General features: G+C 39.6%; 1 protein-coding gene across 3 annotated transcripts; it reads left to right on the top strand.

The window, feature by feature from the left end:
• Positions 1-45,179: 45,179 nt before the first annotated feature.
• nrg1 (neuregulin 1) lies at positions 45,180-105,338 on the top strand. 3 transcript variants are annotated; one of them, XM_066651432.1, is made up of 10 exons: positions 45,180-45,342; positions 52,309-52,477; positions 54,917-55,038; positions 90,148-90,286; positions 94,889-94,947; positions 99,079-99,181; positions 99,318-99,450; positions 99,747-99,874; positions 100,652-100,846; positions 102,243-105,338. In XM_066651432.1, exons 1-10 carry the CDS (start codon positions 45,270-45,272, stop codon positions 102,874-102,876), a joined length of 1,755 nt encoding a protein of 584 aa, XP_066507529.1. In that variant the 5' UTR covers positions 45,180-45,269; the 3' UTR covers positions 102,877-105,338. The 3 variants fall into 3 exon arrangements, with proteins under 3 accessions (XP_066507529.1, XP_066507528.1, XP_066507530.1); XM_066651431.1 differs by having other exon boundaries at positions 99,744-99,874; XM_066651433.1 differs by lacking the exons at positions 45,180-45,342; positions 52,309-52,477; positions 54,917-55,038; positions 94,889-94,947 and adding exons at positions 66,688-67,411; positions 94,203-94,270 and having other exon boundaries at positions 99,744-99,874.
• The last annotated feature ends 21,430 nt before the right edge of the window (positions 105,339-126,768 follow it).

Raw genomic sequence — 126,768 nt, 5'->3', positions numbered from 1 at the left:
TTTATTTGGATGCATTCATTGGGACCTGCTGATGGCTACATGTCTGAATGCAGTTTAAAACTTTACTGAAAAGGTTACAGTGTTTATGAGGTGTATTTTAGTGGCATGTGTGTCATGGTTTTCTTTTGGTTTAGTTATAAATAGCAACGGAGGTGCAGCAGGTAGTGTCGCAGTCACACAGCTCCAGGGACCTGAAGGTTGTGGGTTCGATTCCTGCTCCAGGTGACTGTCTGTGAGGAGTGTGGTGTGTTCTCCCTGTGTCCGCGTGGGTTTCCTCCGGGTGCTCCGGTTTCCTCCGACGGTCCAAAAACACACGTGGTCGGTGGATTGGCGAATAAAAAGTGTCCGTGTGAGTGAGTGTGTGTTGCCCTGTGAAGGACTGGCGCCCCCTTCAGGGTCTATTCCCGCCTTGCGCCCAATGATTCCAGGTAGGCTCTGGACCCACCGTGACCCGGAACTGGATAAGGGTTACAGATAATGAATGTAAATAGCAATTGGTCTTTTCTCTGACTTGCAGCAAGACCACCAGTGCAAACTGTAGACATATTATTTAGTTACAAAACAAAATTATCAAGCGCTTCAGTATATTTGGAGGAGCACATTAAAAATCCAGCCAGATGTTCTTGCAAATTTCTAACATTTTGGTCTTCTACCACTCCTTTACAAAATGAGCATTTTCTAGGTCCACTACTACTCCTCCTAATGTAAAGATTTATAAAAGTATAACATATTAAATATATATCTAAATACATGTATGCAAACAACACAAACTGAATGATTCTCAGAAACACCCACATTACACCTCAAGATGCTCACTGCACATAAAGAACATTGTGTTTGGTTTCAGTATTGAGGCCTTATGTGATATCTGAGGTAATGCTAAATAAATGATTTTGCTAAAAGCATTTGTATATTACATGTATATGATTTTAATTCAGTAATTTTGGGCCATTTTCATTAAACAAGTTTGTTCAATCATTCATTCATTATCTGTAAGCGCTTATCCATTTCAGGGTCGCAGTGGGTCTGGAGGCTACCTGGAATCACTGGGCGCAAGGTCACACCCTGGAGGGGGCACCAGTCCTTCACAGGGCGACACACACTCACACTTACGGACACTTTTGAGTCACCAATTCACCCAGCAACACGTTTTTGCACGCTGACATGAGGAGAACATACCAAACTCCTCACAGATAGTCACCCGGATTGGGGCTCCCACCTGCTGCGCCACAGTGCTGCCCCACAATTTAAAAATGAATAATAAAAATATCTGAAGCAGTGGGACGGTAGCAATCGTGTTGTGTGTTGTAGATTCGAGCCTCACCTCGGGTGGCTGTCTGTGAGGAGTTTGTTGTGTTCTCCCTGTGTCTGTGTGGGTTTCCTCCGGGTGCTCCGGTTTCCTTCCACAGTCCATATGTTTATAAGGAAATAGTCATATAAATATGTGCATAATTCTAATCTCAAGAACTGCGGTTTTATTTAGAATCAACATTCTCAAGAACAGTGTCTCATGTTATAAATGGCTTTGATTTAACAGCGTTGGACCAAGCAGAGGCAACCAATCACTGCTTTGTACATGGAACCACAGTTTAATAACAGTCTGGCGCTCTACATTCAGCCTTCAGAAATTACAGCTAGATTTGTTTGCTTATGAAAACAGGCCTGTTCCTTAGTTTACAGAAAATTGCTGCAATTTACATCATAGTCTCAGTAATGTTCTGGAGACCTACTGGCCATGTTTTGTGCGTCCCTACGTACCCCTCATAATTCAACTGAGGTTCGAGCATTGTGGATAATCTTTGCCACTGCAAGAGAAAGCTGGATTTCTAAACTTCTCTTGAGGCAACAAAGTCATTGCCAACACTGAGCTGTTTTGGCAAAATGTCAGCAGAATAAACTTGTAATACTGCCAGCAGACTCCTGTAAATTACACTGGAAATCCCTCCCTGACCTTGCTGAACTTCAAATGAACCTGCGATAACTGCTGAAAGATCCAAAAGGGTGACTTAGACCTAGCAGAAATGAGACAATGAGACATTATCGGGAGTCTGGATACTGTAAATATTTGCTGTTTGTGTTGGCGGATTGCTTGCTTCACTAATACAGCTATTAGATAACTTGTGTTTTGACTGTGTGATTGAGCTCCTGCTGTTTGGACCTGGCATATTGGAGTATTGTTTCAGTATGGGAACACAAATAATACCTTAATGAGCTTTGGAGTGTTCATGAGCTGAATGTTGCTTTGTGTTTCACTCAGTGGTACAGTAGCATTTCAATACCTACCCCCTGCACCTGTCATTCCAGTGGCTCTCTCCCTCTGAAGGTGAGAGCCTCCTTCATCTGGTGTCCTATAGAAGGAAGATCATGAGAGTCATGTGTTTATTATGTAAGCAATGTTTACACTTCTCAAATCCAAGGATCATTTCCTCTCTTTATACAATCCTCGGATGGTGTGTCAGATTCTACTTGCTTTTGTGGTGAGATGTGGAGGTTCCGCATAAACACACCCATATCTGGAAGAGGAGACATCTTTCAATGGATGGGGGCTTTAATGGGCAACAGAAGGAAGTACATATAACAGGTGCCACAAAGGGTTCTGATTTATTTTTCTCTCCAATAAATTATGTGACAGATTATTCCTATGTCTGTCTTATACCTGTTTGGTCTGTACATTGCAAATTCATGTGCATTTAAGAAGGCCTCAGGGAGTGGGAGCTGTGGAACGTCTCTGACTGATGATGTCACACTCTGACAAGGGCTGGGGAAAAAATAAATAAATAAAAACAATCCCAGTAGCCCGCCGTAGTTGTGTGTTGAGTTTGGGTAATATCCAATCGAGCTCCGAAGACTCTTCGGTTGACTTTGTGCTCACAGATATGAGGCTTTTTCCTTTAAACATGTGTGATTTGAGCTTCAGTTCACTGGAACACGCTCTGTGCTCTGGTGTTTAGCCTGTTAGCGCACTTAGCTAAGTATGTCATATGTAGCTATTCTTAGCCCAGAACCAGTCACTCGACTTTGTGTTGATATACACAGCAGAATAGCAGCTGATCTAAGTCTGTCATCACCTGTTCAACCACAGCCCCACCCCCACCACTGGGCCCTCCCCACACCGTAATATCATATACCATGTTAATGTTGAGAGACTGAATGAAAGAAATGGATACCACCCATCCCTACTGTCGAGAGCTGTCTAAAGTTAGCTGCATCTTAGGTCTTTTGCAGTTACTTTGTAGTTACTGTAGATAATAGTATATTGTCATAAACAGCTGAATTAAGACTAGCCTCTTATTACATGCTTTGAGGAGAAAACAAACTAACAACTGTGCCAATTTTAAGATGTTTGCGTTGCTCAGGAGCAGGCTTTTTTGTTTTTGTTTTTGTTTTTTAAATCAGTCATTATGATTATGTTATAAACAGACTTTAAACAAAAATGAATGTCAACAAAGTCATTCAGTCTTTCAGATACTCTTCAATATGTAGAACTGAGCTTGATAAAGTTTCAGAGCTTCCCCAACATCTTTTGTCTTAAATAATGGCCAGGAAACCGATTGATTATAAAGACATGGGTTCCTCAAGGGAACAAGTAATTTGGATGCTCCAGACAGATAACAGTGTTAGTTCATTTGACTGATTGAAGAATATTGATTAACTATTGCCCCTTGGGGAGAGCATTACAGAATAGATTGTGTGACGCATTGTGGAATGTATTTTAATGACTGATGGGGGGGGGTGCTCTGCTTTATTGTTAGATTTATGAAGGCAATTTGCACGTTAACCTATACATTGGGTATCACAGCTGGGAAATGTCCAAGGCAGACGTATCCAGTTCCTAATAAACAAGTATGAGCATGGGGATATTAGGCTAATGTGCTTTTGCTCCAGTGCGTGTCATCTCTTGTTATGAGGATTATACAATCAGTGTGTCCATAAAAGAACTGGATGTATATAGTGCAATTATTATGTATGTAACATTACTTATGTAGTTATTGCTGTAATTGTTGATTCAAGCTTGGAGGTGTTTTTGCCATACTCTGTGTGTGTGTAGATACTGTGTGTGTGAGCTCACCCTGTCAATGAATTGCCGGATAGTTGTTGTACATTTTGCACAATAGTGTGTTCATTGTTTACTTATGAGGAACTGAAACATCTTCTACAGGTTCTAAACTAATACTATAAAGATCTCCCCATGTTACAGTCTACTGACTAACAGTGCACTGCTGTTTTGCCTTTTTTTTTTATAGTATTAATAGACGTAGGCCTGGGTTTGCTTGCATGAATGTATGAGGTTTAATTAATGTAAAGGTATGTGCAGTAAAATATACAATGCCCTTAAACTGCTATTCACTCATTGCTCATAAAAAGAATAAGAAGGATGAGCCTGATTAATTGCACTGTAATAAATTTGCCTGAGAGTTAATGGTAAGTTACAGAGTGCGCTCTTGTTCTCTCTTCCAGTTGATGGAGTCATTTGGATTTAAGTAAAAATGATACCATCCCACAGAGAAGTTACAGAAACTGTTCTAGTCATAATCCCACATCCGCTCACAGATTATCCTTAATTCCATATTTATGGAATAGTAGATGTCCTATATTTAAACCACTGGGAAAAATGAACATGCATCGCATTCATTACATGTTATTTATGTTGTATACAGTGCAGTGCAAAAGTCAGACACCATCTTTCATCTGTTTCATTTACAGTCAAACAGCCATTCAGTACAAACCTTACTCAGAAGCCTCAACTTCTAGTTTCACAATGTCTGGTATTTACTGTGTCCACACTTCCCTTGTCAATACAATGTCTGGTATTTACTGTGTCCACACAAACAGTTCCCTGTTGGTTCAGAAGACCTGAGTTCAGTTTTTTAAAAGAAAGATCAGTTATAAACGTTGCTTACATGTTCTACTTCACATGACTTCTAATTTACTTCCTAATATTCCCGGACTTATTCAGTGATGTTAAGCCTGGGGCTCTGGGGTGGCCACTGTTCTAAGAAACAAAGGCATTGTTTATTTTTCAAACTTTTCTTCTGTTTCTGTCCCATCCTTCTTCTCAGTAACAGCCGCTTGACAGCTCCATATCCTTTCATTCCGACAGTGCTGTGTAGTTTTCTTGAGACAGAACAGAGCATGAAGTGGTTTTTGTTCCAAGAAGACCAGAAAAGAAAGAGTTAACCGAGGCTATGTAACGGTTAAACATTTATTGGATCAAACCTTTTCATTTCGCAGAGAGATGCAGTAGATGGAATTAATCTGATTTGAAGAGCACTATCAGTACATTCAGAACCTCGAGTATCTGCTGAGCTGGTGTTTGGGTTAGGACTAAGTGGCACAAGCTTAGCTTCTTTTCCTTATAAAGTGATGAAATAATGTTGGTCCTGTGTTTGACACGGTCTCAGAGATCAATGAGAAACATGAACACAGGAATTGCATGAGTAAGCCACTCTGAACGCCTCTTGCTGTTGGAGACCTCTTTGTGTAATTTGGTGAAGTGGGGAGGCAGCATGAACATGTAAGTGCTTCACAGCTCCATCACATTCACTTTAACGTAAAGGGTTAAATCATTTTCTGATGGAGCTCTCTGGAGCTGACCTGGTCAGTGTATCAGGTGCTGTCGTGGATTGAGCAGTCTTGACCTAGAAACCCTCTGGTGGCACGTCTGAGAGGCTGGATGGAGCCTTGGGAAAAAATCATAGTGGTTAGAATTCTCAGGAATTCTGGGTTCACACAGACACTTCCCCTCAGTCCACAGCGGCACAGTAAGAAAGTCAGCTTTGTGTTTTTATCGCTCAAGATCTGAATCTTTCTAGGACAACATGAAGAAAAGCACGGAGTGATCATGTGTGTTCCTTTGTTTAACCCTGTAGACTCCAACTGGTCTGTGACTTGAGGCGTCTTAAATATGTTACCTCACTAGGCAAAGTTGGACAGTAAGTAGTTTACTCAAGTGCATGCTTCACATTTAGTGTCAAAAAACAGCCAACAGTAAGTGATTAATTATTATTTGAAGTTTGTCTATTAAGTGCAACTCGCATGAAATGAAAAAGTTCCTTTTAAGTCTGTTTGAACCAGTTTATGCTCCATAGAGTGGGTTCCCACATATGACAGCTATATTTAATAGGGGTTTTGTACAGTATCTGTGATACATAGAAGTCCAGAACTATGATGTCTGTTTCATAACATAAAGAATCTGGAGAAAATCAGTGATTGTTCTGTTAAAGGAGATGATATGAAAAACTCACTTCCAAGACCTCACAGTACCTCACAAGGGCAGAGTAAGAAGTAAAGTGAGCTTCGCTGTGCCTTGCTTGACACGGCCGCTGTCTTGATGGTGGGCTGTGTGAGGCTCATTCTCATTTAAAGGAAATGGTGCTGAAACCAGTCGACGCAAACAGTGCTGTTTCGACAGCAGGAGAGCGTTGATTTGGTGTTTGTCCTTTGTGGTATTTTGTCCTCCCACAGTCCAAAACACATGGTAGGAGGATTGGTGACTCAGAAGTATCCATAGGTGTGAATGTATGTGGCCCTGTGAAGGACTGGCGCCCTCTCCAGGGTGTGATCCCGCCTAGTTCCTAGTGATTCCGGGTAGGCTCCGGACCCAACCTGAACCTGAACTGGATAAGTGATTAAAGACAATGAATAAATGAAGGAATATTATATTTATTTATATATTTATATATATATATATACAGTTGTGTTCAAAATAATAGCATTGTTTAAAAACATTAGTTAAGCACAAAATCTTAATAGTAGTATTTATTTCCATGCACTGGGAACATTGCATACTGTTTTCCAAATCAAAACATGAAGAGAAATGTATATAATTTTTAACTACTTTACAGAAAATACCCAAAAATGAACATTAGGCTGTTCAAAAAATAGCAGTATCTGCATTTGTCTTTACTAATTTAAAATATTTACTTTATTTTTTTTAGGATTTAGCATTCCTGTGAATCACTAACCTAATATTGAATAATAGTTGAATAACCACAGTTTTTTAGAACTTCTTCACATCTGTGTTGCATAGAGTCAGCCAACTTCTGGCACCTGTCAACGGGTATTCCAGCCCAGGATGCTTTGACTGCATCCCACAATTCATTTGCATTTCTTGGTTTTGCCTCAGAAACTGCATCTTTGATGTCACCCCACAAGTTTTCTATCGGATTAAGGTCCGGGGATTTGGCTGGCCACTCCATAACCTCAATTTTGTTGGACTGGAACCAAGATTTTGCTCATTTACTAGTGTGTTTAGGGTCATTGTCTTGTTGAAACAACCATTTCAAGGGCATTTCCTCTTCAGCATAGGCAACATGACCTGTTCAAGTACAGGAGGTCCTCGGGTTACGTCAGTCCCGAGTTACGATGTTTCGTGGTTACGATACATCTCCCATTTACTGTATGTATAAAGCCTTGTTTCGACTTAAGTGGTTTTGCGTCGCAAACATCGTAACGCTAACTTCGTGTTTGGTGTGCGCGCCGGAAGAATACATGGTTACGCTGCTCGGGAACGAGGAGGATAGGTGTTAGGATAGGATAAGTGCTTACAGTATGTTATTTACGTACAGTATGTACGTATGTTCCGACTTACACCGAAAATCGGTTTACGACGCGACATAGGAACGGATCAACGTCGTAAGTCGAGGACCCCTTGTATTCTGATGCAAACTGGTCCAGGATCCCTGGTATGCGGTAAATAGGCGCAGCACCATAGTAAGAGAAACATGCCTATATCATGATGCTTGCACCACCATGCTTCACTGTCTTCAGAGTGTAATGTGGCTTGAATTCAGAGTTTGGGGGTCGTCTGATGAACTGTCTCCGGCCCTTGGACCCAAAAAGAAAAACTTTACTTTCATCAGTCCACAATATGTTTCTCCATTTCTCTTTAGGCCAGTGTTCTTTGGCAAATTGTATCCACTTCAGTACAGTGGGACTGTGCGGGGACTTCTTGCTTATAGATTAGCTTCACACTTCTAACTGTCACAGTACTCTCAGGTAACTTGAGACTGTCTTTGATCATCATGGAGCTGATCATTTGCTGAGTCTTTGCCATTCTGGCTATTCTTCGATCCATTCGAATGGTAGTCTTCCGTTTTCTTCCACATCTCTATGGGTTTCCTCTCCATTTTAAAGCATTGGAGATCATTTTGTCTGAACAGCCTATTATTGTCTGCACTTCTTTATAAGTTTTATCCTCTCCAATCAACTTTTTAATCAAAGCTCGCTGTTCTTCTGAACAATGTCTCGATCAACGCATTTTTCTCAGGCTTTAAAGGAGAAATGCATGTAGAGCATGTGCTGGCTTCAAGGGACACCTGATTCACACCAGTTTCCTCACAGAATGATTGACCTCACTAATTGAACTCCAGCTGCTATTATTTTGAACACACCCCTTTCAATTAATTATGCAAATACACAGACTCAAGAGCATGCATATCATGAATGCCGAGTCTGTTGGTTTTCTAAGAATCTACTACACCAACTGTTACATTTTTTGTCATGTGGTAATATAATTTATACCAAAAACAGTGATTATCTGGTTAGTTATATTGGACTGCTATTATTTTGAACACATATATATTGGGGGTGGGGGCATGGAACTATGACACTAAACTAACTCAAGCAAAGACACAGAATAGACTGATTTCATTGTATATATTCTACTCAGCCCTGGGATCAAAGGTTTATCACTAAATATTACGTGATGTGGTCTTGGCATGAGCGTCAGAGGTGGACACGTATGTTAGAGAGTTAATCAGGAGACTTTGTGAAGAACACCCTTCTTTGTATCTTTATGTATCCCTCTCTTTGTCTCGTAAAACAGCAGCTCATCCTCATACATCACTGTTCCTGTGAATGTGGTGGAAAATGTGCTGAATTCCTCAGTGAGGCTGCATCTGGGAGAGAATAAGGAAGAGGAGGCTTGACTGATGAGAGCAGATGCTGCAGAGAGGGAATGTGTTGAAGTCTAAGGTAAAGGCACTGAAACAGAGGAGGTTTGCTGTAGAACGGAACTCAGGTGATGAATGGGAACTTGTAATAGCAGAGGGATTGCAGTTTTTGCGCTGCTAATGTCCCTTTGTCTTTTCAAATCATTGGAGCCTCGTTGCTCCCACTGAGAGCACCTGTCAGGGTGTTAAATTAGGGTGTTAAGTGCTGTAAAAAGAAGACATTTTTCTCTGAACTTGCATTTCATAACCATGGCATATTGGGGCTCTGTGCTTTATCACTGATTTACAGTCTCACAGCCCCAATCATATGCCGTATTTCTGTAACCCTTACTTTTGTCTTTTATAACCACTGGACACAACTTATCAGTCCAAGTGCAAGACAGATTTGTTGTATTTATAGCACAGAAAAACCAAGTATGTATAGCTACAGACCTGAGCAGTTGTACAGGACAGAAGACATGTCCAATCTTTTTGACTGCAGTAAAACTACTGCCAATATTCTTAATGTTCCATCCTAGGGGTTGGCAATATGACTAGAAAATAATATCACGATATTTAAGGGTATTTTGGCGATAACTATTTTCTTTGCAATATGATGAAACACTGGGGAAAAAAAACTCTATTGCAACAAAATAAATGTTAATATTAATTTAAATATATTCTTACAAAATGCCATAGTTTCTTGTACTGGATATTCTGCAACCAAACCAACTCCACACGACTGAAGTCACTCGCTTTTTGAGCAGATTCCTTCGCCTCAGAGCCACTTTCCACCATACTTCACCGTGTCTAAACAACTCATGTAAAGAACATATTATGTGTAAGTTCATGATTTCATTACGTAAACAAACAGAATATCACGATATTAAATTCATTATTATTGTTTTAAAAATGATGATGATATTATCGTGAATGATATGATATTGCACAGCGCTATTCCATCCTGTCTTTCAGTTTCATTCATTCATTATCTGTAAGCGCTTATCCAGTTCAGGGTCGCGGTGGGTCCAGAGCCTACCTGGAATCATTGGGCGCAAGGCGGGAATACACCCTGGAGGGGGCGCCAGTCCTTCACAGTGTAACACAGACACACACACATTCACTCACACACACGGACACTTTTGAGTCGCCAATCCACCTACCAACGTGTGTTTTTGGACTGTGGGAGGAAACCGGAGCACCCGGAGGAAACCCACGCGGACACAGGGAGAACACACCAACTCCTCACAGACAGTCACCCGGAGCGGGAATCGAACCCACAACCTCCAGGTCCCTGGAGCTGTGTGACTGCGACACTACCTGCTGCACCACCGTGCCGCCCTCTTTCAGTTTCATCACTTTTTTTTTTTTTTTTTCTCAAACCAGCTAACAACCGCAATATAACTGTAACACAATCCTCATCCAAGATGGCATTTTTTTTTCTAAAAGTGTGGAGCCCTAGTACTGTTCCGGCTCAAACACCATGAATCAAAATGCACTTAACTGAAAATAAAACACTAATCTGCAAATCCAGCCTTAAGATATCATCAAGCATACAGCAAGCTGACCCAAGCTCCTTTGTGTAGAAACGCTGATCAGCAGCCTGTACAGTAGACACACTTGTCTGTGTTTGGCACGTGCCTGCTCCATACCCCCCTCCATACACTTCCTCAGCTGCTGGAGACAACTGCAGGAGCAGAGGATCAGGCTCCCCCCCCCTCAATGCCCACTGTACTCTACTATAAGAACTTCTTTGTTGTTGCCATGTTCATATTTCAGCAGTTTAATGTGCTGAAATTTCCTGTTGTAAAAGGCCCAGGCTTTCACATAACAGTTAGTTTATCCTGGAGAAACCCTGCAGAATGGCATTGTTGGCAGTGAAATATGGACGAGCTTTACCGAGCTTAGGCCTTTAGACGAAAGGGTGAGGAAACACGTTTGATGGAACTGTGTTGAGTTGGTCATTCTTCAAGCTGTTTCTGCGCAACGTTTGAGAAATCATAGAGGATTTCACATTGTTAACCTCCTGAACCCTGCTCATATTACTCAGTGATTTAATACTTTTCTCATTTAGTAGGGTCCATGAATTATTCAGGAACATCAGTGAAACAAACCTGAAATTAAGCTACAAGGGTTTAAAGGGATAATAAAATTCACAGACCTGTTGGCAGGATTATTACTAGCAATTAAACGGTGTGTAGTTCAGTTTGTCATAATTCTAGCTGCTTCTGCCATTGAAGGAATTGTTGAATGGTTCACATTGTTAGTTTTCCAACTCTATGTTCTACTCATTATTAGTTATTGTCCCTTCTGCTCATTTGCTGTGTCTCCATTACACTGAAGCTGGAAGATTAAAAACAAGCGCATGCGTCCACCACCCCAAGGACAACCTGCCATTGCTTCTTCTCAGACTGCTGCTAACACAATGCCTTTGGAGCTCAACATACTCAGAGGGGATCATAAACTCCCCGCATTATGCTGAGTGATGAATTGAAGGGAGTGTGTCACGTCTACAAAGAAGGAGACTCTACTTCGTGCCTTGTTCTGATTTATCTAACTCTTTCTTATTGGCAGAGGACTCATTTCCCTGAAAACTTTGGGGAAATCACATGGACATTGTATGCAATCAGAATGCTTTACAGATTACAGGAATACTAACTCACCTGTTACTCCTTTAGTTAATTACTAGTTAGTATTTAAGCCTGGGCTTTAGTTGGATGTTGCGTACCAATGGTGTACTGGACGTTAAATGCTATAGAGTATACACTACACATACTGTAGTGTGAGTTTGGCACAAAATATTAGCATACGACACTATTTTTTTTACAGGATATTGTGAACTGTTGCTATGACAGTGCATGACATGTTGTCTGCCTTTTTTTTTTTTTGAGTCTGTTAGTGTGCTGTCTGTGTGTAGTAGTATTTGGTGTATATCATGTTAAGTGCATTGTGCAGGGAGTAGGGCACTATATGGGTCAGAGCCAACATTATCCAGACATGAAAAGCTCCTCCCTTTTAGTTTCCCAATGAATTATGGGACAATAGGGTCCATCATTTCAACACTGAAAAACTGATGGGTTATGATTATGCACTGTGGATTTCTTACTATACTCAGCTTTGACACTTAACTATAATATATACTGTATACAGAAACACTAGTTAGTATTACTATTAATGGCACAATTAGGGTGTGCCAGCCCATAATACACCCATTCATTCTCACACTCACACCAGTGGGCAGTGTCACACAGCCAGTCATCCTACCAAAGTGTATTTTTTTTTAGACTGAGAGGAAAACCAAGCACCCAGGGGAAACCCATTCAGACACAAGGAGAACACACTAACATTAACCCCTCACTGACAGTGACCCCAAAATCCCGTAACCGTGTGTCAGTCACGTTACCTGCAGGGCCTATGTGCTGCCACATATCTGTTTAATAAATGTAAAAGAATGAAAGAAAATGCATTCAAGTAGAATGTTATGTAATTAAATAAGCCCAGGAATAAACACACATCATAATTCAGTAAAATAAAGCAACAACAGATGAATAAAATGCTGTAATGATAATGCCCCCCCCTCCCTCCTGTTTCTGTGCAATGAGAAATTTTATGCATAACTTCCCCCTCGCTGATCCGCGCAGTGCTTTGTCTCCATGTGCTCCAGCACAGACAGCCCCCAAAGACCTTTAACAGAAGTGATCCTAATCTGGCCATAATCCCCAGACAGCTGTTTTGTGTGGTAGGAAGGATCGGCTTGTCCTGTGTTTTTCAGAGTCAACGGACATAAAACATGAAACAAGTTGGCACACACGCACTGCAGCTGCCTGTGAACATGCAGCCGTGCCCAACACGCTGCAGATGTTCTCTCCTCCACTGTTCTTCCTCTCCTCTTCCTCTCTGCTCCTTTTCCTCTCCTCTCCTTGGGAAAGAATATGCTCGTCAGCTGTTTGACCAAAAGGTGGAATGTATAGTGTGAGTGTAGTGTATTGTTTTTGACTCCAGATTTGATGCATTTACTTTAGAGAACTGATTATGTTGTTGTTGTTGTTATTATTGAAGTTGTGTAATAACATAATTTTGGGAGTAGGACCATCCCCAAACTCCTCCTCTCAGCCCGATATATACCCCGCAAATTCACGTCATTTCCACGTCAGACAAACTCGCTTCATTTAGTTCAGGAGACGGATCTTGACTCGACTGCTTTTCTGAGCCGTGTTCGGCCATTATCAAACCCACAGAGCCTCTTGTTTTAAAAAACTTGCTCCCACCTCCACCCCGTCTCCACCCTTTTCTCATATTCATTTATCCATTGGGGGGGTTCGGCTTCATACGCATTCATAAGCCACTCTGAACTCCTCCCCAAAGACTTCTGACTTCACCTCCCCATTTCAGCCTCTACGGGCGTGGTCCGTACTAGCAAATTATTATTATTTAAGAAACTAAGCTTCAAAAACATCAAAATCATGATATCATAGCCATGAACCCATTTACCTATGAACACCTACGCACGGTTTAGCCCATTGCTTCAGGTTGTAGTAATAACTAGGCAAAAATATTTCCTTTGCCTTTAAAGGGAATGTTTACTATTGTGTGCAATCGCGGTTCTCTCTGATTGTTTACATTCCGAAGCTAAGCGTATTTTAACATGGAACAGTGTGTTTGAGGCAAAAAAAAAAACTGTTTGTACGTGGCTGAAGTTTCACTTTTCTGTACATTTTTATTCACTGTTTGAATTACAGAAGCTTATTTGTAACTTGAGTTGTTTAGTTTTGTAGCACGTTGGTAATGCAGTTAGCGATCTCCTGTCTTTTTTATATTTTCACTTTAAGCGATACCGAAGCAGCAAATATAAGTCTATATTATCCACATATGGAGCAGTCATCAGCAATATCCTCATTTTGTGGTTGTGCTTTTCAACATTTGGAGTTCTCTTTGTTGTTTAAAAAACTCCAGATACCTCTGCCATGAGCAGAGAGACAGACAGATAGGAGCCTATTTGGCTTTGTAAACACATTAACTTGTTTCTAGCATGCAAAAAGACTGGAGAGCAGCAAATGCTGAGGAAACTTCTTCTGAAAGCTATAAGAAGTGTTTTTTTTAATTACAATCGTAAAATATTGCATTTAAAGAGGGCAACATTTGTATAGAGTTGATATAAGGTTAAACTGATGCTGCGTTTACTGGACTCCTGTGACGTATAGTCGTGAGTGTATGAGGTTCATGTGTGTTGCCTGATAATGAATGGGAGTAGAGGTGTTCATGTCTTATTTGACCTTAGTCTGTCCTCATTTTGCAGCCAGTAAATTAACTAAAGAGAATAAAAGCCTGTTCTCATGAAGCGGGCCGCATTAAGTGCTTGTTCCCCTTTTTATTGCTTCATTCATTAAATTGCCCAGTTCCCTCACAGATTGATAATCTTGCAGTCTACAAACCTTGAAAAGAACAATGAAAAGAAGATTCAAAAAGTATGTGTGCATATTGTTGTAATGACCAGGGATGCACCAATCTAATGTACTGATGATCTTTATCCACAGCAAAACTAGCATTATTCAGAGAAATATATACAGGGAATATACGATTAATCCACAACTGGGTCTCTATCTCAGTTATGGTCATTATGAAATGTATATGCACACCTTCTTCTCTGCTATGTAACATGCTACTTGTATTTGGTATTTAGGGTTATGTTCTTAACTCAGCACGGGTATTGGACTGGTGTTTGTTATCGATTTAGATTTGGATATTGAGAAAGAAAACGCAGTAAGGCTTTTTATTACAGTCTCTCTATTAAGCTTCAGATATTAACAAGGAAACTAAACTCTATAAATTCTAAAGTAGTAGATAATTATTTTGGGAACCCAGAGGTATCTACTGTTACTCAGAAATATTATTTTGTAGTTTTTAAAAATACGTTTGAGTTTTGTATGTCAGTCTGTTTCATACTAAGAGCTTACTGCCAGTTTAAACAACTAATACCTTCACAAAATGGCTTTTCGGTAGGTTTCGTTGTTGCAGACAAAAGTCTTGAGGGTGTTCTCTCTAGTTTGATCTAAGGTGTGGAGGATAGCAGTCATTTGCTTTTCTTGACACCCCAGAAATAATCAACCGTGTTTAATGACGTCATAGGTTTTATTCACGTAGAGACACTGCATAAACCCAGACTACAAAATTATAGCTTTGTACTAAGTAGTCTTTGACGTTAGGTGTGATAGGTGACCGACTTTAGTTTTAATAGCCTGTAAATGTCTTCCAGTGTATGGTTGGCATAACAGTTTGAATTAAAAAATGACCTGCTGTGGCCAAGTAAATGCTTTTGAATTATTACCTCGTGGATCACACACTGCAACAAAAGACAAATGTTTCCTCAACATCTGCTCATTCATTGATGCACTTCATCTTGCATTTCACAGCTTGATCTTTGCTTTCTCCAACGCTGTAGTACTGCCATCTTGTGTATCAGCTTAAAGGAAGATGGTGTCTAATTGGTAATGCCTCATACAGTGTGGTTTATGTGCAAAACACCACAGCTACAGTCAACAGTTACCATCTAGTCCCGTGTAGAAATAACTGAAAATAGAAAATAACTTCTGGGTTTATTTTTGGCCCAGGTGTTAGTATATTTACATAATTTGCACTGTGGATAAACAATGAAATCAGGGTCAGTTCTACATATCGTGGTCTTCCTGCAGGCTTCGGGGGCTGTTGGCATGTTTCCAGGTCAATAGTAGTCATGCTAAGGCAATCAAGTGAGCAGTGTCCCTGTTTTGACAGACGATGCTTTGAGGATGCCATTAAAAAGTGTAACTAAGGCTTGTTTGACCAGCTCCTGTTGACTTTCATCACATGTCTGCAGCCGTTTCCTATAACAAACCTTCTGAGAAGAGGATTCGACTGTATTATCTGATAAAACAAAGTATTCAGCTCAGTCACACATTTCCAAAGCTGCAGGAACTCTATCATTAATCATATCTTCTAGTCCCCGTGGCTCTGTATTACCCTCTTGTTGTTTTGTGAGATGCACTAGTTTACAGCCCTAGTATGACCCCGTTCAATGCTATGTTACTCAAAATTATGAGTACCTAATGCAGATGCAATGATGCAAAACTTTCCCCCCCTTTAAAACCAAGTCTACGTGTTCATTCCTAACGACTATAACTTAAGAAGACCTCAGGCAATTTGCATTGTTTTCCAAGTAATCACTAAGGCTTATCATAAGCCGAGGATGTAATAAGCCTGGGAATTCAAGGGGTTAACCTTTGGGTCACAAGAAACCCGTGACATCACCCCCCCCCCTACAATTTCTCCATTGTTTTAGATAAATGACACACATGACATAAAGAAAAAGGTGCTTTTATTGTCATTCTACATGTAACGAAATTGTGCAATCGTGCAATTAAGGGTTAGGTGACTTGCTCAAGGGCACCCCAGCCATGGATGTTGAGAGAGGAGACAGTGTTGTTCCTTGTCTCCAGTTTCCTGCTAACTTCCAGTGTCAAGCCTGCTTTTCTAAACCTTAGAATATCACCAAATATAAATGTTGGGTCAATGCAGTGTGCGCTCTGATTTTTGCAGTTTATTTGATAATCTGTAAAACATTTCACCATTGTATTCTATGATGAATTGGGATTTCGATGTAAGTCCCAAACTTGATGTAAATATATGTCTGAATAGTAATCTGGCCTTTTCTCTGTGAAAGTTCTAGGTAGTGCTACAGCTCAGGGTTTGTCTCAGACTGGGTTTGTTCAAGTGAATTAGTACGTGAGGTTATTGTATAGAATTTAGTCACAGATTTATGTGCACAGTTGAAGTATTCTGAATGTAGATGGTTTGTCCCTCATTCAACAAGAGGATCTCCCTCTAGTGGAGGTACTGAGATGTTGAAGTGAGGGTGTTCAGGTCATTTGCTGTAGTGAGGTCCATCCAAGTCAGATTATGTATGATTACATTCTTATTTTGCTGTAATAACTGAACAGAACATCCTCTGGATAACAGCCGTCAATGCTATTTGGTTAAACCCTTTATTTCAATTGAAATGATTATTGGCTTTTTAAACAGCACATAAAAGTTCCCCAAAATTCTTGTCAGAAGTAAAGAAACTAAGCGTATTCATGGGTTCACTGTGACTAAAAACATCCTGATTGAGGCTTAAACATGTATGTGTTAGTTGTGGTATATTAGTGTATTAATCAGGACTTAGCCATAGTAATAGCATGGAATCAGATTGTGTTAATCCATAATCCCTCAGACTCATGGGTATGGAGGTTACTATTATGTTTCTATAAGAGCTGATCTCTTGCAGGAGAAGTCCTTTTGGTCCTGAATTAGAGCCGAAAGCCCGGAGCACTGAAGACCAGCACTCAAACAGCTGCTATGTCGTCTGGAGCTAATCGTCCAGACAGATGCAGGGAAAAGTGTTGTTTGCCCAACTGAGAAGATAAAGATAATATTATTGTCTTCCAGTTTGTTTCAGATGAGAGTGTACTGGCGAAAGGAACAAGCAGTTCAAGGAGTTTCCGTTACATGCTGGAGTTCTTAAGTTTCCTGAATCTCAAAGCTGGTTTTATTTATCTGTAGATACAGGGGTCTGTAAAGTTCAGTGAAAGCTGAAGGAGTAATGGCTGCACTCTCAGAGCATACAGCTGTTTCAGAAGATCCAGATCTTGAGGAAAATCTGATACAAAAGGGGCCATTTCTATTCACTAGATTAGAAGAATGTGCTCTAAATGACGCAAGGTCAGAGAAAAATGTGGCCAGAAGAGGCTGAATGTAACAGATCACTGAAGAGCATGTCATTGATGCTTATATTACACTCGCACATGGAGCAGGGAGCAGCAGAGACGGTGTAGCCTGTGTGTGAGTGATAGAGCGTTTGTGAAGGAGAGCATAATGATATTTGGACAGGTTCCAGCTGAATGTTTCTAGCGACATCATTGGTCACTGTCTATTGACAGGCCTTGTGCACATGGAAAATCCCTCATCACATGCTATACAGTGGTTATGGAGACTGGGCTGTAGTGTATCCTCCGTGCTACTAATATTATTTAAATATTTCCACATGTATGTTTCTTTCCTTTGACGAATAATACGACATTCTGCTTCAGTGTTACTTAATATACAACAGCATATGTCTTTCCTGAATACCTTAGATCAGGGGTGGGCACACACTAGCCATTCTCCAACCCAAACACACCTACTACACATGGGAATCAATCAGTGATCAGTGAGTGACAGCAGAGGTGTTCTTTTACCCAGATCTGCCCCTCACTGCCCCTGGTGGTCCACCACAACCTCAAAGACATTCCAAAAACAAAGACATAATCCTCTAACATGTTTATTGTGCTCTCACGGTTAGATTCACCTTCCACGTATAGGTGTTGTGCTGTGTCAGCAGTCTTACCTGGAGGCTTAATAATATGCAAATACAAATATTACAAAAATAGAACCCTGAGGCACTCCTTTCTTTAGTGCATTTTAATGGCTATGAATGCACCCTGTCTACAGCTGTAAGCTATGTGGAAAATATTTCCTGTAATGAGTTGCCACTTTGATTATATCCAGCAGCCGACTGTCAATAGCTGTGACTGAACTGCTTTTGATAGTGTACGTCAATGAAAAGCACAGTACATACGTGTTCACTGTCAGAACAGGGAATCATTAAAATGGGTAATGCAGTCTGATACTATACTATTGTTTAATACAAACCCAGTGGAAACACACAACACTGGGATATTGCTTTACTGCAAAAGATACTCCATGTCATGACTGTGCAGTGTAGGCACTTTTTGCTGATAGCAATTTGGTCTCATTTTTATCTTATTCCCACATACTGAATACTGGACTATATTTGAGCCTAATGCAGTCAGCAGTCAGTGGAATGTAAAGTCATTGTTCGCAAGAACAACACTTGGGCATATGTTAGGTAAAAATTATGACTAATTAGAAGTAAACTATAGAATATAATAAATTGCAGCTCAAATCTTCTAAACACACATTGGAATCTATAACTTAATATTTGGTGTACAAGGTATGAGCCCATCACACGGCAGTGTACCAACAAAACAGTATGTAACTACGCATACAAATGGAATTATTGATTCATTCATTCATTCATTATCTGTAACCCTTATCCAGTTGAGGGTCGCGGTGGGTCCAGAGCCTACCTGGAATCACCCTGGAGGGGGCGCCAGTCCTTCACAGGCAAACACACACACACACACACACATTCACTCACACCTACGGACACTTTTGAGTCACCAATCCACCTACCAACATGTGTTTTTGGACTGTGGGAGGAAACCGGAGCACCCGGAGGAAACCCACACAGACACAGGGAGAACACACCATACTCCTCACAGACAGTCACCTGGAGCAGGAATCGAACCCACAACCTCAAGGTCCCTGGAGCTGTGTGACCACCGTGCCGCCGCGAATGGAATCAGTTATATACATATGAAGGGCTCTATGGACTGGGTCTGAGGACTTACTGGTAAACTGAAGTAGGGGTATTTTTAACATAGTGGGAAGAGTAGAAATCCCTCTGTGTTTACTACCCACTTCAGTTGGTGATAGAGTCACTGATGTCAGCCGGCCTGATGGGCACACAAGGACAATTCTTTGTTGCTGGCAGCTGGTCACTTTTCCCCTGGATCATAATTAGACTCGTTAGTCACACAGCAGGCTCAGTGTTGTGCCAGATATTTAGATCTTTACTGCTCTCAGCAGCAGGAGTGGAAGTAAGTTTTGCTTTGCCTTTATTGATTTGGCCTATTACTTGGACTCTGCTCGTGAATCTACACTGAAAACTCTAGGAGGTTAATACATTCTGCGGTGTGTGGGAAAGGACAGAATAGTGTTTGTACTGAAGACTTAGTCTTGGTTTAAAAAAAAAAATTCTTTGCTTTTTTATTGTATGTAAATTTGAAAATGTACAGTCGAGAGGACGGGTAGTGTCGATGTCACAGGGTCCAGGGTCCTGGGGTTGTGGGTTCGAGTCTCGCTCTGGGTGACTGGTTGTGCGGAGTTTAGTGTGTGTGGATATAATGTGGATGCAGGGCCTATTTCCAATCCAGAGAGAACAAGGAAAAAATAAAGTAGAGCTTTTTAAAATGGACCTCTGTTATCTGGAATTAGAAAAAGTGGCATCAGTTTAATAACAGCTGTACACTTTCGCAACATGGATTTTCCCTTATGGTCCTTGCCAGTGGACGTGTGGGAGGACTTTGGAACTGGGCCTAGGATGTGCTGAGTTGTGTGTGTTTGGTTGTGAATGAGAGGTGTGTGGTATTGTCAGTCATGTGTTGAGTCATGGAATGCATGAATGTGGAGTTATTTGTGTGTGTGTGTGTGTGTGTGTGTGTGTGTGCAAATACCTTTTGGGACCTCAGAAGACCCTAGCTTTTTGTGCATGTGTGTGGGCACATGTGTTAAGGGGTCTTGGGCTGCCCACTAGCAAAATGCATTTGGATGATAGATCAATTACGGTGTGTGTGTGTGTGTGCACATGCTCATAAGTTTATGCCTCATTAGAATTAGGGTGGGCAGCAGCGGCTGCAGGCTCTCTGAGAGTTTTCTGTTGAGTTAAATGGATAGTGACAGCTGCTTCAAGGCTTGTCCCTGTGCTGCACACACAGAAAGTCTTTGTGTTTAGCATTGGCTCTTCTTTCAGAGCTTTTCACCACTCCAGCTGAAGCCACAACCTGTGGTCATTTGGATGAGACCTGCTTCCGTCTTTTATTCACAGGAAACGTAATTCCATCTTCAGTGGAGACGGGGGCATTGTGACAGTGCATTTTCTTTCATTCATTCATTGTCTGTAGCTCCTAATCCAGTTCAGGGTCGCAGTGGGTCCGGAGCCTACCTGGAATCACTGGGTACAAGGCAGGAACAACACCCTGGAGGGGGGCGCAAGTCCTTCACAGGGCATCACACACACTCACACCTAGGGACACTTGAGTAGCCAATCCACCTCCCAACGTGTGTTTTTGGACCGTGAGAGGAAACCCACGCTGAAACTGGGAGAACAAACCAAAATCCTCACAGACAGTCACCCCGGGTTTGAACCAACCCCAGGTCCCTGAAGCTGGTTGGCCACCATGCTGCCCCAGTGCATATTCATTACTCGTTATTACAGTGTTAAACTACATTGCTGTACTTTTGCAGTGTATTGTAGTGTCACTGACACACAGCTCAAGGGTCCTGGTGTCGTGGGTCCAATACCCACCTCAGGTCTATGTCTGTGAGGACTGTTGTGTGATCTCCTTGTGCCTGCGTCTAGCTTCTTCCCCCAGTCAAAAACACATGTTGGTAGTAGGGCTGTGAAATATTGTATCGTTCACTATGTTATCATAATTACATCATTTTTAAAACTATAAGAAAATCATTAATTCATTCATTCATTATCTGTAAACACTTATCCAGTTCAGGGTCACGGTGGGTCCAGAGCCTACCTGGAATCATTGGGCGCAAGGCGGGAATACACCCTGGAGGGGGCGCCAGTCCTTCACAGGGCAACACACACTCACACACTCACACCTACGGACACTTTTGAGTCACCAATCCACCTACCAACGTGTGTTTTTGGACTGTGAGAGGAAACCGGAGCACCCGGAGGAAACCCACGCAGACACAGAAAGAACACACCACACTCCTCACAGACAGTCACCAGGAGCGGGAATCAAACCCACAACCTCCAGGTCCCTGGAGCTGTGTGACTGCGACACTACCTGCTGCGCCACCATGCCGCCTTTATAAGAAAATCAATGTTGTGATAATAATGTTGAGATAAAAGACGTCTGTAACAAAGGAAGGGGGAACCACCTCAAGTAGAAGTGACTGGTTGAGGACGAGAAAAATCAAAAATGCCATCAGAAGAGTTCAACGTACAGTTGTTTACAGTTGCTGTTTATATGCACACACTAAATTTTCTGCATGTTTTGTGGTAGATGTATTTGCTACATAATTTTTTTTTAATACAAATTCAGAATGTTGGTAGGGGACTGTTGTTTAAAAAAACAGAATAAATAACATTCTGAATGTTTGAAACTCTTACATTTGTAATAAAATAAATGTTTTAGATAAATTAAACCCTTTAATATTATTAATATGTTAACGGTGGCGCAGAAGGTAGTGTTGCAGTCACACAGCTCCAGGGTCCTGGGGTTGTGGGTTCAAGCCCCGCTCCGGGTGACTGTCTGTGACAGTGTCCGTAGGTGTGAGGGTGTGTCGCCCTGCGAAGGTCTGACACCGCTCCAGGGTGTGTTCCCACCTGGATAACTACTGGAGAGGTGGTTAAAGACGATGAATGAATAATTTAATACAATTAATATTAAAATATAATTTAGTTTGTTGCAATAGGGTGGTGTTGAATTAATACTTAGTACTTTTCAGTGTTTTGTCATAATGCCAAGGATATTGTTATCATCAGTCTTCCCTGAAATATTGTGATATTATTTTAGGGCCATATCGCCCACCCCTAGTTGGTAGGTGGATTTTTGAAATTGTCCATGACACACATTATGAAAACAGTACTGTTAATAATGATGAAAATATTATTCTACAATGTTTTACCTCACTATTTTATTCAGGAGCCCTTTTCACTTTCATAACATCATGAATCCTTCTAAAAATCAGCGTCCTCTTGTGTGATTTGAGATTTTGTAGGTGCACATTCTTGTCTCTAGATGGCAGTGTCACATACTTATGGCTACGATCTCAAGCTCCCAGTAATGTTACAGATGCTGAGACATGGAGAGAGTTTATCAGTGTTCTGGATGAATGAGCATAATTGTTAAACCCTTGAAAATGGCCATAAATGGATTGGACTACAGGAGTTGTGTAACTTATGTATGTCATGTTTTCTTTTACTCTTTTTTTTTTCCCTTTTATTACAATATTTTAATTGTTTTATTGACTTTTATGATTTATATTATTGCTTTTAATTTAAGTTTTTTTTTTCTGTAAAGCACTTTGAATTGCTTTTGTATGAAAGGTGCTGTCACGCCCTCGTCCTGTCATGTCTGTTTTCCCGGCCATGTGCTAGCTCTCAGCACATGGCTCTGTTTGTTGTTACCCTAGTTCCGCCTCCTCGTCTGTGTCTCACTTGTTACCCTGTCCCCTCGTTATCTGTCCAGGTGTATCTTGTCTGTGTCAAGTATTTAAGTCCCCTTGTATCACTTCCCACCGCGACCCTGAAATGGAGAAGCGGAAAAGAAAATGAATGAATGAATGAATGTATCACTTCCTCCTGTCGAACATTTCTCCTTTGTTTTGCTCTGTCCAAGTCATGTCGTGTTGTTTCTCTCCCACTTCTAAGTCATTTCGTTTTTCTCCCCAAGCCTTGTCATTTCTTTCCTCTAAGTATCGTTGTTTCGCCTCCAGTGTTTCCATGTCTTGTTTCTTAGTTCGGTCTGTCTGTCTCTGTCGTTTTCCTCATTTCATTTCATATGTCTAGTTGTTTCCGTAGTTGCCAGTCTTTGTTTCGTTATATCTTTTGTTACATTAAAATTACTGTGTTTTAGCAAGTGCCTCCGCCTCCGTCAGTCCGCCCCGTGATCCCTGACAGGTGCTCTATTAAAAAACTTGCCTTGCCTAACTTTGGCAGTGTCCAGTGGTGGTAGTTTTCCAGATTTGAACCTGTTGTGTATATTAAAATATGTTCATTCATTCATTCATTATCTGTAAGCGCTTATCCAGTTCAGGGTCACGGTGGGTCCAGAGCCTACCTGGAATCATTGGGCGCAAGGCGGGAATACACCCTGGAGGGGGCACCAGTCCTTCACAGGGCAACATAGACACACACACATTCACTCACAGACTCACACCTACGGACACTTTTGAGTCGCCAATCCACCTACCAACGTGTGTTTTTGGTCTGTGGGAGGAAACCCACGCAGACACAGGGAGAACACACCAAACTCCTTACAGACAGTCACCCGGAGCGGGAATCAAGCCCACAACCTTCCCGCTTACTCACACAGTTTGCCCTTTTCCCCTGTTCTAAATTCGCTGGTCAGTGTTTGTCCTGCGGCCGCTCCAGCATCACGGCTGATTGTGAGTGGAGGTGGCAGGACACTGTACGAATGGCCTGCGGTGGATATCAACAGGAAATGTTGAACAGCCGCTCTCAGCTCTCCGTGTAAACAGTGATCTCACCACGGCTCGATTAGGCTTTCCATCAGGCCTGCTCACCTAGATAAGACCCTTACTGTGGAACAGCCCTCTCACACCACTGTAAACCAATTTCTGATGGTGGACTGCTTTATCTCCTCAGCCCTCAGTCCACTCACTCTTCTCCATGTTTGGATTGGATACTCCAGCGCTTTTTTTTGTCCATCTTTAAGAGGAGTAGGTTCCTTTTTTGGTGAGATAATAACAGTCTAGTCCAGACCATCCCAAATACTTATGCTACAGACTTGTTCAGCTTTTTGTCTGAGATGTACTTTTCTGAAGGGACTTTTACTGATAATAAACTATGAGTTAGTTTATTAAATCCCTTGGGGGAAATTGGCCTCCACAGCAAAGAACACCTTCACTAGAGAACCGTTTTAATACACATACACATACACACTAGGGGACGTAACTGGAGCACACACACACCCAGAGCCACAGGCCTTGCTTAAGGGATTCAGCCATGGATATTGATGGATGATAAATAGTTTTTCCTTCGCTCCCCAACTCCCCCTTTTTCCAATGATACAAAGGATTGAACCAGTGATGTTTCACTCAAAGGTTAGCTTTTGCCAGCGAAAAAAACAGTAAACAATTATATGAGTGACTCTTAATGTTTTTATTATAATTACATTCATTCATTCATTCTTTCATTTCAAAGTTGCATTTCTCATGGGATGAGGAATCAAACTGCTTATGCGCCACAGAACAGAAAACAGACATGGCCCAAATATAACTTTAGGAAGTGGCGGTCTAATCAAGAGACAGATATCTTGACAAGAAATGACTGTATTATTGGTTCCCCAAAATTCTTCAAATAAGTTATTAATAATCATTAGTCATTCATACTCATTGTTATAATGTGTGTGTGTGGTGCATGTGAGTCAGGGCTGGAGGCTGTAGCAGCAGTAGGTGTGTGATAAGGCCAGGCCTAAGCCCGGGTCTAATGGATGTGTTCCTGTTGGGAGAGGTTAGTGATTCCTAGTGCCCTGCACTAACTTTCCAATCCAAAACAGGACTTTTATCAACAAAGTTCTTTCTCCACAAGCTCCAGCTGTGGAAAGGTCACACTGCGTAGGAGCCCTTGAAGAGCCACACACACACACACACACACACACACACACACAGGGGTCTTCAGACAAATGCTGTGCAGCTGTTTGTACTACACACTGCTACAGGGGCAATGGTCTCACCACATAACTGTACAACAGATCACAGACAGGATTAATGTGATATTTATGAGAACCTATTTCTTACTGTAAAAAGCACATCATCATGGAGTCAGAGGACATGTTTTTGCTTCCATTTGAAGGTGTTTTGTCTTGTGCGAATGTCCGGGACCATAACTTTTTTTATTTAATTTTCCAGTCATGCTCAAGTTAGTTATGGTTCAGCTTCAGGAAACTCTCAACAAATTTAAATCATTAAACCATTATTTAAAATGGACTTTTATGATATTAATCAAAAATACTTATAATATTCTGAGGATGATTCGTCACCATTTACAAACTATTCACTCTGTGTGTTTGAAAAAAGTCTAATGTGTTTACAAACCCCCACTAGTCTATCTCTCTTTCTTTCTCTCTTTCTCTCTCTCTCTTTCTCTCTTTCTTTCTCTCTCTCTTTCTCTCTCTCTTTCTCTCTCTCTCTCTTTTTCTCTCTCTCTCTCTTTCTTTTCTTTCTCTCTCTCTTTCTTTCTCTCTTTCTTTTCTTTCTCTTTCTTTCTTTCTTTCTTTCTCTCTCTCTCTCTGCAATGAGCATTTTGGAAGTTTTTTAGACAATGAATAGAAACTCTAAACGTTGAAAAGCATGGACTGAGATGAGGATGTTGCTCTATTCCCCCTCCACAGGTGGGTAATGTTGATTTACTTTTCACGAGAGCGCTAACTGTGTGAAAAGTAAACTCAAAGTTTACAAATGAGTCTCTGTGGTAATTAAAGATGTGAATAAATCTTACAGACAAGTGACTAAACGTTACAGACACACACAAACCACAGTTGATTTTCTATAAACGTACCGTTCCACATTAAAAGTCGCAGAGCTGCTGAAGGTAAACAAATGACAAAAAAACAGTTCCCCCACAATCTTAAACGATGCCTTTAATGTGTCCAGCGACAGGATCAGTGGAGATAGAAAATCAACCCTAACCCTATTTGCAATTGTTCTGAGTAATACTGTATGACTGCTATTTCAACTTCAATTATTTACTACCATTTAATGCACAGAAGATCTGGCTTTAATTTTGAACTCTGAATGAAGAGTGCAAGCACAAGGTTTAGCTTCCTCTGATTGGTCCAAATTTATACTCCAGAAACCAAATATCTCCATTTTAAACTTAAGACGGAGACAAGTTAGGGGTTCCTAATAAAAACAGTTAATTTCCAGGCCTGTGAAAATAGAGGGGTAACTATCTGAAGTGAGTGTTTATTTTTTCTTTACCTGGTTTGTACCCTGTGCTGCCTGTCACCCTGTGATTCCAGCTAGTCCCAGACACACCACGGCCTTGAAAAGGATGAGTTCAGGAACTGAGTGAATGTACATGCGCTGTTCTTCCATCAGAGGGCGCTGTGCACTGCTCTTTTTCTCGTGGCTTGCACATGTGAGTTGACCTGCTGGAGCTGTGCTGCTGTGGGGGGCCAGTGGTTAAGATGAACTCGTTTGACAGGTTAATTAATCAATAAATAATGGCTCTCAACTCTTCTGGCAGATGGATGTGACGGGTATGAGCCTCTGACTCTTTCCCCAGCAGAAACGTCCTCTTAAAAAGCACAGAAGCAGAGAGTGCTGTAAGGGAAAAAAAAAAAAAAAAGGCCATTTGCCCTTGCTTCATATTCTGCTTCATGAACACTGTCAGTTCTAAAAGAGGTCGTTACATAGATGTGAGTGTGTGAGAACACAGTGCATTTTGTTCCTTCCTTTCATTTATTTATTAACAAAATCAGTTTCTTATACCTTTCTAAAATGTCAAGGGCGACGTTTGTTTAACCTTTAGTCAAAGTGGCACTTTAGATTCATGCGTTCTTTTTCATGCGGCATTGTAATGACGTGTGGGTGATTAAGGAATGTATTGTAAGTTTTGGGTCCTGACAGAACATCTGAGGGAGGCTGAGGCCTAAACAATCAGTTTAAACAAACTAGTTTAATTCATTTTTACAATCAATGGGGAGGGGTTACATAGAGCAGAAGTTACATAGTGCAGGTTCTGAGTCACAACAACAGAGGCTCTATTCTCCCTATTACAATGTAAATATATTACTTACTGTTCCTTTAACTAAAGAGATCTCTTTGCTGTTTTAATAACCTTTAGATGTTAGTAGTGAGCACTGTTTGTTTATCTGAGCTCAGGCGGTCTTCAGCTGCTTATTAACAACTATGTCATTACCACTATCAGGAAAATGATTCAACAGATTAAAACCATAAGCCTGGATTCGGTGAATACAGAACTGAAAGAAAAACTGAAAGAATCTTTTAAATGCACTTAAGCAAGAGCAAAATTCATGTGACACTAAACTTTTGGCTATGAAAGGTTCTGTCACTGTCGCACAGTTCCAGGGTTCTCTCTGTGTCTGTGTGGGTTTCCTCCGGGAGCTCAGGTTTCCTGCCACATTCCTGAAACAAAATTCTATATTTCTACAGACCAGAGCAGTGGTCGCTGGCATTGCTGATCCACAGGAGCTCATGGAAATAGTTATTGTTCCTCAGATAAGAACGGCTCTATTTTAAAGAGAGGAAATTGGAGGAGGAATGACACTGAATGAATCTAATCTGGCCGTTTCTGGGGCAGGGTAGTGCCCTCTGTGTAAGCAATGGACATTTTCAAACCTGTCACCGGGAACCTTTTTTGTACAGAGACTAAAAATAGATGGAAGGTGACATGGCCAGTGTTTTTATAGAGTGTAGACCTGAGGGAAATGCTTTGTGAAAATGGAATTTTTGCATTTATTTTAAAAACAGTGATGTAATTAATAATGTATTTATATTGAAATTATGATGTAAAGTGAATACAGACATCAACATTGTAAGAATTTTAGTTTTAAATATGCTTTACTGTACTAATTTGAAAACAAATTCCAGCAACCAATTCAGCCTAGACAGTGTGATGCAGGTAGCGTTAGCATTAGCATTACACAAAATATCAAAACAAAACTAATATAGTGGCATATAGTGGTCAATTCAGGAAGAACAAATTAAATGAAATATAACTTATTTTCATATATTCACTGCATGAAATATGGTGTAGAAGGGTAGTATCTTTACTTCGACCCTAGAGCTTTGTGACTGGGTCTCACCTCTGACTGTGGAGCTCTGCCATTTTCCCTAAGACCCGCACCAGCTTCACTTTTTATGCTCAGAGATATGGAGTGGACTTCCTCAACACCTGTGCTCATTTGTATTTTTAGAAAGGTACTTTTATTTTCAGTCGTTATTATCTCACCCAGGTTTACAGTGCTTTACTCGAGTGTCGGTTTAGGATACTGTTCACAGTGCTGATGAGAACAGTTCAGTTCAGTAATAAAATTGTAGTGCTACTTTCCCCCTTATTATCGTCGGTGCTCTTGAGTGAACTTCTCTGGGTGTTTACGGACAGACTCGGGGGGCGAGGGGTTAACTCTGGGTGGATGGATGAAGGGTGAGGGGGTTTGTTTGGAGGACGTTTCCTGTTGTAAGTCAGTGGTCCGCCTCTTCTCAGCTCTGTGTGAGGATGTGCAGGTGGTCCGCTCTCATCTGCTCAGCTCTCCAGTCTGTTTACATTCTGCTCCACTATGTTTCGTAAGGGAACGTGGAGTGTGTCTAAATGACTGTAATGTGGTTCGGCAAGTGATGGAGAGTCGAGCTGAAGACTCTTTTACTACTGATGATGAAACTGTGTCACTAGACCTGAAACTCCTGTCTGCTGTCAGATCACAACTGACGGATGCTTCGTAGGTTTGTGATGATGAAAGGCATTTATACCAGATGTTTACAACAATCTTTCCATATAAGAAAATGTAAAGGAATTTAAAAAATCTTTATTGCATAAGTACAATAAATTAATGTACAGATTTTAATAAAAAAAAAAATTCAGGTTTTAATGAACATGAAAATGACCATCTACAGCCTTCAACAAATGTCTACCGCCTTTAGTAACATTCTAAATCTTTAACGAATATGTACCATCTTTAATGAAGTACTAGTCTTTAATAAACATCTGCAGTCTTTAATACCACAGTCTTCAATCATTAATAACATCTACAGTCTTCATAAATATCCAGAGTATTGAATAAACATGGGCAGTGTTTAATTCACATATACAGACTTCTGCAGTGTTAAATTAATATTAACAGTGTTTCATGTCTAATTAGTATTTAATGAGCATTTCCAGTGTTGAATGAAACTCCACTCACAATGAACATGTGCAGTGTTTAATTAACCACTACAGACTTTAAAAAACATTAAAAATTAATCAACTGTTTAATCAATTGTTTAATCAGTGTATCAACGGCTAAAGTGGGATTAAGTCCACAGACTTTAATGAATTATTAGACTGTTTAATCCAGCTCTATCTGGAGCCTTTAATGAACATCAGCTCTCAACTCATTAACAGATATCTACAGACTTATGTGACATCTAGATATCTATGTTCTCTAGCGGAACTTGAATGCAACTTAATTTACACATGTTGCTCTTTCCTTTACATCTCCATAATATTTCACTGTATTTACAGTAGACAGTAATAGTCAAATATGCTCATGAGAACTCACAGGGTCAAACTTCAGAGAGAAGACGACATTTGTTCTGTGAGAGTAGTTTTCTTCCAAGGTAAATATTAACTGACCCAACCTAACTGCAATAGAAAAGGTAGTTTTTCCTGTAAAACTGGATAAAGGGTTGTTTTAAGTACAATTACAACTTCCAGGTCTTTCTGGATGACTGACTTACTCATGTGCTTTGAACCTAAACAAGATGGTTGCCATACTTACTGGTCATGACGGACACGCTCTAGCTCTCTCAGCAAACCTGGACATCGTGACTGAGTAGCGAGAGATTGAACTCTCAAATATGTTATTTTTTTCAGTATTTTAGGGACATTAGACCAGCCTTTGCCAGCTGTAGAGGTGCTTGGACTGGCATTTTTGAATTATTGTTCATTTAATTTCAACAACATCCTGTTCCAGGTCGCTGAAGGTCCTCAGCCCACACAGAATCATTGGGCGCAAGGCAGGAACACACCCTGGAAAGGACACTAGTTCATCACAGGGTATCACACATTCACAGTCCTTTTATGGACACTTTTCCACAGTCAATTTACTCACCAGCATGTGTTTTTTGTACTGTGGGGTGGAACTGAAGCACCCAGAGGAAACTTATGCAGGCACAGGAAGAACAAACACAGACGGTGACCTGAAGTGCAGATATATCCCGCAAAATACGTGACACATGTATAACACCGTAAGAAACATTATGTACATACAATATATAACCCTACAGAGAAGTGTCAATGAAGCAGGGGTGACTGATCTGCTTTTTATCTGAGTTTATTGGTCTAACGTCTGTTAGTTTTGATGACTTATACAGGTTTTCTGGCTGGGTCTTTCTGTACATTTCTTCTTTTCTTGTTCTGTTCAGTCTTGACAGGGCCTGCTTTCTCTAACCTGCAGATGCTTCCAATTACTCACTGCAGCCGTCGTCTCTGCGCTGTAAGAAGAGCACAAGTAGAGCCCATAAATGATGCAAGAATCACATTCTCATTCTATAGCTCTCATTGTAGATTCAGCGCACCACGGATGCAGGAGATTTCAGAGGCTATATGTGATTAGAACACTGCTTCTTCACTGCCCTAACAGTTAATATTGGCTCTGCCATTTGTGCTTATTTTAATAATTGCATTGAAAGGAACAATTTTACTACTATGTAAGAAAACATCTGATATATTTCCGTGTTTTAGATATTTTCACTGTATAAAATATTTGTTTTGAAGTGTTCCATGCCTGTAACATAGTGTAATGAAATGGGGAAGATCAGTTGTCTTAATCATTAGTCATTTTAGAAGTACTAATAGAGAATAAATTTGTTCTTCCTGTGTACGTCTGCAGTTCCTATTAGTCATATTTAGTATCTTACAAAAAACATTCTATTAGTTCTGGTGTGATGTGGCAATCATGGTAGAATTTTTTTAAATGTAAAAAATGTAAGTAGGTTTAATTTATCATAGGTTGCTGACTCTGCAATATAATGTGCTTAAACTGCAGACGAGGCTGTATTGTATGTATCTTAACACTCTGCTGTATTGCTGAGCTGTAGCTTCCTTGACACTAATATAGAGGTAATATATGTAGACTACAAATAACCCATGTCCTGAATACAGGATGCAACTACTTTGATGTACACTTACTGTAGTTTTTCATAGAATTAGATAATCTCAGCCGGGAATACATATAATTATATAATTATAATCATACACAAGATGTAAAATATACTATGCCAATCCATTAGAGCTTCACATAGGGCCCACCACATTCTCTTCCTACCGGCAGCCAACAAAATTCCTGTTGAGTCCTACACCTCAACAGTAAGGTTGCTGTGGCCGATCAGCAAACGGCTATCTTTAACTACGATTACTCATTCAACCCAGATCATGAGTACCCAAACCAGCCACTCCATCACTAGCTCTTCACAGGGGTCATCAGATAGGCACCTCCCTCGTTGGTGTTTCACTGAATTAAGCCCACAACACACTCAGAAGGCTCAACAGTGAAGTCTGGCATCCCAGACCCACCCCACCTCCAAGCCAGCTTTACAGTCCTACCAAACGCTTTTCCATCAACAACTGTAAATCCACACTGGCCTCCCTGGTGACTAAGGCTGTACCTAGCCCCACTGGCACCGTTAATGCATGCTTAGTGCCACCAGTTCCATGTGATCTTTACATGCTACATTACCAACAATCACAAAAGCACCTCTACAGCGTATTTTCCCAAGTAATTTGTGCTCTCCTTATCCACAATCACTGACTAGACCTTTCCGCTGTTTCTGAAAACTCCTTCACAGCCGCCCTTAGTTTCCGGCTCCTGGTGCCGAACTGCACAAGCAGAGATGTGGCCGATTTGACTACAAATCCTCTAACACCTATTTCCACATGTGCCTGCCACCTATGTTCCCTCACCTCAGCCGCCAAGTCTGCATACTTCAGCTTCTTCCTTTCAAATGCTTCATGTACTTCAAATAGAACTGTTAACTCTATGAAATAAACTATCCATTTACTTTCAGAATAGAAGAGCCATGTCTGGCTCAGTGTAGTTAACGCCATGCACTCTGGGATCTGCATCTTTTTTCTTACACCCACCAGCAATTTCCAGTCTCATGGTTCACCCCATCTACAAATATTTGTAGCCTGTTCATTTTGTCAAAAACATTCCCCCTCATGAACAAAGCTAACTATTTTATTACTACAGCTACTCCTCAATGTATTAACCTCTAGCCGTTTGCTGTCCAACAAACTTGCTAAAACTGATTGTTTTCATAGATACTGACCCTGTGACAAATTAACTTTACAAGCTGATAGAATATGCTTCAGCATGCCAACCCCTGTACATAATCCACAACTAGGGTCTTCACCTACCCGCTGTCTAAGATTTTGCGGTGTTGGAAGGTCGTCATAAGTTGCTCCCAGAAAAAACTTAATACGACTTGCCTCCATCACCCACAGCTCTTGCCAGGAAATCTTCCGCTTCTCTAGATTCTCCCATTGCCACTGGCCTTGTTTTGCCTGTGATGCTGCTGTTGCACACCGTGCCTCCTCTTCCTGCTCCTGATTAAAACTAGTCATCATTTGCCTTCTCTCTGGTGATGTGGCCTTACTAAAAGCTTTCCAAGAATCACCTGACCCAAGACCTGCTATACTATAACTCCAATACCACTCTCCCATACCAGGCCATGCTACTTAAACACTGCAGCACCCCTAGCCACTTCCTTATGGCCTTGTTAATAACCCTTTCCATACTCTCTAACTCTGTGATTGAAACATCATAAACTGCAGACACCACAATTTCAACTACCCTGGCAAACACGATCTATCAATGCTAACAGCCTTCACCTGTTCAGTTTTTAGTCCCATAACTTGCTCTGCAACGTTTAGTGCTGCACTATACCATCTACCAATTATTTATTATTATTTATATTAATTATTATTATTATTATTTATATAATATAGACTTTCAAAACTTTTAAAATAGTGTAATTAAAAAGAAATTCAAACAAATAATTAATTGACAGATATGAAACAAATATATTTTTGTACATTCTGGCTTTATGAAACATTCCAAAAACAAATGAAATTAATCTTGGCTCCTTTAAGTCCTTCAAGAAACTAGTTCCTCTTTTGCCCTATCACCCAGCCTTAGTCAGCTGTTTGTGTTCAGACAATAATTCTGAGGAATAGGGATGCTCTCCTTGCTAGCAGCCAATAAAACATATTAAAAACCTTGTGAATTTGTGCAGCAGATACTGTTGAGCAGTAAATCCTGAAGACACTAATGGAGGAGAAGAGGAATCCAGCAGACGCCTGCTTTATTCTACATTTATATTCTGACTGTGATGTTTTACTGCTCTGTTCATCACTTGGGTGCAGTCATAATTGTTTTGACACTGAGCACAAAGCAGACAGGATTTCAAATCTGAACTAGCACTAATCTCATGGAACCAACACAGAAAATAAAACAGAATTTCCTATTTTATTATTTGATAAATATAATGATAACAAAATACCTTCAAGTGAAATTATACATAATAAAGTCTTTTGAACCATGGTAGCTTTGTTGGAGAATTATAAAAAGTGATCATGTGACAATTCAGAAAAAAAATGATATTATTTTATTAATGTTTAGGCCCCTGAGTAACTGTCAAATACATTTCCACAAGATGGAAAATGAATTCATTGTACGTACATTTTAAATCCATCCATCCATCCATTATCTGTAACCGCTTATCCAATTTAGGGTCGCGGGGGGTCCAGAGCCTACCTGGAATCATCGGGCGCAAGGCGGGAATACACCCTGGAGGGGACGCCAGTCCTTCACAGGGCAATACATTTTAAATGAGAATGATATATACTCGGTATACATTTCTGTAGCTGGTGTATGAAACTCTTTGAATTGTTGCTGAAAGCTGAAAAATTTGGTAAAGGAATGCATTTTGGAAGTTCTGGCAATAAAACCTCATCTCACATCCTCTTTACAAAACCAAATTTTTGGTTCCTCTATGACATGACTGCAGAGAGACCTTGAGGCGGTCTAATTTTTTTTTAGGATTTATATAAATTATTCATCAGAAGTTTACAGTTGACAGAGAGCTGACGCTGTAATAAAGGGCAGGATTGTGTTATATAAATAGTTGCATGCTGTATGTGCAAGTTTGTACTTCACCTTGAGGATATGATCAGCATTAAAGCACAAAGGGATGATTCACAGAGGCTTACGCTGATTGCTCGCTGACTCGCCGCTGACTCCTGAGCTGCTGTTTATTTTTGTAAATTTATACCGGATAAATGGACACTCCATGGTGACGCCAGTGTACTGACCATTCATTTAAAGATGCTGTGTATTGGGACAACATAAAATAAGGGGAAGATTCCACTGGCTGTGTTTGAGCTGCGACATTTAGTGCATGAAGCCAAGTGCTCACTAGAGCTGGTGATGCCACAGGGAGGTTATGACCCTGAATTACAGCTGTGTTCATTGCACCAATTATCATAATTTTGCCATTAGAATGTAGTGGAGCAGCAGAAAGCACATGAGCACAGGTGGCTGACTGGTTTGCTGTTTTGTTCTCCTTCATAAACCCAGTGTTTCGGGATCACAGACAATACACCTGCTGACTTTCCATCGGAAAAAATTTTATTAATATCTCTCCAAAGCTACCTAGACATTTACTGGAAAAGAGCAGACTGGAAATTTACCCTGCATTTTTTAAGTTAGTATTCATTACTCACAGTAAGTTCAGCTTTACAGAACCATGCAGATCTGCAAGCCCTCTAACAGACATTTCTAACCACAGTAGAATGACTTATCCCTGTCATGTCCCTTTAGGTTTCCATGGCATTTTTATCCTCTTTTTATCCCCATAATGACGCAGAAAATGTAAAGGTCAAGAAGATACAAGTTTTCTACTACTTTTCCATAAGTGAACACACCTCTGGGGTCTCAGTGGAATAGCAACATTCTGCCACTGTCTAACAAGCCCTGTTCAGAACATCTCTTTTTAGCACTCGCTCCTTTAAATGAGAATAAGCCACAGTTTACTTCAACATGAGTGTCCAGGGGTGATGGGTGAGGAGCCATTTCTGCTTGGCTTTCTTCTCCATCCTCTTGTTCTCCATATTTATTCGGCAATCTTATTTCTCTACACTGCTTGTGTTTGTTTAACTTGGTTTTACCTTGTCTTTGTGTCCTCACATAAACGGGTCCAGTGCTGTGATCGCAGTGACTCAGACGAGGAGGTGGGACAATTCTAAAACATTTGCGCTCTACGTAACACGCAGCACAAAATCAGAAGGACAGGTTATATCCCATGTTTTCAGACTTATGCAAACCACAAAAACAGACTATGTTGTTTAATTTTACTGTTTGTTTGTTTGTTTGTTTGTATGAGGTGTGGATCCCTATTTAATGAGCTCAAAAAAACTGATCCCAGGCACTCTGTGAAACTCAATTGTCCCAAGTATTTTTAACGTACTCTCTTCGCATAGCTATGCTATATATTTGGCAATGTTTCTGATCTGCACATCGTGTACACATCGTGAATTAGTCTATATCTCCATATGTTCTACGGCTTTGTTGAGTGTGCTTTTCCTCGAAACATACAGTGTTTATTAAACAGTTTAATACAAACTCACTTTCAACAACGCTTGGTGAAAACACTCCATTACGGCAAGTACACACATCATGCTCCACATCTGGCTTTTTGTGTGAAAAAAAAAGCGCTAGTGGCTTTGATGCTTCTGCTGTCCACTCTGTTCATCTGAGTAAATGCTGGAAGACAGCGGAGCAGAAGTGCTGTGTTTAATGCTATCCTCTATCAGTCTCATAATATTTACGATACGATACTTTAATTGTGGTCTTTGTCATTGGTTTTTTGGTTGCGATGACCTTATATGGGGATAAAAACATACACCTGCAAACCACGTTCACTGGGTTCAACTCCTACTCACAGTCCGTGAGCTTGCAAAAATATTTACTTTATCAAAGCTGGTGTATATTTTTGCCATCAAAACAGCACAGTGAGTAATCCAGAAATTGGCTCATCATGAGTCGACACATCAAATGGACCCATTTCTACTATATGGCCTCCCTCTGGGATATCTGTGTTTTCTGTAGTATGTATAATAAAACACACAATGATAAACTTTGTATTTATTTAGTGTTTTTCATACTTTACATGATCCATGTTATATGGCTTTAGAAGGAAAATGCAAAAAAAAAAAAGCAATAGAAGAGTTAAACTTCAGTGATCACCTGACTAAGGGTGCTCTAATATTTAAACACCATTCCCAGTATCTAATGTATTCTGTACGCCCTGTAATACAGGAATGTGCAGATGTCAGAGACCACACAGCATTAATTAATGTTCCATTTAAAATTGTATTCAGTCTCTCCTTATTGAGGATTATTTCGTTTTAAAGGGATATTCCACTTGTATATGGAAGATCAGAAGAAAATACAGGAACGTTTAAAACACTATTCAGATATAAAGAGGAAATGGAACTTCTAACATTCATGAAAAACCTGGTAGACCACCTGAACTGTGACAATCAAGCATTCATCTCTCAGAAACGGGTGTAAATCAAGCTTCAGGTCTGAAAGAGATGACACAAATCTGATCCAACAAGTTTCAGTATTGGTGTCAGAAGAGGGGAATTTTATGATATGTCAACATATTTGAATAGACATACCTCATATATATATATTTGTGTATTATGAACTGCTGACACTACAGCTGCATTACTGGACTGGTTTACACTCTTTAAACTGTTTACATTTAATCTGTAACATTGGCACTATCGCCATCACACTGTAAAATGTTTTTACATTTTATTTTATATCTGTGCTTCTAATTGATATTTTATATACTATATTTAGTTCTACATTTGGTTCTATATTTCTTTTTTTGTTGTTGTCTTATAATTTACTCTTATGTGGAACAGCTACTGGATGCCTTGAATTTCCCTCTGGGGTCAATAAAGTATCCATCCATCCATCCATCCATCCATCTACTCGAGTGGCGCTGTCTTTGGCTATTTGTGTATAGGTCCCAAAGGAATAAAAAAAGCTTGTCCTTTTCTGTGCAAGAACAGTTGAATATTTTCTTAAATTGCTGATTATGAAAAACATCTCAAAAAAACAAAACAAAACAAAAAAAAACACTATCCTCTTAATGTGTTTTTGTTTGTTTGTTTGTTTGTTTTTTATTTATTGAATACATTTTAATAAATTGCCTTAAGCCACTACTCAGGAAACAGCCCTGGCTTTCCCATAAACAAATTCAGGATAGCCTAGCTAATGCCTTATTATACTGCTCTATCTGGAGGAACAAACTGGACACAGATTTTGAAAAATGAGTTGTTAGAATCTTTGCCAGTCATGCCTGTGGTTTAATGGAAAAGGCTTAACATTAAATGTTTCAATTTTACAATATCTCACATGTTCTTTTTGCATCATTGCCTGTGTAAATGAGGTCCCACATGGTCCCACTTCAGAGGAATTAACAGTTTCAGGTGGAAGTCAGGTCAAAGCCACATATCTGCAGCTAGTGTATGAGGGATGTGGCCCATGTTGTCTGTTCAAGTTCTAACAGGCTTTATATGGAGATGGATATGATCTGAATGGAGATGAATGTATTGCCCCTCCTAGAAACTGCAGGAGAATAATAAAATTAACATTCTGTTAAAAAGAGGCCATGTTGTGAGGATCAGTCAATTTGTAATTTTATTTTTAATGATGTACAGCATGAACTTATAGTTGTTTGTGAAAGCTTCCACACGTCTGGCTAGATTTCAAATGTGGAGCAAAAAGATCAAAAGACTCTTAACTATTACACAAAGAAAAACTATTACAAAAATCTGCAATGGTTATGGCATTTTCTTTTTAGAAATAATTAAATTAAAATTAGAAACATATAAAAGAATAAGTGTGGCTTGTGCAGATGTTGGTATAGAACATACCATGTCTGATCTTGGCAGCAGTGCCTTTTTTCAGATATCACTGAGTGCGTAATCATTTTGTTGCTAGGATTGTTGATTTATGGCTTTAATACTTTTTTCAGCTCTGTTCTTTGCAGGATGCTTCTGGTTCAGTGATTATTATTGGAGCATGTTGTATGAACACCATGTTTACAAGTTTTATTAAGGATGTTTAAGTCGGGGTACTCCACCCCGCCATACACACACACAAACACACCCAGGGTGTGTTCCTGCCTTGCACCAGGTGATTCCAGGTAGGCTCCGGACCCACTGCAACACTGAACTGGATAAATGGTTACAGACAATGAGTGAAAAGTCAGGGAACTGCAAAGGCCTTTTCAAAAGATTCATCCTCTATTTCATTAAGTAAGTTGTTGTTGTGATTTCTTTTTAAGGTATATTTTAGATCATATTCCAGTTGTAGAATCCAGACTCTGTTTAGCTTCAGTTTCTTCTTTAGATGTGTTACATTTGCTTCCAGAATGATGATATATTCTGCAATCCATTTTTCTACCAACTTGTGAAGTATCCTCTTACATTTCGTTGAAAACCTTTGCTTCCAAACCCCATGTTGACTATAGATTTGTTAAAATGTAAATGTATAGAACCAGTGGTACATGTTCTATGTTAAAGGTACCGATTATATCAAAGATCAAATGTGTTTTTCTGGTAATGGGAGATAGATTGAAGGCCTCGCATGTAGGCGTAATATTTGCAGCATCTGCCCTCAAGAAAAGCTTGTGAATTCTCTGAAAAAATCCTTAGGAACTTTCAGGTTCCTGTAAGTGCCCTGAACTCACTTCTATAAACTGTTTGTATGAGAGGACTCAGCGTAGGTGAAAAAGAGTCACCATTTACGCACTATCCAGTTCCCTTTTGTCTCGAGGAAATGACGCCAAAGAGCAACTCATGCATTTCTCCACAGCGCCTGATGTCTCCTCTAGAAACATTTGTTTTCTGAAGAATTTAAACGGAAATGGAGCAATATTATATGTCCATGTTGTTTTAATGAAGGTCTATGGTTAGTTATGGGAAACAAGGCCCAAAGATGACACAGGGTGAAATATAACTTGGGAATTTTATGAAGTTAAACACATGTTTTATTAAACACAGAAGCACATGTTGAACAAGCTTTTTGATCTTCTCCCCTAGCATCGTCAGCAATGGATTATTACAGCACTTGAGCAATGAAAGAAACATAGTAAAATATATGTTTAAATTATAGAATGTGCATAAATTACTGACTTCACAATTTTTTTTTTTTTTTTTTTTTAATCAGCATCTTTGTCGGTGTAAAATGTCATCATTTTTCGTGCGAGGTAGCAAAACTACATTACCGCCTCCACACAGCGGGGTTAGAGTTCACACTGTTATTTGTTGCCACTAAATAATATATTTCTGTTATTTGTAAGTACATTTTTTCAAGGAGAATACTTCAAACAAAATGTAATTATAAGTATTTTGACTTTTCAGATTTCATCACTGTCTTTCATCATCGATTGTACGCCCTTCAGCAAGAATATATAAGAGTGGTGAAGTCACAGTAATTAGTGCAGCATGCCAGTGTCAAGTCAGTGCCAGTCCACTGATTTGGAAACATTAAAATCAGTGGAAACTGTTGAGACCTGTTTCTGTCAGTCCTGTATGCAAATTCTGCACATTTTCTTAGTCCTGCATTCTGGAATTTCAAATGTTAAACCCCCTGGTTTTCCCTCACGGCTCTTCCGCAGAATTGTTTTACGATGGCATCTGTCCTGAATGCAGATCGTATAGAGACATTGTCACTTCACTGGGCCGTGTCTCACTTGCTCAGTTTCATGCAAGCGCTGACAGTTTTAAGGTAGAAAGCGAGGAAAGGAAGTAAGTGTTTACTGTTTAAGAAAATGTTTACAGTGGTTTGAATCGAAGAAAAAAAAAGAAAGCTTCACAGCACTTTTTTCTCTTGCCATTAAAGAGAGCTATAGCAAAGGCTAATCATGAATTTGGATTGGGAAATTTAATAACATCCACAAATGTTATTAAAGGCTAAGCACCACTTAATGGACCATGAATATTTCACATTATTTTAGTTACTGACATATATAAGTATGAATTAAAATGAATATAGAATGCTTAATTTGCTTTAAAACTGACAATTTTATTAAATTGATGGAAAAACCCGAGCTCGCTACGGAAATTCTTGAACACAACCGTGACGTCACTGGTGGACAACAGCCGAACAACGCCGCGGTAAAACACCGTTATGACTGACTGTTATGACAGTATCTAGCTAAATAACCAACATTATTCATGACAATAGCCTAGCAATAAGCTAAACTCAAATTTAGAGGTACCGTTATTCTTGTAAATGTGATCGAAGTCGAACTCAATTCGGGCCATTTGTGCACAGATGTCCCACTGTACATTGAATGATTGCAGCCAAAAACAACACACCTTTTCGTCATTTTGCATTAAATTAAGTGCAACTTCTAGAGTTGTTGTCCACCATCTACGTCACAGACAAGATGCCTATTAGAGTTTCCGAACACCGTTGGGGGGGGGGGGGGAACGGTCTTTTAAACCTTATTCCTTGAATTAGTAAGAAATAACATGTTTTCTGATTATCAATGAACAAAAGTTAGGAACTCAAATTCCACTGTATTTATTTGTTTGACACTTTCATAGAGCTGGTGCTTAGCCTTTAACGGAAGGACAATGCAATGCACACTGCTATTTTCTGATTTTATAAACAGCCTGAGTAGAATCATTTGGCCAAAGAATTCCATACAGGTCTGGTGCTGGTTTAGTTGGTCATTAAGCAAGATCATGCTGATTAATCAACATGCTGTGATACAAAACACATCCCATGCTGGTAACAGGTTGGTTTACACACTACAGACAGGCCAACAACTGTTTTGTCTCATTCCTTTCTTTTTTCTTTTTTTCTTTTTTTCATCCTTATTCCTTATCAATCACTGCATTTATTGTGCAGTGATTCAGTTGTATCCTTCAGACTAAATAGTTTCTACAATGAAAATATTCAGTATTATCAACATAATTAGTATAGTGGTATTATTAGCAGCATTATATAGTTGCGTTTAGTATTAAGATCCAAGACTCAGCCCTTTATTGGACTTGCATCAAATGACTTGTGAGCATTTATGAATTTTTTGTCTGAATATGTCTTCATTCACTCAGAAAATATGGAAGTGCAACCAATATATGGTTTGTAACAATATGAGTGTATTTAACTAATTTAAAAGCAATAAAGCCAGAGCCACCGAATAAATTGCTTGCAAGATTTTAAGGTCTGATACCATTTAATTTAGCCTCATTAAGTCCCATCAATATCCTTCAATAAATTTTTCTCACACATTCATCATTAGGTGAATCTCTTTAAAAGTAGGAATTAGCAAAACGAAACCAGACATTGCCTTAATCCACCACAAATTTACATTCTTTTTTAACATATATTCCAAGACAATCATTTCTAGTAATCAAATGAATACTGAAAGTTTTTTTTTTCCAAAATATCACACTTTTATTTTTCAAAACTCATTTTAGTCTTTCTTACTAAGAGTTAAAGTTTTAAAACAAATTAGATTACTCTCGATTGTGCTTACATTTACATCTGCTTAGCCATTAAACATTCTAGTCTAGTTTTGTTACATGGTTACTGGTACAGTGTCCTACCTGAATGGAGAACTAAACCCCAGTCTGCTCGTTGAGAAGAAGTGGTGTTATCTACTACGCTGAACCATAACCTGAAGACGGTTTGTGAATGAAATGGCTCCATAAACCCTCATCAGTATTGTGCTATACGGTATAGTGTGGCACTATTTAGTACAGTGTCTTTACACCAGATTAGTTACCACATTTAGCTTCCCTTCTTTTTAACTCTTTGGGGTCAAAGGACATTTTCTCTATTTTCTGAAATTCGTCTTTAAAGTACTTGTATTATAATATATTGCCCACATGTTTTATATCAAAATGTTCAGAACAATCTCAGCTCTCTCGTTAAGAGAGGCCCATGTGACCTAGAGCATTTTATGAATAGATAATCTGTCTCTAACCCTGAAAAACTTTATGCTGACTTTAGAAAATATTTATATTTCTTATGAAAACATCCTCGTGTGGATGAATTGTTTTGGTGACTGAAATAGTTTTAACAGAGTCTTAAAAACAAGCGAATCCACCAGTGAGACACGGCGAGAGGCAGAGGAGGCGTGTTTCAAGCTTATACATGGGCTCATAGCTCGGGATGTACAGTCACGATAACATGCATTCGAAAGAGCAGTTTCTGCACATTCACAGAGTGTTTGAACTGTATTTCTGCGCTGTGCTATCGCTAAGACATTAATAGAAACATCGCAAATGGTCGTTGGCGTGACGGCACGTTCTTCAACCCCCGAGGGTTTAAATCCTTTATCAGCAGTGTACATGTAGTTGAAGGAAAAATCTAAACTTAGTGCTGCTAGAAAATGGTGATTTTTCCATTACATGGTACCTACTCATCTCAGCTCTACATGCTTTTTGGGACCCTGTTCCTAGTAGCCTTTCCGTTAGCACATTCCATTAGCTCACTCCTGAAATGTAGTCAGTGATGTAGCAAAACAGGAATTATTGACAAGCCTCTCTGGCCAATCGGTGCTCTACATCAGGTTTAGTCCCTACTCTGAGTGCTTGGAACCAGGAGGGAGCAAGGGCTGAAAAAGTACCAAAATTGCCTAATGCAAAAAGCTGAGTAGAGCTGAGGCGAGTCAAGTAGGTGCCACGCAGTGGAAAAGTGCCAAAAGTAGCTGGTGAGAAAATCAGTAGTCTGAAGTCTTTATGCCTAAAGTAGTCTTGTTATTTTGAGTTTTCCCAGTGCTAAAGATGTAGGAGGCATTGATTATTGTGAATAATAATTGAATCGCTAATTTAATCCCATTTATGTTCTTTAGTAGTCTTTCCTCCCACGTGTGTGTGTGTGTGTGTGTGTGTGTTTGGTGTGTGTGTGCGCGCGCTCTGGGAGGGAACCATGCTGTGGTTTTGTTAACACACGCTCTGTTGCCCTTCTTGGCTGAGCCCAGAGTGGCGCAAGGAGTTTGTCCCTGTGCCTTCGCTCTCCATCTCTCAGCCCGCACATTCCTCAATCTTTCCTCACTGCCCACATCCATGTGTGACACATCAGCATTTCACAAGGGAGGTTGATTCTCTGAAAGGGTTCGGGATCTCCTCTAGCCCACTCAACCCCACCCCATATCAGTACCCTCCTCCCCCTTTCACCTGTATATCCTTTTTATTTCCAGTCTACCTGCTAGCGTCCCATCTGTCATTCTCTCCAGGTTTCAGTGAACACCCACGGAGTGAAACTCAACAGGAAGATTAAAGCAGAACCAGGAATTACAGGCAGTTAGAAAGAGTAGCTATTTTCTCATGACTGGGACCAACATGCTGCTGCTTGCACCGATGAAAAGATTGAGGATTAAATCTAAAGCAAGGCAACTGTGTGCCAAATTACTGAGAGTGAAAATATGAATGCACTCATACATAAATCATTTGTGAACACAGATTATGTGGCCTACTCATGCTCTGCACTGAATCACACGAACAAATAGTGAATCAATCCTAGGTAACTTGACGGTCTTGTAGACGATCTTTGTCTAAGCTGGCCCATGCTAGTGTGGAAGTTGTAGAGATACTTGGCAGAATTCCTTTCTCCTGCCTGAAGAGTTCAGATCAGCACAGTGAAGTGAAAACACGAAATCTCCAGTTTCAATACCTGGGTTTCTAATAGCAGGTCTCATCTTGTTAAGTGCTGTCGTCAAATGGAAAACGGGATATGACTCAACAACTCATTGTCAGCATAAAAAGAACAATGTCATCCACTAGTTCTATGGTCTTACATCATAAAATGCATGGGAAAGGGGTGATTCGGTCGAGATGCTGAGAGCTTTATGGAACATAAATAAGAATTAAATTATAGAGGTAAGGATTTACTTTGATAGTTACTAGGCACCAAAGACCTAAGAAATTCCTGTTAAACCAGTCACTTGTACAGCACCCATTAAGTAAACAAATGTGTTTGGGAAGATTTGCAGTGAATTTGGTAAGAACTGGTATTGTTTGATCTTTGCTTCATCTAAATAATAATTGTTAATTCAGAAATAATTAATAAATATAAGTTGTTAATAATAATAATACTATTAAATACTTTTCCTCAAAATATTTCTTGACTCAGCAAAGAGGCAGTGAAGGGTTAAGAGTTGTTTATTATTATTATTATTATTATTTTTTAATATCTCAAACCATTTTGCAGTTCCTAGTTACATTTCGCTTACACGTTTTGCTAGCCACCTACTGTTAGTAGCTTTATTCAATTATAAATTCTTATCATTTAAGTGTTTGAAGCTAATTCTGAATGTGAGACACTGTAAGATATGGATGAAAGAGGCAGAGCAAGTGAGAGAAAGAGAAGAATAAATTAAATATATGGTAAAAAAAAATGTTGATAGCCAAATGATTTTGTAAATGACTTTGCCCGCACTAAAAGAATATATTCTTAGTCCAACAATTTTTACAACATGGAATAATGGAGTTAAATGGAGTTAAATGTTAGTTAGTTAAATATGTTAGTTAAATGGAGTTAAATGTTTATAGAATATTAGAGTAATAACACCGTATGAGGTGAGTTTGACCATCTGTGTCATAGCTATGTCATGGCTAACAATGACATAGCTAAATGGCTAAAAGTATTTACTGTGGTGGTCCTGTGTGTGCGCGTGTATGTGTATGTGCGCGCGCAGTAATTTGACCTGTGGATCACTTTTATAGAACCGCCTCTCTGCTGGCTGTTAAACTCCTCTGAGGAGTAGGGACGCTGAGAGCAGTTCAGCAGGAGAAAGTGCACAGCTCCCACCGTGACGAAAACTCTCAAACGACTACCAACAAACTACAGGGCTACTGTTGAACCCGAACAACCAACAACGAAAATAAGGATGTCTGGAAAAGGTGGAAAGGGTGAAAAAGGTGGAAAGAACGGACAGAAAGCGGGAAAGAACGATGCGCCAGGTGTGTAGTTACTTATAAAGGAAAGGTGTGGTGATATTCGCAAATGTGACTTATATACAGTAAAGTTCAAAATGGCAGAAGACTTCTGAGGAACTTAACATGTAGTAGTTTTATGGTGGGTGCTTCATATCCTTGGGAGAAGACTTTGTTTTGTGTTGAAATACGTATGTTGAAGTTTAATGTCAGTTTGATGGGCACAGGTGGATGTACTTGTGAGAGAAGTGTTTGCTGTAGTTCCTTGGGGGGGGGGCGTATTTCGCGAGTAATTTAAGTTTATGAATTACTGTTTCTGTAAAAAAGCGCTCTTTTAGCCTGATAAAAAAAACTTTGTTGAGGAAAAAGGACACCATTTAGGAGATGAAGTATCGGTAAGTGTTGACGGGTATTTGAGCAGACTGACAGAAAGTTGAGGCGGTTGGCCGAGAGTTGAAACAGCGCCCTCTGGCTGAGGAAACCGACTGGAGTGACGGTTAAAGGTTAAACTCCAAACGGTTTTCAAAATTGTGGATTAAGATTTAATCAGTCATTCAGTAGTTTGTGCCATTCTACAGCCACAGCTCACCAACATTTACTAATACTGAATGGTGGGGTCATAATATCAACAACATAAAACAGTGATTTTAATTTCTATCCCTATTTTGTTAGTGAAATTTTATCTGTTCAGTTTTTTTTACCTGTCCAGTGTATACATCACTGCCATTTAATGTATGAATGGTTGTATCAGAGAACCAGGGTTTACCACCAATGAGATTAATTATAATGTGTTACATAATTAATGAGCACAAGTTGACCCGTTTTAATTAATCTAATTCCATATTAAATTGTTTAATTTTCATTATGTATGTGCGCAGAAATATATATTTTTTAATTCTTCAAATTATGTTTCTAAAAATAGTTTTCTTCTTTTCATTTATTATAAATGACTAAACATGTAAAATAAATATTACTGTAAATACTAAAGTCAGTTTGCCAAACGGATTACTGATATTTGTCTAAGCAATAGGTAGGTAAATGTTAGCTATTCCTCCTGCCATATTAAAGCATTCTTTATTAGTTTAGTGGCATATATCCTTGTCTGTTTACTTGTTGATTATGAATGCGGTAAATGTAAGATTTGTTTATAAATGGTGTTTTTTAATGTCATCAGGCATTGTCCTAAAGTTGCATTTGTGTAGCAAGGCTCTTGTCTCGTTTCATAGCTCCGACTGGGAGATGGGTATTGGCATAAGGGTCTCTGTGAATCAGTAACAGGTGTCCATCCAGTGCCATAAGCAGGGAATTCCCATAGGTCTTTGATGGAGACTGCTGTAAACAGAGCAGTGAGTTGATCAAGGGTCACCTGCTTTTGTAACTCTTCAGATTGCAGTGAATGGCTAAGTGTCATTTACGGCATACATTATATGGGTCAAACCCATCAGAAAACCTGCTCTTTTGTGATTGTCCCTTTGGAAATGCCTCTGATTTATCTGTTTTTCACTCTTGGCCGTTTTAATATGTGTTATAGTGGAAGAGTAGGCTCACAAGTATAGTGAGAAATGAAGAATGTGCAACAGTTGGAAATCCTGTTGGATGGGGTTGATTTTGTGATGTAATGAAGTTGAAATCCCTGTAGCCTCCTGTCCATTATAACATCAAAACCAGGTCTTTCTTTTAGTGGAGTTGGGATTAGCCTTCAGTTACTACTCAAGTCAACACAGTCCAGGGATTTGGCGGAAGACGTTTGGACCATGCGCTTGTGTCTGGACCCCATATTAGATCATGGAATTCCTCACTCAGTGGAGCAGTCAGGGCTGGAATGTGGACCCTGATCCGTGTAAATTTTGTGGCCTGAAAAGCCGGCGTAGGAGTTTCCCCAAAGGGAGCTCTTCCGTGACACAGAGAAGCAGCTGGCGAAGCAGCTTGGGCCCACCGACGCTGTGGACCCTGAGAAAACAAAAAGATAAGCCATAAATGAAGTTATCTCTCTTACATTAGAACTGTCTTTATGGCCACCCTATTGACTGTGGGCTGATATGAAAGGAAAATAGTCTGGACTGTCCACCTTCCACTCTGGGAGGGCTGTCGTGCTACTACAAACATCTGTATTTGTCCCACTGGCTTGTACGGAGGCAATATCACAGTTCAGGTTTCATGTTTTTAAGTGTCATGGGTTATAGAGAGCCTCTTAAATCAAGGGCAAAGTCACTAAATCTAAATATTACAAAACAAACATATTCTATATTGGTTTATATTATTCTTTAAATTAGAACTAGCCACAGCTCACATTCACAGCTCACACGAGAGCACTGCAGTGAGGGAGGAGGAGCAGAAGCACTGGATTTTTAGTCAGTTTAGCTTGGTTCTCTATTTTTCCATTCTCCTTTTCACCACATTTATTCAGCATTCTTATTTCTCAGCACACATATTTGTTTTGCAATATTTTACCTTGTTTATGCTGTCCTATGCATGCAGTTTCAGTGCTGTGATTGGAGAGATTCAGACCACGAGGCAGGACAGTGTGCATTCTGTGTGCCGTAAACAAACAAATAAACCAATTATAAATAATTAAATCCAGCCAACAAAAAGCCCACGTTTTTTTTTTTCTCAAAACATGTCCCCTCAAAATTCTGAACAAAAACTAAACACGGCTTTGACTCAAGCAATTTAGAACTATTTCAGGTTGTCCAGTCATCATCACCCTGTGTTGGCCAAGTGCCTATTTTAAGAAAATAAATATAAACTGAAATGATAAGCTTTTCAGATGGCGTTTTTTTTTTTTTCTTTTTCTCGAGGTGTTGTGTATATTTGACTCTGTTAAGTCTGAGCATATCCTTTAGAAATTTATTACAAACATTGATTATAAAGTGGACACAGCAGAAGTATTCGTTCTTATTTGAACAGGGATAATCACTGATGTCAGTTGGTGTAAATGCATGGAATTTTTGTGCTATTGAGCAGCCTCATAGGGACCGAGGGGTTGAAGAATTGAAAGGACAGCTTCCTTGTTTTGCAACTAGCATTGAATTACATCTACTTAGCCAAAGAATTCAACCTCTTATCAGATACATGCGTTTTTTTTCTGAATGAGAGAGAAATGTTTCGGTCTGGGTGGGGTGCTGTTCCCTGAGGTGTTTGGGAGTGAAAGTAACAGCTGTGGGTTAGCCCATTTCTTTTCATAAAAAACTAAAACCGGTATGAATATACTCAATGGGGAAACGTGCGCAACTCTCCAAAGCTTTGCCCGTTCAGGTACTGTGAGTTCAGGATTTCACAATGCTTTGTGTAATGACAAACCTGCCCAGAGATGAAAGAGGAGCCATGCAAGTCTGGAAGTGTGCCTGTGACACAAGAGTCTAACCTCAGGCTCAAAGTGAGAGGTTTGACAACTTTAAACTGTTGTTTCAGCTCTGTTAGAATGTGCTGTGTGATCATTGATGAACCTATTTAGTCCTAAGACCTAAGCAGCGTAAAATGGATCAGCCACAAACGGAGGCGATGTCCAAACCAGAACGCAAAAAAAATTAAGAGGATAATAATTTGCAATTTTAGTCAAATGGTAAATCAGACATGAGCGTACAAATTCAGATGAACTACTTCGTTTGCTTATTCAAAAGCATAGTTGCTGACAAAAGACATATGAGTAGTTTTTTTTTTCCAGATCATACCCAAATAAATGCAATAAATGAATAAAATGCATTCATAAAAAAGTTACCAAAAGAGAAAAGTAACTAAATGCCACTACAGCTCTAAGAAACAGCGTTACTAACAGAAGAGTAAATCCGAGAACTGTAATAATCGTAGCAGTTACGATGTTATGAATATGACAGTCATGAGTTATTTTATTTTTTAGTAGCTCCAGTGTTTTTGGTCTTAAACTGGTAAATGTTATTGGCTCTATTTTATTTTAATGTTCAAGTCTGTTTTTTTATTGTTTATCCTTCAAAATAACTAACATTTAATGTTCCAAATAATTAGACTAAGGTTCAAATCTCGTCCTCAGTTGCAGGCCACTGCTGCTCTTATAGTACATGAGCATTTTTCAAGATAAAACTTAAGCTAGTTGTTAATGAAAAACAACAAATAATGCCCCCAATGTCCAAACTGCAGGGGCATTAGAGCCCCTTGAGACAATTAACTAGACCAGATCATTCAATGGAACATATTTTTTACTTTACTGGGCAGGTTGTTGATTGTGATATATTTCATATATACAGTGTCTGTAATACAGTCACTCATCTTACACTGGTTTAAATATTGACACAGGTCCAGTTTAAACTAGAAATCCTCATATACAGTCATCATAGGCCTCAACATAAAGCCCTGTTATTGTGCATGGTAACTGCATGCATTCCTGTCTATCATCATTAATCTCATTCTGTTTGCAGAACCACCGTGCTTTTCACCATACATGAGCCAATGATTTATAACACAGTCATAACCTTGTCTTCTTCTCTCTCTCACACACAACCAGCATTCCACTGACATCAGATTTGTTCCCTTAAATATTTTCCCTTGGCTTTTTGGTGGTGGGACATTCCTTCTCGTTCATTGTTTGCACCTATTCTCATCAGCAGTTTCGTTTTATTTCGTTTTTCCACAGAGATCAATGTGGATGGTGTAAATGTATAGTTAATATTGTTTCTATGTTTTTGTATTTCAACAAACTCGATCCAGAAATTGGCTTTGGATGATTTTGTTGGGGTTCCAAGAGAACGTCTCTCCAAAATCACAAATTAAACAGCTATTGGCCGTTTTCAAAATGTAGTTCTAATAACAATTTGTGAGGGAATCTAATTTGTGTAAAAACAGTGCCATAAGCAGGTCAGTGCTAACATTTGATAGTGTCACACCTTTATTTCAGTATTCACTGATGTTGTATTCTGCCTACAGACGAAACAGTTTATACAGAGTTGTTTTCAGTTTATGGTTCTTTGAATACCACTGTCCTGCTTAGTGGTTTCCCTGTGTTTGCACACTCACTTCACCTCAGGAAGAGCTGGTTTAATGGAGTTTGTTAGTGGCATCAGGTGTGTTGGAAATAGAGGAAACACTGGAGTGAAAGTCACTGCAGTAATTCATGCTCCTGTTTGCTCCTACAAACAGTCATCCTAAGATATAACCCATTTTCTTGAACCCATACATCTTAAACACTGCATGATGAATGTTAGGCTGCATTGTATGCCCTCATTTCACTGTTAATCAGCCCCTATTAACTAATTTAATGAGGCCAGGTTTAAATCATTTAGTCACTTCTGTTTTTTATTTAATATTTGGATTACACATGGATCTAAGCAAGAGAAATAATTTGAAAAATAGGGATATTTATTATATTTTAAGTTTATGAATGTTTTTCTGGGGTTGACCTCCAAAAAAAGCATTAAATATTTGGATCAATATTCTTGTAATTTTTGTAATAGGGTTTTAGTGATGCTATATTTGGTTTAATATCAAAATGTAGGCTATTCTCTGGAATTGGGTCTTGTGAGAAATATGACAGCTGAAATACTCATATTTGGATACACTTTTATAGAATGTAAACATGCCATCAAAATGGGCAGTGCTTCCTGAAATTTTATTCTCTTCAGTATCACTCAAAATACTTTCACTTTCTCCCCAATCTCTTTCTCTATCTGTCTCCATCTGTCCTCACTCACTCAGCTTTCCTTCTTCCTCTCCCTCTCTACCACCCTCCCTCTCCTTTTCCCCAAATTCACCCTCATGCTTTTCCTTGTATGTTTCGGTGTCAAGCTACTGTCTGATAAATATTTTACAAAGCCATAGATGGCTGTCAACAGAATGTGTGCCTCATGACTTTTTCAGACTTTTTGCTCTGTCATTGAGCTGTCTCCTTGTTTGTTAACTGACAAAGACTTATCTTATAGCTGGGAAGCATGGAGACATCATGGATTTGTTTGCACAATATATGCATGATGTGTCCATAGCTATTGTCGATCCCCAGAATGTAAAAGAGCCTATGGGGAGTGTGAAGCCTTTGAAGCTGAGTTTGTTAGCAGAGGATACCCTCCCACTACCCCCATTAGGGTGCTCCAGTAAAGTTGTTGCACTATAAGCAGATGAAATAATTGATGGGCCGCACTTTTTGCTCTGTTTTGCATGATGACATTCCCCCAAGTGCTGTGTTAAAGGCAGGTCTTTGCATATAAGGGGACACTTTGTTGGTGACTCAATGGGTCATTTCTGATTTAATATGGTGGACAGATTGTTCTTTTTGTTTTTGCCTGTAACTGGAAGGGATGCTTCTTTGAGAGTTTTGCAGACCGTCTGTGGAGCAAGGCTGTGTTTTAGGGGAACTGAAGGCGTCAGGCATTCTCATGGGGTCTTGGAATGACTGTGGTCTGTTGAAAAGAATGTTTGGTATAATGAATTTCACAACACAGCACAGTAATGCAAAGAGCTCCAGACAGGTCTGCTGGCACACAGTGAACAAATGTCCAGTTCTCTTCTTCTCGCGCTCCAACTAAGCTTGGCAATCAGTCATGGATTCGCTTCATCAGGAGACTGGACAGTTCAAAGCAAACTTTACTGAGTTTTTATAGGCCAAACACAGGCCACAAATAAAACTTCTGAACAGAGAAAACAGTTAAACTTGTACACGCTATGCTTTCAATGTGATTTATTACTTTATTCAAGCTTTTAATCATGCAGGACTCTCCAACTATTAACATGTAATATATCTGGGAAATACCAGCGAATAACCCTTCATGTTTTTCTTGGAGAAAACGAAAGTATAATTAAAATATAAACACAAATACAAAATCACCCCATTATAACAACACACACACACTCACACCACAGAAATTCCTTAAATATCCCCAGAACAAAACTGAATTAATAAAATATAGTGGCCTCCAAGCATCCTGCCATTCTCTCCCATACTCACCACCATCACAATAAAATAAATTAAAGCAATGTTGAGTTGTATAGGTTGATCTGTTTATTTGTATTTTTTTTTTTTCTCTGTTTCAGCTGTGCCTAAATTAAAGGCGCTGAAGGACGTAACTGTGCCAGAAGGACAGAAGACTGTACTGAAGTGTGAGCTGTTAGCTGGTGGCAAAGACACCAAGATTGAATGGTACCTAAATGGGAATAAGATTGGCGGTAATTCAACTAGACGTATCAAGATGAAGAAAAAAAGGTAAGGGCCTCAATCATTTTTTTGAAGAAGTATTCAGGTTGACTGTTGTTTCAAATGGAATGACGCCTGCTCCAAGGAACATTGAGTCATGCGTTAATGGTTTACGCAGCATGCTGAGGTGGTGGAAAAGTTATTTCTGAGTGCTGAGTGCCTCAAGGCATGATGGTCTACTGTGAACATTTGGCCACATAGTGAGTTTGTGTGGGCAGATTTTTATCAGGCTTTGCCAATTGACAATGACTTTTCTCACCACCTTTTAGAGACAGTACAACTGAATCTTTACTTGATTGCCATCTGATTGCCACCTTGACTCTGACAAGGTGATATCTTTATCTTGAACCAAACAGAATATTTGGCATTTTTGATGATCCATAGGGGTGAAACTGAGGAGACAGTTTGTGATTCTATTAGTCATAGTATCACCAGCGTTTTAACTTGTAAACAACTGGGCAAAGACCTAGAGACCACTATAAAGCAGTTAAGTCTGCACTGGTAAGTTTAGATACAAAACATCAATATTTATATCATTCAAGACTCAATGCTTATCATTTAAGTATTTCCTCTGTTTGAGTTTAAATATGTGGAGTTTCACAATTAGAAATAGAAGCATCTACCAGTCGGTACAGTAGTATATTTGTTGGAAGATTATTATAACATTTAAAATGTAAAATTTGATCAGTTATCCAAATTTGTAGTCCTATGACATTTGATTATGCAAAGGGCTGTGTTGGAAACTTCCTGTCAGCAGGGCTTTAATCTGGTATTATAAAATGAAGGAAGGAGATCCTCTGGGATTTGAGGCAGTTTTAAAAATATCCGTGTGTGTTCTTGTGTGTCATGATGTTCACTTGATCACTTGTTCAAAATATTTCCTTTTTCGCTGCCTTCGTTAAGCGTGACATTCTGAAACAGAATCAGATAAACCCCTGAAGTCCCACTGACACACAACACGACAAAAACCACTGCAGATTTCCTGTATGACTAAGTCTATCTGCATATATTTGCATTATCACACTTTTACTAAGCTTGTTCCTGGAGAATTTGTATATCATGTCATAATAATCTAGTAATTATAGTTATATGAAGCATATTACCAGGATGAATAATGTTACTCTATTCATTACTGGCATATTCCCGTTTGCGTTTACATTTGTGTTAATGACCGAAAGCAAATTAGGGATTTTACACTCCATCACACAGAAAGGAAATAAAATAGCTTAAAGTAATCAACTCATCATAATGAACCCCCTAGAGCCAGAATTGCAAAATGTAAAACACTGTAATGTAGAGGTTGAGGAGGGACTTTTTTTTTTACTGGAGCTTTTTAATGTAAGACTTCCCAATGTGAAATCTGTAAATGTTTATAGTATTCTTGCCTTGATTTAAAATGTTTTGGGTACAAGAGATGGGCAGTATGACAAATCTGATAATATGTAAAGCTTATAGAGCAATATACAGTACTGACTTGAACAGAGATAAACAGTGGTCTCAGACGTTTGCCCAAGTATTTTACACAATAAAATAAAAGTGTTTCTGATGTTTGTTCCGATACGGACCATCAATATCACTTTTAAAAAATACAATAAATAAATGTGATTTTTATTTTACACACAAAAGCACTGCATTAAATCCAATAGTGGCACAATTTATGATCTTTTTCTAATTAAACCTGCAGATGTTCCGTGTCAGACAGCCCAGTGTTAATTACTGATAACACTTTTAATATTAAGTTAAACAGTGACATTATATCATGATCATATATTGTCATATTTCCCACATTTGTTTTTCTTTCTGCCGCAGTGGATAATATTCATATTTGCACATTTTTATGTTAATCGTCAGTGTGTGGGTTTTTAAAACGCTGTAAAATCAGACACCAAAGGTTTTGCACAGCTGTGCTGGCTATATGCCTGCTGTTCCTGCTGTAAAAGTTTCATTGGCAACAGTGTTTTGTTTATCACGTCTGTGCTGTTGTTAAGTTAAATACACCACTGCACACTTTCTCAGGCAGGTTTAAGATTGTGTAACACGTTGTCTGGGACCTGCCCATAGGTGAAACTGCACGTGAGAACAGTTTGTTTGAGTGCTCCGCAACCCAAAGTAGGACGCTTTATATCCCAACCAGAATATGGCATTGCACATGGTGACCTTAGGCACGTGTGCAGCTGCTCCAGTGTGACCCATTGGTTTGTGATTTTCTGCTAATAACCCTGCCATTTGCATATTTTCATAAGAATGCAGAGAGAGGATTTTATTATATTATATATAAACAAATGTATTTTTGGAGCAGATCTTAAGTTCTGTATACGTTTAATGACTGTCTCACAGACGTTATTGTATTCCATGAAAGCTGTTCCAGGACTGCAAGCACATGCTTGTTTTGTCATTCTGAAATGCCCTAAACTAAACTAATCAAATGATATGTTTTGTTTCTGACAGACGGACATCATCAGAGCTCACGTTAATGAAAGCTTCACAGTCTGATGTTGGTAAATACAAGTGCAAGGCTATCAATGATCAAGGTGAAGATTTCTGGGAGGCCACTGTGACCGTCATCAAAGGTAAGAGCAGACAATTGTTTTGAAACCAGCACTGCTAAATAATAAGCTCTCTGGATTATGTCAGATGTTGTAGTCCAGATGTTAAACTGTGACAGTAGACATTGAGGATGATATTCCTGCTAAGGTGGCCATCACTAGTCCATTGTTGTGAAAGTAGTTTTGGAATATTTATAGACATACAGTACTGTACATTACACTGCTGGCCCGTTTGCTTCACAGGTAAGTTTGCATTTCATCTTTGAACTGCTCTGGTAAAAGTCTGTTTTCTACAAATGTTGTCCTGTACCAAATGTACAGCATGTTTAATTTTTAGTGACGTCATTCATCTTTTTAAAAATGATATATGAGAGTGGGAATAACATGTTTAAAGCTTAACGGACCGGCACAAAATGCAGTTAAAGATAATTTCTAGAACATTTAATTCATCCTATGAAGTATTTAGCAATGTTTACTTTAAGCAGAATCCAAATAGATATTTTTAATATATCAGCCTGTGGCAAAGCTTGACTCTGATATTTAAAAACAAAAGCCTCAACACAGCTGAGCTGCATCATGCTGATATTTTAGTACATGGTTCTGTTCAGTTTTGTTCAAATGGAAGTGATGCTGTATCAAATGCACTTTAAGATTGAAATAATGCTGGCTTATGCATGGGCCTGATGTTGCAGGTACCTGGGCCTCATTAAAACTACTATTTTAACCCTCACAAATAATATGAGTTTTGAAGTATGTCTTTTGTTCATTGCTACACCATATTGTATTGACTTGTGACACTTATCTCTTAATACACGTATCATGAAGTTACTGCCAGTATTCAGCCCTCGATGGCACTGCTTCCCAGGTTAAATATGTTTTGCAAACTCATCCTCATTCTGAAGATGATATTATATTATCAATATTGAGGCTGAGAGTTTGCAGAAAATATCTCTGAGAAGCATACAGTGTTCCTCTTGCCCACTCTCTGCTCTTGTTGCAGCACTGAGAGAGCTCAGTAGGCTGTGCAGTTTAAGCACTTAATCACTTTTTCAATTAGTGAGTAGTACCCCTCTGAAAGTCTGCCAAGACAGGAAAAAGCTGTTTCATCCACATCTTTACGCAGACTGTGAGTACAGCAAGGACAAGCCATGCTCTGAAAAATCAGGGACCTACCCTCAGTATTGACACCTCATAGACCGAGCACAGCATCAGGATCTGGTCACGTCTTTTGTTCACTTGAGATTTTTTTCATGCTTCAGGGTCTGGCATGATTCCATCAGTGTTGAAGGGCAGACGGTACCCATCACTGCACGTTCACGTCCGCTCACTCTGCCAGGGCTGGCCTTGCTGTTATTAGCTTTGTTCAACACAAGGACCTTGTGTGCTTCGAAACATTTGTGCTGCAGGTCCAGGAATATAAGCTGAGATACATGGGAATCTACTGAAATTACCTAGACAGCCTGGTGGAGAGTTTGCAGATGAGGATTTCTTTAATTTATCACTCATCAAAACATTACACTCGTTAGAAGCAGCCCCCCCCTCCCAAAAAAAAAAAACGAGTCGCTTGGTGCTCAGTACCTCTAAAGCTCTGAACTTAGAGTCACACCTGTGTAATTATAAATTATTCTGCATTTCATTGGACTTTCTTATTTGAAAATCTAAATTTGCATGTAGCATTCACTGCATTTGTTAAGTATTTAGACCTGGACTTTTTTAACAAAAATACATTAAATACATGTAAACTTGAAGACTAATTCTGAAAATACTTGGTTAAGCCATTTAGCCTTCTCTTAGGCATGTATTATTTCATATTTTTTTATTATTGTGAACCCTTTTTCAGTGCAGACAGTGATATCCTGTGTTTTCTCCACCCGTCTGTGAGCTATTTAAGTGTCCTACTTCATAAAGAGCTTGTGAGTTTATTTTACACTAGAGTAAAGGCAGAGCCTTAATAAAAAATACATTAAGACATTAGGTGAAATGATTTTAAAAGAGAATCATGAAGAATCATGTATTTTCCCCAGTCCTGGACCCATGTAAAATATAAAACTATTTTAACTGTCAAAGCACTACTCGTATCACTTCAGTTTTTTAAATGAACCTGTAGCAGGGCCTTTTTTAAACCAATGAAATAGACGTTATATTTGCCTCTATGGGCTTTGCCAAGAGACACTCGTCTTGTTATTTTCAGGTTGGCTTATTTAGCCCCATTCATTTATATGAAGGTGTCTGGTTTATGTTCCATTATTTAGGACAAACCTTGCAGCTTTAACAGTAAAGTCGATATAATGGTGGTGCAGTAGAGGAAACGACACTGCTTGCTCAGTGAGTGATGAAGCTGGGGCTGTGCAGGAGTGTAATGTAGCTGCCTGCTGCTATGGTGGTCAGTGGCCAAGATCCCGTGGGTACCATTCGTGACTGTGGATGAACTTGATGTGCTGTGCATGAAAAAAAGATGGTGGGGCACAAGGAAGACAGCTTTTAAATGGAGCTCTGGAGAACTAAACCAATTGTAGGTGATATTAGATATTTTTTTTTTACAAATATATGTTTCTAAATAGGTCTCTTGTTAATACTGCATATAATACCTGATTTTTAGAATTAATATTATGGCAATCATTATACCTGGATAACTTTCATAACACACATCATATTTTATTCACAGTGCAAATATGATTAATGCCATTATAGTGCATCATCAGGTCTAGTAAAACAAGACCGGTTTTGCTCTCCTATATTTATTTAATAAAACCAGTGCAAAACGTTTTTTATGTTGAAATATACTGACGACATATAACAATATACATATATTTGTAGTAGTAAGGCTTGAGTAAATCCACAGTATAGCTCAGAAAATCTTACCTCTGTGTAGTTGATCTTGATAACCAGATCATGTTGTCGTATTGCCCACCTCTCATTGATTTGCGGCATTTCGTCTGGGTAGTTTCCCTTCGAGGTTCACTGTATAAGTAGCATTTCCTTGCAACTTGAGACCACGGGCCATCATTAGCTCCCCTATGAAGACCTCCCCCATATTCATCAAAGCTTTTCATTTGATCCATTTAAGGGAAGTCATTTCTCTCCTTTCCATTGATGTAATGACCGGCATGGCCAGTTGTAACAGATTATTGTTCTAACGGCTTTGGCATGGTTCCTAATCCTGTGCATTATCTACTCAGTAGTTAAAGTAAACGCAGTTCAGCCAATGAGTGCTGTACTCTTTATAGTGATGGCTTTGGATGCGAGAAATATATGTACGCTGCTTCAAAAACTGCTGTTTTTATTTTTTCTTTGTTCTTTGATTTCTAATCTTTCCATTTTATTCTCAAACGGGTATTGATCTGCTGCTCAGAGACTTTTGGAGCCAAAGTAGGCTTTAGTGGACACTCTCATAATGGCAACAGGGGACGCATCTATTCTATTTTTTTTTATTTTAAACTTAATTTACAGAATAATAAATAATCAGATTTGTTTACCCCAATGGATGATACCTGAAATTGAGCAGAATTACTCTTTTAACAGAGTAACTGTATCAGGCAATATCTTCACGCCAAGACCAAGAACCTTTTGATCTCTTACAAAACTAGACATCCACAGAATTGATGGCTATTGATTTGAGTTCTCCCAGTGCACTGCTCCATTCTGCCAAGAGGTAGGCAGTTTTAAAAGAGGGTGATATTGGCAGTGGGTGGAAAATGGATAGCCCATAAGTGAGTATGTTCACTTCTTGCCAGCAACATCTGAGTTAGTTGAATCTTCCATAGGTGCACAAGTTTTTACGTTAAAGGAAGTAGAACTCATTCTGTATATAGAGTGAATTAATAAGAGTGAAGGGGGGCATTGTAATTAATCAAAAAATAATTATTCTGTTTCCCTGATAGACAGTTTTCACTGATTCATCTACAGTGTGTTTTATGTAACGTGCATCCGAGTATGATCATTTTAGTCAGAATTATTAGGTTGTAATGTCTCCCACAGAACACCAGCTGAAGTCATGAGGTCATCTAGCAGATGTATTGTGGTGTTTAGTACTGGGCCCAGTGGTCAGGACCCCAGACAGAAGGTAATGGCGTTGGACTTTTAACTGCTCTTGTACCTCTCGTCTGTAAAACGTCCAGCTGTAGGGAAGGATAATGTGTCAGACTGTGCAGTCCTGTCTGCGAGGCTTAAGCAAGATGTAATACGTGTGGTATTTGGACCTAATACTTTTGATTAAGGTCCATGCAATAGTCAAACTGTTTTCATAAGTTGTTATCAGAATGGGTCCCATTTCAAGTGGAGGACATGAATAAATGTCTAGACAAGAATGATGTCTGCTGGGGAATATGATCTAAATCTGGTAAAAGTGCTTCCTTGGGGCTGTCATACCAAACCCCGGGGCTTGGGGCTCATACTGGTTTAGGTTCTACTCACAGCTGATGTAAGAGCAAGCTACAGAAGGTTTTATTTTTTGTTTGTTTGTTTTTTTTAAGTGACTTTGATACTCTCATGGGCAAAGACTAACCCGGTTAGAAAAATAGAAGAGTGACTGGATCTTCACAAAAATATTTTACTTGTGAGCCTAATGTGGCTGTGTTATGGCTACAGTTGATGGTATTTTGTCTATCCTAGTTTTCTTCCAGAAACACTCTCAGTAGCCTGAGTTTTAGTGAAATGGTTAAGATATTGAGAGTTTTTCTCTCTTGTTTTTGATCTATTTTCCACGTCAGGGCCTGTGAGAAGTCACCATAACAATTTTGCACTTTGAAGCTGCAAATCCCACTAGCAGCGTGTACATCGTCTTTGTTTTCATTTGTCCTTTAAGATCTAGTGCCAGCAGCTTCAAGCTCCCCGGTTTATCCCTCCGCTTTTATTTATTTATATTCATTTCTCCTCTTTAATGTGATAGGCCCTCCTGAGTACATGCACAAGTGAGCCTTCGCTGCCATACTGGGGTGCCTTTCTCACCATCCAAAGTGCCATTGTAACAGTGGGCTTATGCAGATCCACAGAACTGCCTTGAAGGGCATTGATTAATTCAATAGGCTGTTCCTTTTTTATTTTTTTTCTGATCTCAAAAAGAGGGATATTTACTTTGCTCAGTGATCTGAGGGGGAGGGGTTCTTTGACAGATTGTATTATCTTTCTTTCTTTCATCAGGGATTTAATCTGCCTTTGTGAGACATTAATGTGGCTATGAAATCTTTAGATTTAGTCTTCTGATTTAGATGATGAAATGTGACAGTAGCGGAAGTAATCTGGGTAATGTTTCCCTAACCTTAGCCTTTCAGCAAAGCTCAATTGCTTTTGTCTTTATTCCCACTGGATACTTTCTTACGTCAATTACATGGCAGGAAGTAACATTCGGAGTAAAGTTGCTTTTTTATGCCTGCTTAAGTTCATTTTGATGGATATCCTTTACAACATCTTTAATGGCTACACCCTTACTATAAAGTTTTTCCACATTTCCCTTTTCATAGCTTTGCAAGTATAAATGTTATAACTCCCTCCACATGGCCAGTCGTGCCTGAGTTCACCGAATTCCTAGTCACGCCACTGGCTTGCGTACAGGAGCCGTCTGGGAAGAATACTTTGAAGTAGAGAACACACTGTACCACTGCCACAGCATTAATAATTACAGCACTCTGAGTGAGCATGTGGTACTTTCAGCCCTCCACCTCCAGCAGAGCTCCGTTAAGAGCCAGATTATGACATCTTAGATTTCAGAAGCCCTCTCTTTTACAACACGTAACTTCCTAATGCACCTCAACCATATCACTAGGGATAAACTTGGAAAGGAAACTGAAGGAATGGATCATCATTATGGGTTAGGAGCTTTGCGCAAGGATATTATTCCTTTTTTCTTGACAGTGATCTCCGTGGCATGATAAAAACAAGTAAACGAAAAAAATGTAAAACCATGTGTGGAATTTATCATGATTTTTTTAAAACCATTAAAGCACTTCTCTAGTTTGACTTTCACAGCATCCATGGTTCCACCTTAAACCCAGATGCTGCCACACAGTTGTTGAGATTGTGACTGTTGTTCAAAGACACATTTTAAATGGCGTGTTCTGTCTACCAGCTGCCACAATACCGCAAACGCGCAACGCTGAAATACATTGAGCCACTGGCAAACAATCTCACTGCAACTTCAGTTATTCAGCAACAGACAACCGACAAAAACAGGAGCTTTGGGAGCAAGAGTTTACAGCCACACAATAGGCTCTTAAAAATAAAGGTGCTTTAAAGGGTTCTCTGTACAATGCCATAGAAGAACCACTTTTGGTTTCATAAAGAACCACATTTCTTTGAGAGACACTTGAGAGTAAAAAACCTTTTAAATCCAAAGTGGTTCTGCTATGGCATCGCACAAAGAACCTTTTGTTGCACATTTATTTTTAAGAGTGTAATTGGAACTCTTTAATTCCATTTAATGGAGATCATTGATGAAAACTGGGAACTGTTGATTTATTTTTATGTTCATCCAATTTTGGGATTGTTTTTTATTCCCTTTTAATATCAACTCTTACACACACAGAAAATTCTGATATTGAATTACTGAAAAACATAAACACTTTCCAGTGGAGCTTTTGTCTGCTCATGTAGATATTACAAATGCACAGTTTTGAAGATGTAGATTAGGGTCAGCTTTTCTGTGTCTTGTAGATTCACAGGCAGAATAATGATGTCCTCCCTTTCTACTTTTTTCTCAGTTTCAGATATGCCTTTGTTCAGCCGTAGAGGACATGGGCTGAGCTGGCATTAAGTCATGTCCTACATACTATATACTGTTACACAGTGGCACCGCGGTTCTAATTTAGCTTTTGGGTAGATAACCTCAAGTGAAGGACGTAGCTGCTGTACATTTTAAGCATACAGTATCCCCTTGTGCTGGAGGTGTGTAGGTGATCCAGAAAAACACTCTGATGACATATTGTCATGGTCCAGGTCACGTCCTGAGGCAAATTCATATGGGAGCACACTGTATCAGACAGGAGCTGTCCAGCAAGGCGGTGCTGAACCCAGACACCGTCTAGCCCCTTTCCTTCTTTCCTCCACTGTTTAAAACTATCACTGAAGGAGCTGAGGAATGAAGTAGTGTGCAACCAGCCTAACTGATATTAGGGGTTTCTTTCTAATTCCTCCACACACGCACTCCATCTTGAACGTATTGCTTCCTGACCGAGCTCAATTACATACGCAACTGGGATGCCAGCCACAGCCTGTGTGTGTTTGTGTGTGTGTGTGTCAGTGAGGGTCTCTGTGGGAGACGGATGAGCTTGTGGTGCAGGCACCAGACAGGCTGGCCGACAGAGGTGAGAGTGCTGGCACACAAAAGTACACACACACACACAAATCCTAACCACTTTAATTCTGTCCCTCCTGTATAATGACTGTACCACTTTTCTTGAGTTCAGTGACTGCCAAAAGCTGCAATTGAGTGTGTAGATTGGAATACAGGCTGAAGCACCAGTCTTTTTAACCCCCACCCCACCCCTTCCCATGCAGCCAGCAGGAGGGAGAGCTTTACTCACAAATGCTGTCCTGTCCTGGCAATGATCTTGTGCTTAAGAAGGATGAAAAAGGGCTCCTCTATTTCTCTAAAAGCCTCTCATTGTCCGTGCGTCAGCAGAGAATTGCAACATTATTGAATTCCCCTCTGAATTCTGTGTTGGTTAAAAAAGTCCTAGCCTTTTGGCATGAAAATGCACCTCATCTTCTAATGCACCAATAACCGTCTGTCTGCCAATAGGCAGCCTTCTCACTTTTAGACTCACTGCACTGGGAATTTTCTAGGTCAGGTCCCTTCCACACAGACTCACTGTATTTCTCATCTCTATCCTTCATTCTCAGTCCATTTTTCTCTTTCTTTTTCTCATACAGAAATAATTAATTTGAAGTCCTGTAAAAGGCTGCAACAAGGCAATATGTAAATTAATTAATTCCTGTTTTTCTAGGTGAATAATTACCATAACGTTCTGCAAAGTTTATATGACAGGACTGTAACGCTTTCATCATTTTATAGACATCCTTTTTTCTACCATGTCATGGATGAGTGTGTGTGTGTGTGTGATGTTATACTGTATATCTACAGAGAGCTGTGAATCTCTTTTGTTGACCATATTTGACATGCTTCAGCATGGTGCTTTTTTTTTTTGGGAGAAAGGCAAAGGCTGACCTGAAAAGGCTCTTTGACATTGCTGCATCTTTGACAGACAGACCTGTATAGTGTATTAGTCTCAGACACTTTTCTTGGCAACAATTTTGGCTTGCTGTCCTGCGTCTGGGAGCCAGCGACCTTCAATAACAGAAGTCGGTCCAATTCATTAATCCACCCACAATGCCGTTCTCATCATTTTAAAGGTTTTCATCAAATGGTATTCAGAGGGCTGAAGGCGGCTACATATAACGACTGTGCTAGTTCAGCTGTACTTAAGATGCTTTGTACAGACTCTAGTTAATGCCTTCTTATACCATTCAGCATTTAAACCCTCTTCTCCCTATTTTCTCATGGCTAAAATTGAAGCCTTGAGCTGTTGAAAGTCCTGGTTCTTTTCTCTAGAATTCATTTCATATGGGTTTTCTATTGACTGACATGAGAGAGGACCCCTAATATAGTAGATACATTTCCGTTGTAATTATTTGAGGTACGTGAGGAAATATATCTATGATCCATTATGGTGTAACAGACACACACTTATAAAGTTGTAAGGTGTAAGATGTGGAGATATGATTAAATAGTTGTACAAATTAATACTGATTGTTATATAAAAAATAAAAGTTAGTTAAATACTATAGTCGCAATGCCACAGAAATCTAAGCTGGATGGAGTATACTGGGAGGTCCAAGTCTTTTCTTATGCACTCTTGAAATATGGATTATCCATAGGCCCTTCATAGATTTAACACAGTGGGGAATACAGGACAGTTTGTATTAGTTTCTACTGTACATGCGGGACATTAGCTCCAGATATGAAGGTGTCAGTGGGTGTAGGAGGGGTCAGTGTGGAACTGCCACTGACCTGACCTAAGACCCCCTCTCCTGTGTTTTCAGCCTCCTGTCCATTCTGGCCTGGTCTGGATTTGACTCCCAACCCATTAGCACCAGGCGGGGCAGAGCTTAACACCTGCTATCTGTCTCAGTTATTATGGCAAGGAGATTTTGCTCAAAGCCAGCCATGCTGAGCAAGGATTTTGGGGCTGTTAATCCCAGCTCCTTTAGTGTTGGGGTAGTACATTTCAGACCAGGGCAGTGTAGCCCAGGCTTAGAAGAACCCAAAGACCTCCGTGTAACACAATATGGCTGCAAAGACATGTTTGAAGGAAGATGCACTTGAATTAGCCTTAATTGGTCATCTCAGACTTGGTCATTCAACTATGTATGCATCGTATGACGGGGTGAGCACTGTGACCAGAGTGCAGATTTTTAAGAAATAATTTACCTCAGTGTTTAGTCATCAGTTTCATTCAGCAGATCATTTTTGTGTGGACATGTTTAAATAGGGATTCAAATCCACAACACTTCTAAATCCATTTCTTTGACACATGTAGAGACAATGATGGTGGATATGGTTGACTAATCTGATAACAAGATGTCTGGTGTCTGATAGAGATGAACCTAAACAGAACTCTTCTTTAATGTGAACATGCTGCTTCATGTTTATCATAAAATCTGAATTGTCTCTAATACGTTGACATTTAAGTGTTCCAGGGTAGCCATGTTGGATTTAAGATGTTGTGAGTGTGTAGAAAATATCATAAAACACACATTAAATTAATATAATACTTCAAATAATTGTTGCACCATGTTTGAAATTGATCTCTGATGGAGACCAGTGAAGTGAATGAAGTCGATGCCGTGTCGCACTGTTATGATTTATTCGCATGTAATGTGATCACACGGATCCCCAGCCCCCTGCTGGTGAGACTGGTAAGACATTCCTTTGTCCTGCATTGTCCGCTAACACCAGTTAATTGAACCAGAGATATAAAAGCGAATCAGGATATTAAATAAAGTCTGTCGCCAGCACAGATGACTGTGCTAACGTCAATCCAGTCCATCGCTTGCTGAGTGACGCTAAGTGGGAGATGCACTGTGTTTTTTTTTTTTTTTTGTTATTAAAACGGCCAGGCTTCTGTTGTGACTGTGTTACTCCAAATGAGTCTGTTCTTCGTGCAGTATTTATGTGCAGTGCAGGGGCTTCCGGTCTACCTCCCCCTCCCCTATCCCCTGAGTCAGCAATACAGTACCTGGTACAGACAAATGTGATTATGGAACGGAAAAGGGAGGACTGCAAGCCTAGTAAGTGTCAACCAAGGAGAAAGAGAAGCAAATGAGAGTAAAATCTATTTGTCCTTTAATAATCAGGTTGAACCCGGACCCAGATAAGCGGTGGAAAATGGATGGATAATCAGGTTTATATTATCAGTCTTCGGTTGGTATAATCAAATGTTTTCATTCATGTTTTATACTTCTCTTGCATGGAGGCTGATATGAATGGCAGTCTACAGGCTGAGCCCCTTTGAAAACAATAGCTCCTGTCCCATGAGGAATATCACATGGCCTTCACTGGTATAGCTCTTCCTGCTCATAAAATACACCCCTTTTTGTATTACCATAATCAATGGTCTAGGCAGGAGAGATGGACAATTTAATGAGTGAATGAAAAAGTGTGTGTGTGAGAGGGAGAGAGAGAGAGAGAGGGTTGGGACTGTCTGACTTGCTTGCCTTTGATTCGTTGCCATCCTACCTAATTGGATCAAGTGCAGACTTGCCTAGCTCCACGCTTTTTGTTCAGAGCACAGAGCCGGAGAAGCCAGAGAGGGGAGAGTGGACATACCAGAGAGAGAGAGAGAATGCTTGTGTATGTATGAAGGACGGAAAAGAAAAAGCATTCTGAGGCTGAGGAAAGGGAACAAAGCAACTACGTGCATGTAAGACAGAAAGAGAGAGAGAGAAGGAGAGAGAGAAAGAGGAGGGGTAACAGTGAGGGAAGGGGTGTGTGTAATCCTCACTCGCCCATCCCTCAGTGTTGTGTTGCGAGGCGTTAGCGATCAGTTCCTGCTCTTGTCCGCCGGCTCTCAGGAGCGGACAGGCACCTGCTGCTCCTGGATGATTCAGCCACTCACAGCCGCTCGAGCATGAAAGTATGGCTCTACCGTTGGCCGAGTCCCAGCCCCTGCTGCAGTTCCATCCTCCTCCTCCTCCTCCTCCCCTGTCCCTACCTTCAGGTGCACACCAGTCTGCCGCTGGAGTCCTCTGAGCCACGCCGAAAAGGAGTCTCTTGAGTGGGAGGGATCCACCTCTGGGCCGCCCGCTCTTCTTTTGCCTTCAGAGACCGTTATTTATAGACTTTTATATTGTTGCGTGTTTTTCTCTTTGCTCGGCTGAAAGGGAGGATGCCTTGAAAAGAAGACCTTTCTGGCACGGATGTCGGAGCTGCTTCCCAGATGTTAACAAGATTATTCCGCCAGTACCCAAGACCTTCTCTGCTCTTGCTCCCTTCCCCCGGTGATCTGATAATGGACACCACACTTTACGAGACACGATGTGTGATGCAAAGAAAGCTGCTGCTTCTGCTGCCTGTTTAATACTTTGAACTAGAAGCCCGGTGTCCAGAGACGTACTCCTGTTCAAGAGAGGAGGAGAGTGATAAGGAAAAGACAGAAAGAAGAGACAAAGGAAAAGGGGATGGAGTCATCAGGAGTAGAGGAGTCTTCCTCAGTTGTTCTTTGCAAGCCTGCTGGATCCACAACTCCCTTGGGCCAGTCTTCTGAAGGACCTCACAAAGCTGGTCCCGAGGAGTCACCTGAAGAAGAGACCCCAGAAGAAGAGGAGGAGGTAGTCGGGGAGCGTGAGGAAGAGCGTGGACCTCTGCGATGCCTGGGCTTGGCTGCTGCTTCCTGTTGCGTATGTGTTGAGCTGGAGCAGGTGCGCAACTGCGTGCACTCTGAAAAGATTTGCATCCTGCCTATTTTGGCCTGCTTGCTGAGTCTAGCGCTCTGTACCGCCGGCCTCAAGTGGGTCTTTGTGGACAAGATCTTTGAGTACGAACCACCCACCCATCTGGATCCTAAGCGCATAGGTCAGGATCCCATCATCATAGACGCAGATCCCGCACTGGGGATACCGGTGACGTTTCTGCATCCCTCCTCCACCCCTGTGCATTCCCTACCAGCCACTACTATAATTACTAACCCTGGACAGCCTGAGGTGTTTGTGGAGGGAGATTCTACACCTGGTCCTTTTGCCCCCGCCTCCCCCAAGGTGTCTCTTTTTACCCCTACCTCAGCGGTGACTATCCACTTGAGCGCCTCCACTCAGCCCCTCCCAAGTAAAACCCCCAAACCTGGCAGGAACAGCGCACCAAGCCAACATCCCGGTCTGGAATCTAACAACATAATTACTAAAACCTGTAAGTACACTTTGTGTTTGTTAAGCATTGACGAGACCGAGATTGAAAAGTCCAGTTCTGGCATGGACGTGCCCTTAGGGAGAGGAAGGGAATTACTCCAAAGTTTTCAGTTATGATTTTACTGTGAAATGTCATAGTAAATATGAAACACCTATAATGCTCTTAGTTTAAGTATCATTTGGCCTAGACGAATGAACAAAAATACTATACTACTGTAAAGTCTGTAATCAATATTCTATATGTACCTTCAACAAACAAGGACATTAACCTACGTGGAAACATTTACATGTGGAGTGACACATTCTGGAGATTTGAATGTATTTTCTTATTTATTTTTAAAATTTATTTGCTTGTGTTTATCCAGTGTCAGTTTGGGAAACTGCACTGGGAGGAAGTGCCTGTTGCTTGCGCACTGCTCGAGAGTAAACGTGTTTCATCTTGTCAGCTGTGTCACAAAAACTCTGACTAAACCTCCCAAGAATTTGTAACTTTACCTGAGGATTGAATACAGTGCACCCTCCTCCTCGTAACCGCAACTGACAGTTACTACTCTAAATCTAAACAGGATTACCAGACGTCATACCACATCAATTACTTTAGTCCTTAGCAGGCGGCTATAAAACATAGTACTAACATCCTTTTAGGGAGTGTGAAGAGTTTCCTGGCTGACTGATTCATTCGCAGCTCCATAACAAGCATCGGCAGTGCTGTTTCCTCCCATCCAAATGTTGTGGCGTGAGGAGACTTCCGCTACAGGGTGTTCTGCTCCATTTCAAGGTCAGTGTTCAGAGGGCTAATTGATTCCCATCCATCGCCTAGCCACACAGAAAGACTATCCCCAGTAATGCTATCTGCCCGACTAACTGCTTTCCTCCATGACTTTGAAAGCTGAAAGAATTATAACGGCTGGAGGGCTGCCAGACTCGTATTGCGGTGGTCCCCACCACACCTTCCTCCCTTACTCTCCTCAACCACATGTCCTGTCTTTTTTTTTTTTTTTTTCTTTAAGCAGTGTGGGGTGGTGCATAGGTTGGACTGACTTACTGCAGCCAGCTGTCCTGGCAGAGAGAGAGTTAGAGTTTTCAAGACTGCACCGGCACCTTGAGTGCCATCGTTATCACTGCTCTCTTCTGTACTCACCTTTGAAATGAAGCAGATGTATAATTCATCCCCGTCCAGCCTCCATGGCACGACTCTGTGCTTAAACCTTTTGAAATGAGGCTAGATTATCGAATTCTGTTCACTCTCACACAGTGTCTGTTGCATATTCAGTTTAATCAGCAGTTGTTGAGGGAAGCGTATTAATATCCCAGAGATTAGGTAAATGTAGGTAAATTGAAGAGCGAGCTGGGTGCTAAGCTAGGGGCTAAGATAATATAACGACTTGAAAGGTGTTTTGTATGAAAGCATCGTAAAATGTAACTTATTCAATCTAGTTTGACTGATCCTGCATAAATTTGTCAGACTTAAATGGTTTAACGGTCTTAATCTTATAACAGTCAATTAGTGCCTAACTAGCTATATTTAAGCAGTGCTGTTGTGTGAACCAACATTTGCATGTATTACCTGAATCAGAGGCTGCTGCACAGCTAAAAGCCCTTCCCTTTTTGAGCAACATGATCAATTGTTCAGGCCCGGAATGGAAATGCGATCGGTTTCAGCAGTAATCGCAGTCTAAATCAATACACACAGAGAGCAAGTCAGCTGCTCCAGCAGGAAGCCCAGTGAAAGCGATAGTAATCCTGACCCTGCCGGACATGCACAGACTAATTGTCCAAGACAACAGGGCTGAAAGTAAGCATCTTTCAAAAGCTCAATAGCTTTTGCGTATGTGTGATTTTAACGTTGTGTTCTGTCACATTGCGACTTAATTATTTGAATTTAGAAGCTTTGGCTTTTTCTAAGACACTCAGATATTATAGATAAGACAGTGCTGAAAAATGTCTTATTTTATAATACGGACATTCCAGGCAAGACATTCACATCTTGTTACTTCACAACATCTTTTATAAAATACTGTTTTAACACAAGAATGTTTTAAAATATCTTTGCGTTTGAGTTTACACTTCACTGGCGTGAAGTGGGGTGGAAATTAGGTTGGATTTTAATTAGTGTTTTATAACTAAGGTGTGGACTGAAATGTTGAAATGGAAACATATCTGTTTCTTTCACTATTTTAAGGGTAATTTTGAGAATGTGCATTTTTGAACTTTAGAAGTTGAAGCCAGGAAAATGCTGTCTGAGAAAGTCCTGATTTTTTTCCATACCCATTATCTATATTCAGATAAACTGCAGTAATTAAAATTGGGTGCTTGCCTGTTTCAGTTGTTCTTGTATTTCCCTTGGCAGTAGGTCTAAACTATTTCAGAGCAATATAAGCTTCATTATTCAAATTTGAGGGCCCTTAGTCTATTTAATATTACCTTGTCTCAGCAAGTTTGCTTCAGAGTAGAGTCACCCACCAAGCAGAGTAGCCTTAAGCCTAGTTTTGCCTAATAGGACACGTGCACAGAGACACACACACACACACACACACAGTTGAACATTTTGAACTAATGGTACACCTGCATTCTACCTGTCTTCGGGCAACTCTGTCAACACAGCCCCATTAGGAGGAGAAACATTTGTATCTGCTGGCCGACTGAGTGTTTATCTCATACAGAGCTGATTGAAGTCCACTTCCTCCAGGGACTGCCGCTCTAGTAGTGTGCCACACGCTGCTCTGTAGGAGGCCTACCCACTGATCAGATACAGTGAAATTGGGGGTGGGTTTTCCAAAGCATTTAAATGCTTTTTCCTGAAGGTTTCTGTGGATTGCTTCTTGCTCGCTTCCCACTTAACCAACACACAGGGCATGACACAAGGGTTCTGATGTCATGTAAAATAGTAATTACAGTTGGAGACTATAATTTGAAGCTGGATACGTGTGAGATTATAGTTATGACAAACATAGGACTTTAGTTCTCTGTAATTCAGCTGCCTCTGTGGTCAGTGATATTCTGACAGAGACGTTATGATGAGCACTTAAGGCGAGCTTAAATTTAAAGCTAGGAACGGCTACAGGTCCTTTTTAGCTAGTCGGGGAGACCAAAACCACAATGTATATTATACATACTAATAGTATAATATTCCTAAGTTTCTTAATCAAATCTGTACCAGGGTCAAAAGCTCTTTCTCCATATAGAGAGTGGCATGAGTAACAAGTGCAAGATGTCATTAACCACATGACATCAAAAAGACTCCGGATTATTTTTCTAACTTCAGTTGAAAAACTCTAAACTGACCCACTTTCTATATAGTACATAAAGTTTATTTAAATGCTCTCATATTTTAATAGCCCTTCTTTAATGTAGTCAAACACGAATCTGTCGGCTCCCTTTGAATTTAAAAGATGTTGAAGATGAAACCAAATTTTAAAGCAGCTACAAATTGTGATTTGACATTAAGGAAGATTATAGAAAGTTAGTTTAGTTGTTAACCATATTCTGAACTATATTCAATAATAACATTTAAATCCCAGTTGTTGGCTATTCGTGTTGAGCTAAAGGCAATTCTGTGATATTCCCAGCTTTGTTACAGAATCAAATCAGATTAAAACTTTTTCTGACTTGTCTCTGATTTTGTGCTGGTGTCCTGATATTAACATTGATGCTAGGCTCTGTTTTTGTGGCATTATGCTAGCTCTATATTTAGCATGTGGGACTGTTCATCTGTCAAAATATATTCATTTTCTGGACTCGGTTAAAAACTGATAAACCGCAACAGTGTCTCAGGCCTGTTATGTAGGTGGCAGTGATTCTCAAGCAGTAACTATATAGAGCTTTACTGAGAAAAGACTCTTTGTTTTAACACATGTAACTGTAGTTATGTCATTGTCACATTTCATTCTGCTGCTTTTTATGGCACAGCTCTTGCTAGCTCTCTGGTGCTTCGGGTTTTGTGTTGAGAACTTATAGATGGAGCTGTTATTACCCTCGTAGCTTTATCGATCTTCTTTTCCCCTGACACTTCTTCTTCTGGTTCTCCTCCTCGAAGTTGGGATTTACGAACAATACCTTCTTCGATGTGATTCCGCTGAGCCTTGTTTTAAATTGTTCCCCAGTGAAAGCTGGAGGATTATTGATTATTTTTCACTTTATTTGTTTAAACTAAAAATTTCTCATGCCTGTTAGACCTATTATTCTTACAGGTCCTGTGTTTGTCAATATACATATTTATATTGATCTCTTGTTTGTGAACATGAACAAGTACCTTTGGCACGTTTATCTTGAAATATTTATAACGGCTTTGAAAATGCTCGCACAGTCCATAAACCTGTAGGTCCCTATCTCAAAGCCACGATAGTTATTTAACCGTAAGAGCCTATACAGTTACTTAATAATGTATACATGACTTCCCACACACTGCTGTGCTGATGGCTTTATTGATTACTACAGTCTGCCTCCCCAAAGGTGGCTCTGTGTCAGTCAGCGCCACTTCCCATACATTTTTCCATTTAATACTGTAGGTATTGTAGCTAGATTATACAGTATTTTTAATACTCAGAGCACAAAGTATTATTTAATGTGAAACTAATATCGAGGTTTTCTGTAACGTTTTAACCATGGTGTGAAGATTTATATCTTAGTTGGACTCATAATGTATTATTATTTTGTCTTGCCCAAACTGCAGGATTAAGTATCTGTACACTTTCCGTAAATTACCTCATTCTGATTGGTTCAGTACAAATAGGTCCAAACCAAACTTTACCAGTCCCTGCATACCTTAACATAAGTGGTAAGCTAATTTCAAGGCCTCATTCGACTTATGTTTATATATTCATATGTCTGTATTTAATTTTTATTCTCTTTCTAACTCTGCCATTTTCAAAAGTGTTTTAACTTGAGGATAAAGGCATTCTGCAGAGGTGTCACTGTATAGTTTCTGTGAATATTAGAAGGGAATTTTCTCTGAAATTATTTGTAACAACTGCAGACAAAGCTCATTCATATAAATCATCTGATCAGTAGTCATTTAAATTACAGCACCTCTACATGTTAAACTAGTCCAGCTCAACTGAGATTTTAGCCAAGATTCTTCATTCTATTTTATCTTTTTTTAGCCAAATTTTCTTTGAAGTTCTGCCAGTTCCTGTAAATGATATGTTCATCCAGACCTCATCCCCTCCCTCTTTTCTCTTGTTCACTGAGCTTTTGTTCTGAGATAATTAGGTTCATGTAGAGGTCATGTCACGCACTTAGCAAATGAGTGTTGGTCCATCACCGCCACCTCTCACCTATAATATTGTTGTCCTCTTTTACCAGAAGCATCAAATCTCGTGTATGTTAGTGGTTTGGTTCCGGGCAGCTTGAGGATGATATTAGTTTTACTTTAAATATACTAATGTGGTAAATGTCTTGTTGTTTAATTAATGCTGGTGTCCATGATTGTTTACGTAAGGCTAACAAGCTTTCTGATGTTTGTATTCTTTGTCAGTCGCAGCATTTCTGAACACTTTAATAAAATTTAAAAGGAAAAGCATCATTGAGGTGTAATACACCTGACCCAGTATGTCCTAAAGAGTTTACTGAATGTCAAGGAAATTACTTTAAAATACAAACCTGTCAGAATTCGTATTAAAGTACAAGTTTGTTATTATGGATAAAGAATAAAATCTTGGTTTTGTGTTTATATCAGCCAAACACTTATGTAGATCATGCTTTATTGGCTCTCCCAGTGGCATCTCTCACTCTCGCCACCCTGCTCCCACCTTCCCTCCACCTCTAACATTCTGTCTGGTTATGTATGTTTCTTATTGTCCATAAAGACTATCCCACTGTACTGTATGTGCGGTGCAGTGGACACACACTTCATCAACATGCCCGCTGCCCACCTAACACAGCCACCCATCTGTCCAGCCAATTAGCAACTGCAGCTTGCATCACACTACACAACACCACTGATGCATTCTAAACGCCCTACCAGAATTGTGGCTTTCTCCCTTGATCTTACTGTCACCGACCTGGGGAAGATGCACAGCCGTGTTTGTCAAGTGAGGGTTAGCTTCCTCACCTTTGATCACATGGCAGTGTTGACAGGTTCTCTCATGACTATGCAAATTAAACAATTAGAATAATGAAGATGTTGAATTGTAGTTCCCAGTGAAGATGACAGGCCTTTGCCTGCTGCCTTTTTGAAACTATATGACAGTTTGGGCTATGTTCTGTCAAAAGCAATTTAATTTCAAAAGACTTCACAGCACATTCTGATTACAGTGCTTTGACCCACAAAGCTAACCATGAGCATGGATTCATTTCGGCAAGTTTTGGAGGGATGAGCATGAGGCAACTGGATTAGCACTTCAAATGTACAGAAGGGTCAGACCCCCAGATGAGGGCAGGAGGCTAACGAATTAATTTTCCTTATGGGGAAAGGCCAGCTGAGGCGACCATCTCTAATTTAATTAGACTGCAATGAAGTGACATCTGGCAGTTATGCCATCACCGAAGGTAGATGCCGTTAGATCTTTGCCATTCAAAGTGGATTACTCTAATGGCTCTTCATGTTCGATCCTTCGTCCTACACCAGTGACTCAGCAGACCAGACGGCCCTTTCTCTCAGAGTCCTTGCAATAATCTGTGATTAACCTTTTCCTTCTGTAGTCCTCTATCTATCATTGTATTGTATTCAAGGCCTTTTGATGCAGTTTTAGGCAAACCTTTCCATTGTTTTTAAGATTAAAGGCCTGTCCTTGTATTACCATCCTCTCAGACATCCTATTTTTTTTAAGCCTGTGATGCTGAAGCGGATGGAATATGTTTAATTGATGATGAAAGTGCCTCTGCGCTATTTGTCAGATAAAGCCCATTACCTAATGATATGCCATGTCTCATCTGTCTTATGCTAGACGCTCAGGTCACTTGCCTTTTTAGTTGTAAGATTTAAAATCTTTTACTCTTCTCTGGGGTCGAGGATGAAAAATGTGCCTTTCTCTGCTTACAATGAGTAATCCATGAGGAGGTTTAGAGATAAAAATCAACAGTGTTCAACTGGAAAAGCCCATTATGGGAAGGACGTGCTCATTCAGCCACTCCTACGAATAGGAGCAACAGAGGAGTGTCACATTGTTTAGTTTTGTAATATACAGTACCTCAGCGTTTAGCCAAAATTTTCCTTCTTTTTTTGTGTCTGCAGGTGACTCACTTATTACACAATTTATTACACAATCAGTTGTTGATTAACTCTGTGGTAAAGCTGTGGTGTCTATAACAGACTTTAACTGATTGAGATTTAATCTTCAGGAAGCTGGTTAGCTGTAGTTTTAACTCATTAACTTTCTGTCCCCTAAACATGCAGCCCTTCTTACACATCTGGCACCAGTCACTAACTAACCACTAACTGTTTCCCAAACAACATTCACTATCTTCAGTTAAAGAAACACAAATATCAAAAATAGCTTGTTTTATCGTATAAACATATACTCTTTATTTGTAACATATTTGTTTAAACCGAATGCTATTGGCATATTGTACAGACTGAATATATGATACCTCCCCGGAAGAGCACAGCCCCTAGAGCCCTTGCTGTGCAGTGATATTGTCAGGATGCACATCAGTCTTATGTTACATTGCAGGCAGGCAAGGTCACCAGAAACGAGAGGCACTGCATCAGCATGTTTCCTGTGTGTGAATGTGCCCTTACTGTTCTAACGCAAGGCAGAGCTTTCAGCGTGCGGCAGCACTGCAGAAATTATTCACATGTTCTAGCATTAGTAGTTTAACGAGTTAGTATAATCACTAAAACTGACCTCTGCATTTTCTATTAGTTACAAAGACAAATCGCACAAATATTAAACAGACTACTGCTCACGTCACTTTGTGACTGTAAAGAGATGTGATGGTGTGTAGAACATGTGTTTACCCCCACTGGTCATGCATATTAAATGACTCATAATGGGCCATGTTGAGCGAGGCAGCATGTGTTAAAATGATTAGAACCCACCTTTAAAGGAATCAGCACCCTGACATCCACTGCTCCTTTTTATTCTCAATCCAAAAGGCTCCCATGCTACTTTTAAATCATTTTATTTCTCTCTCTCTCTGATCTAGGACCTGGTTTATGTACTCTACATTTCCATGCATCAAAAAAACACACAAGCCCAGTAGCCCATAACAATTGTGAGGTTAGCGTCAGTTTAGGCTTAAAAGAGAGGAAGGAATCCGAAAAAAGACAAACCACTCAGAAGATTCTTCAATCAACTTTGTGCTCACAGATATGAGGCTTTTCTTCTAAACGTGGGTGAACCACAGTTAGCTGGATCGCGGTCTGTGCTGCTGTCTTTAGTCTGCTCGCTTATGTAAGCACCCCCTAACCTCAGCCTCAGTAATACCGTATACCAACTTAATATATTCAGATGGAGTGAAGGGATGAAAAAAGTAAATGCCTCACATTATTAGTTTGAGCTGCACCTAGGCTCTGCAACAGCTTGAGGTCACCATGCTCAATGCAACAGTTCAACACTCTTTGGGAGGAGATTCATTCATGGGGGCGCCACAGGGTACCGGGCAACACCGGGCACCGCCATAGGGCAACACACAAACTAATACATTCATTCATACACTCACACCTATGGACACTTGAGTCGCCAATCAACCAACCAATGTGTGTTTTTGGACCGTGGGAGGAAAACCGGAGCACCCGGAGGAAACCCATGCAGACACAGAAAGAACACACGAAACTCCTCACAGATTGATGATAGAGTTTGGATCAAAAAGTCTTTCTAAAATCAGTACCTTACCTCACTATTGATTCACGTGGCCAAATGGCATCAAAAGAAATCCAGAATATTCCCAAATAATTCAAATTATTTACTGCTATACTCTCTTTTAATGCCCTTCATTAATGGAGACACATATGAGGTGCACAAATCTTTCACCATGTAGTGTATGACTCTATCTGTGATATAGTTTTGCACTCGGGAAGGTAAAGGCGGTGTGCTTCATCTGAGACACATGAAACCTGTCCCTGCATCTTTTTAAATATGCACTAATGTGTTATTAATGTCTATCGTTTCATAGCATAAATGCAGTATATTGTGTTTGGTGTGGTCAGGTAACTGAGTGTAATATGTACAGTTGATGAAGGCCCATTTTGTTCAGGACACTAACTGGGGTAAGACTACATCATGGGTTTGCTCACACAGGTGTCCACTTCTCACTGAAGAGTGTGAGTGTTTTTAGCTGTGCTCCCCCAATGCTGGTCCACAGTGGTGTGTTGTATTTGGTGAAGTGTGGAGCACTCAGCCTAACGGAAACCTTCACTCTACAGCAGTGAGATAACCTCTCGCTGTTCCAGGAAAAGCACAAGCTGACAAAAGAGATGTTAAAATATCAATGAGCACGCATCTGCTGCTTCCTCCACCATTAAAAAAAAAAGATGTTAAATTCCAATAAGTATGCATGGGCAGGGGCAGCATGCACAGAAATATTTGCAGTGATTACAGTGCAGCAGGGGAAACTGAAGATTATACAAACAGCTTCAGAGCAATCTACTCTCTTTCTTTCTAATTCCCTTCATTCTTTCCCCTATTGCATACTCAATGAAACATATCCCTCCCTCTCTCTATCGCTTGCTCACTCTCTCTCCCCCTGCCACACCTTGCAGAGTGTTTCTCTCTGCGCTATTCCTGCATTCACCTCCTTTCTTGCTGCACCGATGATAAATTACACTGGTTTATTAACACAACACACTCACTCTCTGTATCTCCCCACATACTGTACATCCTGTCAGAGCCACACAGTCATCACCGCTGGAGGTATTCTGCTGTAGGTTTCTCTGCATCAGGTCACTGCACTGCAGCAGTGTGTATCCCGCCGTCATTGGGCTCCTTTGGGAGAGAACGTCCAGTCAAGGTTAATCCTGTAGGCCCGGCCCAGTCTGCCAAACACTCTGTCCATCTATCAGGCCTTCGCTGTGTGTATTTACAAGTGGTTTCCCACAGGGGAATCCATGAATTCTTGTTTAATTTCCCCAAACCGACTCAGCTCAATACACACTGCACCTGCTTAGAAAACATAAAGATGAAGAAGCCTCCAGTCGCAATCCCCTACCCCGCAAAGTGCCTCCTCTGAGCTTTTTCTTTTGTTGTTCCCGCTTTTTCCTGAGTGTGTTTGTGATTCTCACTCCCTTAGCAAATAGAGCAATTTAATGTCCTGAGGGTCCATGCACATGCACTAGTTTGAATAATGAACTGATTTGTGGTGCTTTTCTGCTAAACTATATTTATTTGTTGTGTGCTGCCACGGCATATGTTTATTGTTTTGTTTAATTATCCTTTTCATTTAACCAGTAAATGCATATGCAGTGCCTTTGTTTGAGTCCTAGTCTAAGAGACGTACTGTTTGTTTTGGTGCTGTGCTATGAATCATTCAGAATATCACTCAACTTTGAAAAACTTTGAATCTATTGAGAGTGACCCTTATTTAAAACTTAGCCAGTGTAGTAATGAATGGTAATGTAGTAATGAAGCTGAATGGTGAGCTCATAAGAGAAGTGATACATGTTAACTTTGTGATTGATATGTGAACAAAGCTACTCAGACATATATTACATGGAACAAAATGTATGATATTTGTTACAGCAGCAGTGCCTGTACACTAATACTAGCTTGTCCATTGCTGGACATAGTTCCTGAAATGTCTTAATTAATGTCAGAGATGTCTCAGTCCAGCAGATGACCATTAGCGCAAATGGGAAAAACGTGTTTCTTATTTTGAGCTGCTGTCGATTTGCATGGCCCAATTCCGTGCGCTCAGATATTAAACCCCGTTTGCTGCTTATAGCATTAATCTCTTGATTCATATTTCATTGTCGCCTCAAACTTCCTGCCTCATTTGAAAGGAGGGCTTAGTCTGTGCCAGCTCCAAACAACACATTTGTCTGTGCTGCCTGATTCTTTATGGATGCCTGTCCTAGCACAGCCTCTTTAATAAGGCTGTAATGAGGAAAGACAGGCTGGCATCCAATGGAGCGGCCTTTTTGAGGTATTATTTATAAGAGATGCCAGCCTGACATTGTGGCTCTCTTGGAATCTGAAAGACTCCAATGCGATGATGCTTAGTCATACCATACCCAGAGCAGACCACCGGATGAAAAAGATGTGATATACTGTGTGCATTATTGATTTTTTACAAATATTTTTATTTATTAATGTTTTTTATTTGATTTCTGTGAAGCTTGATGGGAACAAATGCACACAGGAATTAAACTGGAGACATCATTTATTCATTGCTTCCGTTTGAGGGCTCTAAGACACTCCTGTGAGTTTCCTTCTGTTGAAACTCTTTGAGGAGTCCTTGGCAAAGTCTCCAGTGAAGCAGAAGGCATGTTTGCTGTTTGGGAAATATGACAATTATCGGTGTGTGTTCTAGTGATAGACCAGTTCTTCTCATGGGGATTGAAGTGAGTGGCATTCAGGTGGTCATTACACAGGTACTGGCTTGGCATTTCTGTTCGTCTGAGAGAAACTAAAATAACTAAAAGTTCTAAAAGAACTGCACTACCCAATCTGTTCTTGTGAAACAAACAACACACAGAGAACAGCATGCATTGCCACATCTGGGTCTGTTTCATATTAAAGAATAATGTGGCTATCCTACTGCAGAGTAGTTTAAAACATCCTCTGAATGAAATGTGCTACCATGAAGAACTGGATTCCCAGTATATAGTATAGCAACCTTTGTTACAGGATGAGGGGTCTTTTACAAAATGTTATGTCCTAGAGTCATTGCAATAGTAGAGATGAAAACCAACACCTAGCATTCTCCATTGCAGCAATCATAACCAGAGAGATAAAAATAGAATTTTAAACACTAAATAGCATTTGTACAATCTTTAAAAAGTGTAGAGGTATACGTCAGCCCCGATTTTATTCAGAGTGAATGTGAAACACCTGTAACAGCAGGAGCAGTAAATTGGCGGTGACCTAATGAAACATTTTTCTGTCCCTTTTATTAATGTGAGGTAGAAACATACAATTCAAAGCCTCAAAGTTTTGGGTTAATCCTGGCCAACTATATCTGTCACCAGCCTGTTTTAGCCAGTGGCTTCATTCAAATAATTAGATATAAAAATGATGGGATGTGGCGGCACGGTGGTAGTGTCGTAGTTACACAGCTCCAGGGACCTGGAAGTTGTGGGTTCGATTCCTGCTCCGGGTGAATGTCTGTGAGGAGTGTGGTGTGTTCTCCCCGTGTCCGCGTGGGTTTCCTCCAGGTGCTCCGGTTTCCTCCCACAGTCCAAAAACACACGTTGGTAGGTGCATTGGCGACTCAAACGTGTCCGTAGGTGTGAGTGAATGTGTGTCTGTGTTGCCCTGTGAAGGACTGGCGCCCCCTCCAGGGTGTATTCCCGCCTTGTGCCCAATGATTCCAGGTAGGCCCCGAATTGGATAAGCGGTTACAGATAATTAATGAATGAATGAACGAATGAATGAATACCATTTTTAATAAGTACAGTGGACATGTTGAGCTTGCAATAAATGATAAGAAGAAGCTAAAATAAATCAAACAACAGCATCAGGAGGCTATAGTTACATAATTTGGTACAGGTCATATTCCATTTTTTTCTTGTTAATAAGCGTTTCACAGGCAGGGTTTATTTTTATTCTTTTATTTAACAGTAAAACAACATAAACTGAACACATGCTCTCAATTCTCAAAATTGATCTCATCTTAGATGAGATATCTCATCATGAGTTTGTCCCCCATGTCTAAGGAGGGTGGGGGGCACCTGCACAAACATGCGCCCCTTACCAGCCAATAAAAATGCAGCGACTGCATTCCTGTGTGCTAGGAAATTAAATTTGTATTAACCCAACAAATACACCTGATCTGTGCTAACAAAGTAATTTTCACACACAGTATAATGTGTGTCATGTGAAAATATCATTTGAACTAAACCACTTTTGGGGAAAAACCTATTTGTAAATCTAATTTTTTACAACATCTGCTTTGAAACTACACATGTGGGGAGCCCATGGATAGGCTGATGTCCACACCATTAATAATGCACTGGTTTTAAAGTAGTGTTGCACTCATTCATCCAGTCTCATGGCTGACATATTGAATTTAGCTGCCGGTCTACCATGGCAGTGTATAATAACTTAATTAGACCAAGAGACAAGCCTGTAAAAGAATCCATTCTTCTCCTTATAGGATTTACATAGATGTAAAATGTGTGACTGGTTTTATATATGGTGATACTATACAGCATCATTTTTATGCTGCTTTCAGTTTAGACTAATGCCTTGAGTATTTAAAATGTACATTACTCCAGAAAGAGGGATGACACTTTCAGTAAACATTCAGGTCACTGTGTATGTCCAATGGTGTTTATACCACAGAAAGCAAATTTTATTTTCAGTTGCTGTGTCATTCCCAGATAATGTTCTTAATATATCCTGCTGCATTATCCCTCAGATTACGTTGATCTGCTGCATTCATTCCATCCTTTGAACACAATTTCTGTTCACGCTTTCTTATAGCATATATGCACCTCCTGGGTCTCAGTACAGATCCTATATATACTTCAGGATCCGATCTTTGGCTTGAGCCATGTGGTGGAAATGTTGTTTGGAGGCTCTTGCTCCCTGCTGACTGCTAAGCTCCATTAAAGTGATGCTACTGGTGCAGCTCAGCCCACGCACACAGTGATTTTATCTCTATTGTTCGGAAGTCTTTCATCGGCTAATCCGTGCTTGGTGTCACACTTTCTACATTTTTCTTCTGGATTCTTTAGAGTTGAGCATTAAATATGTGTTTAACAGTGTTTCTCACTGTTCTGTGTTAAGTAATGAATCCTTAAAAAATGGACCTAATGCGTCTTTGACGGCTTGTTACTAATGATGATTGTGATAGTCCCTTAACTCTTTAAACTATAAGCTAATTATCCACTTTCACTTTGAAGACTATTGTTTAGTACCTACCATGAATTAGTGAGTAACTAGCTGATTTTTAGCCATTGAGAACCAGGATGATTAGATGGGGTGAGAATGGTGCTAAAATTTTCAGGAAGTTGTTTGCAGCTGTTTTAAGTTTTGATTAGAATCAGCAGGATAATCCAGCTCTGTGTGTTAGACGGTAAACCCAGTTTTATGACTGTGAATAAACATCATAATGGTCTTTTTGTGAATAATTTGTGCATTTTGCTTATTTTTTGTAACTAGTCTAGGAAAGAATGTATTTGTGGGCAGAGCATGGACAAACCAATTGTGTACATTCACCCAGCAACAACAGACCATCGTAATGTGGGATGTTATCTAAGTTTAGCAGCATTGTCTCTGAATGTCTGCTGGTTACACCGTTTGCCCCCTAGAAAACAGAAGAGCTGTCAGTCAGTGGGTGTTAATGAGTGGGGAAAAGAGCAAATCCTGTTGAGCATAAGCTTTTAGATCTAGCCGCGTGCCACTTTAATCTGTAAGGTGAACAACAGTCCAGGATTTTTGGGGTTTCTCCTCAGGCTAAGCTGTCTGAAGCTATCCCGGGCCGTGGGTTGAGTCTGTGAATGTGAGGCAGTGTCGGAGGCAGATAACCAGGGTGTGTGTCTTTCTCCCTTACCTGATCGGGTTAGAGCCTTTCAGCCGCATCCCTCAGAGACATGCTCTCCGTACCTCAGAGCAGCTGCCTCACAGCGATTTCCCACAATCCTCTCGACTTGGCCTCATAGGCACAGGGGATTGGAACGCTGCAGAGGCTGTGACTCGAGTGGCAGACAGAGATATAGAGAGAGCCAGACTAAAGTGACAGCATGGATTTTCATTTGGAGTGCATTAGTGATTTTCTCGGTAATGGATATTCTCCTTTTGTCTGTGCAACTACTTTGATTTATTTGTGCTGCAAATTTGCCCACTCACACCAGTAAACCCAGGAATATTTTAAGGCTAATCAATACATATGAAAGAGTTTGCATCTCAGTGCCACAAATTGTATTTAACAGATGTTCAAAGACTTCTTTTTTTGCTGCTTTGTGTAATGACAGAACACTTACTGCTACACTGATGTGTTATTTACCACAAGGCTATAATTATACAGTTGACTGCAATGCAGGTTTATCCAGCTGTTCTTACAAATGAATCCATCAGTCTACAGGCTTTATGCTCATTTATAGTAACTAAAACACTGAGTGTGTTAATGAAATAAATGGTTAACCTAAGCTCAGGTGATAAGTATTTTGCCGATGTCTCACCATGAAATGACACACGTGAGCAGTATGGAGCCTGCATCTCAGTTTCACAGATGAATATGGTATAATTACCTTGTACATACCCACTAGGCTAGCTTCTAATATTATTTATAACTATAATTATATACAACATGGATGGATTATAATATAGTTAATGTCCCATGTTAATTGCATTTGTTTGTTTAGAAGCCATGTTTTTTCAAACTGGCGCTCTTTTGGACATATTGGTGCATTTCGCTATGACAATCTGAAAAAACAGATCACTGAGGATGCCAGAGGTTTTATATTAATCTACACAGTCCTCAGCATTCTCAGCTAGACTCAAGACTGGAATGTTTGCATTTGAAAACGATTAAAAGATTGAATCTCAGTAGTGCTAATATGGCGCAATGTTAAACGTATGTTTCTAAATGTTTTACATTTTAAACCGGATTTTGTGTTATGAAGGCTTAGATTACTTTGGTTAAACTGCAGTTCCCAAACTACTTGCTTAATGGTATAAATATTAATATTTATATGGGACCATTCTCAAAAGGTCCTCTTACAAAACTTGTGAAAAAAATGTGGTTATTTAATAGACTTTTATTAAGTCTTTAAGTCTAAAAAGTATTTTTTATTCAAATATTAGCTGATAATTGTTGACTTGGACCACAGACATTTCAACATCTGAGGCTTGTGCCTTCACTTAAATCTTCCTTTGACTGAGGAGCAGGAGAGTGCTGGAGTCTTGCTGAAGGCAGAATCATGGAGGACAGTCTGATTCATCACTAATGACACAGCAGATTATTGGCTAAGTGCTACCCAGTATTCCAAAGCATCAAAAATCAGTGGAATCAGTGCTTTAAATACATTTGGGTTGAAAATGAACTACTTTTTTATTATTATTATTTATTTATTTATTTATTTTGTGACCATGACAGCCTACTCAGCCTGCAAACTCAACGCCAACTTGGACTGAGTAGTTTTGTATGTGAACTTGGTTTCTTTTATGTAGGCGCATCACTCTGAGCAAATCAAGCAGATACTGAATTTCTTTGGCATCTTGGAAACAAAAGCACTTCCCTGCCACAAGCTGTCTCAAGGTCCCCACAGTGGTCCGGTGTTATGCTGTGTGTGCACCGTGACCATGGCACAGCAGAGAGTAGTTATCAGTTTATATGAGTGTCCTGATTAAAACAGATGCTTCCTTCACCAACTTGCTTCTGGTTGTAACCTGTAGCCTGCAGTATGCCCTGTCAGGATGTAGGATCAAACATGCCTTCCCTCTGCCTGCTCCAATGAGCATGTAATTGGGGTTAGAGCACTCCAGGGCAGAGCCTCTATCCCTCTGGTACAAAATCATGTGCTTTTTGCACATTTCAGTGCTTCGTGTAGGCTGACTCTTTAAAAAAAATCTCTATATAAAGATTGTGCTACTAAATTCAGGCTATTTACTTTAGTAAGTACTTATGAAGTTGTAGGGTTTTTTGACCATGGACACTCTGACCTTTCCATGGCTACGCAGCATCACTGCGTTGTCCACTGTGTGTCCTTGCAGATTTCTGTTATATCCAGCATTGTCTTTATCAGCATGTTGTGCTATGTTAGCTCTTAGGCTTCCCACAGGCATCAGTGATCCTTGGATGCCCATGACCCTTTCATCCTTGTCCTTCCCTGGACCACCCCAGGAAAGTGGCTTCATCACGTTGTGGCTGAGTTGTGTAAGGCTTTAAAGAAATGCCCGTAATGCTAATTTAGCCAGGTAGGTAGCCTTAGTTAAATCTTTCCGAGTCATTGTGCTATTTTTGGCATGAGACTTTGGGAGAAAAAAGAAAATGTAAATGAAGTCTGGAATAGTTTTAGATAGTTTTAGCATAATCAGAGGACAGCCCTGTGGGTGTTTATTGTTCCTGTTTTAGGAGGATCAAAAGTTGCAGTTGGCTTCCCTTGCTACATTACCTAATACAAGCCAGCGCAGCATTTATACTGTGAGCTTATAAGAGCAAATTACTGAAATTGAGGATGTAGCCTCCAGATCTTTCAGCTCCACAGGAAGTTATTCTCTTATTTGGCTTTGAAAACAAACCTGCCTTTCCGCTACTGAGTGCCCACTCATTCCATAGCCTGCAGTCTTACGTGTGGTTCTTGACATGTGCTTGCAGTTGCTTTAGAGCTGAGTGCAGCACACCTTTCACACCTAGAGGCTGCTCTGGAATGAGTCTCCATAGTTTCACACACAGACAGATGCTGTGGCCACTTCCAGCAGGCTCTGGCTGAGAATGTGTGAAATTAATCATCTAATGCCCCTGGCTTGCTGTGTTAGTGATGGCTGGTGTTTAGAGAAGTTTCGACATCTGATTGACATCCAGCGGCTCCACACAGTAGGCTTTAAAACAGAGCAGAAACCCAGAAGGAAGAGCGATATGATCTACAAAAATATTTTGTGATTAATTGACTAACTTTTGTGCTATTTCTTCCTTGGTTTCTCTTGCTTTGGCTCCGATGTCACAGAATGCCCAGTCTGTGCAACATTACAGTTTTTTCTTCTATGGAGCAATGGAATATTTGAAGCCATAATGCCCCCTGCATTTCCTGTCTTCCTCTAGTGCCTTCCTAATATTAATAAGTGTCATAAGACGAAATAGTCCCAAAAGAAAGCTTATTCTTTACCCTTATTTTAGCAACATGCATTCATTTCTATAAAAATAATGTAGACAGGAAAGCATGGCAGTTGCTAGCTTCTGCACTGATATAATACAATCAGAGTCATGTTTTTCTGCAATGCACCATTTCTGGTTGCTTTATTTGGGGCATCTGATTTAAACAAGACTTCATCATTTATACTTGCAGTTTTCCTCTCTCTGAAACCTATAAAGTAGCATATGATATAAAATGTTTGTGACCTTGATTTGTTGTGATGTAGATCCAATAAATCTAGGACGCTGACAACTTCCGTATTAAAGCAGTATTTTGGTGTGAGAGATTTGCAAGGGTTTGCCAAATCATTTCACCAGGTCCATGAGTTAAGCTGTATTTAGTGGAAGCTGATGCAGTCATCACTTCTGTCTGCATCCTGCCAAAGCTTTATATAAAGTACCTTTGCAGTGTCAGTCCTTTCATCAATATTTTTAATTTGCCTTGAGTCATCAGTAAAACTTACAGGATATGTTGGTGCAGACTGTCAGTCCGATACAGGGAGCACTAATGTATTAAAGTGTAATGATTCAGTATGACATCTGGAGAACTTTTCACTAGATCTTTATCTCAGAGACAGCAGAAACCCAACTGTAAGGGGAAATGAATAAAAATCAATCAATATTACGTGGATGTTTGTGAATTGAATATTAATATGTGCTATAAGATTGTTGCCTCAAGCTAAAAAAGAAAATTTAATATGGATTAGTTTTGGCCAAACGTACGTGTAGTTGTACATAGGGTGAATTAATGATAATTAAATAACAGTGCTGATTAATTTCTTGATGGATTTAATACAATAGTGTCCAGTGCTGCTTAATAGATACGACCAGTGATATTTAGATTACTGTAGATGCTTTATTTTCAAATTTTAAAGTACGTTTCAATACATTTTTTTAAATACTTTTTGTATTTTTAAATACATCAGCTTATGTTTTTGTAAATATTATTATTTTTTTGGGTCCAAGTATCAGGGGACAGGGGTTTTAACAGCATTTTTTGTTCTATTTCTCAGATGAAAATTGATGGTCAGCCCAAACCCTGAGGTCTACAGATTGATACTTGATTAACATGTCGTAGTCACTTACACTACATGCTCAGCCCCATTGGCCTGATGGTGGCGCTATAGCAAAGTGAAAAGCTTTGAAGTCCGTATCTTATATGTTCAATTTAATTAAGGATCAACTGCTAGGAGTTGGAGTATGTGTTCTACCTAATCTTGACCTAATGGTGTTGTCTTTGTAACAGTTGGCCCCATGACTTGGACTGAATGCACTACCAAGTTTTGCCTCTGTTAGGCTAAAGATAGTCTGGTTGTTTAGTGATGGATTTCTGTCGTCTGCCGCAGCAGTGGCTTTGCCCTTGAGTGCTCTCAGACCAGGCTGTGTTCACACGAGCAGAACGCTGCAGGAAGTTGCTGGCCTAGCAAATGCAGGATAGGAGGAGGAGGAGGAAGCCAAAGACTGTTGGCACTGCACCCTCATAGACTGTTGGCTCTTGGGTTTCTTTCCACCAGCAAAAAAAATGAAATGGACCCAAATCGATTGAGCTAACCAGCAGCCTCCATCTAGAACCTGAAAAAGAAGTGTGGAGCTCAGCTCTACTGCATTGAAACCCAAAACCTGCCTCAAATTTAGCCTGTGCCTGCCTCCCACAGACATCACTGATCTCAGAGCATAAATTAAATACTTGCTTGACTCAATGTTGCTTGTATTGTTGCTGCATTCTTAAAATATACAGAAAGGATGTGTGCATAGTGCAGTGGGTGTGTTGTGATACCACATGTAGTCATCCAAGACATTAAATAACTGCAATAAAAATTCAGGCAATGTGCACTTACTCAGGTGAAAATGTTTTTACCTTCTGCTTTACTAGCTGTCAGATTCATATTGACAACATTTACAAAGAATCCAATGACGGTTAAAGAGTTGAATTAGATTTTTCACCTTTCTTCTTTTGAGCCATCATTCATATGTAGCAGTGGCATCTTCAAAGAAGGCAGTTGTGCTTTGACCGCATTGAGACACATTCATACGTGAGCTGAATAGTTTGGATGCTCTGTGTTTCACCTTGAAAAGACTTCACATCCCCTGCTGTTATGGTGGCAGTGTGACTTTGTTTAAGTGTCGGGCAGTTGAGAGACAAGTTGCCAAAAGCATAGCGTGAACTGAATAGTCTTTGTTTAAGACTTTTTTAGCTTGTCACTCCATCTAGAATCACAGAGCTGTTTGTAAGCCATCTCATTGTAGGCTCTTTTTGTGCGGTTGTGATTTGGCCATATGCTAATCTATTTTAAGTCTTTATTTTTTGTCTCTGGAGCCATAGAAAGCTTTGACTGATGATCTGTGACCGCTTCTGATCTCTGATCCAGTAGGTTTAATGGGAGAGAAACACAATAATTAGGTTACAGAGACAAAAGCAATCTGTTGCACTGTCAATTATTCAACTAAACGTTGATTGTCTAGCAAAACAGCACTGTGGACTGTAGAGATTGAATTGCATTTGGATGAATGGCCATGTCTATCCCACCTCAGCTGTTACCTGATGGGATGGGGTCCCTGACCCATGATTTCACTGCAGCATTTCAGTAGTATTCTCTAAGCTAACCTAATTGTCTTTCATGGCGTTATGAATTCCGGTCACTCTACTCAAAGGTGGGTGGAATGAACGGGGAAACATAAGTCACAAAATATGATTTCATATTTATTTAGCTTCACATATATCAAATACTGAAAATGCTGTATTTCATGTAATACATCAGTCAAACTGGACTACCTGTGTGACATTACCCCTACAGCTACTCCTCTGTATTGGTTTTTAATGACATATATGATTGGTCTGTGTTCTTCAAGCACAGATCAGTCAAAAAGCATATTGTGGTGTTACTTTGATAGTATTTTTCTAAAGAGTTACTCTATATGAAAATCAGTAAAACAGTTAATGTATTTTGCTGTGAAATCTAGAAGCTTATATTAACTCTTAAAGAAACACTATGTAGTATTTTTACCTTAAAATGACAGTTTCAATATCATTGTGATGCTCCACTGACCTATAAATAGAGAAAAAGGAGAATAGAGCCTCTGTCTTCGCTACTCCAGGCCCAGCACTGCAGAAACAGCACTATATAACTTTTGGAGGGGGTTAGGAAACTGACCCCTCACCTTATATTTCAGGATAGTGCTGTAAAAATGAATTAAACTATGCAGCTGTATAGGTGCAAAAATACCTAGTGTTCTTTTAACATTTTACAGTAAGTTCCTGTAAAAATTAAATAGATTCCTGTTAAATCAAGTTCATAATTCCCTGCAATATCAGTAAGTGAAGCGAGAAGGATTATTTCAGTTCTGTGTAGAACACTGAATTCCAGGTCACGCATGTTTCATAACTGAAAAATAGAAGATAGGGCTGTAGGGTACTTGACGTTGTAAACCAGGCTGTAAATGATGTGATCATAATGTCAGAGACTGTTACTTATGGGCATCAATGTTCTCACTCCCAGATCCTGTTGGAATGAATCCCATCTTAAAAACAGTGCTCAATCGATCAATTACTATGTGCACTCACCCAGCTAATGATCAAGTGGGTGGATTCTGCATCTGTTCATGGCTGTGGCGTGTCATTTTCTAGTCTGTAATCACATCTGCTTCGAGAGAGAACATTTATGTGCATGTGTACCATCACAGGAAGTGGGCTTGTTAATCAAACGCCAGACTTCCAGCACTACTGCTCCATGCATAAATATTAGTTTTTTTGAGGGGATGCAGTGCAAACTCATTTTCAAGGGATGGTCACTGTGACGTTTTAGCTTGCGCTCAGCTGCACTGGCGCCAGGTGTGACGTGTTGTGTGAGGTAGAGAGCCGGAGGCCGAATGAGATTGTTTAAAAATGTTGACGAGCACTGAGTTTGCACTCTGGCGAGGGCAGGTAGCAGTGAGGAAGGCGGCGTGCACTGGGCAATTGATCGTAATTGAACAGCAGTTGGCAGTAAAGACATGCGGCTGTACATGTCCAGGCATTACGGAAACATCACAGGTAGTGTCACGGGTCTTATTTTCTTTCATTTAGTTTAGATTTTCTCTTGGTTCATTTGAGTTGACATGCTTTAGTGGAAAGTTAACTAACGAATAAGTTATGTCTGCTATGGTTGGGTAGTTTTAAATGCAATCCGAGGTACCTTCTAGAAACTCAAAACTAATTTCAGATGATTTCAACTGATTATTTTAGTATACCACTGTTTGTATTTATTGCAGTTTATGTGCATGGTGTACAGTTTTTAGCATCTTTCCTTACAGCCTTAAAGTGCATCTAGGTTTCATAGTTATTTGCTTCTCATCTTTGCATAAATAGCTAATGCATTATTCCAGGCAGTGGTGTTTGGGATTCAAGGTGAACAGCATGCATTGATTCTGGCTGCATCAATAAACCAAAGCACCTTGTCAGTGTGGCGTGTGCCATCTCATATTTCTCTAATATTCTGCTAGTATTTAGCAACATTGAAGGACACTGGGATCAAACGCAGTGGATATCAGTTCTGCAGTGTCGCTGCAGAGGAGACAGCGGGTCTGGTGTAGACAGCATTGGCCTCCGTTTCCCACAATTCTTAAACTACAGGCCAAGGACTGGCCTTAGCTTACCCTTGTACCGAGTTTAACAGTGGGCAAACGAGCTAAGCTCCAAAAATTCTTTTTAAAACAGATTGCAAAATAAAATCTGCATTTGTGAGTTTGTGAAACCTTTTCTTAAGCTGCTTTTGCATGTATATTTTTTAAAAAGCACTGTCCAGATCAATTTTAATTGAAGTGTGATTTCCTTCATCCTTCACTCTCCCCTTTCTTATCCCTCAGCTGCCACCAGCACCACACCCTCAGCTAAAACGTCCAGTCACGTGACCCCCTGCAGCGAGAAGGAGAAAGCCTACTGCGTGAACGGAGGAGAGTGCTACACTCTAGAGGTCAAGCCCAACTCCACAAAACACCTCTGCAGGTAGGACGTTACACTCCGCACTTCATATCCTCTCATAAACATATACTCAATATACAAGTGTTATGGTTGCTACTGAATTATTCATAGTAGTTAAATGGAGGTTTAATAGCCTACAATAATGAGCTTAGTGTTGAGGAGTTTAAGGATATTACAAATAGCAGATTAGATCACTGAAGCTATGACATAAGACACCTTATTTTGATTCTTACTTTAGCCCATCACGATTTTTCAATATTTATATCATTACCCTGTATGATTCTAGTAATAAATCTTTTTGTGAAATCTAATGTCATTGAGCTCTTTCAAAGCTCTACATGTAATATTAGATCCACTGAAGCTATGGGGAATTGTAGATTCCAGTAGCACCAAAGGCATTGTTTGCAAGTGGAAATCACACTGAAGTGTTTGGAGCCCAGCTGCTTGTCTGTTAATTTCCCTTTTTTTTTTTTTTTAAACAAAAGCACAACACTTCCTTTTAACAAAAGCACAACGCTAAGCTGGAGAGAAGATCACAGTGGTAGAAATGTAGCATGCTGTATTTGGAAGACATGAGACTGTCAAAAACAAATTGAAAGCACTGCAGTAAAATTAAAGCTGTTAGAATGAGGACGTAATGAAGGGAGATGAACAGGTGCAGCCTCTTTTCATTTGCAGTGGTGCTCAACTCCTGCTGCAGCTTAAGTTAGAAAAAAATATAAGCGTAAAGCCACAGCAGGTTAGGCCTTCTGAACACCAGACTGTTGGTGATAACTATTTGTTAAGAGTCAATGATGAGTACTTAATCTGCTATACAAGTGAACCTGTAAAAAGCATTATTAGTTTGTGCACACTGGAGCTGAAATATTCCTTCAGATTATCTGATTAAAATATGATTTTTTCCTGTGTTGAAGATGATGGTTCGAGAGACTGATTTTCCAGCCTTTCACACATTCCGCTTCATCAGTAATCTGCAGAAGCGTGGATCCATTAGCATCATTAAAGAAAAGCTCTGATGGCTGCAGCCCTGTACAGCACCTCTATTGACATTGCCAAGGAGACAATTTGGCTCAGGGCCATCCAATACATAAGAAGGACTTTTAGCGTCCACAGAGAGATTGAGTTTCATCTTAAATACTTCAGTGACTAAGCAGAAAACCACTGCTGCTGTCTGTGCTTTAATTTCGCAAGCACTGCAGGACACTACCAGCCTGGAGAAATGTGCTTGCTCTGTCATTCAGTCCTGGGGTGGGTTATGTGAAGATACATTATTGTTATCATTATATGTGACAGCACAGCGTGTATATTATGGGTGCTGTACCAGCGTGTTTTTGTGTAAAACAGGAGTATGTATTATATTACATACAAAGAAACTATTTCCAATGACTTTACTGAATGTAGATCTAGAATTGTTTCCTACAACGTACATCAAAAGACAGAGACTTATTTACCATTGTGTAAAATTACCTTTCTTTTTAAAGACACTTTTTAATTGCTTAGGGATAAAAAAAGAACAGGATAATAATTTTGCCCATTCCTGCTTGATATAATCTGTAGCTGCTCAGTGGTCCTTGTTCACAGAACCATGGACGTTCTGGGAAAACCCATCCCTTGGATGGCAGCATGCATGTCCAAAATCCCAGTATACAAAATAATCATCCTAAACACTGAGTCAATTCTATGTAGTCCAAGAATGTAAATAACACTTCAAGAGTAAGTGTCATATAAATAAAATAAATGAGAGATTCTTGATTTTACATATATTACATAAAATATTCCAATGTTTCTGGGGGTTGTACTGTATATTTATACTAACAAGCATGCATCAAGTACCAACTGTCAGGTGATAGGCTGGAAAATGAAAAATGAATTAATAACGTATGGATTATTAACACACAAAATCATTTGTAATTAGGGGCTGCACGATTATAGGCAAGAATCATCATTGAATTATGCTTTTTTTTCAGTGATATATGTTGCAATATTTTTAATAAAATAAACACCATGTGTCCAACATTGGAGTAAGCCTCTGATAGAAAAGTATATAAATTAAGCTGTATACAGTTATGTAACCAAAAAGCAAGTGAAGTCATAGGCCATTAGCACTGCAGCGCTTCAAAACAGTTGGTTTTCACAGTCTGACAGGCTCTATCTTTCCTCTCAGTTTTTCTGTTGGCTTTTCTCAGTGTTTCCTGTACTACTCCCGTCCTCTTCCACTTGTCAGACAGTAGAAGAGTCTGCAGGTTCTGTTTGATAATGAGACAAAAAAATGACAGGGATATGCAGATAATCGTCACGACAACCCTTTACACACTGTGACATCTTTTGCACATTGATTTTTTAAATTTTTTTTAAATTATGATACCCCAATTTCTACTTGGTCTGTTGACATTAAACATGGCATTGAAAGCTTGAACTTCCCACAGAAGTTGACAGAAATTATTCACGTGATGTGAATATTGTGCATGCGCTTATTGTGATGGCGATGCTGAAAAGATGTTGTGCAGCACTATTTGTAATACATACTGTTTATTGCAGAAATGTATTATGACGTATCATTAATACATCTGACGTTTTTGCCATATTGCCCACGTATATTGTTCTTTCTGTCTCTCTCCATGTACGTTTACAAGGCAGGCAGGCTGGCTGCATCTCCAGGGAACAGAGAGAGACAGAGAGCTAGAGTATCCCCTTAGTCTGGAACATGTCTGGAGATGAACCTTGGCACAGGATAGGTAGAGAAAGGCACACCTCTTTTAACCTGTGTGTGTCTCACACACAGCACCTTGTAGCATAATCATAAGAAATTCCAAGAGGTGTCTCTTTCAGTCTTTAAGGTTCATGTCATATATACGGTCCAGTTCCATACAGCCTCAACGCTGAATAAAAGTCACTCAGCTCTATTCTCTCAGCTCTGAACATTTGTATTCTCTTTCTGCGGAACAACTCAGCTGTCCCAAATGTTATAACCCTGTAAGAGCCACAGCTGTAAATGCTCGGAGGTCATGGCCGTCACGCCACTAGATCCACTTCTTATGAGCTTTAGGAAGCGCCTTCCTCCGTCATCAGAAAGCAGATGGCATGCTGAAAGCTCTGGATCAGAACAAGGCACTCTTAGCCCCATCATTTCTTCTTTAATACCCACTAGAAACTTTAAAGAAGACCACAGACCTGGTACTACAATTGTTTCCATGAAAGCAGCCATGTCCAGATCTTTGGGCTTTCAGACCACATACAAAAATGTCCCCTTTATAAATATGGTAACACATTATTTGAACAAGTAGTGCCCATGCCAACCAAATTAAGTCCGTTTCTAGTTGAACATAAAAAGACACAGAGAAAATCCAAAAAGAATCCTAGAAGTGTCTGTGGAAAGCACATTTCTCAAAGGGAGCAAATATAATAGTGTCTTTTGATACATTGCTTAATGATGAGAAATAATTTTCTCATTATAAAAGAGAATTTTTCATGGACCTTGTGAGGTTTTCTGAGTCTGTGTGCAATTGATTGGTGTAAAGAAATGTATGCCTTGACTATTAAAAACAAGGTTTCTATGGTTTTAAAAAAATATATACAAAAGTTTGTTTTTATATACACTAATATTTTTAGGTTATGTTCTTATTTAAAATATCGAACAATTCGTCCATTAAAATGTTTTTAGTCTTCTTATGTTATTACTCAGAAAATCCCTTCTTGAAACCCTTATTTTAAAGAATATATTATAAATAACTCCTGTATTGAATAGTATAGCAAAGACAGAATGTTAATGATCAACATTAATGTCATAATTGACTGTCACCACAAGAAACACAAGATAAACTCTGGATGTAATTGTTGTATTATGTTGTGCTGTTAAATGTTTTTGTGTTGTGATGTTTTGTGTTCAGTTTGAGTTTGTGTCCTGTGCTCATCCCTCTATCACCCCTTACCCCTTCCTCAGGTGTCTCCCAGGATTTTCAGGAAATCGCTGTCAAAACACAGAGCCTGTGAGAGTCATAAACCCAAAACGTATGTGCAGTCACTGAACATCCCCCAAGCGCATGCTGCATTGCTGGTGTTTCCGCTTCCTCCCTCTTCCCCCGCTCGTTTCCTTAATCACAGTCTCCCTAGGTCCAAACTCTCCAGGCTTATACATCTGTCCCTCCATTAGACGTGGACAGGTGTGGAAATGTGTGGCACAAGGCTTTTCAAGCCACTAATCACTGCTTTTGTTACACTAAAAAAAAAAGACAAAAATTTGATAGCTCTCCAAAATCTGGAATGATGTCATTGGATTCAGAACAGTTGAGGTTTGCACCATTTTGTCCGCATGGTGATGACACTGCATTCTGATTTGTTTAATTGAGTGTTTTTGTTATGGGTAAATGGGTGGGGGTCAGTTGCCTGGAATTGCTTGAAAATTAATCTTATCCCATGAGGTTGTTACTTTGGGACTGTGATTTCGGTACCAGCAGGAAGGAGTGTGATTTAACAAACATTATTAATGTTTGTGAGACGTTTCGCAGACAACACCAGAGATGCTCGTGGGCACAGGGGAAAACTTGCGGGTATCAACTCACTTCCTCTCTCTCTCTCCCTCTCTCTCTCACTCTCTCTCTTCTCTCTGTGACTTTTTTTCCCTCTCAGGTGCCCAAATGACTTTACTGGTGAACGCTGCCAAACCTACGTAACGCCCAGCTTCTACAGTACGTCTATTTCCGTTTCCTGTCTGTGCTTGGATTGAAGCATGCTCAATCAGTGCGGCTTCCTGTTACTTTTTGTTTTCCTTGTAGGCAGATCAGGGAGCTTCTTGTGCTGTTTTTGGGGTTCTGTTCTGCATCTTTTACCTTGCCTATTCCTCGCATGTTAAACTATTTTTTATCCTAGTTTCTCTTAAATGGGATAATTGAAGTTATGCAATAGCATCATTTTGGGAGTAGGACCACGCCTCAACTCCTCCCCTCAGCCCTATATATACCCTACAAACTCACATCATTTCCGGCTTCATATGCATTCAAAAGCCACCCTGAACTTCTCCCCAAAAACATCCGAGTCCACCTCTGCGATTCAGCCTTTATGGGCATGGTCTGTACTAGCAAAACCTGGATAAACACATAGTTTGGACACAGATTTAACCAAATGCACTCTATCAATTTTTATTTAAAATATTTTTTAAGGTCATCTGAACTGATTATATTGCATTCTTTTTGTATTTTGTGGGCTTTAAAGCTACATGGTAGCCAAACTCACTTATATTAATACCAGTACCAGCTTGACCAGAGCACACTGTGGTCTTGTGTGAACTGATTTTTTTTTTTTACTAAATCAGGCTTCATTTACCAAAATCAAATAAATTTCAGTTGATAGTACTTCTGACATATTAAAAGAGCCTTTGTCTTTGGCCTATAAGAAGCAAAATTGTTGTGCTGACTAGTAATTCTAGATACCATGAGCCTGAACAGATCCTTTTAAACTGTCATCCTTATTAAGTAGTAGGATTCAGATACAGGACCTCCGTACCCCATGCAATCCAGAACATATAAAGCACAGATGTGTAGGGGAGGTGACAAAGTTCAATTAAAGCATCACAAGGTGCTCTCTGATTATTTCTTCTCTGCTCCACTTTCTTAAGGCCTTCTTTTGTGCTCAGGTGCAACTTCTGGAGGTGGCTTGAAGCCATCATCAATTTTAACCACCAGGGTTTTTGTACTGAGCACTGTACCTATGGTAATTTGTAATCTGGGTTATATTTATGTTATGTCTGACTTTTAAAAAGCCAGAGCTTAGGTTTGCCTGATCTTTTCCCCTCTGAGAATGCAATAGAGGTCATGGAGGACCTGCAGAGCCTCTGCTGCATTAGCATGTCAGCAGAGCTTTATTTACCATGCATTCGTCTGCAAGGACAGGTCATTTTCACCAACTCTTAATGCTATTAATTCATTTTAATGTATTAGCTCCATGCCTTTGACTGAATCACTGTCAGAAGCCCACTGGCCTGAAGTCCGAATAGCAACAACATTTTAAATAGCTTTATATAGTGGTATATATATTTATATAGCTTTAAATAGTTTTATAGTGGTATAATATTAAACTTAGTATTCTTAAGGGAATTAGTTTAAAATAAAAGCTAATTAATAGAAAACCAATAAAACCAGTAAAATGCTAAGAAGCCGAGTCTTTCTCTGTGGTATTCTTATCATTTAATGCAAGTTTAATGGATTTTGCTGGTATCAAATTTTTCATATCTGTTCAGGCCCAAATTACATGCACAGTTTGACCTTATTTACTGGCCCTCTGTGAGTCAGATATGAAAGAACATAGAATAAATTGTCCTTAATACATTTTTTGGGGGTTGATATTTGATATGGGTTTGTTAAGGAAAAAAACTTCATACATTTTCCCAGAAGCTTTATTTAAAAACTGCGTGAAAAGGTATGACATAGTATTAAATTGATTTGGTTCCGTTCAGTAACAGAACATTTATGATTACAAACAGTATAGAAGGACAGTGTATTTTAAATCACTTGCTGTGTGGTCTGTGGTGACGTCTACTTACATATTAACATTTTTGGTGAGCATGGCTCTAGGCAGGAAAAGCTTTTGGCATAAAAGAGGTGTCAGCTCACTCACAAGTCCAAAATGGTATAGCTAAGTGAAAGATGCATGGCCCTAACAGCATGTTTATCAGAAACACATGTGGTGGTGTTGCCAGCTGAATATCACAGGTTCTGCTTGTGTTTTTAAATAAGAGGGTCAGTCTGTCTCATAATGCAAGCACAGTAATGTTTGCATGTGCATGCTATTGTGTTGTAACCATAATGCTAGGCAGCCATGAAATGCATTCCGAATTAAAGCAATACTTGATCATTTATGTGTGTCGAAATGTATTGCCATTACCTTCTATGAAGAAAGATACTCGTGTATGGTTTGTAGTTGCATACACAGTAGTGCTTTGCAGTGACATTGTCATAAAATGTTTGCTTAGTTTGCCAATGTAGACTACTACATTATCACTCAAACGTCCAACCAACTGTACTTTCTTTCTTTTTGTCATCTTTTCTGCCTCGGCAGAACATCATGGGATTGAATTTATGGGTATGAATTGTTCCTTCCTCCTAGTTTGCAGACTTTTGTAGGTCTAGTAGCTTGAGCCTTTTTCCTTCAACTCTAGCCAGTTTCCTTTTGCTAATGAAGGGATCATACAGCCATAACAGACAATGTGAAGTCAGTCCACACCACTTTATGGAGTCATGGTCCAGTTGTTCAGTGAATGAGGCCAATCTCTCTGGAACTTTCCATTGTTTTAAAGCTTAAATGCTGTATCACAGCTTAGCGCATCTGTCTGTATGACAGTGAAGGATGTACTCAATTATTCATGTGGACCTCTGACATGTTCCATTCTGGGCACACATTCACTCACACACATACACACACACACTAGCACACTTAGACCTATACACTAGCCTTGCAGTAGTAACTGGATTATGGTGTATGTGCAGATCCCTTCAGCCTTTGCTTTGCTCTCCCCTACTGCATCCTTCTATCCTGTAGCATGCTGCGCCAGATATACTGATCACCTTCTGTCCTCCCCCCTCTACATTTCGTCTATCAGTTCATGTTTCTTCAACCCCGATAGTTGGGTTTTTTATTAATTTTGTCTTCTCTTTCCTTTTGTCTTCCCTTTTTTTTACTCCATGTCTTTTATGTTTGTCTTTACATTGTGTAGACATGTGTTGTGTGCCTATTTAAGAGAATGTGATCTTTAAACTGAACTAGGGCTGTCACGATAATTTGATTCAACTTGATTATTCTATTAAAAACTTACTTGGCTGTTTTCAGTACGACTTATATATCCATTTTTGTTTCTTGAAATGTTGTGTTATTAGGGTTAGATTTATTATTTAGTATTTATATTTGTATTGTTTGATATTGAAGAATCGTCTATTTGATTACTAATAAAATCCATAGTGACAGCCCTAAATTAATTTAAGATATTTTAACAGATATTAAAATACCATGGCAACAGCAGTTGCTCACAGGACATGCAATACTTTTTTACATGGAGTACTTCCCATTTCTGGTACTTCATGCCACTGACACTACTTAAATCCAACAATATTTTATCAATAACTGTACATGTGTACATCAATCAAATCATTTTACTCAAGGCCCTGTGACCAAGTGCTGCTGCTCTTTCAGGCCCATTCCTTAAAGTCTCTGGTATGTGCAAGACTGAAGCATGTGCAAGCCACACTAATTTGGCCTGTAAATGTTGAAGCCTTTATCTACAGCCCATGTGGTTTTGCAGATGTTAAAAAGTATTGTACATACTGGAGGCTCAACTGAATACAGTACCTAAATGTTCTAATCTTAATAATGTAACAAAATAACCTAAATGCATGTATTAATAGTGTGTATAAATGGTATGTCCCCAGTAGTGGTAATTCATGGACTGGTCTGAATGCATTGTAAAGGATGCATTTGCAATCATTTGTGTGGACGTGATTTTGAAACGGACCCTGAATTAACAGCGTGTTGTGTTCCCTCCCTACTGCGCAAAAAAAAAAAAAACCTCTGCATCCTATGATCAATATGCATCAAGATCCATCTCTGTTTCCCAGTAACAGAAAATACCTCCTTTTTAATAATACAAAAACTGTTTGACTGGAAATGTTCTATAAATTGTCCTGTTTATTTTTGAGGATTTGTGCAAATGAAATTAATAAATCAAATATATCCAAATATCATTTGCACAAATAGTCAAGGGTGAACATGATGTCCTGTTGCTGAAAAATTGTGGTCATGAGTTATAAATAATGTTTCATCTTCTTTTCCAGAAGCTGAGGAGCTGTATCAGAAACGTGTATTAACAATAACAGGCATCTGCATTGCTCTCCTAGTCGTTGGCATAATGTGTGTGGTGGCCTACTGTAAAACAAAGTAATTACTTATTGTATTTCTTGTTTTATTTCTTCCTTTGTTGTCATAGAATGTTTGGAGGTTTATTAACCAAACCGAATAATGAAAGATTCATACTGAGATGTGGCATTAATCAGCTGTCTATTTGCATGTGCAGGAAGCAGTGGAAAAAGCTGCGCGATCGCTTGAGGCAGAGATTACGAGAGCGTAATACCATGGCCAGCATGGCCAACGGCCCACTGTTCCCCCAAAACCACCTCCCACCACCTGACAACCTGCAGCTCGTTAATGTAAGTGACTGCTGATTAATGGAAAGCAGAGCTTGATTTTAATCTAGTCAGCAAAGCTCTAAAAATGAATATGTTTGCTGTTTCCTGAAGGGAGAACACATTGAGGTTAAATAACCAAATGAAAAGTCTCTTAATTTAACATAATAAAATATTAAGAAATATATATTTTTTTCTTGAAGTGACTCACGAAATGTAGGTTTTAACCAGCATGTGTAATACAGTTTTAAGAGAGTCTATGTACTCAGCAAGTGCATTCCTGTGTTTTAAGCTCTATTGGTTGCTTGTGATTTCAGCAGTACACCCTGAAAAATATGGACCCCACTCATCATGTGATTGAGAAGGAAACAGAAACATCATTTTCAGCAAGCCAGTACACATCGTCCACTCAACCATCTACTGCAATCACACACACTTCCAGCCAGTGGTACATTATTTCTCTCTTTTCAGCTATAGCTTCACCATGGTCAGAATTTCTCGGCCAGAGTCATTTGATAAGCACTGTAAAATATTGTTTATTACTACAGCTTTAGCATAGTTCAGCAAGCAGCAATCAAATGTTTCTCTGCAGTTTCACAAGTCTGTGCTGTCGGAATTCATCACTGTTTTACTAAGCATCACTCCCAGGATTAAAGTAGCTTTCTTTCTGCCAACCTACACGTCTTTGCCTTACTAACATCATCATCAAAGACTCCCTTTACGTTAGCCGATTAGCTACATCTGCTTGCTTCACTGAAAATAATGCTTAACAAATGCAGAATGATGAGCTTGGCAACACCCCATTTGTGGTTGTGAAGAAATTCTTAAGGATTGTGGTTCCTCGTATGCTTCACATGTTGAAAATCACAAAAGCATACTGTAAAGAATGCAGCAGTTTGATAGAGGATGTCATAAGGAATAAGGTAACTGAGTTCTTGGAGGAGGAATATGAGTGCATGAATGACTTTAGTGGAGATGAACTGCAGTTTTGGGGATATTCTTCATAGCTAACACAGCAAATTTAATAATATCTAGTAGAAGGAGCTAGGGTAAGCATTACTATGAGTGTTTAACCTGTTTGCCTTTTGTCTTTGACCAAAAATAAAATGTTTTACATTTTTATTACATTTAATAATAAATAATACTTTAAGTCTTTAAGCTAAATAAAAAAGTAATTGAGCCTTGGTTGACTCTCTGAACGTTCTGCTTACATGTTATGATGCAGCTGGAGCAATGGAAAGATGGAGAGAGTTGCGTCAGATAGTCGCGCTGCCCTGGTATCAGTCCAGAACAGCCGGAATATCACTCCCTCTCATCGTGGACGTCTGAATGCCACCGGTGGTGCAAGAGAACTTGGTGTCAACTTGAAAAGCTCGAGAGAAACCGTGGACTCCTACAAAGACTCTCCATACAGTGACAGGTACAGTCACCCACTATTAACAGGATGTGTTTTGATTGCCATTAAACAATAAAAATACATTCTACAATGGCAAATATTAGTAATATCTCAAAGTAAGATATTTATTTATATTCCAAATTTTGCATCATACAGTCCAAATAACGCATACTAAGCTGCAAAAATATACCCTTTTGACTACATTATGGTTGTGATGTCAAACCTTAAATCACAGTAAATGTATCCTTTGTTGGGTCAACGGAAGACATAAACATTTATTTTGGGACATACAAATTGTGCAAATATAGGCTCATTAACAATTTCCAGGGGTTACTGATATCAAACATCTTCACCCAGTATCAAACATTTTCACCCAGTGTTCAAGTGGGTTTCCTCCGGGTGCTCCGGTTTACTCCCACAGTCCAAAAACATACATTGGTAGGTGGATTGGTGACTCAAAAGTGTCCATAGGTCTAAGTGAATGTGTGAGTGTGTGTCGCCCTGTGAAGGACTGGCGCCCCCTCCAGGGTGTGTCCCTGCCTTGCACCCAAGGACCAACCGTGACCCTGATTTGGAGAAGCAGTTACAGACAATGAAAGAATCTGACTTCAATTTCTGCCTGTAACAAAATGATTTAAATTTGCAATTTTAAATGTATATTTTCAGCACTTAAGATGTGATCACAGATGTTTACTTCATTCCCAAAACTTATGACACTGTGCAAAATGAAAATAAAAACAGAATGCTATAAACACACAGGGTACATTATTGTACATGGCACGTCTGTGAAGGCACTGTTAATGCTTATGTATAAAGAATTTGGAGCAATACGCTGCCATACGGACAACATCTTTTTGATTGAAGGCCTTGTTTATTTTAGCCAGATAGTGCCAATCCAATTTCAGCACGGATTACAACAGCATTGTCCTGTAGTAGAAGAGTCCTAATACTAAACTAATTCAAACCCACTGAAAATAATTTGGCGCATTATTAAAGGAAAACTTCTGAAAATGGCGAGCAGCTGAAAGCCTATATCAAGCAAGAATAGGACATTTAAAGTCTCAAAACTGCAGCAATCTGTCTCCTCAGTTCCCAAACGTTTACAGGGTGTTGTTAAAAGGAGAGGTAATTCACAGTAGTAAATATGCCCCTGTCCCAACTTTCTTTGAAACAGGTTGTAGCCATCATATTCATAATGGACATAAAATATTTGTTTCAACATTTGAAATGATCTTTGCACAATTTTCAGATAAATATAGGGTTTAAGTTATTAATACATCATTGCATTCTGTTTTTATTTTCATTTTGGACAGCCGTTTTTGGGATTTGGGTTTGTAGTATATATATATATACTATATATATATATATATATATAATAATATATATATGTTTGTTTGTGTGTGTGCTCTCATTATGTAAGGTATGTTTCGACCATGACAACCCCAACGCGTCTGTCGCCTGTGAAACCGCTCACCCCGGCAACGCCCTCTTCTCCTCCCTCCGAGATGTCAGCACCACTCTCCAGCCTAGCAACCTCTGTCCCTTCCATGGCGACCAGCCCTTTGGGTGAGGAGGACCGCCCTCTGCTGTTCCTTCGCGAGAAGACAGAAAAGGACCATAACCGGTCCCAACAGCTCCGTAACTCTGCCCACTATAACCATGGACTGGAGACCCCCAGCCCTCCACCCAGCCCATTGCACATCATTGAGGATGAGCAGTATGAGAGCACACACCAGTGTAACACTACACCTGTTGCTGAGCCTGCATCTGACCCTCACAGCCCTGCAGCCAGCCTTGGTTCTAAAAGAACAAAACAGGCCGCTGGAGATAGCTCTGAGGTCGGCAGTCTGGAGAGCGAGACAGAAGAGGAACGAGCAAGTGAGGACACGCCCTTCCTCAACACACAGGACCCTGGGGCCACAGGTACAGGGCCACTCAGCCTGGACATTTCGGACAACAGCAGGACTAACCCCGCCCTGCACCTCTCCCCCCAAGACCACCTGCAGACCAGAATAGCCAGTGTAATGGCAAACCAAAATCCTATTGCTGTGTAAAGGTGAACATACCCACCAATGCTTAGAAAAAGAATAAGAAGAAAAATACATGAGATACTAAAAAACATAGAGTCAACACTAAACCTTTATTTTCTATAAATTAAGTATTTAAGGGAACAAGTAAAATAACTATAACTTTTATTTTAGTGATGTAGTGAAACAAAGTCTTTTATAAATGAAAGCGTGTATAAAATGTGTTTGCATCATGAAAGAAAGTGCCATTCAATATGTAGCACTGGTCACAGTATTTCAATGACAGAGGAAAATATCATTGGTGCCTTTAATTTTAGCATGTAAACTAAAGTAATCTGCATTGTGACAATGGGCCATATATTTATGACTTTCAGACAGAACGGACATTTCCTGGATCTGTGTCGATAGAAAAGATCTGAAGGCATAATATTGATACTTGTGAGCAGTTTAGCAATTATATTACTCAGTGTAATTCAGTGTAGTTATTATAATTTATTATTATAATTTTGATCACAGAATCCTTTCAAATTAATATGTAATAGCAAATGTATTCATCATTTTATTTGATGGTATAATATAAATACATTTAAAATATTAATAATATAATCTATAATATCGACATTATCATAGATCATTTGTAAAAGTGTGAAATCATTTCATATATGTACAAAGCAAAATTTGAAGTCACCTTCAGGAAAAAAAAAGTCAAGCAGACTAAAATATCCAGGTTAGGTTTAAATCATTTGTTTGTGATTGTTTTAGAGACTGTGTGAATAACTGAATATATGGCTCACTATGTCAGTAACACATCCGTTGGCTTCACAAGTAATGCATTGTGGGGAAAGTATAGCACCAACCTATGATCTGGACTACACATTGTACAATAAATGTCATTATACTTGTTTTAACTTTAAAAATTTGAGTTATATCAAACTCCTTATTTTAGACCCATTTAGATTGTTACATTAACTCCAAAGTGTTCCTTTGTGTGGTGTTTGTTATTTGTTTCTAGGCAATGCAAATAACTACTTGTTTAATGGGTTCCAGTGATTTTTTTATTTATGAAACAGTTGTGAGACAAAGAAATCACACTGGAGCAAATACAGCTGTGTATCAGTGGTGCTTGGCAAAAAATGACCTATTGTTTTTCCTGTGATAGAAAGCACTCAAAATACACATATTGTAAATATTTAGCATGTTCAATTTTCCAGAAACATTTCTGGTGAAGGAAACAGGAAAAGAGTGATGCTCGTGCACCTCTTATTTTTCCGTATGATTTTAAAGGAAATTGTCCATTAAACATGTCTTTAAGTTTGCATTGCCTTATCCAGACCTTTGTGTATCTGTTCAGATGATGAAAGACTTGTCACGGTCAGTATTTTGTTACATTCAGAGGTTACATTTGGGACTAAGGCAAAAGATACAGAATGATTGCTTATTAATTTCAGCAAAATAACAAAGAAAAATGCCATTGGATTCAGAAAATAAACCTTTAACCGTGTATGTAGCTTGCCAATGACAAGTCTTAACAGCTTTTCGCTAAGTTATTAGCTCTGTGGTGCAAAGGTTTTCTTCCTCACATAATCAAAAACTCACACCTGTCATAAAAAGTGTGGCCCATTGATGTTTTGCATTTTATAATATTTATTTTGTCTATTATTTATTTATTTATTTATTTATTATTTTGGCCTCTTACAAGATATCTTCTGAAATCTATATTTTATAGTGTCAAATACAGATATTTAAATATACTGAAAACATCAATACAGACAAGATTTACTAAATTTATTTCACTTTTTCACCATTCCATTATTTTCCTGTTGTTTTGTGTGAGGCCTACTCTATTATACAGCAGAAATAAATTTGCAACTGATGAATGTCTTGCGTGTACAGTTATATCATGATAAGCTGCTAAAGCCTTACATATATTAGCCAATGGGATCCATTTTGAAAATACCCCATGATGCATTGCTTTTAAACCAAGGAGTGTCTTTCAACCTGTAAATATTTGTCAGAAACTCCTCTTTGATTCAAATAAGAATATTAAGGCAAGGTTTGTGTTTCTTTTCATCTACTTCAAGCTCAGTAATGGTTTCTTTTGCAACATTAACAGTAGCCAATTACATGCAAAATCACGGTTTTAAAAAGAAGGAAAAACAGATTCTTTTCCTAACATTAATATTCAGTCACTGCGACCCTCAAATGTATTAAGTAGCAAAGATGATGATAATAGTTCATTCTTACTGGCCCTCTGTGTGCAGCTAGGACTACAGTTCAACACTATAGAAAGAGAGAGGGAAGAAAAGACATAAAGGAAGATAAATAAAAAATAAACCACAGTTCCAGTAACTGCATGTTCCCAGTGGCACATGCAGGCATGTATTGTACAAACTGCATGATCAGAGTTGTCAGTCTGGTCACTCATCCTCTTAGTTAAAACTCCCTTTTTATCTTTAAAATACCATCTGTTTAATTTACTTTTATCTGCAATGCTATTCTTAATATAATTCTTGTTTAAAACAAAAACAAAAAGCATTTTTTACTCCTGTTAATTTGCCAGTTTATAGAAGTTAATTTTCTCATAACAGCAACAATGTGAAATTTTTATACAGTATAATAAAAGACTTCTTCAACCATTATTTATATTATAATTTTCAGAGTAAATGAAAAATTGCTTGGATTTTTAGCTATTCTTATTTCTTCTAATGAAAAAGTAAAGATAAAAGTAGAACATGTGCATTGCGCAAGTCTGATTTCTGCTCCAAGAGTTCCATTGCTTTGAGTCTTCCTGCCAGGCACTGGGGATAGTGCCATGGAATGGCCAGTGAAGAGGCCCAGTTACGAGCTTCTGTGCCACTCTAATTTTTACTTGAAGCCATTTAGATTCGCTGGCAATAACAGATAATTATCCCACCCCTAACTTAACTCCATGTTTCCATAGTTAGGTGTATCTCTCTTCTGCTTAATGTCTAGTAATGAGTGTGTTTCTGAAGATCATCTTCTATCAAGAATGCAGCTGAGCTTCAGAGTGCCCTGTACTTCACGAAAGAGTGTCATCAGATTCAAGTCCGGGCCTGTTCCCTGCTTCAGTTCCTGCACTGTTGGTCTTTCAGCATTCCTTTTGTTCTCTCCACCTTGGGTAATCACTGAATACCTTGACCCACATAGTTATCATGTGTTGGATACATCATACAGCCTTAGAGTGGAGAGAGCCTCCCGACTGGGAATGAACCCTTGCATTCAGATTTGCTTTTGTAGCAAAGAAGTTCAGTTACACAGACATGCTACAGCACCTTAGCTTTAACATGGATACTTTCCCTGTACTTAGTAAGGAATGAAAACCCAATGACTATCCAAATGGAGGGCTTCAGCTCTAATGTGAATAATGTGACATTGTGTAAAGCATAAATAAAAACAGAATATGATGATTTGCAAATCCTTTTCAACCTCTATTCAATCGAATATACAACAAAGACAAGATATTTAATGTTAAAACTGATCAACTTTAATGCTTTTTCAAATATTCACTCATTTTGAATTTGAGGACAATAAAGTTCATCCATTTGAACATTAAATATCTTGTCTTTGTCGTGTATTCAATTGAATATAAGTTGAAAAGGATTTGTAAATCACCATATTGTTTTATTTATGCTTTACACAAAGTCCCAACTTCATTGAAATTGGGGTTGTCCTAGATACAGTAGTAAAGCTCCTAGTTATAGTGGATGAGTGCTTTTACTGTTTTACTGTTTAGCTTAAACATCTGGTGTCAGCTCAGTACAATAAGTGTTAGACACTAATGACATCCAAATGGAGCAGTTCAGTAATGGGATTGTAAGAATGCAAACACCATCCAGTCAAAGCAGATAAACAATAGGGACATTACTTCATCTATTTTAGAATTAAATCGTGATATCATGTTGTGACACAAAATACACAGCCATACAATTGCAAAAAAAAGCCTGTTGTTTCTGTCAGGCATAAACATGCTCAAGCTGAAACCTGTATCCAGTGCTTTATTATGTTTATGGAGATGTGCTCCACTCATAGCTATAAATAACGGATATGAAACCGGGCCGACATGGAAGAGGCATTTACGCTTACTGACTGACTGGTACCTAATGTCGAAACGCGCATGCGCGAGTAGGAACCGTTAGTTCAGCCGTATTTCCCAGAGGGATCTTAAGGTGGAGGGGCGGCACGGTGGCGCAGCAGGTAGTGTCACACAGCTCCAGGGACCTGGAGGTTGTGGGTTCGATTCCCGCGCCGGGTGACTGTGTGTGAGGAGTTCTCCCCTTGTCTGCGTGGGTTTCCTCCCACGGTCCAAAAACACACGTTGGTAGGTGGATTGGCTCTGGACCCACCGCGACCCTGAACTGGATAAGCGGTTACAGATAATGAATGAATCTTAATGTGGCGCCATATTTCACATTCTAGTTCGTGAACTACCTTTAGGTGACCTAACGCCCTCTTTTCCCCAGGGGGGGATCCTTTACATTTGCTACACAAAACATAGGAATTTCTTTTTTAATTCATTCGAGAACTTACATTTACGTTTCGGCACAGCTGCTCGAGATGAGGGTAGGTACATGAGCTTTGCCTAAACAAGGACTACTGACGTGCAGACTGACCAATTAAGTGTTTACAGAGAAGGTTATCGACCAATAACTGTAGCTCTACAGTCACACCGTCCAATCAGAAGATTTTAGGCTAATTCACCACGCCCCCTTCTCACTCAAGCGAACCAATCGGAGTAGGGGAGGGCGGGACTAGTTTGTGAACGAAACGCGTCTCGAAGTTCTATGTAAGCTCTAGAAAAACAAAATCCCGGACGTTTGTGAAATTCCGGCCGGACATTTTTAAGTCTAAAAAAGAGGACATGTCCGGGTAAAAGAGGACGTCTGGTCACCCTACTCCAGACCTTCCAATAACAGTAACCTTCCAAGCTTCCAAAAAGCTTTCCTGCTTTTTTTTTTTTTTTTTTTTTTTTGAGCTTTCCTGCTTTAGAAACACTTTTGTGACAATGGCTATATGGCTAATGGTGGTCCGGCTAAACTAGGCTTGCTTAGTTTCTCTTTGCTCTTGCTTAAAGCATAACTTTCAATATTTTAATCGTTAGAGACCACTTTGACTGAGAAATATATGAAAAGTAAAATAAACTAGGGAGCACACTTTCTGCAGAGACTGCTAGTGTGATTGCAGCTCAGCAGTGTTAGCGACATGCGTCAATTATGGCCTGTTACCATTTTTAAAACAGCCGTGATGTATTTTAGAAATAAAATGAATGTTGACCCACTTACAGTACAAAAAAAAAAAAAAAAAAACGATAGCATTGATCCAAAAGCTGTGCACAAGACCTTGTCTCATCAATAACAAGCACAAAGCAAAGATGAAATGGAGTTGATTTATTGAAAATTGCGGGTGGTTAATGGGACTGTTAATGGGAAGGTGTTTCAGGACAGCTTCTGGAATCTTCTGGAATGGTAGTTTAAAGTCAGTGGGCTCTGTACTTTTACTAGGTCCAGGAATAAGCATTTATATTATTGTCTGTGGCTTATTACAGATAAAGCAGATTATACTGAATTATTTTTATTAATGTTTTTCCTTGAAGTTTACTTTAATTTGAAGTAGGCCTATGTGTGTTTTGCATTCATCGCTGTTGATGTGGATGTTGTTTATTCCTTGTCATACGTCATCCTTTGGGCACAACTGGATTTAATGAAACAGTTGTCAGCAGACTATCAGGTGAAGGTATCTAGGCTATTCTTTAAATGACTATGGAATCACCATCTCCTTAACAGCTTTGACTTGTGCTCACTTCATGGCAGCACTGGATTTTGTGGCATGTAGTAAACAGTTCCGTTTTGTCATTTTCCAAGCACTGAAATAAGAAGTAGGAAAAGTTTTTTTTTCTTTTCTCTGCAGGATATGTGCCAAGGTAAACAGTTCTGCAGACTTCATGCTCAACACACCCTCTCCCACTAATGAATAACTTCTTAACCTGACTTTCTCAGCTCACAACCAAATTACCTTTCAGTACACAAGCTTGCTGCAAGAGCCTTTGACCGAAATCATAGATAGCCCTGTTTACTCCACCTGAACACTTCACAAGCTTAGTGATAAGCCTGTAAAATGGCTTTTCCACTAAATATTAAAACATATCTAATATTCTCTGGCACTGACATTGGTTGGCTGTTGAGTCTGTGTTCTCTGAGGGGCCAGATTACAGAAATCATTACAGCATCCTATGTGAAGTCTCCAGTAATTTACAGAAAGAGTCTGTTCTCCAGTTCCTGTCTGGAAAATAAACTCTCAGCAGCACACTGGGGTAAAGTTTGGGTTTTATTTCTGGAACAAATACAGTTCCAGAGTCTGTTCAAATAATGAAATAATATTTCATTTGGATCACTCTGTGGCCTCGTGAGTGCCTTCATTCGGGAAGCAGATCAAGATATGATTGTAATTACACGCCTGATAAGAAATTGATCAGAGATGAAAGAGTCCATGTTCATGGAAACATTTGAAGGCCTACAGATCACCAGGGATGATTCTGATTGTTGAATACGAAGTGAAACTGAAATCTTTCCAGGGCGGCACAGTGGCACAGCAGGTAGTGGAGTTTGTGGGTTCGATTCCTGCTCCTGGTGACTGTCTGTGAGGAGTTGGTGTGTTCTCCCCGTGTCCGTGTAGGTTTCCTCCGGGTGCTCCGGTTTCCTCCCACAGTCCAAAAACACACGTTGGTAGGTGGATTGGCGACTCAAAAGTGTCCGTAGGTGTGAGTGTGTGTTGCCCTGTGAAGGACTGGCGCCCCCTCCAGGGTGTATTCCCACCTTGCGCCCAATGATTCCAGGGAGGCTCTGGACCCACCGTGACCCTGAATTGGATAAGGGTTACAGATAATGAATGAATGAAATCTTTCCTTCTGTTCCTCTGTCTGTGTGGGTTTCTTCTCTGGATTCCTCCCACAGTCCAGACACACCATGACACGGATCAGGGTGAAAAGTTATGGAAGATGAATGAATGAATGAATTCAAGCTTTTAAATCTCATCTCTGTAAGGCCTAATAATATCTACTGGCCATTCTTTATAATCAGAATCACTACAATTCACTTCAGAGTCCTTCCTATGATGGACAAAAAACCAATCTAATGGCCAAGAGAACATTATCTGCCTCACTCTGTATGAATACGTAGGATGTGACACTTCACGTGTCCCAGTGAGAGAAACCAGTTCTCAAAAGAAAATACAAATACACACAGAAGAACCAAGTTTCAATAAGAGAACGTGAAAGAGGAATAGTTTCACAGCAGGTGCAGGTATTAACCAAAAATAAGACAAGTTTACTAAGACGACTAAGCAGAGGAATGTAGCTCAATCAGAAGTAAGATCCTTGTGATGCTTAAAGCTGAAGTGTGAACACCACATTTACTTTTAACACAATACTCACAGATGACCGAATCATGTATTTTTATGGACAGACGAGACAGACCACTGCAACGAGAACTTGGTCGAAGTATTTGTCCATCAAGATGTCCAACATTTTTTATGCTCTTTGACCGTGGTCAGGACATGCAGCATTCATTGGCCGTGCTGCTTACAGAACAAAGTGAAAAGAAAATGAGCGCTCGTCAAAGTCTCGTTAGGGGATCTGAGAAAGAGACGTCGAACCGGCAGGGGAAACAATGGCATTGGGGGGAAGAATCTGTTCAATATTTTATGCAATCAGACTCAATTATCTTCAACTAAGTCAGCTGAAGGGAAGAGAGTGTTCACACTACATCAATGAGCTGGTGTTAGGCAATGGATTGCAGGATTTAATCTTGGCAGCAGGTTTCTAACATGTTGTTGGAATATATTCTTGGAAACAGTTCAGAGCCTTTGAAGTTGTTTGAACCTCTCTCAGCAGGGTAAAATCATTTTTCATGCCACACTATGGAAGAAACAGGACATGAAATTACACAGTGTCAGGGCGGCTTAACACCATGTTTGTTGTTTTTACTATACAGAATTTGATACGCAAGCTGTCACAGTCTTCCATGGTTGTTCTCAATCTGCTCATGCACTGAAGCCCTAAACATGTCATACTTTCATCTGCTCAGTAATTGACCTCTTCTGATCATAGACACACTGCATTAGACATGGGCCAGCACTGAACTGACCAAACGGAGATCAGAGAGCAGGAGCTGTTTGAGGTCCTGTGAGAGAGGCAAGGCACTGCAGCTTATAGCACTGGTCACTTCAAAGTTCTTTTACATTTTATCATAGAGATTGCAAATAAAACGATATTAATGTGGGCAAACATATCAAAAAGTTTATCTCCGTTCTCGATTTCTTAGTTGACTACATCTTTTGAACACAGCAGCTGTCCTTCACGTTGTGTGAAAACGTCATGATAAATGGACCAATAGAAATGCTCCAAAATTACTTGAAATTAAATTCTTTTCCACTGGCCTCCATGGAAAGTAAAGAAGGGTTTTCCCTTATTGATCAAGTACCTGTGAGAAACCTGATTATCTTACTGTACTGGGTCATCTGATGAATCCTTAGAAGTCAAGGGTTATTATTATTACTATAATCATAGCAACATCTACACAGATGATTGGTTTTCTAAACTGCATATTGTATAATTGTTAATGTATAATAATGTTAGTTTAATCAGCACGACAAAACTGTTGTAGCCAGGACTAGGTGTAACTCAAATTGGGTTGTGGGATAATGTGATGTGTCTGTGTTGAAGAGGATGAAGAAAATAAAGCACATGGGCAGAAAATACTCCTAATTTCTGGAACAGTTCTTAAAAGTACAAGGGATCCCTCCACAGAGCTCCATACACAAAAATGAGGGCAGTTTAACCTATTAGAAAAAGTAGTATGAAACAACCGCTGTCCACATACTCAAAAACAACACACAAACTGTATACACACCTGGTCTCTCTTCAACTTTGTCCAGGATCACCGGTCCTACATCACCGCCGCAGTATTGTAATGGCTACAAATTATAGTTGATATATAGTTAATATAGTATGATCTGTTCCGTGACCCAGTTCGTAAGTGGAAAAGTTTGTTTCTCGAGTCAATTTTCCCCATTTAAAATAATGGAAAAGCTATTAATATGTTCCAGCCCCCACCCCGAAAGTCACCCTTTTTGCACTGATATGTTTACAACACTCTCAAATTAGTAAAAAAATACATGTAGCGTTACTAAAAATAAAAAAGAAATACAGTGGAAACAGTAATAAAAAAGAAATAAAGTTTTAAGTGGTTACACATCGCTACCTTGAAGAAGTAACACAGGCACTGGCTATATGACGGGAGGTGGGGGTGGGTGGAATAACGGAGAGTAGGCAGGTGAATGTGGGGAGACGAAGCATAAATACGGCTTAACTTAGCACGAATTTCCATGTCTGCTATTTACACTAATGCTAAATTGCTAAAACTACAATGTGCTAATCTTAAAAGCTCACTCAAGTCTGGGCGCTGGGAGACTCGCCTATTGGGGTCAGTGGCCATTTCCAGCCGCCGGCTAGGGTTCGTTTCTAGAGTCATGGTTCGTTGGTGGAGGCAAAGAATATTCAAAAGGCCGGTTCGTATCTTGGAAAGTTCGTTAGTAGAGGTTCCACTGTATTTGTTAAATCCAATAAGTACATTTAGAACATATACTTCTGTACCATTTAAAGTGGAATGGCAAACACATTTCACCTTTGTTTGTTTTTCATGGAATTCATTATCTCGGATGGTTATATTTTTTGGTTTATTTTGTGGCATATACTAAAGTCTGAATGTACTATAATTGATTTATTCAATTGATCACTATTAATTATTGAACTGTTTTTCCCTTTGGTGACAGTACTGTGTATTCTCTCAAGAATCCTCGCAATGTGTCTTGTGAAGATATGAGAAAAGGTTTTTTGAAACTATTTCTTAATCACGTACACTGTGTAAACATTCAGATGAGATTTTATCACCGATCCCTCGCCTGATAGAAAGTCACATGCCATTAGCTGTATCTGAACATTTTTAACAGCTCTGGACGGCTGCACCCAGATTCCAGTCGGCTACAGTCCAGAAGATCCTTTATAAATGTTAAGTATCGAAACCACAGTACGTACCTACTTCGGAAAACTGAGCATCTAAAGAATTTGTGGTGTTTTTCCTGTAAAGCATAAAGGTGAAGAAAAATATTTTGTGTTTAACAGATGAGACATAAGGTCTGAGCAGCGATACAATGAACTTCTTTAAAGTCCCTTTTTAAATATACATTTGATCTTCTAAATACAATCTCCAGAGGAATATTTATATAATATTCATGTATATTCAGGAATATTCATGTAACCCTGAAAGGGTCGCTTTTCAGAATGTTTGTTTTCCCTAAATCTATTTATTAATGACTAAGACTATGTAAAATATTTGGTTGAATGAGTTTTACTTAGAGTTTAACATCTAAAATATATGAAATGTCAGTGAAAATTAAGTTGTGAAGTCATCGTTTTGTTTTTTAACATACTTTGACCAGTCTACCCAGATTCCTGGAGGATTTTTCCTAAGTGTTAAACATTGAAACTAACCTAAATATTTTGCTCAGATAACCAAGCATCTAAGGAATGTGTGCTATATCCACGTGCATAGCCAAAAGATGAATGGATGCATTTTGCACATAACTGACAAGAAATTTGATCTGAGCAACACAAGAAAGAAAAACGGCCCTGGGGATTTATTACCATAAAAGCAATAACTTAGTCTTTATAGTGTCGGCATATGCAGAGAGCATCAAAACAAACAACAAAGAGGAATTGATGGCCATTAAAAGGGAATCCACTGTGAAATTTTTCCAGGTCGACCGGAATAGTAATAAGACCCAGTAAAAAAAAACAAAAAAAAACGTTCCCTCTTTTTACAAAAATCTCCAACAAAGCCTTTACAGAACAATATGACCTTTTAAACATAGATAATATAAATGTGAAAAGGAGTAACACTGACCTGTGTATCATGGGCATCACTTTATTTCATTTACATTTCACACTTTAAACATTAGCCATTCTTTATACGGAAAGCATACATTTCACTTTAACTCACCTTCACTCAGTCCTATGAACACATGCCTCTGGAACATTCCACAGGTGCCGAGTGCATTAAATTGCATCATCCTTTCTTCACGTCATTCAAGTAAACAAGGGGACACAGTGATATTGATGCAAAGTACAATAGCGCCCCCTGTGGAACAATCCCTGTGTGACTTCCCCTTGTATTGCAATTCCTAACAGTGAGTGAGTGAGTGAATGAGTGAGTTAAGGGTCCATTCCACAAGGTGCTTTGCATCTACAAACTCGGCCCTAATACTAATTTAATTTAACACGTTTTTAACAGTTACATGCATTTGTTCTCAGATTTAATTTGGAGAAATGATAACAATTTTATTTTTAAACATTATGGGGTGGTTTCCCATACAGGGATTAAGCCAAGTCCTGGACTGTATCACCCTTGCAATGGAAAATAACAATGTATAAGGCTGTGTATTCCAGGGCAAGGCTTAATCCCTGCTTTTTGCTCTATTCTGTTTATTATTGTACGTTTCCTGTACTCTAATATTCTAGTCTATTTTACATAATATATATTAGTACAAATTACAAACACCAACCCAGAACTGGATAAGGATTACAGACAATGAATGGATGAATAAATAAGCATAACACTAAGTATAAATATCTAATTAATGTGAAATAGCATATTAAGTTGATCATATTAATTATTCATTCATTCATTCATTATCTGTAAGCGCTTATCCAGTTCAGGGTCATGGTGGGTCCAGAACCTACCTGGAATTATTGGGCGCAAGGCGGGAATACATCCTGGAGGGGGCGCCAGTCCTTCACAGGGCAACACAGACACACTTTTGAGTTGCTAGTCCACCTACCAACGTGTGTTTTTGGACTGGGGGAGGAAACCGGAGCACCCGGAGGAAACCCACGCAGACACAGGGAAAACACACCACACTCCTCACCCGGGAATCGAACCCACAACCTCCAGGTCCCTGGAGCTGTGTGACACTACCTGCTGCACCACCATGCCGCCCTCATATTAATTATGTTTAGTAATTATACACCAGAAAATAGAATGTGTAATATTATAATAAGAACAAAGCAGAGGTGTAAAAAATGCTCACCTACAGTTATAAACCTAATGTTAACAGTATATGAGCGTAAACACACTTTTTCATTGTCTATTTTTCTCTGGTGCAGGACGATCTGAATCGAGCATAAAATGCTGTAATGTTCCAACTTTTTATTTAAGAAATACACAACCCAAAGATATTATCTGTTTAATTGCAAGAGAGCACAGCCTCAGTTTACAGAACAGAGGAGCATTCTCATCCAGTTAAGTGCAATACAACGATGATGTGTTAGTGGCAGTTTGAAAAGATGTCATGGCTGGCTTCATGTGCCTTGTTGGAAGCATGTGTAAACCCTCAGCCCATCTGTTTGGTAGCGCTGTGGGATTGAGATATGATTCAAATGAGTTGTTGTTTTTTTTTCAAAGATGGTGTAAAAATGTCTGTAACCATATCTGCTATCATTTCCTAATTTTATCCTGAAAAGTATAACACAACAGCCCTGTCAAAATAACAGAAGGTAAACGGTTTTGTGAACTCCATGGTCCTTAGGAAGTGCATTGACTCAACATTTCCACTGGCAAAGCTCTGTGAAAATCAGGAAAGCTTCAGTTTGTAAAGGCTTTTCTGTGGAGCCCTTGTCGTCACTACGGAAAGAATTCCCTCTTCCGAAACGTCCTCTGCTAAAAAGACTCAGCTTGGACCATCAGATGTTGAGGAGGTAGGGGTCTTTGAGGGTGCCCTGACCTTTTAATTGAAGTGAGCCAGCAGCCATCTGGAGCCCAATGAAACTGCTCATCAGTCTTATCACTCTTAACAGCTGTTGCAGAGAGGCCGGGGAAGCTCCTGGAGCTTCCAGCAGCAGCAGAAAAAAAATTAGACTTGACATTAACATGGTCTCCTAAAGCATTAAACATGCAGCAGGTGAGCCTCTGAGTGTAAGACCACACAGCTTCAATGAGAAGCTCTTCGTTTGCTTGGATGAGGCAGTGTGCAAATTAAGTTTTAACTGAAAGCAAAGAATATACACACACACACACTGTGTGAGGGCTTTATAAATTGTGAATGTGGAAAGGTTTTCTCAGACAGAGGGAAGCATTAATCAAAAGGATAGCTGCACTGTGCCATGTTCACTGCTTATACAGTATGAATGTGTACAGGGCTTTGCCAGGTTCTCTGTGCTAAAGCATAATAGAGGACGCGCTCACTTCTTTAAAAAATTGAGATGCTGCAGGGAACAGTGAAGCAAATAGGGCCTTGATTACCACTGACAGGCAAAGTACAGAAACACACTCATGTACATAAAATACAATGTTAATGGGTTGAAGAGAAATAAATGACCTATGAGACTCATTCTTAAAAGGGAATTCTACCAGAAATACCTGCCAAAGTGAGTACTATTAGAAGGGTGGGGATGCTTCACTGTGTCATTACGAGAGACGCAGGCTCAATCAACAGCAGCATAAATGTTGTAAACAGGATAAATAAATATTTCATGTTCGAAAATATGAAAATTATCTGAACTGTGGTCTGGAAGCACATGCCTGTTCCAGGACAGTAATATTACTCAGACAGGATCTATTACTCATATAATAAAAGCATACTATCTAGACCTAGAACATGGATTCCAGTTGGTTTTGAACTTGTTATGTATCAGCTTCCAATCATGTCTAGAATGAGTGTTAACCCATATGTTTAGTTGTAAACATTTATAGAGCTCTAAGCTATATTCAGAAGCAGACTGGGACTGTGAAATATCTTTAAAGTTTTAACTGGTAGTAATCAAGACTACATTTTGCTGAATCCAAGAATAGTCAAAGAAAGTGACCATAGAAATCCCGAACATAGTCAGAGTCAGGTTCAAATAAGTGCAAGAATGGTTCCAGATTAAGAACTTAAAATGTAGGTCATCAATCTTGAGGTGAAATGTTTCAACTAAGACATAAGTGAAAGTGCAGTGAGACCACACTCTAGCACTTTATAGCATTAATATTATATGGTATTGATATTTTCCCTGGGAATTAAAAGTGATACAACCGTCCTACAGATACTACAGTTTCAAAAATGTTGATATGGTGGTTACCAGTGTCAATAAGAATATGTGGCTCGTAATTCTTCAAACTAAAGTAGCAATTGTTCTGTGGTTCACCCATGTGTAAAGCAGTAATGAGTATCATGTTGGTGCAGAAAAACCTTGTTAGTCTCATTAAGAAGCTCCACCTAAACAATTTCCTAACAAGAGAAGTTTAATGCCTCTTCACCAAATACATGCAGATGTATTCAAAACGGAAAGAACACTAAGAAATTCTGTAGCGTGAATGCTGTTAGTAACTGATTCTTCAGAACGACCAATCCACAGAGCAGTATATTTTTATGCAGCAGTTAAAATATTCCAGAACTCCAGGGCCTTGGACAAGTAGATTTTGGACACATAAAGACAGACTTTCTTCAAAGAATATCTCCAGGAGTATAAACCAAAAACAGCTGCTCTGTGGTGTTGTGCCACTCTGAATTTGCTCACACTTATTTCTCTTTCAATCATGCAATCTTCCATCAGTCAGAACATTCGTGTGGCTCGTCAGTTAGAGCTCCAAGTGTCCATCCTTTCCACATTTTCACTCAGAATGCAGCAGGTAGTGTCGCAGTCACACAGCTCCAGGGGCCTGGAGGTTGTGGGTTCGATTCCCGCTCCAGGTAACTGTCTGTGAGGAGTTGGTGTGTTCTCCCTGTGTCCGCGTGGGTTTTCTCCGGATGCTCCGGTTTCCTCCCACAGTCCAAAAACACACGTTGCAGGTGGATTGGCGACTCGAAAGTGTCCGTAGGTGTGAATGTGTGTGTGTGTGTGTGTCTGTGTTGCCCTGTGAAGGACTGGCGTCCCCTCCAGGGTGTATTCCCGCCTTGCGCCCAATGATTCCAGGTAGGCTCTGGACCCCCCGCGACCCTAAAATTGGATAAGCGGTTACAGATAATGGATGGATGTTACTGTTAATGTAGTCTGTGTAGTGATGTCTTCAGTAAAATTAGTAAAGAAACCTAATTGTATTATATTTCATTACAGTGATAGGTTTTTAGTTGCACAGGCTCCATGCATCATGTGTAAAAAGACGATGTGCTGAGAGGTGTGAGGTCAGTCAGAAAGTGCAGAATGAATGTTAACAGTAGCAGGAATAAAGACAACCTATAGAGGGCGCTAGGGCACCATGTTCCCTCGTGGAAATTAAATGTTTCCCTAAAAATTAATCTTTAACATATCCATTCACTACGTGTTTCAGATATGAGTATGTTACATGTTAAATAATGTATAATATATTAAATATATTATGAAAAAACCTTACCTTCCATTTATGTTGTTCAGTTATGTTGCTTCTGGGCCATGCTGGTTGATGGCAGAAGCGTCCTCAACACTGACACCTCAGAGTCAGTTCCAGTTTGTTGTCTAAGTGTACAACCATAACAAGCACCTCCATGTCCATCCATCAACAGTGACGTGTTACAGATGTTTGAGCAGTGCTCCATATTTGCACACACATTTCTTCCTGAGACCTCCTGGTTAAAATAAACAGGTAAACCGAGGGGGTCTATACAGAATGTTACACGGTTTATTGCGTGGTATTTGAAAATCTTCACACTTGTATGTTGTCTGGTAAACAAATACTGCACTTTCATTCATAAGCTGTGCAACATTAAAGATTGTAATTAAAAATAACTTTTTATAAAATCCTGATGGTGTCTGTACACTGGAAACCAGTCTAAAGTATTTACAAAAGCCCAGTGTCAGTAAATGGCTTAAACACAAAACGGTCATGGCAGAGCAAAGCATCTTTTTTAGAGAACAGAGACAACTCCAAACGATGAAACGTTTTTTTAATTCATCCGAGAGCTTACATTTACGTTCCGGCATAGCTGCTCGAGATGAGGGTGGGTACATTAGCTTTGCCTGACGTAAACAAGGACAACTGACGTGCAGACTGACCAATTAAATGTTTACAGAGAAGGTTATCGACCAATAACTGTAGCGCTAGAGTCAGACCGTCCAATCAGAAGATTTTAGGCTACTTCACCACGCCCCCTTCTCACTCAAGCGAACCAATCGGAGTAGGGGAGAGCGGGATTAGTTTGTGAACAAATCTTCTCGAAGTTCTATGTAAGCTCTAGAAAAACAAAATCCCTGACGTTTGTGAAATTCCGCCCGGACTTTTTTTTTTTAAGTCTAAGTCTAAAAGAGGACATGTCCGGGTAAAAGAGGACGTCTGGTCACCCTAGTAATACTGACTGATATTTTCGGTGTTAATGATTACTTAAGGTGGAAATGTCTTCAAATTCAAGAGAGATCTTATTGCATAAACAACTTGTGTAAAATACAGCCTCATACATACAACAGCCCCAAACAGTTCCACCTTAAAAGTCACTGAGTTTCTGAACGTAAACAAACCAGAGGTGACAGCGTTTCTCCACAATCGTAGACGTCCCATTTAATGTTGGGTTACTATATTATAAACTGTTACAACCATAACATTAGGGGTGCTCAAGTTTTTTAAATCTCTTAGTGACACTGCTGGACTGAGAATAGCCCACCAACCAAAAATAGCCTGTGTCCACTGAGGAAGGACTAGTGGAGGACCAACAAAAAACTACAGATCAGCTACTGTCTCTGACGGGTTGGAGACAAACCCTAGGTCTGTCTAGGGAGCGTTTTCACTACGTATTCAAACACAGCCTAAATAACAACCAAAATCAAATAAAGGCATTCGTCCGCTACAGCAGAAGAGAACACTGGTGCAACAGCAGAATATATGTTTATTTAAAGGTGAATGAATATGTGAATGGAAGTGTGTTTTCATGAAAATCGAGCAATAGGCATCCCCAGAAGGATGATTAATTTTCCGAAACAGACAGGAAAAAATGAGAATAATCCTGGGACATTCAGGGTGTGTGGCACTTCTCTGACATTACATGGTCTCTGGACCCAAAAAAGGGTAGGTGTGTCTAACAGAGTGGACTGTGAGTGGACACAATGTTTAAAAACAGTACTGCAGTGTCTGATCCACTTTTACCAGCACAGCACACAATAACACACTTCACTGTAATAGTAATAAATCACTTCACTGTCACTGCAGCACTGAGAATGATCCACCACCCAAATCATATCTGCTCTGTGGAGGGTCTGTCCACTGAAGAACAATGTTAAAGGAAGTAAACAATGAATGCAGAGCAAGAGATGGACTACAGTCTGTAATTGTAGAACTACAAAGTGCTGAGAGAATGGACCGTGAGTGTAGAGACAAGGAGGTGGTCATATTGTTATGATTGATCAGAATAGTTGTCATCCAAAATATGTCAGTAAAGCCAATGTCAAAAATAATTAGTCATTAATTAATTCATTTTTTTATTTGCTGTGTTTCATTGCCAGTTTTGAAACTGTATGTGTACTGATATAGAGAATGTGCTACATGTGAAATGAAAAACAGATTAGAGACATGCTTTTCTGTTGAGACACAGATCCTCTGAAATGTTCTCTAAGGATTCAAATGCGGTCCTTCTTTATCTCCCCAATAAGCCTTTCCTCTGATATCCTTTTAGAACATTGTTATTTGGAGAGAGTTGTTCCTATACTATCCACAAGAAGAACAATCAACTTGCAGCAACCTACAGCAGATAATTGTACTAACTGCACTGTTTGACACTTACTCTACAGAAGCATTACCCTGCTCTCATTGTGAACTCAGCTGCCACTTTATTTAACTTCAAGGAGAAAACACTTTATACATCCTTAATTATGAGTGGGGCAGAGATTTGGGACCCGTCCATAATGAGGGTTTAGCTGTGGATGAAAGATGGAGCGCATGTTTTTAGCTCATGTCCTAATCTAGGAGCTATCCCCAAAGAGTGTGCTGCAGCTAATGAGAACATCATTAGAAATGCTGTGTAATAGTTGCATGTTTGCATGTCCTATATACTGATACTTAGCTCTGATAGCTGGCCTCTGAAGAGTCCCATAACAATATATTTGATTACAGATTATATGCTTTATCTATACTGATTATAGCAGTGGGGTTTAGCAATGCCATCTAAAGAGTCATGACATCTCAGTAACATAATTCAATACAAAGTCTTCAGGACTGAACTGAATTATTTCTCCAGAAACATACAAGGTTATTATTCACTTAGAGGTACAACATAGTTCCTAATATAAAATAACGTGTTTAAATGCGTTAAAAATAATTCTGCATAACAATGGTTATAGACAATATGACATAAGTAGTCATTCATTCATCTTCTGCAACCGCTTCCACCTGGCTTTGGTTGAGGTGGGTCTATGGTTCACCCTGAATTTTTGTGTGCAAGGCAAAACACCTCAAACAGGTCACCAGTCCATCACAAGGCATTACACACTCACTCACACAACTACACACAAGTGGATAATTACCCTCTGCTAATCCACCCACCAGCAATATGATACAAGTATGTTCCTTAATAAAGGAACTAGAGAGATCGCATTGCGAGGACCATCACAGTGATTAGTCAAACAGGCTTTTATAACTTTTATACCTTGAAATGAAATGTTAAATAATACAACTGATAAAATACAGGAGAAATATAAATCACTGACAGGGCAAGACAGCATAGATAAGGGCATAGGTAAATGTTGTAATAACAGCATTTAAGCGTCTATAAGGGGCATCACGGTGGTGCAGCAGGTAGTGTCGCAGTCACACAGCTCCAGGGACCTGGAGGTTGTAGGTTCAAGTCCTGCTCTGGGTGACTGTCTGTGAGGAGTTTGGTGTGTTCTCCCTGTGTCCGCGTGGGTTTCCTCCGGGTGCTCCGGTTTACTCTCACAGTCCAAAAACACACGTTGGTAGGTGGATTGGCGACTCAAAAGTGTCTGTAGGTGTGAACGAATGTGTGAGTGTGTGTCACCCTGTGAAGGACTGGTGCCCCCTACAGGGCTTTGTTCCTGCCTTGCACCCAGTGATTCCAGGTATGCTCTGGACCCACTGCAACCCTGACCTGGATAAAGGGTTAAAGACAATGAATGGCTGAATGAAAGTTTCTGTCATTTTTTGGGAATGTGGTTGGAATTGAAAATGAGTAATTTGTAAATGTGTGAGAAAATCTGGGTTTAAAACAAAGTACGAACTTTGACGGCCATTTAATGTTCATAAAATCCAGTCGTATGTTTTGAACTTGTAAAGGAAAGATGGCACTTAAATTTCATAATTTTAAATATTAGGTGGCTATGACAGCAGCTGAAAAGTTTTCCTGGCCCAGTTTCATTCCACTGCAATTACTCAAAATAATAATTAAAAAATGTGAATGTGAAATTTTTCTCATCAAGTTCAGGAGAAAATGTCATTAAATGTTTTTGTCGTAGCTCTGTAATCATCTGCCAAAAGACTTAGAGCTCAATATCCATGAAGTGGACATCAAAGTGGCAGTCGCCGTCATCAACGAGAGCTGAGGAAGATTCCTTAAGGACAAAGTTACTTCAAAGAGTTTCAGCGGAAGTGGATTTTCAGTGTTACACAGTGGGAAATCGAGCTCCCTAAATATCAAATAAATGAAAGTGTAGTGTACTGAAGCTTTATCCTTCGATGACCGACCACTTGACATCTTTTGTGATACAGCACATCTGAGTGAGATCATTAAAGACTGAGAAGGAATGCAGAGGGTTAAATAAATCACTTATTTAGTTGATTGGAAAGTTTCCCTCTGAATATTTCAAACAAGCATTCATTCATTATCTGTAACCTCTTATCCAGTTCAGGGTCGTGGTGGGTCCAGGGCCTACCTGGAATCATTGGGTGCAAGGCAGGAACACACGCCAGTCCTTCACAGGACAACACACACACTCACTTTTGAGTCGCCAATCCACCTACCAGTGTGTGTTTTTGGACTGTGACAGGAAACTGGAGCACCCGGAGGAAACCCACGCGGACACAGGGAGAACACACCACACTCCTCACAGACAGTCACCCACAGGAAACCCATGCGGACACAGGGAGAACACACCAACTCCTCACAGACAGTCACCCGGAGCGGGAATGGAACCCACAGCCTCCAGGTCCCTGGACCTCTGTGACTGCGACACCTACCTGCTGCACCACCCTGCCGCCCCTCAAACAAGCATATCCATTTAATTTTGTCTTTACTAAGACGTATGCCAAAGGCTACACCATTTGGTGTTAATGGAAAAGGGCTTTTTTTCTAGCAAATGGCAAATCTGCAAAATCTCCCCTTTTGGAAAAATGAAAGCCAAACAAATCATATCATTGTGTGGAAAAGACATTTTCACAGAGTCATAAACAGACGTACAATACTTCAGAATAAATCAGAAAAAGTTTTGGTTTCAAATTTTCTTAAGGCACAGAAAGAATTAACTTCTTCAAATAAATCTGTATTCAGAACATCGTAACAGGGTTTATAACTTACAAAGGTCACAACGAAGAGTAATTTCAAGTATAAACACACAAATAAACAATGACTATCAAGAGGGCATATAAAAAAGTGTATTATTACTATAATTAATATTAATTTTATAATATGAGTGTGACATTGCACTGATTCAAAACAGTTGTGAGACTTACCTGGAAAAAGCAAATACTTCCTAAGTTCCTTTGTTTTAAGCCAATTGTTATTAACATGAATAACCAGTGTATTGTAGGGTTGGACGGTAAATTGGTAATACCATATACCACCATATTTTAAAATGTGTACAGTATTTCAAAATGAGGACGGTATTTCAAAATTATGACTTGTGTGGTGTATCAAATGTCAGTTTAGTGTCTAACTTATGTACAAAGCCAAAGAGTTCATTCATGTGCATTTAAGAAAGCCACAGGAAGGGGGAGCTGTTCCTCCAGGACCAGTTGCTGAAATTTGTTCTCTCAGAAACTGATTTTTTCTTTTCAGTGTGCACTGTCAGGCTCAGCCAAGCTGTGCGCAGCGCTGAAAATCCTTCACTTGACCCACACTAGCAGATATGAGGCTCATGCAGCCTGACAGTGTACCCCCCCACCCCATGTTAACACCATATACCGTGTTAATATTTTGAGATGGTATGGTTGTTTGAAAAATATGGACACTGCCCATCCCTAGTGTAATGTTACATTGTGGAGGCTTTGATGGTGAAAGTCATGCTACTCGAAGTTAAATATATTTTCTTCAGGACTAAAGTGTGGTTTAGTTACACTGCTCCCATATTTTTTCTCTATATAATTATCTCTAAACGAGTTAAAGGACTTTTACCTGAAGCTCTAATTGTAGTTCACCTGAGCTCCTCCCATGGCTCAATAAGATTCCGCTGTAGGTTACTTCACATCAGTAGGGTTTGGTTTGTTGGTCTGGTTTGCATTTTTCTGTGACACTGTCATGGTAATAGAATCTGATTGAGTGGCTCCTACTGAACAAAAGAACAAACATTTTTTCATATTATTACTGTCCTAAAGAGAGTACTACTCACAGGTGACCTATGAATCATGCTGATATGTCTCAAAGCAAATGAAAACTGATACTTTCACAGAAATGAATCCCCTGACCTTTAGTGAAAAATCTGCAGATAGAATTAAGAAAGCTGTGGAAAGCTTTGTAAGATGCACAACTGAGAGAATACTCTCTTCTTGAAAGTCTGGAAACTTAATCTGCGATCGCTTCCTTATTCTACCTGGTGTGGCATTAAATCAAACTGGTTTCACTAACATTTTTTAGAGCTTTGCAGAACAAAGACACACAAGATATAATTGATGTGTTGATAATGCAGTGGGTAAAGCCACTGTTTTAAATAAGGCAGGATAAGGTATGAATACCATACCTGGAACATAAATTGGATAAAATAATACATTGGTCAGGGCGGCATGGTGGCGCAGCAGGTAGTGTCGCAGTCACACAGCTCCAGGGGGCTGGAGGTTGTGGGTTCGATTCCCACTCCGGGTGACTGTCTGTGAGGAGTTGGTGTGTTCTCCCCGTGTCTGCGTGGGTTTCCTCCGGGTGCTCCGGTTTCCTCCCACAGTCCAAAAACACACGTTGCAGGTGGATTGGCGACTCGAAAGTGTCCATAGGTGTGAATGTGTGTGTGTCTGTGTTGCCCTCCAGGGTGTATTCCCGCCTTGCGCCCGATGATTCCAGGTAGGCTCTGGACCCCCCGTGACCCTGAATTGGATAAGTGGTTACAGATAATGGATGGATGGATGGAATACATTGGTCAAGGTTTGCAATGCTGTATTAGACCACATCTGTAACATGATTAAAACTGTCAGTCACTGTACAAATGCACATCTGCCACAGCCATATATCTAAGTGTAACTGTTTAGTCAATCACACTGTAAAAGTTTATTTGACACAGTAAAAAGTGCTAGTGTAGGCAGATACCCTGCTAAACATGAGTAAGTGAGTCACACTCTAGTTCTATAAAATGTTCTCTGCATCTAATAAATTGCTAGAAGCTGCAGACTCTTTAAAAATAGAACAGCCTCAAAGCTCCCAGGTCCCTGTTGAGTTTTGAGTTGATCTCCTGCAGGGATTAGTTTTAAAAGCAGAATGTGAGGTATAACTCTGGAGAGGTTTCTAACCTCTAGCATTTTTATACTTTCTTTTCTACTTTCGAGAGACTCTAGTTCTCTCAAACACATCAGACAACCTGAACACCTCTAGCAACTCATGAATCCCCAAAGAACTGTTGCAGACATTGGAGGACTGGGCTTACGTGCTACTGAGCTTTCTCCCTGACCACCTCATGCTGCTCAGATATTTGTTTGTGTTTAATTCAAATAAAAGTTTAACGAATGAAGCTGTATGTTCTGGCTTTTACTCAGGCAGCACAAGCTAGTTATGCTAGCTGCAGACAGATAGAATCTTTACCACTTTGGTCAGTTTCTCATATAAGTTTTAAATATATTTTACATTTTTAATATTTAAAAGACTATAAAAAAAAGCAACCAAATGGACATGATTTATATTACGTTTATGGCATGTGTGACTAATAAAAAAAATAATAAATCTGTTTCCTTATGTTCCTCCAATGCTTACATCCCCTTTCAAAGATGTATTGTATTTACTTGTATACCAGGGTTCAAAAATAAAATAAATAAATAAATAAATAAATAAATAAATAAAGACACAGAATGCTTTCACTGGATTATCCCACCTGCATTGGTGGACAAAGTACACAAACCATGTTCTTGAGTAAAAATACAGATTCTCAAGATAAAATATTACCTTGTAAAAGACAGACAGCTAACTGTAATGGAAATTTTTATATGACTGTGTTGAAAGACACCGTCTGCTTGTTTGTCTGTATATTAATTTCTATTCGTCAACAGAATTCACAAACTAAGTGTATGTCAGGTCAGTTTCGAGGTCAGTGCTTTATCAGAACAAAACAACTTGTCCCTCAGCTTGTATATCAAACTGAGATGTCTCTAAGGAAACATCTTTGTGATGTGATTATCTTGTGCTTATGACGTATTAACTCTCTGTGAAAACATCTTCTTTGTCCACGTTCACATAGTGCTCTGTGCTATTGTGTGTTGACCACCTTAAGGTTAAATAAACTACTTTCTGATTGCAAATGCTCTGTTGGATTTCAATTCTTAACACGTGTTTATTTTCTCCACCACACTAACTCTGGCTGCTGATTGGCTAAATAAAAGTGATGACCAATGAGACATGGCCTTTGGTGTCCAAATACTGGATGATTTTAACGTATTTTATTTGACAACCCTAGTCTGCAGCGGAATTAGACAAATCCCGCTGGACTTTAACGTTGTTAAATTTAGGGCACCTTCAAAAGTGTTCCACAGTAATCACCCGCTCCTGTCT

The sequence above is a fragment of the Hoplias malabaricus genome, chromosome 18 (assembly GCF_029633855.1).
Source record: "Hoplias malabaricus isolate fHopMal1 chromosome 18, fHopMal1.hap1, whole genome shotgun sequence".
Taxonomy (NCBI): Eukaryota; Metazoa; Chordata; class Actinopteri; order Characiformes; family Erythrinidae; genus Hoplias; species Hoplias malabaricus.
The sequence above is the reverse complement of the archived record's forward strand: the minus strand, read 5'-3'. Positions and strand labels throughout refer to the sequence as shown.

Excerpts from the sequence above, each read along its gene's own strand:
- nrg1 (XM_066651433.1), top strand. The coding sequence starts at position 66,688 with ATGGAGTCATCAGGAGTAGAGGAGTCTTCCTCAGTTGTTCTTTGCAAG. Across the intron at positions 94,271-99,078 it reads GAGAGTCATAAACCCAAAAC|AAGCTGAGGAGCTGTATCAG; the intron begins GTATGTGCAGTC and ends CTTCTTTTCCAG. Across the intron at positions 100,847-102,242 it reads GACTCTCCATACAGTGACAG|GTATGTTTCGACCATGACAA; the intron begins GTACAGTCACCC and ends TCATTATGTAAG.